This window comes from Marmota monax, unplaced genomic scaffold, assembly GCF_021218885.2.
Source record: "Marmota monax isolate L192 unplaced genomic scaffold, Marmota_monax_Labrador192_F-V1.1 WCK01_AAM20220418_F8-fsc00049, whole genome shotgun sequence".
NCBI classification, from domain to species: domain Eukaryota; kingdom Metazoa; phylum Chordata; class Mammalia; order Rodentia; family Sciuridae; genus Marmota; species Marmota monax.
In genome coordinates, this window is record NW_026694221.1 from 3,018,877 (window position 1) to 3,127,284 (window position 108,408).

At 34.8% G+C, this 108,408-nt stretch overlaps 1 long non-coding RNA gene across 1 annotated transcript; it reads left to right on the forward strand.

Annotated features, from left to right (window-relative positions):
* Positions 1-22,775: 22,775 nt before the first annotated feature.
* LOC124108095 (uncharacterized) lies at positions 22,776-70,346 on the forward strand. The gene is made up of 3 exons (XR_006856616.2): positions 22,776-22,953; positions 59,502-59,644; positions 68,365-70,346. It is a non-coding gene; the product is annotated as an uncharacterized LOC124108095 (long non-coding RNA).
* The last annotated feature ends 38,062 nt before the right edge of the window (positions 70,347-108,408 follow it).

Genomic DNA, 108,408 nt, shown 5'->3' on the forward strand with positions numbered 1-108,408 from the left:
CACAGATGTTCCAGGCAAAATCTAAGCTCATAATCTAGCAAAGGATGACCTGGAGGAGAAAGTCACTATTCTGATATAGTTCAAAGAACTGAGATGCCAGCAGTTGGATGACTCATCCACATGGTACTGATAATACTTAGAATAATTAGAGAGTTTACAGGAAAACTTCAATCAAATATCTCAAATACTTCCTTTGAGTTCGGTCGCTGTTGCAGGAGCACCCATGCAGCTTTGCATGCTCTGTGACAACACTTATTGCACTGAATGGTCTTTGCTTCTTTACGTGGTAGTGAAGGCTTGCCTCTGACTCTAGCAGAGAGGATGGTTCATAGAACTGCTTAATTAACAAATGAATGAATTCAGATATTGCATGTAATCTTAGTTTCAGGTGTGGCTTGATGAAGGAAGCTTTTTTTTTTTTTAATTTTCCTAGCCATTTCTGGACTCTACTTTTTTGGTTTGACCCTGCTAGTCATTTTTCTTTTTGAACTCTACAAATGGAACCAGAACATATATTTCTCAGTCCATTATCTTCATAATTGAGTGTGTGCATCCAAAGGGTGCAAATATGCTTAAAAGCATATGAACTGAGAGTGGGAAAAGCATGGTTACCTGGAGGGAAATCAAGTGCACTTATTAATGGACACTAGGTGACAGTCGCAACAGACATCCACCACAAAAAGCAGTGACAGTTATTTCTCTTGTGAATCCAAAATGTATCAACAACAACTACAAAAAGAGCAGGAATTGGATTTTTTTTGCTCTTTGGGGCTTGGAGTCCTCACTTGCATGTTTGATTTTGAGAAGAGATAACCTGCTCCTAGTGAGTAGCTCATTTTGACTTCCTGGATTCTTGGGGTGTCTGAACTTCAGGGCTGGTAATTGCTGGCTGTGGGTCACACTTCTCACCCTATCAGGAGCGTTTGAGTTGGGAAGACAGCATGGTGGCTGCCAGAGGTAGTCTTCTCATTGGGAACCCACTGGAATGCATTGACAGGGACTTGACAGTGATTCCATAGAAGCTAGACTTGCAAAGCTTCTAGTAGGTAGGCTCACTGCAGAAAGCAACTGTTGTCTTGGAAAGAGAAGGAAGAATTAAAGGCATAGGAAGCTAGCAGTGGTGGTGATGTGTATAGAGAGAAACTGAGAATCACTGAAAACTGTAGATGGAGAGGAAGGTCCATAGGTTGAAAAGTCCATAGGCTGACTTCAGGTTGAAAGTAAACAGAAAGGCTTTATTGATCAGTGATACATCTTGGAAGCCAGAGGCCAAATATGTTTGTGGAATTTAGCCATGGATAGTGAGCAAATCATTAGAATTCTTTACAAAATATGAAAAGTCTAAGTAGTAGAAAAAATAATAAAATCCATTTAGAAGAATTTAAATATTGGGAATGGAAAAAATAAAATAAGAGGCAAGTTATTATAAGGAACAGACATAAACATGTTATTTTAATCTCCTGTATAGTACTGTCCCAAGCTTTGGGCTATTTTAATTATCTTCTAACTTACAAATTACTTTAACACAAATGTGTCTTAAATTGATAAGCGGAGTGTCAAGGATCACTTCCAGTAACAGGAAAAGAATCTACAATCTTTAATTTTTACATCTAATCGACTTCAGTTGAGGTGTAGTCAAATGTATATTATTTTTAAATTTGACACTTTCCATTTAAGAGGTCTTATTTTATATGTGTCAGAGTTGCAGATGTGAAGTTAGCCACTGGGAAGGCTAACTGTCCCAGGTTCTTTTGACTTTATGGCTGGAAAGAATTTGATTGTAAGCTCATAAAGAGAAAGGAATGCTGTCCACTAGGGAAAAAGATTACATGGTCAATGACAATGTGAACTTGAATAGCGACATTAGTTCTTTAATTATAATGAATCCAGAAGAAATGTTCAAGGTTGGAAAGGAGACACTTGGTAGGGGATGATGACAGATACTTATGCAAATGCTGTCAACACTGACAGAATGAAGAGGCTAGAGCTTCTTTGGGACAGTTGGAAACATCATCCAGAAGGGAAAAGTTTTAAGATCCACCAAAAGTTCAGTACCTATCATTCAAACTACCCTGTAAAGTGACACATTTCTAGTCACTAAATATCAAGCTAGCGTTTTTCTCTGTTGGGAAAATAAAACTGTGGTCTTTTACTTTTCAAATATTTTTTATGCTAATTTAGTGCTAAATTTTCTAAATGTGAATAGAAGGAAAAGAAAAATAAAATAGCTGAGACTAATATATCAAAAATTCCTGGTAACCAATTTTTTTTTAATGTAAGTTCTCATATTAAAAAAAATTGTTTTCAATTTTTTTTATTCCCAGTTCTGGCTTCAACTTCTGTCATCTCAAAACACCCAAGGCTGTTCTTAATGCATAGAACATGGTTATTAAGACAAGATGAATGAATTAATGGTTGAAAGAACTGGATGATTATGGAGACATGAATGCTGTTCTGGAGATATAAAAGCAACCAAAAACTGCTTTAAGGGAAACAGCTTCAATATTAAAACTCAATGTACATACCTTTGAAACATTGAAAATAGATGTATTTCTTGGAATTCTTTAAGGGAAATCTGTTGAGAACACTTGTGAGATAGTCATTTTTAGTCAAAGATTTCTTAATCAAAGTTAGGATATATAAACAGCTTTAACCACCCACAGGCAAAGTGTGTTGTTTGTCAGAGGAATGAAATGGGTTTCTGTTTATAGAAAACCAGAGATTCCTCATTGGAGTCCTTTTCTCAGTAATGAAGTGTAAAAAATATGTTTGTTTAAGGTGCAGTCTTCATTTTGAAGAGCAGGTTTAGAGGAAAGAATAGTTATTCCTCACTCTTAATGCTTTCTTCTATGTGGTCAGAACTTCTGCCTCCTCCTTTTACTTCTCTCCAGGAGAAGAGACTTCATTTGCTATGTCAATTTGTGAGAGATCACAGAGTCCACCCTCTTTTCTAGTACCATCCTGCCCACCAGAAGCCCACATTACTTGTCTGTTCATTTCAGTCGTTGTCTAAGTGTGTTCTTGGACCACCTGTACCCACAGCACCTGGAGACTTTGTTATATAAATGAGACAAAGATGGCTGATGTGTATTGGTCCTTTATTATTATTTCCTCACAAGAGGCTGGGACCAATGAGCTCAGAAATCCAGGAGTGCCAAACTCAATTTTTACACATCCGGTTGTTTTCAACATAGTCCAAATAAATAGATTCTTAGTCATTTAGAGGCTATTCGCTTTGCATACACTGTGAAATTGCACCCAACATCTGTTAGTAATAGAAAAGAGAAATCCTGTCACAATAAATTAGACTCTAAGCTGCTGCTGCTCTGGGGAGCTCATTGACCCAGAGATTTTCTGTTAAACTGCTGAGAAATATAATCCTCCTCTCTTGATTCCCCCTTTCCCTCAGGAGATCTCTTGTCCTCCTCCCCTTTCAGATGGTGGCCTCTGGATAGTCTCATGTTGAGAGACAGCCTCATGTGCAAACCTGTCTATGTGTAGACCCAGTAAAGCCTGCTAGGTGTTACTGCCGTCTTATTTTGTCAGCACCCAAACCCCTGGAAGTGACTAGAGAACTGCAATTATTTTTTAAGTTCCCCTGCAGACCTAATGAATCAGAAACTCCCGTGTGAGGTCCATAATCTGTATTTTCAGATGATTCTGTTGCATGCAGAAGTTTGAGAACTACCACCTTAAGTTGTATAGGGGCAGGATGCCACTGGGGAGTCCTACGGTTCTCTAGCATATGTGTTATGGTCTGGTAGATAGATTTCTATATTATTCATCTATTGCTGTGTAACAAATTGTATCCCTCAAATTTAGTGGCTTAAAATAGTACACATTTACTAACCCTCAGTTTCTGTGGGCTGAGAATTTAGAACCAGCGTGACTGAGTGGTTCTGCTCAGGGTTTCTCATGTGGTTACTGTTGAGATATTGGTTGGAACTTCAGTTGTTCAGAGGTCTGATGGGGGCTGGAGTAGCTCTGCTTTCGAGATGATTTACTTGCATGCTGTTGGCAAGATGCCCCAGTTTCTGACCATATGAGTTCTCCAGAGAGCTCCTTGGGTGACTTCACAACAAGGTAGTCAGCTTCCACCAGAGGAAGAGATCCATGAGAAGAAAGAACCAAAGTTGTTGATGGCATTTCTAAAGTAGTCGTAGCTATCACTTTTGTCATTTTTGCTGTAATCTCATTGGTCATTGTGATGGTCAGTCTGGATTATCAACTTGATTGGATTAAGAAATACCTAGGATTAAGACATCTCTGAGTGTGCTGACAAGGGTCTTCCCAGAGTAATTGGCACATAGTAGAGCAAACTGAGGGACAGATGTCTTTAACTGTGGGTGGCATTGTCTGGTAGGCTACGGGCCTGGATAGAACCAATGGCAAATTCGGAGGAAGTAGTGTTTTAGTTAACCTTTTTGCTACTATGTCTAAAAGATCTGACAAGAACGACTTTATATGAGGAAACGTTTGTTTGAGTGCTCACAGTTTCAGAGGTTTGAGTCCATAGAAGGCCAGCTCCATTCCTCAAGAATGGAGGCAGGCTTTGGGGCTCAAGGTGAGGCAGAATATCATGGTGGAAGAGTGTGGCAGAGGGAAGCGGCTCACATGATGATCAGAAAGCAGAGAGAGATTCCACTTGTCACAGACAAAACATATACCCCAAAGGCATGTCCCTAAGAACCCACCTCCTCCAACCACAGCCCATCAACCTTCAGCCACCACTCAGTTAATCCCATCAGGGGATCAATTCACTGATTGGGTTGAGGCTTTCAAAACTCAATCATTTGTCCTCTAAACCTTCTTGCATTCTCTCAATATGAGCTTTTGGAGGACACCTCACATCCAAATCATAACAAGTAGTGTGGATGCCAGTTCAATTTTTCTTGAGTGGGTGCTATAATTTCTGCTGCCATCACCCGAGGACATTGAACTCTTCACTCTTCCAATGTGGTCTCTCACCAGCAATACTACAGGAAGTTCCCTGGCCTTAAGTTTTGGACTGGGACCCAATCATTTGTCCTTCTTGTTCTGAGGCTCCAGCTTCTTAGACTGAACAGCTACTGATTCCTCTGGCTTTCCAGTATGCAGAGGATCATTGTGGAACCATTCAGCTTCTGATTATGTAAGTCAATCCATTAAATTCCCTTTTATAATCATATATAATATATATCTTGTTGGTTCTGTTCCTCTGGAGAATACTAATACAGTCATAAGTCAACCTATCCAATGTAGAGAAAGGCTACACAAGGACATGAATATCAAGTTGCAGGGATCATTAGAAACCATTTTGGAGACTATCATATTCTCCTAAATCAGTAATAACTGGCAATCTATGTTTCCCAAACATGACATTTAGTGGTAATCAAAGTAATATTTTAATTCCATCTGCTTATGCTCATGTCTCATTAGATTGTTAGTGGATGAAGAAAAGCAATGTTACTTGTTGGCCCTCTTGAAGACCTAACATGTAAAAAGTTGTAAATCATGGTAATCTCTCATTTTTTTCTAATGAATTGCTGACTATACAGCTCTTTCTGGATATCCTATAGCACCTTGAGCTCAAAATTAAACTCCTGACTTATCCCATGAATGCTGTTTTTCTCATAATTAAATAGCACCACCATCCGCTTAATAATTGCCCAAAGCCAGGAATCTTGGACCTTTTAATTCCTGCCTCCTTCACGCTACTAGTCCTGCTTATTTTATCTCCCAATAGCTCTCAAACTGGTCCATCTCTCTTCTTCGCCACGACCATCTCTCAACAATATTGTTGCTATGACCTCTAGCCAGTCTCCCTGTGTTCTCTGTGGTAAATAGTTTAGGGATGAAACATTGTGGAGGCCACAAGGCCAGCTGGAGGTTATGATGTTAATCCCACTGAGAGGGAAAATTTTGGGTGGTGGAGAAGAGAGATGGACTAGCTTGAGAGCTATTCAGGAGGTAAAATGAACACAATGTGGTGATTTTCCTCAAGAAATGTCTTCTTTAAACTCCTAGATGACTCCCCTTTGTCTTCAAAGTCCCATTTCCAAGAATGCTGTGCAGGGCCTGCATGACATACATCTCCAGCTTCCTGTCTTAGACATTACTGAGCTGGTCTGAGCTTCTTTCAATCCATGATTGTTTATTTCCACTTACCACTATGCTCTTCTTATCCATTTTCATCCTCCATCTGAAATGCTCTTTGCCTCACCTTATTCACTTGAGCAGCTTTTGTTTGTTCTTCTGCTCTTGATTTCTTTGTGCATGTTGCCGTTGGGACTATAAAGCTTGGGGCAGACGTTTTTCTATAGTCTCCCTCAACACTTGGTGGTTAACTAATCCTAGCATTTACCAATATTCTCTCCTCCATTCAACTGCATGGTGCTTAAGGGAGGGATCATGCCTTATTAACTGTTTTATACCTACCCTCTGCAATATATTTAGCACTTGGTACAATTTGTTGAATGAACAAATGCTTTTTATTTGGTATTTAATATGTCTTTTGTTTATTACCCACTGGAGGATTGTCTGCTTTGGCTGATATCTCATTATTTATCTTTATATTTTCTGTCTTCCCTCCCTCTTGTCCCTATACCCCCTCCTCTCTTTCTTACTTCTTTTCTTTATTATTTCTCAAGCATTTGAGATCCTACTAGCAATTGCTTTCTAACATTTCTTTATACCTGATGTTAGATTTCTCCACCTGCTGTTGGCTTATTTTTAAAAATTTTTCCATGAATGTGGATAATTTTCAAGATCCTTCTAAACTTATATGTAGCTTTTTACTTAATATAGAGAACAGATGCTTTGTGTGGAATCAGAGATACTATGGTGCGCTTGATCAGAAGTAATACACATCTTTTTTTGGGGGGGGGGATAGGAAGGGCAGCAGAATAGAATAGACATTATGATTGATGTATGCACATTCCATGTATGTATTACATGTCAAAATACATTCTGCTGTCATGTATGACTAAAAAAAAATAAAAATAAATCTTTCTTAAAAATATAAACAAACAACTAACTATTGTTAGTTTGCCCAGCATCTTGATCTCCTTTCCTGGAATTTTCCCTACTTACGGCATAGTTGTCAACTAGATTATGCTTATAGGGTAGCAGACCCTTGAGTCAAACTGCACCAACAAGGTACTTGGAAAACTTGGATTTGTAATTCATTTGAATAGTCTCATGAACAGAGAAGATATAAACAGAGTTGTTGGTATGGTGGTCATTTTCTTCACATGGAATTAGGAATGATTTTCTAGAACCTTTGAAATATACCATGCAGATGATTAACTCTTCTAGGATCAAGAGATCCTTTCTGAGGTCAAAGGTCTCCTTACTTAGGAATTGAGTTCAGATAGACAAATATCCTTCAGTTTTTGCTTTCAATTCACACTAACCAAGTACCTGTATGACGAGTAGTAATATTTTCTTTTCTTTTGTTTTTTAAATAGCAAATATGAATGAATGTGCTGAGCTGTGGTTATGTTTCTGATTGCCTTTTTGAAAAAACATTTCTTAATGATGCTTAGCCAGTGTTTACTTGGCTCAAGATTTAAGAAAGTTTTCCAACAGAACTCAAAGATTTCCAGAGGGAAGTGTCATGTCAAAGTCACAACTCAAAGGAGCTAATCAATGGAAAGATCGGCACGTGAATTGGGGGGAAAAACTCAAGAACAAAATTGGCTTGTCATTCACATAAATTTGTGATGTCCTGTTCCTCAATGTGGAGGGCAAAGCAAGCTGTACAGAGCACACTAGCTGAGGAGTTTGCATAGGCCTTAGGCTACACTTATTATACAACACTTTCCTCAGAAGACTTCTGAATAGAAGCATGGTGGGCGGGGGGCATGGCATTTCCCATGTATGTATAGAATGTGGAAATTACCTTGATTCCCCTGGGCTTTCTTACTGTCCTTAGTGATGTAATCACATGCAATTGACTTTTGTAATGAGCAACTTCATTTTGAATATTTTCACCATTACTCATAGGTTTTATTGTTTGTAGCTTAATTAAAGGAATATTGAATAGATTTTCAGTGAGTATATTAAGGGTAATTGCTAGTTGAATTCCTAAATTTTAGGGAAAATAGAAAAGGTGATTCCATTGATAAGCAAGCATTTAATATATAAAGTTTCTTCCACCTTTTTGTTTCTTGTTCCATATTTTGTTTTTAGTTTGCCACAGAATCAATTAGCACTGATATCTTCCTATGGATTTTGTCTGCTGGTAATTACTCTCACTCAGTAGGACTGTTTGCATGTGAATTTCACTTTTAGTAAAAATTTCCTTATGATAAAGTTTTTTTCTTTGCCTATTTAAAATTTAAATTTATAAGCTAAATCTTGCTCAATTAAAAATCATTGTTTCCTCCTCCTCCTCCTCCTCCTCCTCCTCCTCCTCCTCCTCCTCCTCCTCCTCTTCTTCTTCTTCTTCTTCTTCTTCTTCTTCTTCTTTCATTTTTCCTTGGGTGAGGTTTTATTTCAGGTTCCTTTTGTAGCCTTTTTTCCCATCATTGATTTACCAGTCTATTATTTGGTGGTGTGACTTGATCTTTTTTTGTATTTTTTTTCTTTCCCAGTGATGGGGCTTTCTATTATGGTTTTGTTCCTATTCTTTTTCCTCTGCTGGTGAATGCAATTTCATTGTATATAGTTCAATAATGTTTTAGAATTTGATGCCTCTTCTCCTAAGATTTTAGAGGACTATGAGAGCTAAGTTTACCTAATATATAAAATGTTTGCTGTGGTCAGAATTTTCTTTCTTCATAAAGTCAAGGAACATGTGAACTAAGCACTTGGCATTTTTTCCCCCTGTGCTTCATGGATAGAAATGACTACTTGGATGAACTGAATGAGATGTTTATTGAATATCTATAAAGTATTAACTTCTCAAATAACCATATGGCATTTCCTTTACTCTTTATTAAAAAAAATGTGAGGTAGTAATATGAATACACTTAGGGGGGAGGTCTGAAGTGTGTTTCAAGTAGATCACATATGCTAAGGGGCAGGGCACTTTCTTGTGTGTTTTTATATACATTTTGAAAACTATCATAGAGAGAAGTGAGCTTTGGGCAGACTCATACAGTATTTTTAAGTTCTGGTCGCTGCACTATATCTCAAATGTCATCTAAATGTTGGTGGAAACTTGATTTTTTCCCCCTCTTTGTGAAGGAGGTTTAGTGAAAAAAAAAAATCCAGTTAATAGGATTTGTTAATATTTCCCCATCTAATTTTGCCTGTTGCAGAGAACTAAATATTGTATATCCACTGGGCTTGACTTGTTGACAGAAGGACCAACTGTTTATTCATGTCACAAATATTTATAGAAAACTGGGTGTGTGTAAAATTACTTGTTTGTTATTTATAACTCTGCTCTCATTGAAAAAGGACAGATTCTGGTTAGAAAAACCAAGAGATAAGTAAAGTTCTCTAGAAAGGGAAGAGATACATGAGCATGAGGTTTTAAACCAGAGTGGGTAAGATAGAGTTTGGAGGGTGAACGGAGGGAAACAGTCTATAGAAAGGACTGGGTGGCTGGGGGCTGCAAGAACTGTTTAATCTTCATGAAGACAACCAGAGAAGGTACCTTCCATCCCTTTTGATAATTGAGAAAGTTGAGTCCATTAGCAGGATAAAGTTACATCTGTATCAAGCCCAATGACAGGTTGCGTGTGTGCCAAATGTGGGGAGACCCAAAGGTAAACACTGGACAGAGATATCTTCTTCAAAACACAATGTATTTAAGTAGTATTTATGAAGTTTTATTGTGATGAGTGTTCTTTTGTGTTTCAACATGAAATCAATAGTAAAATATCTCATTGTTGTGAATGAGAAAAACTACTATATGGTGTGTGAATATAATTCTAGTTAATGTATTGCAGTTTGAAGTATTTTTGGATTGTTTCAAAGTTCCATGTCCTGCTTTAGGGTTTTACTAGACAAGAAATGAAGCTTTGAGAAGTAAAATGTCAGCAGGGGCTTAAACTCAGTTCTGCTGTGCCTGAGGCTAATGTTCCTAATGATTGTGCTTGGTTGAGAAAACATCAATAGGGTGATCCACAGGTTTCTTACTGGAAGCATCCAACTGGCAGCCCCAAGGACATAGGGGGTGCAGTTGAGGGGGAGCTCAGTACTAACAAGAGCAGTGGTGGGAGGAATAGATAGCTAACCTTAATTTAAAAAAATCCATGGAGCAACCTGTTATTGTTCTTTTGTGTTATTAAATAAGAAATCCAACTGTGTTTTTAGGTGCTTTATTTTCATGTGAAGATGTCCTAGCAACTGAACAATCTACAAAGATTCATTGAGCAGGAAAGGAATGACTAGACAGTCTTATTAACTTGGTTGTTTGTAACATGGAGACACTTTGTTTTAACTTTTAGAAATGAAATCTATGGCAAAAATGTGATTTCTCAAGCCATACTCACAGCTGCTTGTTCTTCAAGTACATTTCAACAAGCCATTTTGTAGAGTAATGAGCTCCTTGCAATTCACTGTCTGACCCTCTCTCCAGCAGCAGTGGCATCCTCTGGTTGCTTGTTAGAAAGTGCAGGATATCAGGTTCCACCCAGATCCTCTGAATTAGACTCTGCATTTTGACAGGGTCTACAGGTGATTCTACTGCTCTAGGGCAATTTTGGACTCTGCGGTGAATTAAAAAATATTGGGAATATCTTAGCCCTGCCTGAGCTTGCTTGTAATGGCAATTAGCTAAAAGCACATGAACTGGCAATTAACAAAAGTCAGAAAGATTTCTGCACCAAGCCTGCAGTATCCACAAAAAAGTTATAAGTGTTGGAAGGAAGGAGCAATCACAGCCAATTAGGTCCACCAGGGAAGATTTCAAGCCTGTTGCCTTCTAGTTATTTCATTCTCTTAACCTCCAAACTTGCCATAGGCTCCTGTAGCTCTAGGGGGCAGTGTGTCACAGTAAAAGGCAGATTGCATCAATACCCCAGTGTTCTTCTTAATAGCCCCGTGACCTTGGAAAATCAAGTAATAATCCCCCTGAACCTGAGTTTTTTGACAAATAGAAAACTCACAGGATTGTTGTAAGGATTAAAAGGTAAAATAATAGTAATGCTTAATATATTAGGTACTCAGTTTTTGCTGGTGTTTGCATTCCCCTTGTCTAATTCACAATTACAAAGAAGAGAGCTGTACTGTTTTTGAACCTCAAGGAGTTTGCTATAACATTCTCTTGTAAGTGTGACTTATAAGCATAGTTTCTTCATTTGGGAGGTAAAAATGTGAGATGGATCTTGAATAATAACTATATTGTCGCAAATGTAATCAACAATGATGATAATTGAAGTTGATATTCCAGATGTGATATTGTTACAAATGAAAATCACCATAGTCCCTGGAAACTGATATGTAGCTCTCAACTTCCCATAGATTTTTTTGAAAATCAATATTATTAGGGAAATCAGAACACGTTGGCATTCTCCAAACAGGGAGAGCAGCCTCCCTTACTGTGTGCACACACACATACAGACTTAAAACAAAAAAACACAAGAAATACTGGCAAATGCAATAACATGGAAGACATTAAGTGAAATAAGCCAGCAGTCATGGAAGTACAAATACAGAATGACTCCACTTATATGTAGAATCTAACATAGTCAAGCACAGAATCAGAAGGCAGAATGAATGCTGACTGCCAGAAGCTAGAAGTGGGGGTGGGAAGAAAATGGGAAATTGCTGTTAAATAGATAAAAATGTTAATTATTTAGGATGAATGAGTTCTAGACAACTGCTGTACAACATTGTGATTACAGTTAGCAATATATTATATTGTACACTTAAAATTTGGTTAAGAGGGTACATCTCTTCAGTGTTTTTACCAAAAGATTAATTAATTAATTAAAAATAAAAGGAGAAAAATAACTTTGAGTGAGATTTTTTTAAACAGCAATTTTCTTAGCATGCTCAAACTTTAATACTCTTAGAATTTCCACTAATGTGGCAGTATCCTTAAATTTTGAAGTGTTTTCCTATTCTAATTCTCTTTAAGAAGTAAGACATCTTGCATACTTGCTATTTCCTGCCCATCAGATCCAGCAATCACAATATCTTATGAAAAAGTGTGTTGTTTTATGGGTCATTGAGGTGACCAAGACCCTTGCAAATCACATGAAAAGAAGGAAAGTTGTCATTCCCCTAGGGTAAGATATCAGGGCAATGCGAACACATTCTGACTTTCTTAAAATGTTGACTTTTAAAAAAATGTAATGGGAAGTTGATAACTGTATATTGAATTCCAGGGACTGTGTTGATTTTCTTCTGTAAAAATAATCTGGAATATCAACTTCAATTATCATCATTGCCTGATTACATTGATAATAATGTAGTTATCATTGGGGGCAGTGGCATACACCTATAATCCCAGTGGTTTGGGAGGCTGAGGCAGGAGGATCTCGAGTTCAAAGCCAGCCTCAGCAAAAGCAAGGTGCTAAACAACTCAGTGAGATCCTGTCTCTAAATAAAATATAAAATATGGCTGGGAATGTGGCTTAGTGGTCAAATGCCCCTGAGTTCAATCCTCAGTACCAAAAAAATTTAAAAAATTAAAAATCCACCTGGTGGTGACATATGTCTCTTATTCCAGCTGTTTAGGAAGCTGAGGCAGGAGGATCACAAGTTCAAAGCCAACCTGAGCTATTTAGTGAGGCCCTAAGCAACTCAGTGAGACCCTGTTTCAAAATAAAAATTAAAGAGGGCTGGCGATGTGACTCAGTGGTTAAGCCCCTCTGAGTTCAATCCCTAGTACCAAGAAAAAAAATAAATCTGGCAGTTTCATTACCAAATGAATAAATGAATTTGATATAACTGAATCTCTGATTTTTCATATTTTAAGTTTATAATGTAGCATTGATATCTGAAATTTTTCATGAATGCTGTATTTGGTTTTGGGTTTTCTACTGGAATCCATTGATCCAATGACAATACCAGGATATGGTCTGGGCAAGTATGCAATTTATTACCTGGCTTTTGAAAAGTTTTTCTGTCTTGTGCATATGGCAGTATTTTAGGGTAATGAAGTACTTGCTTCAGTTCATCCTAGTGTTTAGTAACTCCTGGAATATTTTGGAACTCTCCATTTTCTAACATCAAATATCTGGGGAAAACATGGATAAATATTCCCAGTACAGAACTGTAGCCATTTTACAGAATTCTTCCTTAAAAGAACCCAGAATCAATGAAGTAGCTCTGAATTTCTAATAAATAAGGAAACGTGAGGAGAGAGCGTAACAAAACATGGTAACTAAACTCTTATTTCTACACAAAATGTCTAAACATTTCCAAGTCAATAGACCAAATAACAAGAGGACTGTCTATCTCTTACATACTGGTCACTCATAATCAACTTATTACCTCCAATGGTATATATCCACTGATTGCCACTCCGTTCTTTTTTGTGTGTAAGCAGTGTGATAGTAGCTAATTTAAGTTTTGGGAGAAATATGGTCTCTGTCATGTTATTGTGGAAAGGAAGCAGACATAGACAATATAAAATGAAATGGGTATGAATGTGATCTAATAAACTTCATTTTTATTTTTAATTGATGTAGTAACTATACTCGCTGATGGGGTATAGTGTGACAATTTGGTACATGTATACAATGCGTATTGATAAAAAAGCATTAAAATTTTATTTACACAAAATTTTGACAGTGTTGATTGTTTACAGTGACACAAGTCTCCATATTGTCTTTGGTAAAATATTGCCATTGATATCAAATAACTCGATTCAATTAAGTCATCAGAGTCTAAGTTTACTGATCATAGATATTTCAAAGAATACTACTGGTCTCCTTGTCAGTGAATTTCTTAATGGTGAAAGAAGCCTTCTCTAGACCACCTAGTAATTATGGTCAAACAGATTGGCCACAATAGATTAATTATACCATTCCCATAGACACTAGTATTTTTGTTTCTTGCTCTAAAGTATGCCCAGGAAATGTTGCTATTGCAGATGCTAGGACTCCTTATATTAACCCACAAAAGATGACAGAGCCACGCCTCTCGGTGCTGGAGCACCCAGTTCACTTTAATCTGACACCCTGTGAATCTTTTTCTACAGGTGCTTCCCGGTAGGTACCTGTTTATACAAATTAGCACCATATCATGCAATTGGTTTTATGTGTGGTATGTATTCCCAGCACATTTTACAGACAATGTTTTTTTTTTTTTTTTCCTTCATACTATGAGTGTTGTAAGCCTGTGGGGAGGGCAAGGATAAAGCATTGTGGGCAGGTCCTAAGGAAAAATGGCATTATGTTGCAAAGCATCTATTCTTGGTCAAACCCTGGTGAAAGATTTGAAGAAATTTGATGCAAGAGTAGGTTAATTTCCTCTGAAGAGGATATGCTGCTGCCCTGCAATCAAGGGGGTCTAAGAGAAAGGGCTCAAGTTTCTTGCTTTTACCTTATGTGCCTACAATTGTCCCCAAGTCCCATAGAGCCACCTCTACCCAACCAGGGATCATTCAGATCATAACTGATTCAATAAGCTTGTACATTAAACTGGCATTATGATTTATATCACAATTAGATTTGGGGTCTGTTCCTTCCATATGTTTGTCCTGTTTTCATTAGGAATAAAGGATTCTTTTAGCCCATGGAAGCATTTTTGTTCTTCTGTGCTTTGAGTTTGGAATCCTGGGCTCTAAAATTTTCATTCATTATTCCTTTGTAAGTTCTCAAGTCCAACTCATGGTCCGTATGAATTCTATTGTTGCTGAAACAATATATTTTAACCACCCGAATCCTTGTCTTCCACTAGCTCCTTATGTCATGTCCTTACTCTGGTTATTTTGAGTAAAAATGATGTCTAAGTGCTGAAATTCTAGTGTTCTATTTCCTACCTGCCAATATCATCTGTGCATTTTTCAAATATATGAGGCTCTCAAATTCCTAGAGCCACTGCTCTAATCAGAAAGGTCCCTGTATAGCAAAATTCATACTGTTTCAAATGAAGAAATTTAATGATACCATTTACCCAGGCATTGATGGTATTAGAGGAACAAGATAATGATAAGACAACTAGAAAACTGGGAAGCCTTTACCACCTCTAAGCTGAAAGGACAAGAGGAAGAAATGATAAATCTAGAGCTCAGAGTCAACTGGCAACTACAATGTCTGTGTGGGATGGACTGACTCTTGGAGGAATGTGTGTAAATCAAGTACCACATTGGAAGAGAACAGGAAAATAGTAAGTTGCCCTCTTTTTCATTCTTCACTCTCATCAACCTCTATCTTTCACTGACCACGTGAAAAATGAATCCAGTTAGTAATGAAGGATGGAAATGTTGGGGGGGATGGTATGCTCAGAGATCCAGTTCCTTCCATGGAACACAGCAGGTTATATAAGGTAGTAAATAAGTTTGATCCAAAGGGCTATGTTGGGAGGTGGCAACAAATAAAACTTTGAAACATGTGAAGTAAGTTTTCTTCCTCAAAAACCTATTGTATATAAATGGTATAAATTAATTCAATGTAAGACTGAATACACACAGGAAAATTAGCAGATGCAATTGCTACTAAAACTGAATTGGTCTACCCACAATAGTTTAATTTTATCTGGAATGATTTACTAATTAATATAGTTAGAAAAATAAAATTCAGTCAAGTTACTAACATTCTAAGAACAGTACACTTTTTTTTTTTGCTTTTCCTCTGCAGCATATTTACATAAGGAAAATACAAAAAAAAAGAAAAGAAAAAAAAAGAAATTGCTCTTCTATATTAAATACATGTCTGTCCATAATAATTTATTTAGATAAAGAATTAATTTGACATCTTACTTTGAGAATTGTGTTGTAATGTCTAGAGAGATATAAAGGAAGAACTTTAGTGTAAGAACAGGGAAATCCAAATTTTATCCTTGCTCCAGAATTCCACTAGCAATCTTTAGCCAGTGTTTTTACCTTTAGAAGTAATCAATAGAAATAAGAAAGGCTGGAAGGATTTATGAAGAAGGTAAAATTTCAGTTACAGTTGGAAGTATTGGACAGATGTAGAAAAACCTGTGTTTTTGTATTTTCTGGGATTGCTTCCATTGTTTTTTCTTGTTACTGATGATGTATGTTAAAGGGGGAGAAAGAAAATGGTGGTTTTCAATTCTTATTATTGTATCATATTTTTAAGAAATTGTTTTTTTCAGCAAGACTTTTTAATGAAAAAATTGTATAGCTCACATTGCAAATAAAACATTTATTGTACTTCATTTATTGTAAGCAGCAGTTTTTTCCTGGGTTTAAAAAGTACCTTTCCATAGTAACTCTTTAGTTCATTATTTTGAGAATTTTAGACTAAAGATACCTATAACTATGTATGGATATCTGTACACCATTTTATTGTACCTATTTGTACCTGTCTATTTCTATCTGTATATTTTAATTAAGTCATTTATGTAACTTTCAAACACAGGCAAAGAACATCGTTGGCGTTAAAAAGCAGGACTGTAGTCATTAGGTAGAGCAATGGAGGAGGGGAGATAACTTTTTGTAAGCTCCTTTTTCCTTCTCCTTCTCTTTCCCCTCCCCCTCGTCCTTTTTTCTCCCTATCCTTCTCTTTATTTTTTTCTCTTTTCTTAGACCTGGATTATGGTTATGTGGATGCTTTTTTTTGGGGGGGGGGTTACTGGGGATTCAGGGACATTCCAACCACTGAGCCACATTCCCAGCTCTATATTTTCATATTTTATTTAGAGACAGGGTCTCACTGAGTTGCTTAGCAATGTGGATGCTTTAATTTTGTGATAATTCATCATCATCAACAACAAAATTGCTGTTTGTTGAATAGCTGAAAATTTAAAGAAAAATTGTTTTCTTGAATGTATTTCAAAATTTCTCAAGTTTTGAAGTTTTACCTAGTTCATCTTACCAAAACAATTGCTATGAGAAAATATTTTTTATTATCATATATGACAAAACAAATAAAGTAATACTTACTTTTCTAAGTGTTTCTGTTTTCCAGAGTTAATTGCCATTTTACTCCTGACTAGTTCATTAGAAGAAGGAAAGTGAGACTCTAGGTTTTCTGATAGGTACTTTTCTTGTGGCCAGAGATACCTTGTGAATAATGAATGAACTAGAATAGGTCAAACATATCATTTCTAGTAAGAATTAAGGAATCTGAAAGAGAATGTGATATTTTAGAATGATACACAATAAACATTTTCTAAACATTTAAAAGAGTTTACAGTGTATGTACATGCACATGTTTTTTCTTTTATTTGTCATCTAAAGAGTAAGTTCATTCCTCTTGAACTTTTATTTGATATAAAGCCTCTACTATAAAGTCCTCATTTCTGTCATGAAAATATTACTCTAACAATAATCAAATTAAGATTTTTTTTTAAATTCAGATTTTATTATTAAATCTTAATTTTCACAAATAATAACTGAAAAAGTTTAGGTTATTGAACCTATCTTAATTATCTTGAGATAACTTTGGTCTTCTTGGATTTTTCTATTTCCCCCAAATTAAATTATTTCTAAGAATTTGGAAGTTTGGAAACAGATTTTTTTTGGGGACAATTTGCTTCTGAATGTACATGTTTAGATAGTTTTCACAATTACCACAATAAAATCTTTTTTTTCATAATTATGTTTCATAATATTATTTTTTAGCAACATTCCATGATGATAAAACTAACTGAAGATAATTAGTGTAGCCTTCTAAATTAATGGCGAGTATATGTTCAAGTAAGATTAATCTAGTATTAGTTTTAAAGGTAGAGTGCTTTGATTTTAAAATATTAGGTTCACTGATGGAAAAGGATTTAGTACCTATAGGCTGCAATATATCAAAAACACATTCATAATTTTATCACATTTTGCATTGTGAAAAGTTCCTCTGGGAGTCATCTATTATTCTTCTCTTTCTCTTTTTCGAGAATGTGCCAGCATCTAAATGTAGTTTGTCAATCAGTCTAACCATTGTCAACAATTTTGAGTTTAAAGTTCCTGAAAATATTAAAAACACTTTTAGTTCAAAATAGGGATATCTACAAATTATAAATTTTAAAATTCAGAAGCAGGCCTGGCAGCCCATAAGGCCAGGGTGTGGCCTCCACAGAGGCGGAGCAGCTGGCTCTCCTGGGTGTCCTACATGCTGTTGCAGGGGCGTGCACTGCGCAGGTGTGAGGCACCCAGGGCCAGGACTGTGGGGGCTAGCCTTCTCCGCGGAGGCCACAGTGCTGCTGGCTCTCAAGGCCATGGAGAGCCACGTGAATAACCAAGTGCTGGGAATTGGAAGCTGCTCCACAGGTGTCCACGCTGTGCAGCTAACAGCTCAGAGGGCGAAGCAGGAGCTTCTGCAGTCCCATTTCTTTCCCTAGTCCTGCTGGACCACCCGACCCGCAGTGACCTGGATCTCTACCCAGAGACTGATCTGGCCTTGGATGGAGTTGCTGGAGTGGACGCTGCCCTCACCCTCATCGAGGGCGGTGAAGGCTGCCTGTCAGTTGCTGGCTGTCCAGTTGCTTCCTAGTGGTCTCCGACTTAAGGGAAGATTCAAAGAACCGTGGGAAAGAGAATTCCTACAGGGAGTTCCTATCTAGGCAGACCCTAAGGCCTGCATCCCGTGAACAGAGCTGTGACCCAGAAGTTTGGGGATGAGGTCGACCTTTGGATCACTGTCAACAGACAGATCCTTCAGTGACAGGTGGTGGGAATTTTATTTGGTACTGGAAGTTTGACCTGGTGCACAAACGAAGTGAACACGGCCTTCAGAATGAACCCAGATGTGGGGTCTACTTGGGAATGCAGCACGGCCTGTTGAGCACCAGGGAGAAGCTTTTGTCCTGTTGCTGCAGGAGCAGTGAGCTCACCTGTCTCCTGCTGAGCCAGGGCAGCCGGCCTCTCCTGGAGCCTTTGCCTTAACCTGTCTGTACCAGGGTGGTCCGCTCTCTGCGCGGGAGGCAGGTAGGGGCAGTTAAGTCCAGTCTTCTTAAGTGTTGTTATTATGTCATTTAAAATTTTTTCGACTTTTTAAGTTGGTGCATTATAGTTGTACATAATGATGGGATTTGTTGTTACAAATTCGCATATGCACACAATATGACAATAAAATTTGACCAATATCACTTCCCAGCACTAACCCTCTCCCCCCTCCCTGGTCCCTTGTATCTACTGATTTCCCTTTGATTTTCATGAGATTTCCCCCCACCACACGCACCACATACACCTTTCGTTTCCTTTTTTTTTTTTTTTTTCTAGCTTCCATATATGAGAGAAAACATATGACCCTGACTTTCTGAGTTTGACTTTCTTCTTTTCTGCTACTCTGTTTTGTAGGTAGTTTTAATTGCAATGCCCCACAATGTCTAGTGACGTTTTAATCCTGTTTATAGGAGTGGAGCAGTGTGGCGTGTGGTGACCAGGATTGTGAATTGTCAGAAGAACATGATGCTTCCCTGAGGGTCAGGGGTTTGTTCAGACCCGGTTGTTGAATTACTTAACCAGAATACTGCCAGTGGACAGTTGTGAAATGTCAAGTCCTTGTTTTTTTTATAAGTGATTTTCTTTTTGTTAAAATTTTTAATGTTCTTTATTATTACTTGCATGGTTTGGTGTCAGAAGCTGTCACCTCTTATGTTGTTTGAAGGTTGAAATAAAACAGTGTGGTGTCCCCCTCACCCCCCACAAATTAAATAACAGAAACAAATGCATGATTTGTTTTGTAGGATTGTTTTTTATACGTATAATTTTTTCAAGGAACATGTTGCACCATATTGACATGTATGTAATACATATAATTACATTTTCACACCCAGCGTTTCTTTGAAAATAAACTTAAAACTTATATTAAAAAGTGTATTAAAATATATACCTATTTATTTCCATGAGCATCATATCAGGAGTTTTTTAAAAGTGATACTCCATTTTATAGACACATGGAGAGCTAGAACCAACTGATATATTGAGAATACATAAACAACTTCTTTGGTTTGTAAATCAAATTTCTTTATTTATTTTTCTATTCCACCCTTTTGTATGTGTGTGTGTATGTGTATGTGTGTGTACACGAGTTTCAATACTCTGATAAAAAGCCTTACTTAAAATTCCAATTATCTTATAAAGTAAAATTGTATCCAGAAGAACATTAATGACTATATTCATTTTTCTTCATTCTAAGTAACAGTACCTGCTGCTTGAACTTCATGTATTATAATATTTCCTGTATCTAACCTCTCTTTTGGAACTTATTAAAAGATATAAAAATTAGTGTGTTTAACATAACTAAGCATTTATTTTGAATACGGTTTGTCGTTTGATATTGATATGTAAAGATGATGTTTTTGTTACTTAATATTACACTGCAAAGTGGCCTATTATTTATTTAAATTTCTTTTTTCTCTTTATTTTAGGTCACTTTTTAGACTTTAATATTTTTATAATAATGACTTTATGGCTTTCAATTAAAATATGTGCCTCACATAAAGTATTTAAGTATTTTATTTTTAAATATTTTTTTTTAGTTGTAGATGGACACAATACCTTTATTTTATTTTTATTGTGGTGCTGAGGATTGAACCCAGAGCCTTCCAGATGTGAGTTGAGCACCCTACCACTGAGCTACAAAATATTAAGCATTTTAAACAAAACATTGTGAAGCCCAAAATATTAAGCATTTTAAATAAAAAGTTCTGAAGCCCAAAATATTAAGCATTTTAAACTAAACATTCTGAAGCAATACATTATCTGAAATGCTTACTATATCGCTAGGCTAAAACAGTCAACACATCTTTCACTATTTTCAGGTTGCTGCCCAAGATGATATAAATATGGGTTATTCCTTTGATATTCGAGAAATGTTCTTTCAAATAATATATATATTTTTGAAAACAAAATATAACATCACTCAGGGAAACAAAAAACTGCTTGTAAATTTATTTTGTAATTTTAGTTTAATGTTAATAGGAAATATTGTTAATGAGATAATTTTTATTTACTACAAATAGGAAATATGTTAAAGACTTTATATTTTCAAAACTTTTTAGGTCTTATTTGTCAAATTAATAAGATATTTGATTTGATATTTGATAGAGGGAAGTGAAATATTAAAGATTAGCTTAAAAATCATGAGTGTTAGGATGTGGAAATTCATTTTTAAATCCCATCTTGAAACAAAGGTCAAAGAGAATAAAGCCTACCCACATTTGAGATCAGGAAATGATTTATGAGGAACTGTATGAGTGAAAATCAAGTTAAACCTATATAACCATTTATCAGACAGATTGGATGACCTTGAAGAAAATTGACTTAGTCTCAGATATAATATGGATAGGATCAAAGCATGAGAACTTTTAGGAAAAAAAATCTAGGAGAAAACTTGAATTTAGGGGAAAAAAGTTTTGGAGTCTAGTTTCTAGCTCTCCAATCTTTTATTCTTTTAAATTACTTTCAAAATTTTTAGAAAAGGCTCAAGTGTATTTAGATTACAAAAAAGAAGATTCTATCTTGACAGTGGTTAACATTTTGGCCCTCAATAAATTCTATCAAATAGTATATACTCTTATTTCTAGATTCTCACTAAGCTCTAAAATTGTAAGATTCTGTTTTTTCACTATTTGTTTTAATATTGCCCCTACCATGTCTTGGATGATTTAAAGATAAAGGATAGTAGATTATTTTCTTGATAACGTTTCCCAGATTATGAAATTTTTAGTGAAGTGTGTAAATTTCTGCCTTAGGTATTTCAATATTTTATGGTAACAAACATAAGCATCTGGATGCAGCCTTTGTCTCAAACCCCCTATAAAAATTAATTTGGAGTCATTCTGACAGACTGTAGTTTCTTGAATTTTAGATCCTGTTCATGTGTTCTGGGGTACTGTATCAAAAATATCTGGGACTCTTTTGGGGCAATTTTTGTCTCTTATTAACCTACAATCCTGACTCCATTTTCTGTAGGGATGTGAGAGCAAATGATATATTCTTTCTAGTTTTAAAAATGTACCTTGCAGACATTTTGTGACTTTCTGATTAATGTGTACATGAATTCTGCTGTTCTTGCTGCATATGCCTGAACCTGACTCTCAAAATAAATGCTGAGAAATGACCATATCCTGGGGTTGGAATGTGTTTTCTTATCTAACAATTATAGGTTCACTTTTTATTCACATCATACTGACAAGAACTTCCAAAAAAACATGCTTTTTAAATTCATCACAATTAGTTGTGATTCATTATCATTTTTTATTGTATATTTTTGGTTTTGGTTCCTAATATTGTACTTAGGATTTTTAGAATATGTTTAGGAAGAGAGAATAGCCTATACTTTTGCTTATACTGGGTATTTTCACTAAACATAATGTCCATCAAGTTCATCCATACTGCCTCGAATTACAAGATTTCATTTTTTTATGGCTGAACAGTATTCTATTGTTTACATATAACACATTTCCTTTAACACATTGTAACATTTCCTTGTTAATTGATTTTAGAATAAATTTTAATAACTTTTTGTGACTTTTCAGATTGACTAATATGCTAAAAAATACAAAAATCCTATCTTAACATCTTTTACAAAACAAAAATTTATAATTTTCAATTCATTTATTTCTTCTCCCATCAAATCATTTGACCTGAATTAGATTGTTTGGAATTGTTTCATTAGGTTTGTATAAAAAAAACTCTTGAAAATAAATTCAGCTGGACTTTTTTCCTAAAATTTTCTAAAAAATCTACATATTATACTTGATGATTAGTAGTACTTTGTATAAACACAGTCTTGTGTGTCTGTGATTTACAGGCCCTCATTAACCAGCCTTTGACTAACACCTCAAAGTGATTTGGACTCCAGTAGCTCTGAAGAATTCTATCAAGCTGTTCATCATGCTGAGCAAACCTTCAGAAAGACAGTAAGTTACTTGAAGCAGAAGCAACTAACTCTGTAATGTTATCCTGATTCCTGGGAACTGAAAGATACCTGCACACAGGTATGTTAGTCTCTCTTTATTGGGAATATGCATTCATATGTTTAAATGTGATAGACTGATTTGAAGATTGCAGAATATTTTATCATTACAGGAATAAGGATGGACATTTCTAAGATATCTTGTAATTTTTGTTGTTTTTATTTATTTTTTGGGAACAGTTACAATGCCTTTTTTTATACTGAACCATCTTTTTTAGGAAATAAAACAAATATAAAGATTTAATGATATATAATTGATGATAACTTTAGAGGAAAATATTACTTTTTGTAACTGATAATCATACTAAATGAAAATATCATTTAAGAAATATGCCTAAAATGAGGTATGTTATTCTCAAAAAATTTAAAAAGTCAGGTTATTGTGTGTGTGTACACACACACACACACACACACACACACATATATATATATATATATGATTTTAACTCGGTAATTGAAGGTTGATGTCAAAATTCATATTGACAACTTTATTTTGCATTTATTAAATTTAGCTTCTAGGATACCCCATGTTATTAAAGTCTAATGTGTTTGAAGGCTACTACTTCTCAATATTCTTAAAAAAATTACTGTTGATAATTCCAAGTTTACTTTAGGAAATCCATTAAATTGGATGGTGATTTTGTATATAACTTTTCTAATTCTTTTTAGTTTTAAGTGAAAAATGAAATTCTGGTTACTTTAAAGAGCAATTCAGTCAAATCTTCATATCTGTTTTTGCCAACCAACCATGGATCATAAATTTTATTTTAAATTGCATCTTTATTGAACGTTTACAGAATGTTTTCCTTGTCATTATTCCATAAACAATACAGAGTGTTTACATTGTATTAGGAATTATAAATAATCTATTAATGTATTAAATACCTGGGAGGATATGCATAGGTTATATGAAAATACTACAAAATTTTATATAAAGTAATTGAGCACCCTTGGAGATTTGTGCCCTTAAAGTTCCTGGAACTAATCCCCTGTAGATACTGAGGCATGACTATACATGTGCAAAAAGTTTTAGATTATCTGTATGTATGTCACATTTTATAATAATAAATCAATAGAAACTATAAATTATCCAAGTAGGAAAATGTTTTCAATATTCTCCTCCCTATATTTTAAAAATTAAATGGTTTTATTTGTATTTTATATAAACATCTGTATTTATTTATATCTATGGCTATATATGTTTCTCTGTAACTAAAGTTATATATAACTAGATACACAAACACACACACATACCTATGTATGGACTATTAAAAAGGTTTTGAAAAATATGGCTATATTTCTACTATGACTATATTTCTACCATCTAGAAATATCTGGTAAAGATCATAACATTGAATAAATAATCTAGGTCATGTAGGGTCCAGTATTCTTCTATATTATTCATATTTATTTAAAAAATATTATTGTAAAGCTGAATTAATTATTAGTAATTACTGTTGAAAGAACTATTCAATGATGTAATATGTGTCAAGATGTACATTATCCTGGGCTAGGGTTGTAGCTCAGTAGTAGAGTGCTTGCCTGGCACTTGTGAGGCAGGTGGGTTTGATCCTCAGCACCACGTATAAATAAATAAATAAAATTTTAAAATACATTATTCTGAACTAGCATTAAGATAAAATTCTATTACATACTTCAGAGTAAGATTTATTCCTTATATAACTAAATTTACTTCTTTTAACTCATAAATTTATTAAATATTTATATATGTACATATGTATGTTTAAGTAGACAAGTAACATATAATCAGCTCAAAAGTATAACACATACATGCTTATTTTAAAAGAAAAGAGCAGTGGAATATAATTTATATTATCTAGTCATCTTTTAATAGTCATAAGTTAACATTTTCTTTCTCATTTGAAACATTTTTAAGGAATACATTATGCAGTTCTCCTATATTCATAGTATTCTACATTGTTTTCAAGATAGATTTAGGCACGCTAAAATTTTAAAGTTTATTTGGACAGATATCAATACATTAATCAGAGCCTCACCAAAAGAGCTAGAAGGAAAACTTTCATAAGGTGTTCCTGGAAACAAGAAAGTATTAGATTGGTTAGGGAGGACTAGTGGCCTAGTTAGAGATTAGTTGGAAAATTCTAAGCTATTCCAACTTGGGCTTTGCATGTATAGAAATCTGGAATGCCGGAGCTATCTCAACCTAATGGTTTAATGTCTTCCCAACTAATATTTTAGAAAACATTATGGTTTAAAATTATAGCGATATATTATAAACAATTTGCATCTTTATAATTATAGGTTAAATTAATACTAATAAATATGTGAAAGTATCTGTGGGAAACCTAAAAAATGGCTTTGAAAAACTGTAGGTATATTGTACTGCCTTGTTTATATACTTGCACAATGAAAAATTGTAATTGATGTAAAACTAGCTATTGGCTTAAAGCAAATAATTATCACATGAGTAGGAAACAAACAAATGGATTTAAAACTTTCTCCTTCTTTTTGATTAATATAGCTGAGTGTTGTCTTAGGGCAAATTACTTATGGTATGTAATCATTAGCACTGGGAAATGTGTTTTTGAAATATAATAATCTTAAATAATGTAAAAATAAGTAATTTGTCTTTTTAAAATTTTACTTATTTTTAAATTTTAATTTGATATATATGACAACAGAATGCATTACAATTCATATTACACACATAGAGCACAATTTTTCACATCTCTGGTTGTACACAAAGTAGAGTCACGCCATTTGTGCCTTCATACATGTACTTAGGGTAATGATGTCCATCTCATTCCACCGTCTTTCCTACTCCCATGTTCCCTCCCTTCTCTCCTCCCCTTAGCCCTATCTCGAGTTCATCTAATCCTCCTATGCCCCCCGAACCCCATTATGAATCAGCATCCTTAAATCAGAAAAAACATTCAGCATTTGTTTTTTTGGGATTGGCTAACTTCACTTAGCATTATATTCTCCAACTCCATCCGTTTATCTGCATGTACCATATTTTATTCTCTTTTAATTATGAATAACATTCCACTGTGTATCTATACCACATTTTCTTTATCCATTCATCTATTGAATGGCACCTAGGTTGCATCCATAGTTACCTATTATGAATTGAGCTACTATGACCATTGATGTGACTGGGTCACTATAGTATGCTGATTTTAAGTCCTTTGGGTATAGACTGAAGAGTGGGATAGCTGGGTCAAATGGTGTTTCCATTCCAAGTTTTCTAAGGAGTCTCCATACTGCTTTCCATATTGGTTGCACCAATTTGTAGTCCCACCAGCAATATATGAGTGTGCCTTTCCCCCCACATCCTCGCCAACACTTATTGTTGTTTGTATTCTTGATATTCTTGATAGTTGCCTTTCTGACTGGAGTGATATGAAATCTCTAGTTTTGATTTCCATTGAACATTTTTTCATATATTTGTTGATTGATTGTGTATCTTCTTTTGAGAAATGTCTGTTCAGTTCCTTGGCTAAGATTTTTGAGTTCTTTATATATTCTAGAGATTAGTGCTCTATCTGTAGTGCTCTCATTCTGTAGGCTCTCTATTCACCTCACTGTTTCTTTTGCTGAGAAGAAACTTTTTAGTTTGAATCCATCTCATTTATTGATTTTTTTATTTTAATTTTTGTGCTATAGGAGTCTTATTAAGGAAGTCAAGGCCTAATCTGAGTAATTTGTCTTATGGTCCACTGTTCTTTCAGGAAAGATATCAAAAGCTAATATAAGCAATCACTAAATATTCATTTGTAAAAATCATATTTAATTTATATATATCACATCATTCAAAATTTACAAATAAATCTTTTTCAAGTTAAAAAATTATCCGAATTTAGGATTCCCCATTATAAAATACTTTATTTGAATGCTGGCTATGTTATATATGAGTTTCTAAATTTATGTATGTCACAATTATTAATCCATTTATAAAATGTCATGTCTCTGTTGATATATTAATTTACTGCTAGTATTGTTTTTAGATAGAATAATAATCAGGTTAGGTAAAAGAAAGTAAATTAGAAAATAAATGTGTTGGTTAACCTATTATTCTTTCGGAATAATAATTAGGTTAGGTAATACATTAATACATTTTTGGAAGTAAAACACCCAAAGTTCTGAATTCACTTTTGTTCTCAGCCCTCACAAAAATCTTAAGATAAGTATAGATTTCTCACAAATTGCCCGTCATAATTGATTATCAACAAGTGAACCAAAATATTTGCATGTAAACATCTGAATACCAAACAGAGTGGATTTTTTTAATAGATAGGCTACCTGTAATGAGGCATGACAGATGAAAATTAGAAAGATAAAATCAACATTAACTTTGACATACTTGAATTTTTAATAGTAGGACAATTATGGGATTTTCAGTGTCTTTTCTGATATAATACACAGGTAAGTATTGAAATATGTAGGTTCAGCTTGTTAAATTTTTATCCCACTTTAACCATTATTAAAAGTAATTGTGTTGAGTAGATATAAGTGGAAAAATATTATAGCTAACATATTCTGAGTTGGAAATAATGTTATTTACAATGTTTATAGAAAATTTGGAAGGATGTACATGTTAATTCTGGAGAATAGGGCCCATATAGCAGGATAAAGGATGGGTTTGCCCTTTGTTTTAAGGAGTTGAAAAAGATATGTATAAATATATATTAGTTGAACTCTTTCAAATAATCATGAACTAAATTTATGATCAAATATAATGATTATGATCAAATATAATCATTAATAAAATACTATTATGATCAATTATGATCAAATTATATTTGCTAATTTTATGGTCGAATTATATTTGATGATGACAAGAAGATTACTATTCTACAGACAGAAATATTGGATCTTTCAAGATGTGTTGTATTCTATTTTCATCCTTTTACATATTTGATAATCATATAGTTTCAAAAATATATTTATTATTTTAGTATGCTTTTGTTCATAAGAAAACTTTCCATGTATTACTAGAAAAGAAATTGTGCCTTAGATTAAACAATTTGACCTTCTTTCATAGAGAATAAAATCATACTCGGAATTTGAATCAAGTCTACATGGGCTCCAAAATTCAGTCCTTAATTATTCTGCTATACTATGAAAAGAAGTATGAAAAAAGATACTTTTGCTTCAAAAACAGGACTTCTCAGGTATCTGAGTTAAAAAAAAAAGAAAAGAAAAAAACAGAAAAAGACTTTTTCTTCATGGTGCTTTGGCTTCCTTACAAGTCTTAGTGTTAATGGTACTTAGTAATTTATTTTCAGAAGGCTAAAATGGGAGAATTTTAATTCTTTTATTTTTTGAGAGGTAAAACTCATTTTTTTTAAATTAAAGAATAAGAAAAACCTTATTGTTCAAAAATATTAGAATCATTTGGAAAAAACAATGAATCCTACTTCACGTGTACACTACCACAGTCCATTCTATTTCCTTTACCAAGAAATAGTTATCTGATCTGTTATATAAAAGTTTGTTTATGTTTTCAATGAAAAAAATTTTAAGTAGAATCTTAATGCTATTTTTACCAGGTGAAAAGATGAAAAAAATGTCATTTGATTTTGCTTAAAAAACAAAACAAGAACTCATTAGTATAAAAGATACTTGGGAGAGCCTGAAGGACAATTTTAAGTCAGGAATATATGCAAAATCAGAAAATAAGAACACACAATATAGTCAGTATAGTATTTGAAAAAATTCCCTTTAAGAATAACCATAGTATAATAACAAGTCCACAGTACAATAACCAGTATAGCATTGTTGTAGGGACAAATGAGGCAAGGCACCGAAGATAGCAGGAAAACAGTTTTATTTGGCTGCAGCCAGGCTCAGAGGGCACAGCTTTTGCTGTAATCAATCAATCCCCTGAACCCTGAGTTCAGGGACTTTCAGAATTTTAAACCCAGCATATAAGGGGAGGGGATCAGAAGTTCACAGTTTGCAAAAGTTCACATGAAAGCAGCTTTTTCTCTCACTGTTCTGGGCAAGTTAACTCTTCAAGGACAACACCTGAGAAGGGGAGAGCTTCTTCTCCCCTTTCTTTCCTCCCCCTGCCAGCTGTTACCATGGGCCCATTTGTAACTTATCTTAAAAATGTAGACATCTCTGTGAAGCCCAGCTCAAGGCCAGAGGCCTTGTTTGCACATTTATTTAAAGTACTATACTGGATATGTTTGTGAAAAACTAGTAAGGGGGTGTCAAGCCCCTGGAGTGCTGGTATCTTCTTGGCCAGTGGCCAAGTAAACAGGGTGACATGAAAATAGGAAGTTTATCTACATTGAACTCTTTTGCAGAGACTCTTGCTGACAGTCCTAAAATCAGCCATGATGAAGAGGCTTTTCTGTGGAGAAAGGGGGTGCCACGTCAGCATGATATGCTGAAAATATGACATTTTACTGGTCACCAAATTAATGACCTGTCATAATATTAATGGAGAGGAAAAGTGACAAGTTCATGTTTTGGTTTAAGCACAATAAACCCTAGACCTCAACAGATATTGTAAGAAAATTAGAGATTTATTTCTAAAAAGCCATAAATAATTTTAGATATATTTGTTAAGCTTCTCTATATTTTATCTACCTACTTATTTTTAAAATTAAATTATTTTAATCTTTTAAGTGAGACAGTAAACATAAAAATTATACAATTATTGGGGCACCATGTGATTGATGTTTTAATATATGTATGACTGTGTAATATTTAAGTTAAACATATCTCCTTTCTCTGTTGTGAAAACATTTAAAATATTTCGCTTTACCTTTTTGAGATTTCTCTGTACAGTCATCCTGTGGTGCAATAGCATATCAGAACTTCTTATTCCTGTCTAAATATAACTTAGTACGCATTGATTAATAATTCCTCACCTTATATATTAGTGTTCCTTAAATGCACCAATATAATATAGACTAATAAAACTGAGATGATGCATTTAGTAGCTCTTAAGCCATATTAAATGCAGTAAAAAGAAATTACTTTCATAAGTAACTTAGATATTAATACCCAGGAACAGACAAATAGCATTGCTTCTCTGTGCTGATGGAATGTTTCTGATAAAAAAGAAATAACTAATTTCTTCCATTTTATTAACTCTAACAACCATGTAAATCTCTCATTTAGCTTTATACTTGTAATAGCTTTGTACCTGAGGAAAATAAATGGATTAGCGTTTTAGTCATCTTTGTGTCATTGTGACCCAAAGACCCAATAAGAACAGTTTAAAGGAGGAAAAATTTATTTTGGCTTACAGTTTCAGAGGTTTCAGTCCGTGGTCAACCACTCCATAGCTCTGGGCCCAGAATGAGGCAGAACATCATAGTGGTAGAATGTGGCAGTGGAAATCAGCTCAGGACATAGCAATCAGGAAGAGAGAAAGAGAGAGAGAGAGAGAGAGAGAGAGAGAGAGATCTCAAGAGTGAATGAGCTCCCCCGACTTACCAGTAACAAAATATAACCCCCCAAATCATGTCCTCAGTAAACTATTTCCTCTAGCCTTACCTTACCTGCTTCCTTCCTCTAGCCTTACCTTACCTGCTTCTAGTTACTTCTCAAGTAGTCTATACCAATGGATTAATCCACTGGATAGATTACAACACTCATAATTATTTTACTTTAGAACATTCTTGCACTGTCTCACACATGAGCCTTTTGGGGCACTTTGTATCTAAATCATAAGAATTAGAGTAGTGGAATGAATCTGACATAACTTTCCTATGTACATATATGAATATAACTATGGTGAATCTCATCATTATGTATATCCATAAGAAATTAATTAAAAAAAAAAAACTATGGGTAAATGGCAGAAAGATCAATAGAGGGAAGGGAACAGTAGGTGGAATGAAGGGTACTAGGGAAATTAGAACAATATATATTTCATGCTTTCATAATTATATCAAAATAGATTCTACTATCATGTATAACTAAAAAGAATAAAAAAAGAATTAGAGAAGCTGAACTTTATTTTTTTTTTGTTTTCCCTATGACTTGGATATCATTTTAATGTCATGTTTATGCCTACTGTTGATATTCAGTAAAATGTGAAATTAGTTCTTTGTACTTATCAAGGAAAACATTTTGTTAACATATACTAACACTGGTCAATGCTAGTTTGACCAGTGTTTGTGATGTATAATAATTATAAAACATGATGCTTTTCCTCATGGAGTTTCCAATATGTGTCTCTTAAGAAAAGCAATAGCAAACCCTACAATAGGAAATTAGTTAGTTAAGAGAAATTCATTAATTAAGAGAAGCCTATCAAATAATTAAGGAAATTATTTTCTTTGCAGATAACCGAAATGAAAATATGGTTCTACTGTCAAATGTGAGACACAGTCAAATAATTAACAGCATGGCAATGTGTTTTGAAAGATTCTCAGAAAAATTGCATTTGAGGTCAACCTTGTGAGAAGAAATGGTGTGTTGTATCTAGAAAGATGAGATTACTATGGAAAAAATAGAGAACTAAAGAATTTGTGTTTATGAAAATTATAATGATAATGGTTTGGTGAAAGTAGAAGAGTTAATATTAGAAATAGTGAGAACTTAAGCCATAAAAGTGGGACGGAGATGATTAATATAGACCTTGAAAACTAGTAGGGAAGTTTTGAATTTGAAACACTATGCACAATTAGGAGCAAATGTAGATTCTTGAGAAGGGGAGTAACATAAATAAGTTAATAATAATAATAAATAAATAAAATGATAATGCTTGTTAATATGCACAGTGTTAATCACATGCCAAGCTCTGTTTGAAGTGCTTTGCATGTGTCTTGAAGGAAAAGGAAATCCTTGTTTTCTCCATATTTTTCTTAGAGACTAGAATACTGAGTAATGGAAAATTAGGAATTTCATTCAAATTATGCAGTCAATAACAGTGAAAGTAGAATCCAAACCCAGGCAATCTTGGTACAGAGATGCTTTTAGCAACTACAATAGACTATCATAATTTAGAAAGCTCTCTTTGAATATGGTGCAACTTTAACAAATATATGAATGATTCCCAGCAGAAACTAGTTACTGATCTGTGAAGCTGTTGTAGTTGATCCAGGCCAGGCATTAAATTAGGGCTCTATGAATATAGAGAGATTAACTGAGAAATACTTTGAAGAATGGTGTCATAGTCAGGTTTCCTATTAATACAGCCTGAGCCTGTAATTCAGGTGTGCATTATTTATTTATAGAGTGCTCTTAGAAGAAAGTGAGGAAGAGTAGAGGAAGGAATAAATTAAGGAAAGAGTCTTACTTCATGTTTATCTCCCAGGCTCTGAAGCAAGACTGATTGCTATTAGTCACACCCTGAAGCCAGGGGGCAGCCCTTAATACTCTGGTTCTAGCAATCATTGCCTTTGAATCCACCCAGAGGTTGAAAGCTGGGGAAGATGAAGTGAGAGTAACAGAATCATATCAGCCCCCATGGCTGCTCCTGTTGAGCCTAATGCAGGTTTTCAAAAAGCATGTATCTTGTTGTTATTAGGTACTACCCTCACTGCCCCTGGAGACACTGCTGTGTCTCCTAAGGAAAGCAACAGCAAACCCTACAAAAGGAAAGGGATTTTATGTCACATTTGATATAGGCAATGAAGTAAAAGGAAACATAATGACAATCACCTAATTTCTATTCTGGATGTTTCATATTTTGCCAGTGTACCAATTAGAAACAAAGTATTAAAAAAAAAAAACTTTTGAGTTTAGTTAGGTAGTGTGAAATACTACTGGAATATCTGATGGTTTTCTACAGGAATTGAGATACAAAGTTAGATTTAAAACTACCATAGCACTAATTATTGTGACTTCTCAAGAAGGATTCTGTAACATGATTGTTAAGGAGAAGTACAAAGGCCTGAAAAAATGCCTATGGCAATGAAAGGGTCAATTAGTAGGAACAGAGAGAAGTCATTGAATCAGAGGTAAGCTGATAAGAAGTCTATACTGCTTTAGCTGAAAAATGGATTTAAAGAAGTGGGAGGTCAATAATGTCAAACATTATAATAAATTGAGGTGAAATTTAGAGAAGTTTAATAGATTTGTAAGGAAATAAATTTGTAGTGACTTCAACAAGAGATTTTCCAGGGTGGTTGCATTCATATACTCACACAGTTTTTGTTTCTGCTTCTCTTGCACTGATGGAAACCAAATATGTACATATGAAGATATTAATTTATATTATGCATTAAACTCCTGTTCTAAAATCTAATTTAGAGCTTATGTGTCACTAAATCTAAATGCATCCTAAATTATTCTATATTTCTATTACTGGATTAGCAGTATTTTATATGTTATAGTTGATGGAGAATATTTATTTATGATTTAAAATTGACTAATATAGGTCAAATAGTACTATGCTCTATAGGATGTGTCCCTCCTACAGATATAGATTTTATGTGTTAAGACTGAACTGGTTAACTTTATGTTGATATGCTTCGTATACCTAGGAAAAATATTTATCCCATTTCATGGTAGTTTATGTTTGTATAGTATAATGTTATATGTAGCATTTTAGGCAAAACTCATTACTTGGCAGTGATCTATTTAATTGGTATATAATAAATATTGAAGATATCTGTGCTTTAATCATTCTGTCAAACTTTGAGAAAATAAAGAATTGGCATGTGTTATGGTTTGGATGTGAGGTGTCCCCCAAAGGCTCATGTGTGATACAATGCAAGAAGCTTCAGAGAAGAAATGATTGGGTTATAAGAGTCTTAACTCAACCATTAAATTAGATTAACTGAGTGGTAACTGAAGTAGTAAGCTGTGTCTAGAGGAGGTGGGAATTGGTCTGACAAGTGGAGACCTCTTTCTCTGCTTTGTGATTACCATGTGAGCTGCTTTCCTCCACTATACTGTTCCACCACAATGTTCAGCCTCACTTTGAGCCCTGAGGAATGGATGTGGTTGTTGATGGATTGAGACCTCTGAATCTGTGAGCCCCTAATTAAACCGTTCCTCCTCTACAATTGTTCTGGTACGGTCCTTTTATCACAGCAATGAAAAAGCTGACTATAACAGAAATTGGTACAGAGAAGTGGGGTGTTGCTGTGATTAACCTGACCATGTGTTTCAGAAAATTTTGGAGCTTTTTGGATTTGGTGGGAGGCATTTTGAGATGTGTAGCAGTGCAAGCTGGAAATGCTTTAGTGGTTGTAAGTAAAGCTTAATGGCCAATTCTTGTGGGAGCTAAGAAGATCAGAATGCCAATATTGCCGCAGTCTGGCTGGGCACAAAATCACGAGCCACCACACAGCTTGTAGGTTCAAACAGCAACTCTTTATTCCCGAACTCACACTAGCCGTCTACAATCACGTTCTGGGGAAATCCACGTTCTCTGCCCAAAATCACCCCCACTGGGCTTCTGTCTCCCAAAAAATACTGTCTGAATCCCGTGAGAACTCAAGGGGAACTCAGGCAGCAGGATACGCCCTATTCCCAGCAGGAATAATCTTAAACCTGGAACGCCCTAAACCCGATTATCCTAAACCGGGAACACCCTAAACTCGGATCCGCCTTGGTCCTTGAGCAAGGTCACCTACATGCAATGTCACTGCAAAATGTCCTATTTCCAAGAGTCCTTCCACTAAGCAACATGGGGTACGCTGGCAAGGAAATTGTCATACCTACTTGGCTAATGGCTCCCAGCGAATATGACCATAGACAGTGATGAGAGGGCTCAAGAGGGTTTAAAGGAAAAGGAGGACACTAATGATAACTGGACTAGAGGCCATTCGTATTATGTTCTGGTTGATAAGTTTTCTGGATTTTGTCCATGTCCTGAGACTTTCAGTGAGGCTGATTTTAAAAGCAATGGATTTCTTAACCTGGTGACTTTTAGCCACACTTTATTGTGATAATCAGGAGCAGAAAGCAGAGCAGAAAGATTTGAAAAACTTGGAATTGAAAGGTGGGAAAGCCTTTATTACAATCAAAATAATAAATTTAAAAAATTCCTTCACTGGGGTCAGAAAGAGAAGCAAAAAGATAATTTAAAAGACCAGTAGTTTTGAGCTACCGGAACCCAGGACTTATTGTTTTTTAAGTGGGAAATTGAAAGCTTATTAACTTAGAAAGACATTATCTTTGCCTGTTTAATGTTTTTTTTTTTTTTTTTTGCTTAAAAACACTAACTATCAAACCTATTCCTCTCAGCATCATACTTTTTCCAGTTGTAATATAGTTGCTATTGCTTTCCCAGACTATCCCAGCCTTCTGCAAGAGATTTATAATCCAATAATAGTCTCAAAGGTAGAATGACTTCTAAATCACAATATTGCATAAAGTACAGTGGCATTGCTCCTTGAAATGGAATTTCTCTGCCAAATAATAAAAAACTATATACTTTATTATTTGTTTTTTTTAAAATATTGTTATTTCTAGTTATACATGAGAGTAGAATGTATTTTGATATATCATACATACATGGAGTAAAACTTCCCATTCTTGTGGTTGTACGTGATGTGAAATTACACTGGTCATGTATTCATATATGAACATAGAAAAGTTATGTACAATTTATTCTACTCTCTTTTCCATTCCTATCCCCACTCTCTTTCCTCTTGTCCAATTCAGTGAACCTCTACTGCCTCCCAGATTCCATATATTAAGAATCAGCATCTACATATCAGAGAGAACATTCAGATTTTGGTTTTGTGGGATTGGCTGTTTTTCACTTAGCATGACAGCCTTCAGTTCCATCCATTTACTGGAAGATACCATAATTTCATTCTTTATGACTGAGTAATATTCTATTGTGTATAGGTACCAACACAGAAAAATTTTAAATTTGACAAAAATCAATTTGACAAAAATCTCATAAAGAAGAATGAAATTATGGCATTTTCCAGTAAATGGATGGAACTGGAGGCTATAATGCTGAGTGAAAGGGGCAGCTCAGAAAAATCAAAAGCACAGTAAATACTAAGTAGTTTCCACCTAGGATATTATGATCAAACTAGTAAAATCCTAAAAGAAAGAGAAAAAAATAAAAATATGTAGAAATGAAGGACAGCTGGGCATGGTGGCACATGCCTGTAATCCAAGAATCCCAGCCACTTGGGAATCTCAGGCAAGTTCAAGGCCTGCCTCAGTAAATTAGTAAACCCTAAGCAACTTAGCTATCTGTCTTAAAATGAAAAAAAAAAATGGATGAATGTGGCTTAGTGGTAAAGTGACCATGGGGTCAATTCCTGATACTGTGGTGAGGGGGGTGTGGTTAAGGGATATTATATCAGGGAAACAATGATAACAATGAAGACTAACTTACTACTGGAACCAAAATAGTATGAATACTAGCAACAATTTCCATACAATAGCTTGTAGTGTTTATGTCTGAGAATAAAATATTGGCTAAGATTTAATTTATCTGAAAATATTTGTTTTCAGCTTTGTTTGCAATCTCAAAAAAGTTATCTTTACTTGATAAAAATTTAGATTGACATTTTTCTTTTATGACTTGAAAATCTCTTGGGATTACAGAATAATTTTATTATCATCCAGACTAAACAACAAAAGTAGAATCTGAAAAATATATTATGCACAATGCCAGCAGAACTGAAAAGTGTATGGGAATTAAGCAAGACTATATAATGCAATATTAAAGAAAACTTTTAAACTTGACAGTAAAGCAGATAAGACATCATGAACACATGGGTAGATACGCTGTGTTTTTGGATGGATTGGTTTATATAAAAATATTTCAGTCTTCCTCAAATAAAATAGGAAAAATCAATGTATTTTTAATAAAATTTCATAGGTATTGTTATGGTGAGCTTTAAAAACTTACTTTAGAAAGTTTGAAATTTCACTTGTGAAAAATCAAACTCTACTAATATTTAAATAAAATGAAAAATAGAAAGGATTGCCTCATTGATTATAAAGACATGGAATCTTAATATTACAAAAGATTTTTACATTGGTACAACAGGCAAATGACCAAAAATATAATAGATATCTCGAAGATATTAAATATATATTCAGAACTTGAATTTGTGATAGAGGTGGCACCTTAATTCAATGGGGCAAACAGTGTGGTGAAAGGTGGGTCAGTATATATAGAGAAATAAGACTAAATGTTTACACAAAATTATTAAAGTCCTAAATGTGAAAAAAATATATTTAGAATGATGGAAGAAAATGTAGGATTCAGAATGCTTTGTGACCAGTGGTAGGATAGGATTTCATGACTCAGTTTTAAAAATAAAAGTCCTGAGGCAATAAATAAATAAGTACATAGATTGATTGATTGGTTGGTGCTTGAGTATGTGCTTGCAGTGCATTCTGGTTGACACAGTGTTTTCATGCTTTACATTCATGGCTTAAATTAGATCCTGTGACTCAGGCTTGTTCTGAGTTCAGTCTCTTAACTATTTTGCCCCCATTTTTAAAAGTGATGTTTGTGAAGCCAGGTAAGAGAAGATCAGTATGGAAGGAATAGAGTTCAATGCCCTCTGAGATCTTATCCAATTTGTATATATAGGTATGGGGAAAAAGCTGTAGCTTCATGTTGATGTTTTATGCATTTTAGCTCATTTTCTTTGAGTAAAGGTTTTAAAATGAAAGAGAAAATCTTTGCCTGTATCTTTGATTTTACAGTTGAAGGTTTTCTAATGGGGAAAATTCAGACAAACTTTTCATTTGTTTTGGAAATCTCACATGTATGTATGTATAGGTATATATTCCTCTCTTCCACAAAGGATTTAAACAGGCTTATATAAATAAATAAATAAATATGTCAATGGAATGGATGGAATGAACTTTTAAGAGGAGCAAGGAACATACTAATTGTTAAATAAGAATTTATGTTCATACTTGCTCAGAAATTAGAGTGGGAAAGAGATTCTAAGTGTCTTTCCCTTTGGAAATGATGGTTTCAAATAACTTTCACCTTTGCAATATGTTATTTTAATGTTAAAACATTCACAAACATTTAAAAGGACTTAACAAATTTAGTTGAAAGAGACAATAATAATATTTAGATTTGTGAAATTGAGTTTTTTGAAACATTTTTTCCCCTGATCTACTAGGTCAACATATTCTATTGGTCTTTGCACCTTATTATACTCAATGCATTTAAATAATTTTGCCAATTTAGTAAACATTTGTTGAATGATATTTAATGTACAAGTACTATCTGTACAAACTAATAAATAAATCATATCTATGCTCTCTAGAAGCTCACAGTCCAAGAGAAGAGATGATTTAGGTTAGGGGAAATATGATAAAAAGCCAAATGTTGAGGGAGTTAGAAGGTGTGAAACATGCTGCCTGGAACATTATCAAGATTTGCATTAGTTTAAAAATGTCCTAATAACTCTTCCAAATTTAATAGAGATGAGGAGACATAATCAAATATTGTGAAAGAAACAAAGGCAGTTAATTGTGGATTAATGATTTGTTTAATATAATAATATATATTAGTATATATATTTAGAAATGTCATGTAGCTCATTTTGCCTGAATTTGTGGTCATCATGTGAGATTAGAAGAGAAAGGCAGGATAGAGCCTGAGTATCAATGCAACAGGGTCCCTGTTTAAGGAAATGTATTTTCTTAGCATTTATGGTAACAGAAAAATAATTAGTATCATTATGAAGATAAGACACCAAAGCCAAAAGGCCATGGAACTAGAAGGAATCTGTTCTCATTGAGGATTTGGTTTATCATGAAGAGGACTTCCTAACATTAATATAATTCTCAGTAAATGAAGTCTCATGGAACAGAAAAAAATGCATAATGCTCTGAGTGCAGACTATCAAAACATCAATGTCATGGAAAGAGTTGGTTGGTTTTTGGCCTCCATAATTTTTAAATAACATTTTACAAAGTAAAAAATTGAATGAGATGAAGTTAAACAGCTAAGCGAGACTTTCTTCAAGTCTGCAAGGGAGATCAGAACTTAATCTGTACTTAATTCTGATGAAACAAAAGGAGAGATTTTTAAGTTCTAGATTCAAAGTAAGAACTCTGACCATTCATGTTTGCTATAATTGATTTTACTGTAAGGGTCCGGCGAAGCGTCGGAGAAAGAGACCACCAAGTGACCACTCATGCAATTGGCAGAAGGGGATTTATTGATCTAGCATGCTAGGGCTCCGTGCCCACTCAAGAAGGGAGAACAGCCCAGAGCCCCGAGCAGGGGCTGAGCACTGCTTAAGTACACTTTTTTTGGGAGGGCGGGACTTTACATACATCACAGTCTCCTTTAACAAATCATCATACACCGCAGGAAAATCAAACAATAATTCTGAGACATGATTAGTTCATTCATTGGCGGGAACAGGTCAGGTGGGGGTGATAGGTCAGTTCTAAACGGGGTACACATTCAAACTGATTGGTCCAGGCCCTGCAAGGCCTATGTGCAAGACCACACAGAGCCCTTAAGTTATTAGACAACCAAGCAGTCAGGGGAAATATTTACTGGGAGGTTCCAAGCATTGTCTTAACAACTACAGGAATTTCAGGTTTTGCAGGTAACATAGAAACCTAACAATACCTAATCCTTTACATTTTAACTCAGGCCTTGCAGCTTAGAAACTTTACAATGCTTGGTCTTTTACACTTTAACTTTTACACTTTAACTTCAATTTCTTTTACCCTTACATTACAAAAAGGAAAAATAAGCTTTCTAATTTCTTGTGATAGGGTTAATTTCAAAACTTTGAGCAATGTCTTCCCAAGTTAGGCTTTTTTCTCTTCCACAGAAATGGAGAGATAGAAGAGCTAATCCTCCCTGAGGTTTACATTTTAAAGATATGGCTTTCAGATTCTTGAGAAAAACATTATTGAGTCATAAAACTTACAAAAGCCTTTGAAAAACATATCTCAAAGGAGTAGAAACAAATTTACAATTCTAGTTTTCTTAAGTAAATGCTCTAAGAAAGGTCAAGGCCAAAATTCAGGAAAAAAACCTATATAAGTTTAGGGGAACTGAAGGGATTGCTAAATCCTTCTCAATTCAATTTCAATTTGTTTACAACTGCAAAAAGTAATATGATGGAGCGTTTGCTTCTTTACTGAGCTGGTAACAAACATAATCACATTATTGTGTCCTAGATCTGGAACACTCATGAAGCTAACCTTTTATGTATCTTTCTAGCAACAATGAGGCACAGATATAACACTAGTCTCCATGCCCTGGCAACCTTGCATTTTTGGTGTGCAAAACTAGGTCAAAAACCACTCAGCATCCAGCTACACAGAGTTGGAAGGTGTTTTTCAAAGCTTCCTACTGAATGTAATGACCCAGATTTGGCTCTGTTTGCAGAGGGTAGAAAAGCTGCCTCTCAGCTGCTGCTGCCACTTTGGCCTCTGCTCCTGTACACGTTTGTCCCTACTAGTTAATAAATTTTCCAATTGTGAGTTTGCAGAAATGTGCTAGATGAGCAAATAATTTGTGTGGTATTAATGGGGAAATTGTAGTTATAGGATAGAATATATACCTTTTTTTCTACATGTATATAAAAATCATAACAATAGAAGAGATGAAGTGAGCAATTGTACAGAAAGGAAAGAACAGAGGGTACCTGCCTATGTGACTATTTAGCAAACTAGCTAATTGATCTGGGAGACTTTACTTTGAAGAGTGCTAAAAATAAATGTATCCCAGAAAGGAGAAAAGAGTGAATGAGCCAGAAGGCCACTAAAGAATCAACCTTTTGAGAATGTGGTCTTTTTTTTTTAACTCATTATTAATTTTTTTAAAAAAATTATATACAACAGTAGGATACACCCTGACATTATCACAAAGGAAGGAACATAACCTGCTCCAGTTCATTCCCCAGCACTCCCCATACTCCCTCCTCCTTTCCCTCCACTCCACCAATCACTCTTCAATCCATTTGCAGTTTATTTATTTATTTTTAAAATTAATGTCTTGTGGATACACCAGATGCTGGGACCCACTGTGCCACATCCATGCATGCACATAGAAAAATTTTATCAGATTAATTCTACTGTTTTTCCCTTTTCTTGTTCCCTTCATCTATTCTACTGACCTTTCCTCTGTTTTTGATAAAATCCCCTCTCCCTTTTCTCTTTCTCCCTCTCTGTTTTTGTTTTACACTTACCCTCCTTATTTTGGATTAGCTTCCGCATATCAGAGAAAACATTCAACCTTTGTGGGACTGGTTTATTTCACTTAGCATGATAGTCTCTAGTTACATCCATTTACCAGCAAATGCCATAAAGTTGTGCTTCTTTATCCATTCATCTGTTGAAGGGCATCTAGGTTTGTCCTATAGCTTGGCTATTGTGAATTGTGCTGTTTTAAACCTCAATGTGGTTACATCAATGTAGTGTGCTGATTTTAAATCTTTTGGATATATACTGAGGGGTGGGAAGATGGGTCACATGATGGTTCCATTCCTAGTTTTTTGAAGAATCTCCATACTTCTTTCCAGAGTGCTTGCACTAATTTGTAGTCCCACCAATAATGTATGAGTGAATCTTTTTCCCCCACTTCCTCACCATTTATTATTATTTGTATTCTTGATCATTGCCATTCTGAATGAAGTGAGATGAAATCTCAATGTAGTTTTGTTTTGCATTTTCCTAATTGCTAGAGATGTTAAACATTTTTTTCATGTATTTGTTGATCATTTCTTCCTCTTTCCTCCTCCTCCTCTTCCTCCTCCTCCTCCTCCTCCTCCTCCTCCCCCTCCTCCCCTTCCTTCCTTCCTTCCTTCCTTCCTTCCTTCCTTCCTTCCTTCCTTCCTTTCTTTCTTTCTTTTTCTTTCTTCTTCTTCTTCTTTTGGTAGTAGGGATTGAACCCAGGGTAGGGTCACTTAACCACTAAGTTACATCACCAGCCCTTTATGTTTTTTTTTTTTTTTTTTTGAGACAGGGTCTTGCTAAGTTGCTTAGGGCCTTACTAAATTGCTGAAGCTGGCTTTGAATTTGGAATCCTCCTGCTTCAGCCTCTCAAGCTGCTGGGATTATAGGTTTGCACCACTGTGCCTGGCTGTGTTTCTTCATTTGAGAAGTGTTTGTTTAATTCTTTTCTCCATTCATTCTCCTCGGGTTATTTGTTTTTTTTTTTTTTTTTGTTAAGTTTTTTGAATTCTCTGTGTATTCTGAATGTTAATGCCCTGAGGAGCAGGTGGAAAAAGATCTCTCATTCTATAGGCTCTATCTTCACACTCTTGTTTCCTTTGTTATGTAGAAGCTTTTTAAATTTGATGAAATTCCACTTACTGATTTTTAAATTCTATTTCTTATGTTTTAGGAGTCTTGTTAAATAAGTTGTTCCTGTGCTGACATGTTAGAGAGTTAGGGCTATATTTTTTTTTTCTAGCAGTTGCAGCGTTTCTGGTCTAATTCCTATGTCTTTGATCCATTTTGAGTTGACTTTTGTACAGGGTGAGAGAGAGGGATTAAATTTCATTTTTCTACATATGAATTTCCAGTTTTCCCAGAACCATTTATTAAAAAGTCTATTTTTTCTCTGATGTATGTTTTTGGCACCTTTTTCTACAGTATCAGATAACTGTATTTATACTGATTTATCTCTGTGTGTTTTATTCTGTTCCATTGGTGTTCATGCCTGTTTTGGTGACAGTACAGAGCCTTTTTTGTTACTATAGTTCTGTAATATAATTAGAGGTCTAGTACTGTGATGTCTCCTGCTTTTCTTTTCTTGGTAAGGATTGCTTTGGCTATTCTGGGTCACTTATTTTTCAAAGTGAATTTTAGAACTGTTTTTTTTTCTGGTTCTGAGAAGAATGTTATTGGATTGTTGATGGGAATTGCATTGAATCTGTATAGGGCTTTTGGTAGTATGGCCATTTTGACAATATTAATTCTGCCTATCCAAGGACACAGGAGTTCTTTCCTTCTTCTAATGTCTTCTTTATTATATTCTATAGTTTTATAGTTTTCTTTAGTGTTCTATATTTCTCATTGTAGAGGTCCCTCACCTTTTTTTGAGGCTATTGTGAATGGGACAGTTTTCCTAATATCTTTTTTAGCAGATGTATTTTTGCAGGATAGGAACACAATTGAATTATGGGTGTTGATTTTGTATCCTGCTACTTTGCTGAATTCATTTATGAGCTCTAGAAGCTTCTGGTGGAGTTTTTTGGGCCTTCTAAATATAGGATCATGTCCTTAGCAAACAGAAATAATTTGAGCTCTTTTACTATTAGTATTCCATTGATTTCCTTCTCTTGACTGATTGCTCTGGCTAGAGTTTCAAAGACTGTGTTGAATAGGAGTGGTGAAAGAGGACATCCTTGTCTTGCTCCTGTTTTAGAGGAGATGCTTTCAGTTTTTCTCCATTAAGTATGATGTCTGCCTTGTGTTTGTCATATATACTCTTTACAATGCTGAGGTGAGTTCCGTCTGTTGCTAGTTTTTCTATTGTTTTAAACATGAATGGGTATTGTCCTTTCTCAAATGCTTTATCTGTATCTATTGAGACCATGATGTGATTAAGTCTATGTAGTGAATTACATTTATTGATTTCTGTATGTTGAACCAGCCTCAACCCTGAGATGAATCCCAGTTGATCATGGTCCACTATCTTTTTAATGTGTTTTTGTTTGCTGTTTGCTAGTATTTTATTAAGAATTTTTACACCTACGCTGCTTAGGGATATTGGTCTGAAGTTTTCTTTCCTTGATCTCTTTGTCTGGTTTTGGTATCAGGTGATACTGGCTTCGTTGAACGGTAGTGTTCCCTCCTTTTCTATTTCATGGAATAATTTGAGGAGGATTGGTATTAGTTCTACTTTAAAGGTCTGGGAGAACTTGCCTGAGAATCTTGGGCTTTTATTTGTTGGAAGGCTTTTAATAGCTTCTTCATTACTTGGTATTGATCTGTTTACATTTTCTATATCTTCATGGTTTAATTAGTGTAGGTCATATATCTCTAGGAATTTGTCCTTATCTTCAAGACTTTCTACTTTATTGGCGTATAGATTTTTAAAGTAGTTTCTGATGATTCTATGGATTTCATTAGTGTCTATAGTGATATTTTCTTTTTCATCTTGAATTTTGTTAATTTGAATTTTTCTCTCTTTCTTTTGGTTAGTTTGGCTAAGGTTTATTAATTTTGTTTATCCTTTCAAAAAACCAACTCTGTTTCATTTATGTTTTGTATTTTTTTATTCTCAATTTTATATTGATTTTGGCTCTATTTTTAATTATTTCCTGTCTTCTACTGATTTGGGTATTGGCATGTTCTTTTTCTATGGCCTGTGATCAGCATAATGTTAGATTATTTATTTTCTATCTTTCTATTCTCTTAATGTAAGAGCTCAATGCTATGAACTTACCTCTTAGAACTGCCTTCCTACTGTTCCAGAGATATTGATATATTGTATCATTATTCTCATTTACTTCTAAGAATTTTATTATTTCTCTCCTGATTTCTTCTATTATCCATTCATCTTTCAAAAGTGTATTATTTAATCTCCAGCAGTTAGAGTGATTTCTGTTTTTTAATCTTATCATTGATTCTAATTTCATCTGACAGAAAGGAAGGTAATGTCTCTATTTTTTTGTATTTGCTAAGATTTGCTTTGTGACTTAAAATATGGTTTATCTTAGAAAATGTTCCATGTACTATGAGAAGAAAGTAAATTCAGTCGTTGATGTATGAAATATTCAACAACAATAACAAATATTATTAATTATATGTTTTAGTCCTATAGAATCTTAATTTATGTTTGGATGATCTATTCAGTGATGAGAGAGGTGTGTTAAAAGTCACCCAGTGTTATTTTATTTTGGCATATCTGATTCTTAATATTGAAGAGGATATGTTTTATGTACTAGATGTTCTGTTGTTTGTGGCATAGATGTTTATCATTATTATACATTGTTCATATATGATTCTCTTAAGTATTATATGAAGTAACCTTTGTCTCTCCTGATTATTCTTGGCTTGAAGTCCACTTTATCAGTATGGGAGTAGCTACCCTTGCTTGGTAATGAGTTCCATGTGAATGGTCTGTTTTTTCCCATCCTTTCATCTTCATTCTGTACATGTCTTTCCTTATAAAGTGAGTCTTTTGCAGACAGTATAATTCTGGGTTTTGTTTTTTATTTTTATGTTTTTTGGTACTGGAAATTGAACTCAGGGTTACTTAACCTCTGAGCCACATCTTCAGTCCTCTTAATATTTTATTTTGAAACAGGGTCTTACCAAATTGCTTAGAGCCTCTCTAAATTGCTGAGGCTGGCTTTGAACTCAAGATCCTTCTACCTCCGCCTCCCAAGCCACTGGGATTACAGGTGTGTGCCACCATGCCTGGTGGGTCTTGTTTTTAAATCGAATCTACCAACCTGTGTCTTTTGATTGAATATTTTATCCTGTTCATATTCAATATTATTATTTAGAGATGATTTTTATTTTCTGCCATTTTGATTTATTTCTAATGCATAAATTGGACTTGATTCTCTGTTAATTGAGTGTTCTTCTAGTATAATTCCTCCCTATACTGGTTTTCATTTTTAATTTCTTCTTCATGAGATATTTTATTATATTTTGCAGCGCAGACTTTCTTGTTACAAATTCTTTTAGCTCTTGCTTACCTAAAGGATTTTTATTTTATCTTCAATTCTGAAACTATGTTTTCTGGGTGTAGTTAGCATCCATTTCTTTCAGAGCTTCATATATATTATTCTAAACTTCCTGACTTTTATGGTCTGGGTTCAGAAATGAGGTGAATTCTGGATTCTTTTACTATCAAGAGTGGCAGCTTAATTATGGGTCTTGAACTGTCCTTGATAGAGGCAATGCCTCTCTTGGGATCTCTCCATGCAAAGGTGTTGAATTGAGATTGTCTAGTTGCCATGGTGATGCCCTGTTCAATAGGAGATTCTGTGCCAGTCAAGGAGTTATTCTTGACCTTGAGGTTTAGATGCCAGCTGCTCAGTGGTAGAAAGTTATTGGTGCAATCTGATAATCATAATCTTGGTTAATCATACTCATGATCTTGGTTTTGCTTACTTTTAAGAAACTTTCTCACAATAAATTCTTTTGATATTTATACCTGTATGGTTTAGAAACTTTCTCACAATAAATCCTTTTGATATTTATACCTGTTATGGTTTAGATGTGAGGTGTTCCCCAAAAGCTCACATGTTAGACAATACAAGAAGATTTGGAGTACAAATGATTGGGTTATGGCCTTAACTCAATCAGGGAGTAAATCCTTGATGGGATTAACTGAGCATTGTCTAGAGACAGGTAGGATGTGGCTGGAGGATGTGATTCATTAGGGGCATAGCTATCAGGTATATATTTGTATCTGGCTAGTGGAGTTTCTCTCTGCTTTCTGATCATAATGTGATCTGCTTTCCTCTGCCACACTCTTCATGCTGTGATGTTCACCTTGGCCAGGTTGTGTATGGATGGAGACCTCTGAAACCACAGCCCTTATGTAAACTTCTCCTCCTCTACAATTGTGCTGGTTGGGTCTTTTGTCACAGCAGCAAAAAAACTGATTAAAAGAAAAGCTATATAATAAATGTGCTGAGCTTGTTGTCACTACCTCCCTACCAAGGAGTGGTCAACCCCTGAGACCCAGCTTTTTCTCTATTTGTGTGTCTGTTTGTCTTTTCTTCATTCTCTAAGTGCCTGGTCTGAAAACCTGAACTAATGGCCATGCAGGTCATAGGCAGTTTATCTATAAATGTAACCAATTATTTGTGTCTTACAGCATTTCAAATTCTATCCTTATTCTGTATGTTTGGCATTTTCATTTAATGTGTCTTGGGATGGATCTAGTATGATTTTGAATATTTGGAGTTGTATATCCTTCTTATATTTGAAATTCCATCTTGTTCTTAAGGTTTGGAGAATTTTATGAGATTATTTCATTGAAAAGTTTGTGCATCCCTTTATCTTGTATTTCACAGCCTTCATCTATTTCAGTGAATCTCAAATTTGACCTCTAATGTTATCCCAGATTTTTTGAATATTTTGTTTGTGATCTCTTAGCTTCTTTACTTTATGGTCAACTTTATATTCAAGATTATGTAGTTTGTCTTCAAGGCCTGAAAATATGTCTTCAAAGTGATCTGATGTATTGGTGATGCTTTCCATTGAATTTTTAATTTGGTTTATTGAATATTTTATTTCTCAGATTTGTTTGATTCTTTTTCAGAATCTCTCTTTATTGAAGTTATCTTTCACTTCCTGTATTTTCTCTCTGATTTTATTCCTTATGTCTTATTACATATTTTTATTTTTATTTGTTTAGCTCATAGAGCATTTTAACTATGAACTTTCTACATTTATTCTCTGACATTTCCTTCATTGTGTTATTGATAGAGTCAGTTGTTAAAGCATTATGGCCTGTTGGAGATGGTTTGTTTCCTTGAATTTTCATATTGTTTATATGAATTTTCATATTGTTTATATACATCTATCGGTGTAATTCTCACTACTTCTTTTACATGGGGGACTACTTTTAGTTTCTTTCTGTTAAGAGCTCTTGGTTGGATGAATATACAGATAATGATATTTTAAGTCAATGTGTGACCTCTGCTAATCTCAATATCAACTCCATTATAATCACCTCAGAGTCAACCCTCGTTCTATTCAACTTTATAAGAAATAAAAAATTTTGCTGTTGTTCTCCAAAGTTCATCAAATACAGTTATAAACATATAATAAAATTCTGGAATAGGTAAAAAATTAGTTATTAAATTTTATAAGCTTACTATAACCTTAAATAAGGGCTAAAAGAGAGGAGGAATAAAGATTGAGCAAAAAAGAGAAGGAAAAAGACAGAAAAAAATGAAAGGAAGAAAAAGATAAAGAAAAATAATTCATACCAAGATAGAAAGGAGAAATACATGAATGGTGGGTATTTGAGGTAATAGCAGGCAATGCAAGAGGATGAGTAAGGGTTAAGCAAATATAAACTAGGGCTAGGGAAACAATGATAGGAAGGTTGATTCCAATTAATGCTTAAAACTATTAAATACATTCAAATGGGTTGAAGGTGCAACAATGACTATTGGAATAAAAACTGTTATTAAATTTTAAGAGTTATTTATATGATCAAAGTTGACATTACAGTTATTTATAGTAAATCATGTCAAGGGGAAGCAAATTCTTACAGAATCTTGGTTTGGATTTCATTGGGGTTTAGTTATTAGCAGATGTCCATCATTCTTTGGTCTGGATCTTTTCAGAGATGTAGGGGCACAGGAGCCAATTCACTAGTTGCTATGTACCTTCCACCAGCAACTTCTGGTTTATCAGCCCAGGGGCCTTGCACCTGACTGCTTTGGGGGTGCAGTGTTGTGGATTGGGAGTTTTTATTGTGCACAGGAGTTTAAGATGCAGGCTCTAGAGTGTACCTGTGATTGCTGTGGGTCACTGAGTACCTGCTTCCCTCTGTTGGATCCTTTTCAATGTGGTGAAGATCCTGGTGGCTGTCTGTAAGCACAGGTACTCTGGTTGTGGGTTTTATGTGAGTGTTCTTTGGTGCAGAAATATTTCCCCTGCCACTCTCTGGAGTGCTGTGTTGAAGGGATTCATGTGGTTTACCTGGCTCTAGTTTCCACTAGCCCTGATTATGAATGGTGCATGTTGATTTTCTCTGTTGGCTATGTCTGGTGCAATGTCCTGCCAATGTCCAAACAGTGTCCTTCCACTTACCAGTTGTGATCACAGGTAAGTCTGGGTGCCAGTTAAGGCTGAGAGCAGCCAATTCCTGTTGACTTGACTCTGCTAATTTTCTCTTTACATCATCTCTCTCTGGCTGTGTTTGTGGGAGGTTTCTACTTAAATTTCCTGGTGTATTCAGGGAACTTATTGTGGCAGCCTTCTGTCTCTAGCTATCACCATCTGGAACTGGGGCTTTATATCACTGGATATTCAGGTATGGCTCCATGATCTCAGAGACAGTCTGTAGGCTTTCCATGGTGTCTACTCTCCATATCAGTGGTTGGGGCCTGTGGGGTCCTGGTGAATCCACTTTCCTCTGTTCAGGATCTGAGCTGTTGGTTTGCCCTGTTTTGGAATGGAGGCGACTCTGCACAGAGTTTTCCACCATAACCTGGGTCATGGAGGCTGAGCATAGCTCTGGGTTAGGCACATTTCCCAGAACAGCACCACAGCACCCCACTGCCCTTGTTTGTGGTGAAGGAGAGGGAAAGAGTTTTTAGCAATTTTTGACAGGTAGTGGACCCTCTAGAAGTTCTTTCTGGACAGATTCTTAAGAGATCCCACTGAAGGGGACTTCTCTCTGGCTTAATTTGCAGTCTGGGTGTGGGAAGATGCCATGTTGATTTAAGGGGGTGACTGGTAGGCTGAGATTTCCACAAGATAGCTGTGGACCCCCAGCTCAGCTTTCTTTTCATGTTTGGGTTTTAAGCTCTTTGCTTTGTTTTAAAGATCCTGCTGTTCCTGTCACACTTTAAATTTTTCTGCTTTTCCAAATGTTTTTAAGTGGGTGAGGCTAAGAGTTTTTCTACTCCTTCTCTGTCTGTTACTCCTCCCCACCTGTACCCCCCATGTGCCACTTGCCCTACCCTTCATTTATTCTCTACTTTGGTAACTTACCTTAAAGTCTGTCCAGGTCTCAGATGTTGTAATATTGAGTCTTAGAGCATTTATTTTGTCACCCACCTCTCAATTCTGCTTTTCCTTCATTGCCTCCTTTTTGTGTTGTGAGGAGATCAGGACTCACTGTCCAGTTCTCTTTTGCTATCTTTTTCAATTTTCCACTTACACTTTTTCACTTTCACAAAGGTATCTATCTTTTATTGGATATATTCTAAGTGAAAATAAACAACAACAACCTGTATTTAACTCTTTATAGTCAATGGCTATAATCCCTAAATTAACCCTCAAAATTGTCATTAAGTAACTTTTAAAATTATTTGACAATTAGTATTGATAGTAATGTTCAAAAAGCTAGAAAAAAAGGATTTTGAATGTTTTCACCATAATAAAATGATTAATGTTTAATTAGATAGGTCTGTTTTACTTGATATAAATATTATACAAGGTATACATATATGTGTCAAAATATCACCAAGTACTATATATATATATATATATATATATATATATATATATATATATGTAAAGTATTTTTGTTAAAAATAATCTTGAAAATAAAAATGAAACCTAAAAATGTAACCTGTAAAAATTAAAACAAATTTCTTTTTTTATATAAAAAGTGGAGAACTGCTCTGATAAATTCTGTCTAAATTATTATGAAGTTCAATGCTAGCAAAGTATTTGAATTTTGAATGAGTAATTGTTTGATCTTGAAAATAAATATCTTAAATATTCTATAACTTGTTACATTAAAATATTATATGAATATTTTTGTGAGTATTGAGCTGAGAAGGTGAAGACATACACAGACACACATACATATACTCAAACACACGTGCCATTGTGTATGTTAGGCTTACATTTGTGGAATTATTTTTACAATGTGTTTCCTTATATTTTAAATGGTATAGCATATAGGCTGCTTCCACAGTTTAGCTTTTGTAAATTGTGCTGCTATAAACATTGGTGTGGCTGCATCACTGTAGTACGCTGATTTAAAATCCTTTGAATATATGCTGAAGATTTGGATAACTGAGTCAAATGGTGGTTCCATCCTAACTTTTTGAGGAGTCTCCATATTGCTTTCCAGAGGGATTGCACCAATTTGTAGTCTCACCAACAACATATGAGCATTTCCTCCCCCCCATCTTGCCCAATATTTGTTGCTATTTGTATTATTGATAATTACCATTCTGACTGATGTGAGATGAAATCTCTATAGTTTTCATTTGCATTTCTCTAGATGCTACAATGTTGAACATTTTTGCATTTATTTCCTTTTTTACAAATATTTATTTTTTAGTTGTACTTGGCCACAATACCTTTTATTTATTTATTTATTTTTATGTGGTGCTGAGGATCGAACCCAGGGCCTCACACATGCTAGGTGAGCACTCTATTGCTAAGCCAGAACCCCAGCCCTGCATATAGTCCTTTTTTTAAGTATTTATTTTTTAGTTGTAGTTGGACAGAATAACTTTATCTTATTTGTTTATATATGGTGCTGAGGATCGAACCCAGGCCTTGCATGTGCTAGGCAAGAACTGTATCGTTGAGCCACAAACCCAGCCTACCTGCATATATTTCTTGACTATCATATTTCTTCTTTTGAGAAGGTTCTGTTCAGTTCCTTTGTCCACTTATTGATTGATTGGTTATTTAATTATCAATTAATTGATATTAATTAATTGATTGATTAATTGTTTTTTGGTACTAAGCTTTTTGAGTTCCTTGTATATCCTGAAAATTGCCCATCAATAGATGAATGGATAAAGAAATTGTGGCGTATGTACACAATGGAATATTACTCAGCCATAAAGAAGAAACTTTTTGTATAACTAAAAAGAACCACAGGAAAAAAATGACATAGCGTATGTGACTTGTCATAAGTATAATCATAAATTTTAGATATTGTAAACTTTAAGAAAAAAATTAACTTATAAATCACAGTTTCTCTAATTTTTAATATTATATATTTGAATTTAAGCCCTCAGAAAATATTTATAGCCAATTGTCAATTCAAATTATCCTGTTAAATGTATTTATAATTTGAATAGTCTTTTGAAAATTTATTGATAAATAATTGATACACAAAAAGTTGTGCATATATAAGATGTATAGTTTGGTAAGTAGGACAGTTTAGGCATAGTGAGCCTTTCGCATCAGTTAGTGGTAGAAATCCTCTTGAAATCTAAGTTCTCAGATTCCAGTTTAGGGATAAGGGCACATCTTGTTTTTTCACTTTAAAAATTACTGTTAAAGATCTTCAGCATAAGTATAATCCTCAACAGAGAAAAAGCATTAAAGGAAAGATCTAAAATAGAAACATAAAATTAGTTCCATAAAATATGACTCATTAGAAAAATGCAAGTAATCTACAAAACTATTTTATGATGTAAAATTATTAGTAGAATGAGACTTTCATATGCACAAAATTAGATTTTTTTTCCTCATTTGCAAAACTAAAAATTATTGATATCATTTATTGAAAACTATAACTGTTAGGTGAAAAAAAAAACTTATAGGTAAAATTTTCTGAATTTTCTTCTTCCTCATATCTCATAGGAAGATCTTTGTAAACTATTCTAAAGTGAGAGCACGTCACCACAGATGAGATTTCTACAGATAAAATGATTGAAATCACATAGGAATTACTTTCAAGTTTTTATGAAAATACTTTAAATGTTTATAGGATATCTTATACATTAATGTCTTTTCTTAAAATTGTACTAGTTATATTACTGCCCACAACCTGAGGCATATAATAAATCTACAAAAGCTTAACTCTGGTAGGCAATAAAGAAAAGATAATACATTTTTATAGCAAGTTTTACACATTATATTGTTGGTTTTTATACTTGTGTAATATATTGTGCTTTAGAAATAGCTCAGAGGAATAAATGAAAACTTAAAAATGTAAATGAAGGAAATTTGAAATAAATGGAATGCCTTTTAAGTAGATTAAAATTACCATTAACTTTTTGATTTACATAAGCAACAATGAAGCAAAGTGGTGCATTTCTAAATGGAATGCACAAGTTTTTACATAAAAACCTGTCATTGAGACATGTTTGAACAGTATGTGAATAGAAGAAATGGACTCTTGTCATTATATACTCTGGTTTACATAATGGCAGAAGGGTGTGGCACAGAGAAGCTACTCAGTTTATGGCATCCAGGAAGCATAGACAAAGTGGGAGGACTAGGAACAAAATATATAATCCCCAAGGCACACTCCCTGTGACCCACTTCCTCCAGCCACACTCCAAGTGCTTAGAGTTACTACCCAGTAATCCATTCAAACTATTACTTGGTTAAATTGATTAATACACAGATTAGGTTATAGTTCTCATGATCTAATCATTTGTCACTTACATTATCACAGTAGATTTAGGGAGACACCTCATGCCCAAACCATAACACTTTTATTATTATTATTTTTTTTTTTTTTAAAAATTTTTATTGTTGGTTGTTCAAAACATTACATAGTTCTTGATATATCATATTTCACACTTTGATTCAAGTGGGTTATGAACTCCCATTTTTACCCCGTATACAGATTGCAGAATCACATCAGTTACACATCCACTGATTTACATATTGCCATACTAGTGTCTGTTGTATTCTGCTGCCTTTCCTATCCTCTGCTATCCCCCCTCCCCTCCCCTCCCCTCCCCTCTTCTCTCTCTACCCCATCTACTGTAATTCATTTCTCCCCCTTGTTTTATTTTTTTCCCTTACACCTCAATTCCTCTTGTATGTAATTTAGTATAACCCTGAGGGTCTCCTTCATTTCCATGCAATTTCCCATCTCTCTCCCTTTCCCTCCCACCTCTCATCCCTGTTTAATGTTAATCTTCTTCTCACGCTCTTCCTCCCTACTCTGTTCTTAGTTACTCTCCTTATATCAAAGAAGACATTTGGCATTTGTTTTTTAGGGATTGGCTAGCTTCACTTAGCATAATCTGCTCTAATGCCATTCATTTCCCTGCAAATTCTATGATTTTGTCATTTTTTAATGCAGAGTAATACTCCATTGTGTATAAATGCCACATTTTTTTTATCCATTCGTCTATTGAAGGGCATCTAGGTTGGTTCCACAGTCTTGCTATTGTGAATTGTGCTGCTATGAACATCGATGTAGCAGTGTCCCTGTAGCATGCTCTTTTTAGGTCTTTAGGGAATAGACCGAGAAGGGGAATAGCTGGGTCAAATGGTGGATCCATTCCCAGCTTTCCAAGAAATCTCCATACTGCTTTCCAAATTGGCCGCACCAATTTGCAGTCCCACCAGCAATGTACAAGTGTACCCTTTTTCCCACATCCTCGCCAGCACTTGTTGTTGTTTGACTTCATAATGGCTGCCAATCTTACTGGAGTGAGATGGTATCTTAGGGTGGTTTTGATTTGCATTTCTCTGACTGCTAGAGATGGTGAGCATTTTTTCATGTACTTGTTGATTGATTGTATGTCCTCCTCTGAGAAGTGTCTGTTCAGGTCCTTGGCCCATTTGTTGATTGGGTTGTTTGTTCTCTTATTGTCTAATTTTTGGAGTTCTTTGTATACTCTGGATATTAGGGCTCTATCTGAAGTGTGAGGAGTAAAGATTTGTTCCCAGGATGTAGGCTCCCTATTTACCTCTCTTATTGTTTCTTTTGCTGAGAAAAAAACTTTTTAGTTTGAGTAAGTCCTATTTGTTGATTCTAGTTATTAACTCTTGTGCTATGGGTATCCTATTGAGGAATTTGGAGCCCGACCCCACAGTATGTAGATCGTAGCCAACTTTTTCTTCTATCAGATGCCGTGTCTCTGATTTGATATCAAGCTCCTTGATCCATTGTGAATTAACTTTTGTGCATGGTGAGAGGACGGGATTCAGTTTCATTTTGTTGCCTATGGATTTCCAGTTTTCCCAGCACCATTTGTTGAAGATGCTATCCTTCCTCCATTGCATGCTTTTAGCCCATTTATCAAATATAAGATAGTTGTAATTTTGTGGATTGGTTTCTCTGTCCTCTATTCTATACCATTGTTCCACCGGCCTGTTTTGGTACCAGTACCATGCTGTTTTTGTTACTATTGCTCTGTAGTATAGTTTGAAGTCTGGAATCGCTATACCGCCTGATTCACACTTCCTGCTTAGAGTTGTTTTTGCTATTCTGGGTCTTTTATTTTTCCATATGAATTTCATGATTGCTTTCTCTATTTCTACAAGAAATGCCATTGGGATTTTGATTGTCATTGCATTAAACCTATAGAGAACTTTTGGTAATATCGCCATTTTGATGATGTTAGTTCTGCCTATCCATGAACAGGGTATATTTTTCCATCTTCTAAGATCTTCTTCTATTTCTCTCTTTAGGGTTCTGTAGTTTTCATTGTATAAGTCTTTCACCTCTTTTGTTAGGTTGATTCCCAAGTATTTTTTTTTTTTTGAGGATATTGTGAATGGAGTGATTGTCCTCATTTCCATTTCAGAGGATTTGTCGCTGATATACAGGAATGCCTTTGATTTATGCGTGTTGATTTTAAATCCTGCCACTTTGCTGAATTCATTTATTAGCTCTAATAGTTTCTTTGTAGACCCTTTTGGGTCTGCTAGGTATAGAATCATGTCATTGCAAATAGTGATAATTTAAGTTCTTCTTTTCCTATTTTTATGCCTTTAATTTCTTTCGTCTGTCTAATTGCTCTGTCCAGTGTTTCGAGAACTATGTTGAACAGAAGTGGTGAGAGAGGGCATCCCTGTCTTGTTCCAGATTTTAGAGGGAATGCCTTCAATTTTTCTCCATTCAGAATGATGCTAGCCTGAGGCTTAGCATAGATAGCTTTTACAATATTGAGGTATGTTCCTGTTATCCCTAGTTTTTCTAGAGTTTTGAACATAAAGGGATGCTGTACTTTGTCCAATGCTTTTTCTGCATCCATCGAGATGATCATATGGTTCTTATTTTTAAGTCTATTGATGTGGTGAATAACATTTATTGATTTCCGTATATTGAACCAGCCTTGCATCCCAGGGATGAATCCTACTTGATCATGGTGCACAATTTTTTTGATATGTTTTTGTATCCGATTCACCAGAATTTTATTGAGGATTTTTGAATCTAGGTTCATTAGAGATATTGGTCTGTAGTTTTCTTTCTTTGAATTGTCTTTGTCTGGTTTAGGAATCAGGGTGAAGTTGGCCTCGTAGAATGAATTTGGAAGTTCTCCCTCTTTTTCTATTTCCTGGAATAGCTTGAAAAGTATTGGTATTAGTTCTTCTTTAAAGGTTTTGTAAAACTTCGCTGTATACCCATCTGGTCCTGGGCTTTTCTTAGTTGGTAGTCTTTTGATGGTTTCTTCTATTTCCTCAATTGATATTGGAGTATAAGGATTCAAAGTAATTTCTGATTATCTTCTGTATTTCTGAAGTGTCTGTTGTGATATTGCCTTTTTCATCCCGTATGCTAGTAATTTGAGTTCTCTCTCTTCTTCTCTTCGTTAGCATGGCTAAGGGTCTGTTGATCTTATTCATTTTTTCTAAAAACCAACTTTTAGTTTTGTCAATTTTTTCAATTGTTTCTTTTGTTTCGATTTCATTAATTTCAGCTCTGATTTTAATTATTTCTTGCCTTCTACTTCTTTTGCTGTTGTTTTGCTCTTCTTTTTCTAGGATTTTGAAAAGAAGTGTGAGATCATTTATTTGTTGTTTTTTTCTTTTTTTAAGGAATGAACTCCAGGCAATGAATTTTCCTCTTAGAACTGCTTTCATTGTGTCCCATAGATTCCGATATGTTGTGTCCGTGTTTTCATTTGTCTCTAAGAATTTTTAAATTTCCTCCTTGATGTCTTCTATAACCCATTGATCATTTAGTAAACTATTGTTCATTCTCCAAGTGATGCATGATTTTTCCTTCCTTCTTGTATCGTTGAAATCCAGTTTCATTCCATTATGATCAGATAAGATGCATGGTATTATCTATACTCCTTTACAATGTCTAAGAGTTGTCCTCTGACATAATATATGATCTATTTTTGAGAAGGATCCATGTGCTGCTGAGAACAAAGTGTAACTACTTGATGTTGGGTGGTATATTCTATTTATGTCAATTAAGTCTAGGTTATTAATTGTATTATTGAGTTCTATAGTTTCTTTATTCAACTTTTGTTTGGAAGATCTGTCCAGTTGTGAGAGAGGTGTTTTGAAGTCTCCCATAATTATTGTATGGTGGTCTATTAGACTCTTGAACTTGAGAAGAGTTTGTTTGATGAACATAGCTGCACTATTGTTTGGAGCATATATATTTATGATTGTTATGTCTTGTTGGTGTATGGTTCCCTTGAGCAGTAAGTAGTGTTCCTCTTTATCCCTTTTGATTAACTTTGGCTTGAAATCTATATTATTTGATATGAGTATGGACACTCCTGCTTGTTTCCGAAGTCCATATGAGTGATATGATTTTTCCAAACCTTTCACCTTCAGTCTATGTATGTCTTTTCCTATCAAATGCGTCTCCTGTAAGCAGCATATTGTTGGATTTTTTTTTGATCCATTGTACTAGCCTGTGTCTCTTAATTGGTGAGTTTAAGCCATTAATATTTAGGGTTATTATTGAGATATGGATTGTTCTTCCAGCCATATTTGTTTATTTATGTTACTTAACATGGTTTGTTTTTCCTTTTTGATTATTTTTTTCCCTTTACTGTACTACCTCCCACTGTTGGTTTTCATTATTATTTTCCATTTCCTCTTCCTGCAATGTTTTGCCGATGATGTTTTGAAGAGATGGTTTTCTAGCTGCAAATTCTTTTAACTTTTGTTTATCGTGGAAGGTTTTAATTTCATCTTCCATCCTGAAGCTTAATTTCGCTGGATACACAATTCTTGGTTGGAACCCATTTTCTTTCAGCATTTGAAATATGTTGTTCCAGGATCTTCTAGCTTTCAGAGTCTGTGTTGAAAGATCAGCTGTTATCCTGATTGGTTTACCCCTAAATGTAATATGCTTCCTTTCTCTTGTAGCTTTTAAAATTCTCTCCTTATTCTGTATGTTGGGCATCTTCATTATAATGTGTCTAGGTGTGGATCTCTTATGATTTTGCACATTCGGCATCCTGTAGGCTTCTAGGATTTGGGATTCTGTCTCATTCTTCAAGTCTGGGAAGTTTTCTCATATTATTTCGTTGAACAGATTGCTCATTCCTTGGTTTGAACCTCTATACCTTCCTGTATCCCAATGACTCTTAAGTTTGGTCTCTTTATGTTATCCCATATTTCTTGGATGTTCTGCTCATGGTTTCTTAAGAGTCTCACTGAGCTGTCTATGCTCTTTTCAAGTTGAAATACTTTGTCTTCGTTGTCTGATGTTCTATCTTCTAAGTGTTCTACTCTGCTGGTAGTATTCTCATTTGAGTTTTTAAGTTGGTTTATTGCTTCCTGCATTTCTAGGATTTTTGTTTGTTTTTTTATAACCTCTATCTTCCTATATAGTTGATCTTTTGCTTCTTGGATTTGTTTATGTAATTCATTGTTGAAGTCATCTTTCATTGTCTGATTTTGCTGTCTAATGTCTTCCTTTAGACTCCAGATCATCTGAAGCATGTAAATCCTGAATTCTTTATCTGACATTCCATCTGCTGCAGCTATTACCTCTTCTAAAGTTGAGTTGACCTGCATTGCTTGTGGTCCTTTCTTTCCTTGTCTTTTCATATTGCTCTCGTTTCTTTCTGCTTGGTGAAACTGTTGTGTTATTGAATTTTCCCTCTATATATTTAAATTGCTCTTGTATAGTTGCAAAGTCTCCCTTGCAGGGGCGGGCAGCAGCTTTGCTCCTCCTCCAATTGGGGTGAACTGTCTATCATGCCGGCGGGCCGCTGGGCCCCTTCTCCAGGTCGCGTGGTCTGCCTACCTTGCGGGCAATGGCTGGGCCCCTCCTCCAATAGGGGTGATCTGTGTACCATGCTGGCGGGCCGCTGGGCTTGTTCTCCAGGTTGCAGGTTTGCCTACATTGCAGGCGCGGGCCGCGGCTGTGCCCCTCCTCCAATTGGGGTGATCTTTCAACTAGGCCGGCGGGCCGCTGGGCCCCTTCTCTGGGACGCACGGTCTGCCTACCTTGCGGGCGGCAGCTGGGCCCTTCTTCCAATTGGGGTGATGTGTCTACCACGCTGGCGGGCCGCTGGGCCTGTTCTCCTGGTAGGTCGCAGGTCTGCCTACATTGCAGGCGCGGGCAGCAGCTCTGCCCCTCCTCCAATTAGGGTGATGTGTCTACCACGCCGGTGGGCCACTGGGTCTGTTCTCCCTGTCGGTCGAAGGTGTGCCTACCTTGCATGCGCGGGCCGCGGCTCTGCTCTGCCCCTCCTCCAATTGGGGTGACGTGTCTACCACACCGGCGGGCCGCTGGGCCTATTCTGCCGGTCGGTCGCAGGTCTGCCTCACACCTTTATTATTAATATGAAAACTTGGGAAATTGTTGAAGGTAAGAAACCTATTGTATCTCATTTTTCTCATTTTTGAAAGGGACTAATCAAACTACCCACATCACTAAGAGAATTAAATATTGTATTTAATAGCATAAAAACCTAAATCATGAAATTGTGAACTATTCATAGTTGCAGTCATCTCAAATATTATGAGTTGGCAGGAATTCAAGACTTTTGTAATTGGTTAGGCCAACTGATGTTAGTCTTATTTCCTTAATTATTAATATTCAGAATATAATTTGAATACCTGTCACAAAGTAGATTTTCAATAATCACTTAGTGAATGAATGGGGAAAATCACCAAATTATATTTTAGTGATTATCTTCAAATGATATCTAACTTGTCCCAATATTTGAAAAATTGAGAATATAAAAGAAAGACTACCTCCAATTTATAGTGCATGGTACAATAATCCACATGTGGTTTTAAAAATGAAGTACAACATTAAAGGGTAGTGGTTTTAAAATTGTGAAAGGTAAACAACCCTGCCACATTTTCAGCATTGTTACTAGATGTAAGCACTTGCTCCTAAATGCTATGCTTTAAAAACCAACACTTACTTACTCTTTTTCTCTTCTTTTTCAGTAATGGAGATTTAATCCAGTGACACTCTACCACTGAGCTGTACCCCAGCCATTGTAATTTTTTTATATTGAGACTGGGTCTTTCTAAGCTGCTTTGAAACTTGTGATGCTCCTGTCTTATCCTCCCTAGACCTGGGATTACAGGTATGGACCATTATATCTGGCTAAAAACAAAAATTTAGTACTCTAATCGATTAGGAAAAACTATTGATTAGATGAACATAAGTTCTTTCCACCTTGAAATTGAATTATTCTAGATAATTGTTTTTAGCTGCTCTACATGGTTTAGAGGTAAAAAAATATGTCAGATTTAGTCAGAATTGGAAAAAAAATGAGAAAAACAGCTTTAAATTTTCTTTTAACTTCCTTTTTAAGGGTAATCATGTTGTAGTCAGTTTTGCTTTGTCTATTTATTTTGTAAAGACATGTTTTTCATGCAGAAATTGCAACTATGGTAATCATCAAAGAGAACAAATTCATTAATGTCAAAATGACCACACTACCATAAACATTATACAGATTTAATGCAATCACAATAAAAATCCCAAAAACATTCCTCATAGAAATAGAAAAGGCAATCATGAAATCCATGTGGAAACAATAAGAGACCCAAAATAGCCAAAGCAATCCTTAGCAAGAAGAGTGAAGCATGTGGCATCACAATACAAGAACTCAAGCTATGCTACAGAGCAATAGTAATAAAAACGGCATGGTATTGGCACCAAAATAGACTTGTAGACCAATGGTACAGAGCAGAGGACACAGAGACAAACCCACATAAATACAGTTATCTCATACTAGACAAAGACACCACAAACATACATTGAGGAAAAGATAGCCTCTTCAACAAATGGTGCTGGGAAAACTGGATATTCATATGCAGCAAAATGAAATTAAGCCCCTATTTCTCACCATGCATGAAACTCATCCCAAAGTGGACCAAGAACCTAGGAATTTGACTAGAGACCCTGTGCCTATTAGAAGAAAAAGTAGGCCCAAATCTTCATCATGTTGGATTAGGCCCTGACTTCCTTAAAAGATTCATAAAGTACAAGAAATGAAATCAAGAATCAATAAATGGGATGAATTCAAACTAAAAAGCTTCTTCTCAGCCAAGGAAACAACAATGTGAAGAGAGAGCCCACAGAGTGGGAGCAAATTTTTACCACATGCACATCAGCTAGAGCACTAACCTACAGGCTATACAAAGAACTCAAAAAACTTAACATCAAAAAAACAAATAATCCAATCAATACATGGGCTAAGGAACTGAACAGATACTTTTCAGAAGAAGATATACAACTGATCAACAAATATATGAAAATGTGTTCAACATCTCTAGTAATTAGAGAAATCAAAACTACTCTAAGATTTTATCTTACTCCAGTCAGAATGGCAGTGATTAAGAATACAAGCAACAATACATGTTGGTGAGGATGTGGGGGAAAAGGCACACTCTTACATTGCTGGTGGGACTGCAAATTGGTGTAGCCAATATGGAAAGCAGTATGGAGATTCCTTAGAAAACTTGGAATGGATCCACTGTTTGGCTCAGCTATCCCACTGTTTGGTCTATAACTAAGGGACTTAAAATCAGCATACTACTACAGTGACACAGTCACATCAATGGTCATAGCAGCTCAATTCACAATAGATAACTATGGAACTAACGTAGGTGCCCTATAATAGATGAATAGATAAAGAAAATGTATATATATATATAATGGAATATTACTCGGCATTAAAACAGAATAAAATCATGGTGGCATTTGCAAGTAAATGGATGGAGAGTTGGATAATATAATGCTAAGTGAAGTAAGCCAATCCCCCAAAGGCAAAGGCCAAATGTTTTCTCTGATAAGTGGATACTGATCCATAATGGAAAGGGGTGGCATGGGAGGAATGGAGAAACTTTGGATAGGGCAAAGGGGAGGGAGAAGAAGGGAAGGGGGCATGGGGTTAGGAAAGATGGTGGAATGAGACAACATCATTACCCTAGGTACATGCATGATGATACAAATGGTGTGACTGTACTTTGTGTACAACCAGAGAAATGAAAAATTGTGCTCCATTTGTGTACTATGAATCAAAATGCATTCTGCTGTCTTGTATAACTAATAAGAACAAATAAATAAATATATAAATTTTAAAAAGTGAACAAATTCATTACAAATCATTAATAGGAAAACTTCAAAGAAAATTAAAAAGTCATATCACGATCATGGGATATATACCCAATATTTTTCAGCAGCATTTTATTTAAGGCATACTTATACACAACATAATTTATGATTAATTGTGAATTTTGGAGCCATAGAGCCTACTTTTGAACACTTTCTCAACCATATTTATGAAAACTTAGAATGTTTACTTAAACTAGGCTTGAGTTTTCAAGATGGCAAATATGAGTGACCATATGGGCTTCTACCTTTTATAGCAAATGTGAAAATAATGTGTATAAAATATGAGTTGTCTGTTACTTTATTGAGTTCTGTCTTCATGAGGTACCAGAGATAATGGGAATAATATGTAAAAGGAATTATTTCAGTTCAGTGAAAATAATTTTTTAGTAGTTATCTTCAGCTCCCCCAGTTGGTAGGGATTAGAGGAATGAGTATGTTCAAGACTTAGAAGAGAGGAATTTGCACAACAGAAATCTAGCCAGAGTACATACACATTTTTGATAATAGTTGTATTCTAGTCTCCAGGTAAGAATTTCATAATGATAATTGCTGTTTTTAACTATTAATACCATGGTTGATATTTAAAATCTAAACAAAGTAACTATCAAAATTCTTCTACTTGCATATTTCTTGACTTCTTCAAACTATAATATGAATTTTCTGCAAATAAATATTGTCTTTTGTTTCTCAGAGATCAAAGTCTATCCAACTGTACATTCTTTGTCTTTAGCTGTGGGTGGATAGCATGCCTTTATTTTTTAAAATTTTTATGAGGTGCTAAGGATCGAACCTAGTGCCTCACCCATGCTATGCGAGCGCTCTGCCACTGAACTACAGCCCCAGCCATAATAAACCTTATTTTTAATGCTCTTTTCTCATTAAATAATGAGTATTAAATTATTTTGTAAATCTGTTCTAAGATCTTTGTAGTGTTCAAGAAAAAAATTAAAAATAAAAATTCTCTGATTTACATATTAATATAATTCATATGTTGGTCTGATTTAATTTATTAAAACTAAACCAAAATTAAATCAATGATCAATTTCAGGACATCTCTTTGAATATTTATTAGGGCATATGGTAAACATTAAGTGAACATGAAAAATTAAAGAAATAATGTCACTATCATTGATTCAAGTCTACTGTTTCAGGCAGATATTTTATTTACAATCTGTGTTCTCTATTGTCTAAATCCTGTATACCTTTGGATTATAGCTATTCTATCCTTTCTGTTTTTGTTTGGATTGATATGCTCTCATATTTCTTTATCTTCAATATTTTAAAATTTGATACATATTCATAATTCAAAATTAGTGCTGAAAATTTTCATTACAAATTTTAAAACATGAACAACATTGTTTTTTGAAATATTGGCTAAATTTTTATCACTTTCTTCACAAGGAAACATTTTAAAATAATCTCTCATTTGTTCTACCTTCCCCTTATACTCATTTAATTTTTTTCTTCTCATAATTATATAGTTGTTCTTCTCTGTGTTTCAATAAGCCTAGAACTTGCATTTTGAGGACCTCCACTCTTGCACATTTTGAGATGATTATTAAGGATATTGTCATCTTTAAGGATATAGAAATCTTTAGAAAAATTAATACCAGGGTAAAGCTATGGTATTGAATTCTCTCTTGTTAGCACAATAGCACCCCAAAGGGTATTCTACTTCTTCTTTTACTACAGTCACTATTTATCCTTTACATTATTACAGTCAGACTTGTATATTTATCACTGGCTAAAAGTGCTTCTTGGGGTACTAATGGCAAATCCATAATATTTTTCTCAGTTATTATTCTCTACTTATCTTCCTACTTTTTAAATTTTGCTAAGTAACTTGTCCTTAAAATTTTCATGTTTTTGCCTCTTTCATGTATAGTTCTTTTTCTTCTTATTTCTTGGATTAGATCACATTGGTTAAAACATGAAAGGATATCATTACTCCATCAATTAAAAAGACTTCTATCTAACATTTATCTTTAAAAAAACATTTACCTTACCTAAAATTTAAATTTCTAGCTTCCCACTAAATATTTATAATTATTGTGACTTATTATTTCAAATGCAACAGGTTTTGTAAAACTTATTTTGATTTACCACATCAATTCTTTCTTGAACTTCTTCATTTCTGCTAAATCTGTCATTAACTTATTTTGTAACCAGACTCCAAATTGGTATCAGAATTTAGATTAGCAATCATATTCACTTGAGTCTGATCTCATTTATTTATTCTTCTTGGATTTCTTTTGCTCTACCAAAATAAGCCTACTCCTGACCTTGTCCTTGTCTCCCATGCATATCATATGTATTTCTGTTTTTCAAATTTACTATTATATATAGTTTATCACACAACTCTTCTTGGAAATTTATCTGTGCTACCCCTTGGTAATATTTACCCACCCCCAAAACACATCTGAGTGTAAAAGAGGACATTGTTTAAAGTCTTTATTGCTGTAAAATAAATATTAGTTTTATTGATATTACTTTGGATATTTTTCTTATGAGGATTTTTTCTATTTTGCTTGTCTTCATAATTATGCATTAAATATGTGATCAAAACACTATAATATAATCAATGAAGTCTCCACATTAATATTTTCTGACTGATATTTCAGTTCTATTGTATTTACATGGACAAGGTCTTAAAATTGTAAACATTCCATGAGTTTCTTATTTGTTTATGGTCATTAATTGGATTTCTACTTAACTAGTTCATTTCCAAAAGAGAAAGGTGTGTTTTCTGTAGGAAACAGAAATCAAGGCAACTTAATGAACCAGAGCTTTATTGGTATATACAACCCCAGGGTTGAAAGATTGAGATGAAAAGGGAAAGTAGCCCAGGAAGGAGGGAAGGGAGCAAGGTAGTGTATTTATAAGCTATTCACAATTTAATAAGAAAATACAGCTGGTAGTTTAACAAGGGTAATACATCTAAAAGGAAATGAATATTCTGCCAATAAATATTGTCTTTTGTTTCTCAGAGATCAAAGTCTATCCCACTGTACGTTCTTTTTTTCTCTCTTCTTAATGGTGGTAATCAGCTGTTCCTGGCCAGTTTATATCCCAGACTCTAGTTCAGTGGAACTCTGTCTACTCTCAGCAGTGGATCCTTCTCTAGTACCCAGAATCTCTTGCTCAATAAATCCTGTACTTGTAGGAAAGCCTATGTTTATAAGTTGGTTACTGGGCCTAAATAGTGAAACAGGTGAATTTCAAATCCAAATTTTGTTTCCCTATCACATGAATTCTAATAGCTTGGGAATGCTGAACAAAATATGACATTTTGGTTAAATTAATGTTGACTCCCATGGAAGACCATATCTGTATTATACACTGTTATATCCAAAGCTGGTGCTTTGTAGAAACCTTCAATATGCTGTTCTATCATTCTTTACATAAGATGTTTTTAGGTGACAAGTATAGTAAGAATATATAGTATAAAATATATAGTAAGAATATATAGTATAGAATATCCTATGGTGAGTCCATTTCTGAATAGTTTTTAACCATATAAGAGAGCTGCTTTTTCTAAGAAAATTTTGTCAGTCATAATATAGTAGAATTTTCTATGCCTTTTTATGATATCAAAATTGAAAATACCCTACCCAGAGTATGTATCTATACTAGATAAGATAAATATCTATCCCCTCAAAGGTAGAAGGGGATCTATATTGTCATTTTTCACTAACTTTTAGGTTTTTTTTCCAAAGAAGTGTAGCATGTTATCAGCTACCAGTGCTATAGTGAGATGAGTCTTGGTGAAAGGGAGCTCATATTTTTAGATCCATGCATAGACTCAATCCGATCACTATTATTTGTTTGTGAGAATATTGTGGGACCACTGAGATGTCTGAGAGGAAAAGATGGTTAATGTCCGTCATGTAAGTTATACTGTCTACTTGACTGTTGCTTCTCTGTAATAATTGCCAACTGACAAGCATTCAAGAAAGATCTTCACTTTGAAGTCACTCTAGTGGATCTGTTCATCAGAGATCAGACCTCAGACTTCCTTTTATGTTGATAGTTCTCTATTGTTTCTTAAGACTTACCACTAGCTAGCAAGACAGTGTCAAATGCTGAGCATTGACAGTGCTTATAAATTCTTGTAGATTCATAACTTAGGCCATCTCTCTAGGCATGCAAAGTGGACATCCTACTAAGCTGTTCACAGCTTGGCCTAAGAGAATGATTTTCTTTCATCATTGTCATGGCTAGCCCTGATATAACATATGAACACATTAGGGCTGAATCTTTTTCTTTTCTATGATTAAATAAATTCATTTATTGTTAATGTATCCTATTGGAGGCCATGAATTTGGGTTGAGAAATAGGCACATATATACTTACTCAAAGAATGAATATTTATGTAAAGTTTGGTCTTGCTACACAACTTTGGAAGTGTGAACCATGATTTTATTACTGAGACTAGATGCACTTTTCTCAATTTTCATATCCACCACAGATACTTCCTGAACTGATTTTGCTCATCATCTGGTACAAATGGCAGGGAAGCTTACACAACAACCTGACTATGCTTGTTATAAAACTCTTAGAAACTGGTAACCAAATAAGCCTTGAAACAAATAAGTTAGAACTGTATTATGAAGGTGCTTCAAAAATAAAAGAAGCCCAGTAAATTTAGTGCCTCATTTTTGCAGGCTTGGAGAATAAGAGACAATGACTTTGTCTTTTTTTATTTTTTTTATTTATTTATTTTTTTTTTTTGGTACCAGGGATTGAACCCAGGGGTGCTCAACCACTGAGCCACATTACCAGCCTCTTTATTTTTTATTTTGCAACAGAGTCTCACTAAGTTGCTGAGGCCCTTGCTAAGTTGCTGAGGCTGGCTTTGAACTTGCAATCCTCTTGCCTCATTCTCCTCAGCCCCTGGATGAATTTCTCTTCTCTACGTAGAGAGAAGCTCTCCTGCTATATTCCAAACTATAAGATGATTAAAAAGTCTACAGATGCAGAAGGTCCATGAAACATCATGGGATTTATCCTTTATCTTCAACATACATGTTTGTTACTAGGTTATTTCCTACTCACTAAATTCAACTGGCACCATGATAGCATCAGCAGAATGGATGCCTTTGATGTTTTGCAGAATGTCAGGACAATTAATGTTTTTGAATACTATATTATGACAGAAAAATAAGAGCTCTGAAAAAGTGAAAGAGCTTCATGAAAGCATACTTTCAACTTTGTTATATATAAAAACAAACTGTCTGGCTCTTTTCTAATAACATCTTGATAATGAGAATGGAGAAGAAAGCATTTGTCAAGGCTTCTGTCAAGTCAATGATTACATACCAATGCTTACGGAAAACTATAAAGATCTCCCCATTCCTAGAAGCTTCACTTTGGGACGGTTCTATGCTTGAGAGGATACATTCTTTCTCTTTTCAATCTTCTTGGCTCTGAATTGTATTTATTTATTCTGTCTAACTCTAGACTCCCTATGGATATGGGTTACAAAAATTTGAACAGTTTGCTTATTCTTCCTATAGCTTAAATACTTCTAAATTTGCATTTAAAGATAGATTTGCACAATTAAAGATAAAAAGTAAAACCCATGTTAGGAGTATAAAATTTTAATTTTTCTTTATTTAGAATAATATTGAATTCTAAGTAACTTTGAGCACCATAATAAATAGACTAGAAGAAAAACTTTATATATAGCTTTAGCAATACTTTTCTTTATGTCTTTGAGAAAAGGTCTTTGTTTTTCATTATGTCTCACAAATTATGTAGTTAACTCTGTATCTAGGAGATTGATGATGTATGCAAAAAATTGACAACTACTGTTAATAATACACCAGGGAACGAATGAGAGCTCCGCTGTCTATATTATCAATTACAAAGTTATATCTAAAATAATAATTACAGAAAAGGTCTATGGAACCACTGAACCCACACTGAGACAAAATTTCTTTCATTGTGCAGCTTCTATATATTCCACTTTAACGGAGAAAAACAGAGTCCTTATATAGTGTTTAAAAATATCACATATGCTTTTCTCATTTTATTTTTATCTCATTAAAAGCTATACATTCCTTTGGGAAGGATTAGAAAGATTATTGTACATACTTGAAGTGGTATGCTTCACAAGTAATCTCAATTTTCCCCTTAAATTAGTTGATTCTGAGTATATCCCATTATTTTGATCTAGAAATTGCACAAATACTAGAAATTGCCATTGCATGGCTAATAGCAACTTTAATCACCAATTATTAATCTTTCTCATCATTAAAATAAAATAATACCCTAAACAAAATCCCATCAATCTCACTCCAAGATTCTTGGTGACAATTTCCATAGCTCCTCATAGGCCTTGGCAATTTGGATGCCACTCCAGCCTCCCTATTCTTTAATTTTATTACATGGCTCTGATGATTAGTGCTGTTATACAGATCCTTCCATTCTGGAATACCAATATTTACAATGATATTAGGCTCCAGGGAGAGGCAGCACCCCCTATTCCTATAGCTGGTTTTCTTAAAAGTGTGTGCTTTGATGTGAATGCTATTTTTGTGTTTCCTTAGATTTCTAATTCTCTATCTAGATGATATTGAGGCTTCACTCTAGAAAGAAACTGAGGTGCCATTTTTTGTGTTAATTTTTTGTTTTTCCCTGTTTATTTCTTTATTCATTGTTTTTTTTTTTTTTAAATAGGAAAAGAAGATAATTTTCTGGAATCTAGAAGGGAAGAATTCAGAATATTAAGGGGTTGAAGATTGCCAGGCTTATATTCCCACATCCTAATTCGACTGACAGCATCACATTCTTTCCCTATCAATTATGTGGTTTTTCCTTGAAAACAAATTGATGTATTTTTAATCATTAATCTTACCGTTATAATTGTGGAACTTTGGATATTTCACTTTAGCCCTAATTAGTTTTACTTTCTTCATATGTGAACATTATATATTATAATTTAGGTAAATTGCATCCTTTAATTACTAATCTGTTATAAATTATAATCTCTTTCTCCCTCTCTTGTTACACATATTATCTACATCATTTCTAAATCTTCTGTATTAATTTGTTTCTCTAAGTATAGAACTTTGTTTTCTTTGTTTTATAGAGTCATTTCAGATATTACACTGTTTTAGCTGAATCCTATAAGATCATTGATAATATGTGTAGTAACTCAATCAAAAGTATTTCATGCTGCTGAAATCTCATAATATGGCAAATTAATGTTACCATTAATATTTTAATTTATGGTAACAATAGTAATATGTGTAATTACTCACTAAGGATCTAAATTCAACACTGTATATTTGTGTATCAAGAGCTTTAGGGCATACCAAGTAGATAAAATGTGGTCCTTTATATAAAACTACTTGATAGAGGGCTGGGGTTGTAGCTCAACAGTAGAGCGCTAGCCTAGCTTGTGTGAGGCCCTGGGTTTGATCCTCAGTACCACAAAAAAATAAATAACATAAAGGTATTGTGTCCAACTACAACTAAAAAAAATAATAAAAGAAATACTTGATAGAAAACTATATAACTTTTTATATCAGTTTCATTTGTATTTCATAAACTAGATACAAGAGTGGTTATAGTGATGAGAGATGTACTTTGGACTGATTTCTTTCTGCATTTTGGTAGGATGAAATAAAAGTAAATTAAATTTATTAAATTATAAGGAAAAATATTGGATTTGTGGATAACATATACTTACTATCAAGCAATTAGATGTCAAAATATTCCACTAGGACAATGACACAAACTTGAAATGACAGTTAAGCCCTTATTTACATACTGGACAGTGGAGGCAAGAGAAAAAGGTTGTGTTGGCTTCTTATTGTCCCATGTTTCCCCAAAGGCCAGCACCAGTGGCAGTCAGTTAGAAGAGCAAAAACGAGGTAAACTGTTTCACTGCCAAATAGCACTGAATAAAAGATTCTTTATATGATGGAACCATGAGTTATGGAGGAAGTGATCAGGAAAGACTAACGATAAAAAGAATAGAGAAAAAGCTAGAAGCAGTGGTCCAGGCAACCCCTGATGGAGGAAGACTGACGACGAGCAAGCTTGGTACGTTTATTATATAGGTTTAAACATCAAAAGGACTTATTGTGAGAAAGTTTCTTCAAAGCAAGAAGAGTCAAGGTCATGAGTATGAGCAGCCTGATTATGATTATCAGCTTATGCCCATAATTTCTACCCCTGAGCAGCTGGCATCTGAACCTCAAGGACAAGAACCGAATAGCTCCGTGGCTGTACAGAACCTCCTATTGGGCAGGGCATCAGCATAGCAATTGGGATACCTAGATTGGTGCCTTTGCACTGAGAGTTCTTCTGAGGGGCATCACCTCTGTCATAGGACAGTTTGGGACCTGTAATTCAATCACTGATCCCAACACTTAAGGTTCTAGAGATCAAATCGAGGGCCATATGTTTGCTATGTGTTTTACCACTGAGCTACTTCTTGATCCTTCCAGGCCCACACAAGAAGCACCCAGAAGTTGCCCATTGTGGACTCAAATGACTCAGACATTTGTAGGGCCAAAAACTAAGATGGCACCTGGCTAAATGCCAGTAGAAGGACACTGAAGTTGTTTTGAAACCTCCCTGATTGGCTTACTTCTCTTCCGTGCTTGTGCACAGCTTGTGCTCTTCATTAGAAACTATGGTATGGGTATACATGTGAATTCCTCCTGCTGATTTGACCTTTATGTTGATTGGTTCCCGCTTTTCCGTGTTTTAAAATGATTGGCTTTTACTCCTTATATAAGTTGTGTGTGTTTCCTCAATAAATGAGATCCTGCTTTGACTGGTCTCCCAGGTGGGTCTGATTGTCCTCCGGTGGGGAGGTCTGGGTGGGCTGCTGGCCGACCCTCACCTTTCTTGATCAGTCTGAGTTGGGGCGTGCTCTCCCAAGCCTCTCTGCAGGACAGAGTGGATAGAAGAAGCTAAAAACCCCAACAGACATTGAAGGGTTGTGACCATGAGTATTTAATCTGTCTGAGGCAACAGTAAACCAGGACCATGATCAAAACCACCCCAACTTAAATAATCAGTTCTATCTGGAGAGATGAAGATGGCTATGAACCTGCACCATTACCAAGCAAGGAAAAAATGTCCTTTGGGGTTTTTAGCCCCCGTTTCCTCCTGACCTGCAGGAGAAATGGGGAAAGCAGCCCCGACCAGGATGAGCCAAGAAAGACAAAGGTCAACTGGCACCCGCACCCAGCCCTCCCCTGGCAGCCAGGGAGACCAGTCAAAGCAGGATCTCATTTATTGAGGAAGCACACACAGCTAATATAATGCACAGGAGCCAATCAGGATAAAGGTCAGAGGGGTGGAGAGAGTTTACGTTTGCATGAGCTGTCCAAGAAGGCGGAAGAGTCCTGGACCTATCCTGGAGGTGGTCTGATTTTTCATCACAACCTATAGCACCGCCTCCTGGCTGATTGCCAGGTGCCATCTTAGCTACACGTGGCCCCAGGACTGAGAAGTAGATAGCAGCCAGCAAGTAACACTTCCTCTTTTCTGATGCAGCATGCCCCTACAAGTTGTGACATGCCCTACAATATCCCACAGGCAATTCAAATGTATGTGGAAGAGCCAGGCACCCTCTGTCAAAGTTTTGTAATGAAATGTTCTGTTTGCTAGCTTTATTGATCTTGGTACATCATGAGGTACTGTAAACAAATGGGTGGGGTTGGTGGTGGGGAGTATAGATGATGAAAAGGCTGTCATTATTGTGGCTAAAATAAACACTTATTGGTACCAGATTAGTAAGATTAGGGCACTTGAAGTACCAGAAAGATCCATAGTCAGAGAATATCTATTTGTGGTACCAGGTGGCCCAGCAACCAGATATTTATCTGCAGGATCAAAGGATGTGATATTTGATATTTAATCAAATTCATGTTAGTGTCAACAGCCTGGAACAGAGGTATTGATATATTTAGTGAGGTGGAAGTTACATGGGTATGCTATAGCAAGACAAGAGAGGATTGACCTTCTCCCCTTCAGCTCCCAAATCCAGATATTGTGAGCTAAAGGTACTCTTGTACTGTCAGTTTGTAGGCGTGGAGGAGTGGAATCCTTCACATTGAATGTAATATGGGCAGTCTATTTTGTTCATTGAACAAAAATAGTATTCATGATTCAACCCAAGAGTGTGAGACCCAGTCTTATGGCTAGGATCTTCTCTAGCTTGGGGAGGGGTCTGTTTTATATTCAGATATCAATTTAATACTGCTACCTTGAGCAAAGTAGTGGAGCTACTTTAAGGGAAATACTGAACTATAACTGCAAATTTGTTGTCATTATATTTGAGATTCCCGTAGGCAAAAACTCATGTTATATACCCAAGAACTTACTGTCTCCCACTTCTTGCAGTTTAATAACCATTCTAGTTTACCATTTGAGTTTTTTGAAAGAGGTTGAGAGTAACAGGAGGTTCTAGAAGAATGATGTAATTATTGTGGTGTTAACAATTCTGAAAATACAGTGTGCAGTTGAAAGAAGGGGACTGAGGGCCTGGTGAAACAGTGTAAATGAGAGTTTCATTCTCATCCTGGAGGACAACCAGGGAGGCTTGAAGGGGTGCTCTAGTCTCTATGAGGGTATTCTGCACATGTTCTTCAGTGAGAGCAATTAACTCATCATGGTTGGGACAGACGTATCTGTCAGGAGCCATCCATGGGCTGTGTGTGTAAGCTATGCACATTTGAGTGTAGGAGGGGCCTGGCTTGACATTAGTGCCTGAGTGGGCTATGCGACATGTGTGTGCCTTTCTCTTGCTCTGCCTTTGATCCCACACAGCACCTGAGGTGGGTGTGGCAAGACTCCACCCTTCGAAATCCAATCCCTTGACTTATTTGGGTGGAACTTTCTCAAATGTCTTTTCACCAATAAATAGAAGGTTTGGGGTATGCTCACTTTCTTGCTCCTTCCAGAGCAAGAGCTGACCCTTGGGTCACCAAGCCGTCCTGCCTTAGAAACTTATGTTCATGTGCTGTGTGGTTTCTTTGCCATTTTCTTAGTTATTGATACAGCCAGCACCTTGGAACCCAGCTCATATCGCCAGTCTGGCCAACTGGTGATACCTATCCAAGCCTGTATGGTCACTAGCTGAGAAGGGTGATGGTCTCAAGTATTTATTTCCTCTTATAGATTCTCTGGAGGAGGTGGTCTGTAGTGAGAAGCTGAACAAGGTACTATTGACTCTCACCAGGTTAACTACATTGTCTCATTTATTGTGAAGGCAAAGTTAACCAAATTTGAAAGATCTCTTTGGGCCACTGGACAAAACAATCTTATGGACTCTACACTCCCTTTCACTAAAATCGCAAGTTTCAATTATTTATTGATTTGTAGGTGTCCGTTGGTGCCAGGGAACAACATTGTACAATTATGTTCATCTCAAGTATATTTTCAGGAAAACATCTTTACTTTCAAATTGATGTTTGATTGTGTAACATAAATAAAACATTTCAATTCTTAATTGAAAGTGGCATGGTTAAAGCACATCCTTCTGTTTTTAATTGGTGGTCATGTCATGTGAAATTACTTAAAAGAAAAATCAGTACTTTTGAACTTTAAAAAAAGCTTTGTCAAATGATGTCCATCTTTTTTTTTTTTTTTTTTTTTTTTTACAATTTAAAAGTCTGAAAGTAAATACCATTCTCTCATTACTATACTGCATTTTAAAAATATATAACCCTGAATTCTGCAATATATTTATTACATTTTAAAGTATAAATTAACAAATAAAATACTGATGAACTATCATGCTTTATTGTTCTTAACCTGTTTTCTAATAAACAACCACGTAGATTGATTCAGAACTTCATTTTTTTCTACTTTACTTGTATTAAATTCTATATATAGCTCACATCAAGTTCCTATTCATAAGGCTCACATGAAATTGGATATTTAGAAATGTAAACAGTTTAAGACCTTACATGTGATCAATAAACTATCTCTGATATTTCGAAGCCTGATTTATTAGTGAAGTTTGGACTTAACTTTGTTATCTCCATTTCTAGCAAGTTAAACATCCCAATCACTATAGAATATAAAAGCAGTTGCTGAAATACCTCCTTTATTTGTGGGACGGTTAAATTGTTACATTTTTAAAATTTCTTCAATTTGAGTTATAAAGGGCGTAAGTTTGGACATGGTACAGAGAACTTAACAACTCTTTGTGTACAGTTTACTCCTGGCTCCAGATGTGTCTGTTTTCATACTTTTTCCTTTTGAGAAAAAGTTTTCCTTTTAAAATTTAAAATTATTTTAAAATTATAAATTTTAAAATTATTTTCAGAAATATAATACTGAACCAATTATTCACACCAGACAGCAAGCAGGAAGGTCAACAACCAGCTTAATTTTCAGTGATATATAATAGGTAGCATAGTATTTGATTACTTGATTAAAGTATTGTCACAGTTATACTAAAAATCAGAATTATACCAAAAATGTATACCCAGTATTAGTATTATATTATTATTATCCCCACAAAAGTGGGGATGATATATATAGCAGGACTTAGTTTTTACCTGCCACATTCAAAACCTATATTGTAAGATGGTGGTGCACACCTGTAATCTCAGTGGTTTGGGAGGCTGAGGCTGGAGGATCACGAATTCAAAGCCAGTCTCAGCAATTTAGCGAGGTCCTAAGCAACTTACCAAGACCCTATCTCTAAATAAATATAGAAAGGGCTAAGAATGAGGCTCAGTGGTTTAGTGCCCCTGGGTTCAATTCCAAAACAAAACAAAAACAAAGCGAAACTAAAACTATATTCTATACCTTAATTTTACTTGCTTTATCCCATCCCATGCTTTTTCATCTCATAGGGAGAAACAGTAGATGTATACATTTGAACACTCATGCAGTGATGAAACAAAGTGCCCAGGGACATTAGAAAAGAATTCAGAGAGCCTCGAGTTATAAATAGGACAATAGGCTGCTTTTTTGTGGTGGACAGTGCAGTTTTGATTAGTCTTTACACTGTTAATTCAGGCTGCTTGTTTCGCATTTTTTGTTTCCAGTGTCAATTCTTATATTTGTAATTTTTTCCTCCTTATACACTGTGCCTTTGGGAAAATAGTAACTATAACAGTCCTATAGTTATAGGACATGTCCAAAGGCTCTGAGGTACAGAATTCATAGAGACCTTTTTCTTAAGCATCATGTAAAAGTTTTTTTCTGCTATTTCAAACCCCACATAGCAAAATACTGAGCTCTCTTTGTCCTGTTTTCATTCTCTGTTTTTAAATCTTTAGTGAGCATGTATTACACAAATAAGAGTGTAAGAAAGTAAGTCTATTTTATATTTGGTTCATTTCATTTTGTATCTGAAAAATAGTTTCTTATATACTTTCTGCAACTGTAAACAGATAGAAAAATTAGCTAAAATATCCATTTTCTGGATTTTCCTAAGGCATTCTAGTAAGTTGCAAAATCAACACCCCATCACTTATTTTTGTATAGCTGCTCAGCTCCCAATACTATGTGATTTAGCTCTTCTTGGACCTTCATTGCAATCTCTTTTCAATGGTTAAGTTACAATGCTAAGATTTGTGCAATTTCTAAAGAACTGCATAGAAAGAGAACTGTTAGATATCTCAAATTAAGATTCTAGGGGAAAAAAATTTTAAACACTTCCATTTTTTTTTGTAATGGTGATTGAACTTAAAGGCGCTTACCCACTGAACCATATCCCCAGCTCATTTTAATTATTTTTTTTTGAGACAGGGTCTCACTAAGTCCTTAGGGCCTTGGTAGGCTTTGAACTTGTGATGCTCTTGCCTCAGCCTCCTGAGTTGCTCGGATTACAGGTGTGTGCCACAATGCCTGTCCTTCCTAATTTTTAATATATAGAAAAATACATATTAAATATAACCTTCACAAATAACAGACATCATTCCATGTGAGTGAATTTTGTTCATGGGTTAAGTAGTATAAGATTTACAAGATGAAATAGGACTATTGAATTGCATTTCATTTAAAAATGTCTTATTTCATGTGCTGTTTTATAAACATTTAATCACAGAATATATGAAATTATTTATAACCAACTGACAATTTAAAATTTAGGGTAAAAAAAATAATTTTTCTTTTAATAGATTTGAAATTAGGATTGCTGTATTCCTAACAAGGAAATTAACCCTAGTCATCTGATTTATATGCTAATTTTGTAGGTAAGATGCATGATTATATGTTTTCTCAAATCATCTGTGGAAACAAAACTAAATAAGAAAAGTTATGCCATTTTTAATCTTGTAAATATTCAGCAGTTATTTCTGTATTGATTGTATGAATTTACCTTCTGAAATAAATGACTCAGATTAACTATCCAAAGATTAAGCATTTAGTTAAGAGTACAAAACTAATTTATTTTTGTGATTAAATGACTTTTCAGTGTTTTTTGCTTGACTTTGCCCCCTGCCAAAGTTGAACTTTTTCTGAGCTACGTTTTCCAGGAAGCTAATAAAATCAAGAAAGATCTCCCCCTGATTTACACTCATCCTCACCCCAAAAACCATTTGATATTCTAGTAAATGGCCTATTGTGAATAATCTCCCACATCTTATGACTTAGATTCCTAGATGACCAGCTTGTGTATCACAAGGCTAGGCCTAGATCCCCCAAATTCCCATTTTTGGTTTCATAAATAATTACCTAAACTATTTGTCTCATTGACCATTATGAAGAAAATGCTTAAAAATGTTTGGCAACCTCACTTGACCAGAATTTAATGTTTTCCTAGGCCCTTAAACTTTCACACCTTTTTAAAAAATTCTTTTTAGTTGTAGATGGACACATTACCTTTATTTTATTATTTTATTTATTTATATGGTGCTGAGGACCGAAATCAGTGCCCCACACATGCAAGGCAAGCACGCTACCACTGAACCACAACCCCAGCCTCACTTTCACACCTTTTTATAAGTCCTTCTTGAGAACCAGCTCACCTCAGGCAAAATCTGTCTGATCAACTGATCACACGAGACACTCATCCCATACCCCTACACTGGGTTCTTCTTAGCCTTATTTACCTTTTTCTATGAACAAAATTTTGTTTTGATTTAATAAATTGGTATTGTTCTATAATTTTATTGTTCTATAAACTGATGTCATGTTAGTGTTTAAAGTTAGTAAACATAAGTTCCAAATGTATGATCCAATATAAATGAATTTTCAAAGTTATATTCAAAATGAAGATGTTGGGAAACACAAGTCTTAATTCCGAAAAAAGTTTCAAAATAAAATGTAATATAGAAAGGTTCTTGTCAGATAAAATATTAGCCATTCTTGGTGCCCCCTCATCTAAATGTATACTCATAATTTACAATTTTTATTATACAACATAAAGAAGTTTATGAGATTATTTGTTTCAAAATTTATTTTGAATATTATATAAATACTTATCCTACAAAGACTCTAGTCTTTCTTATTTGCTCCCATACTGTACTGAACTTAATTGTGTTCTCTCAAAATTCCTGTTTAATTGGCATGTCAGAATGAGACCTTCTTTGGAAATTGAGTTTATGAAGATGTAATCAAATTGGATGAAGGTAGACCCTAAATTCTATCTGATATCCTTATAAGTTCAGGAAAATTTGGACATAGAAACACATACAGAGGAGAAGATCATGTGGAGACAGTAGATATTGGAGTTATACATTGACATGCCAGAAAACACCAAAAATTTCTAGCAACTATGAGAAGCTAAAGGAGGAAAGAAAGAATACTTTCCTTGAGTTTTAGGAGGAAGCATGATCTTGTAGTTGTCTTAATTCTGCACTTCCAGCCTCTAACCCTATGAAAGAATAAATTTCTATTGTTTTAAGCCACCCAGTTTGTGGCATTTTGTTACTGCAGCCACAGGAAAGTAGCATACACCCATACCCAAAAGAACTCTTTTGTGGAGACAGCTGTTCAGAAAAAGGGATTTTGTCAAGGTGAATAAAAGGAGAAGGTTTCAGAAACTCTAGTCAGTTATAAAGCACCATATACTTCCACGGGTTGACTGTAAATAATTATTTTGCTCTGAGGGATATTATTTATTCCTTCTAGGAAAGAGTAATAGAGTTTTTATTTTTAATAGTTTCAGTATCAGATAAGGTAACAGTAATTTTTACATCTATCAAAAATGCAATGACTTCAAAATTATAACTGTCCAATGCATGTGTTCCAGTTTGGAAATCAAGTCTCACAGTGGAGATTCAGGGACCCAGTTTCCTTCCATTGTTTGGTTTAGACATATTCACCACATGTCTTCAAAATCATCATAGAAAGAGAAGTTATCCTCAGGTAGGAATTTTTTAATGGGTTAGATGTGAGAGCAGCATACTTTTACTTCACCCATACTTCATGACCAGAACCTAGATTGCATTGTCACAGCTAGGAATCCAGGAAGCTAGAGAATTGTAGTCATGTCTACAACCAGGTAGAAAAAGATTTGGTCAAAGTTTAGCCATTTTATGCCTCAAGGAAGCATTTCATTTTGATAAATAATTACTAATTATAGTGAGCTAGAAACCTGTGTTATCATTATATAGTAGGAGACTTCTTATCATAGATAATTCATAATAATTTTAAGCAAAGTTTGAAGGACTAATATTAAATAAAATATTAAACATGATACTGATATTGAATATTTTATTTTCTAAGTTATTATTATTTTAATTTAGCTTCCTTGGCATAGCTTTGATATTTAAATTCATATTGTATATGTTCATTGTGAATTTTTTCTCAATTCTCTTCATAAAAATATTCTAAAAATTTTAATAAAAGTCACTCTAATACAGATATGGAATAAAGATAAAGTAGTATGTAGATGTATACTCAATTCCAACTCATAATCACACCAGTCATATAAACCTATTAGAAACCAGAAAAGCAAGATTAAAGAGAATTGGATATTTGGAATCATCTGAGAGAGTTAATTAAAAGCACCTCTATATTAGCTGTGACATTCAAATGAACTGTTTTTATAAGAGTTTCTTCATATATCACTACCCACCCCCCCAAAATCCTTCTGCAATATATGGTACTGTTATATAGGATTGAAAATCCTGAAATTCAAAAGCATCCTTTTTAAAATACTTTTTTTCTCTTAACCATGAACGTAGTACCCGTAGACTCAATTGGCTCTTGGTTTATGAAGGTTAGGCTGTTGAGGATATTCTCAGTAATTCGCACCATTCAAACAGGTGCAGAGAACTGTACAGAGGTGTCTTTACACACCAGCTGATCCAAACCCAACGCTGCTGAGACTATTGCTTCTGCAACATGTGGACATAAAATTCCAATATGTAACTGAACATAGCAGGGCCATGATCAGAGTGACATTATTGTAGTCTCAGCTTCTTACACTTACTTGAAGAGTTTATCGGAAACACTACCCCTGGAATGTTTATTTTGATGATGTTTAATTGGCACCTGATTCTTGGATTTGTGTTTGTGGCACCTTATTCTTTGATTTATTTTTTTGTGTGTGTCTTGGGATGAAATATTAGAACCAAGTCTTTTTTTCTGTCTCTCAATTGTTCTCTCGGACTCTTTTTAAAAAAGTTATAGTTTATATGGAAGCTAAAAGTCAAGGAGGTAATTGTTGCATATTAGTACCATGTTAATAATAAAAAGCAAAACATCATCTACTGAACTACAGAGAAGGCTGAGTTGACTTTGTGATCAAAGAAATAACAACCTTGAAATAAGTGGTAACTGTGCACAAAAGACTTTAAAAACCCAGTGTATCTAAGAAATATGTAGTGTGGCATATGCTATGGTCTGAATGTTTGTGTCTCCAAAATTTATAAACTTTAACCCCCAAGCTGATGGTATTAGAAGGCAGGGTCTTTTTTGAGGAGATGAGGTAATGAGGTGCTTCACGGATAGAATTAATGTCCTTATGTAAGTGGCTCTGGAGAGCTGCTTTGCCACTTCCACACTGTAGAGTTAACATGAGAATCATGTTAACATGAGATTCAACTGTGAATCCAGAAACAAGTCCTTATCATATGCTAAGTCTGCTGGCATCTTACTCTTGGATGTCCTAGCCCCCAGAATTATGAAAAATAAAGTTCTGCAATGTGTTAACTACTGATTTTATGATATTTTATAATAGTATCCCAAATGACTTAAGATAGTGGATAAAAATGTTACTGTTATCCCATTTTAGGCAAATTACTAATTTTCAGTTCCTATCCTAATTTATGCTCAAATTTAGTATTACAACGTGGCAAACTTTAAAATTATCCAGGTAGAAGTAATCTGAGGGACAATGGGCATTATAGTAATCCAAAGTAGAGAAGCAGTAGTTATTATTATCTGTTATCAAGCAAATGGACAAAATATTATCTTCTATACTTTGCATATAAAAACCATGTCTCTAAGTTTGTGCATTATGGCATTTGGTATATAAAATTTAGGATTTTAGAGTAGATTTTTAGCGTTTTATCTTTGAATTGAATTGGTAACATCTTATAATAAAAACATATTTAGGCTAAAATAGGATCATTTTAAAGAGTCAAACTTTTTGCCTCTGGTCAACCTTCAAAGCTGGCTGAGTATACTAATATGTAATCTTGGAGAGGAAAAAAAATCTGTACCCTTTTTAAAAAGCCTGTTAGTATAAGCAGAATTAAGGAAACCAGAAACAAAATTGGCAATAAGATTGCAATAAAATAAAAAGTCAAATTCCCCTGGGTCCTTTCCATGAATCTCCTGTCATATGCTACCAGAGAGAGACAGGAAACAATTATTTTTATTGTTCAAGTGTAGATAGCAGAAAGAACAGGTGATTAATTGTGCCTCCCCATTCCAAACCATTGTCTCCAATTGTCCAGAGCAGATGCCTCAGTGTAGGTCATTAGATTGAGGTCTAGTGAAGCAATATATAAGTGAGAATTGTTGCTAGGAAACTGATATTCCCTATTTCAGCTCCAGAATCAAGGAAACACAACCCAACAGAGTACCTGCCTTTATGGGAGTTGCTTTGCCAGTGTCTAATGTTAAGAGATTATGAATGTTCTTCCACTTAACAATGATGACACCCTCACACCTGGTCTCTCCACATAAGTGGGTACACAAGCACACATGAACCAGCAGGAATCAAGATGATAAAGAGTTTCAGCAGTGGAACTGTGCCTCCTTTCAAATTCCCTTTTCAGATGTGTTTATGGGTAATACTAAATAAATCCAGACCAAGATAGTAATGAACAAAGATACTTCCAGAAAATAATCCAGGACTCATTATCAGGGCAAAGTTTATACTCCTTTGGAACAGGATATGAATTATGAAGCAATGATCATTTAGCTCTGTTTTCAATTTGTGGGGATCACTCAGTGAATTTAGGTGGCTTTAGTGGCTGAATCAACCATAAAACCAGGGTGGGCATAAATCTGAGGTAAAAACAGAACAGTGTCACTTTCTTTGAACCAACTGATTTATTTAGGCATATATAAACCAACAAGATTCAAGTGTCCATATGTGTGAGGTGTAACCATTGCACCTGTTGTTATTCTCAATCCTGGATTGGGAGTTTTGAAGATTTCTGCAAGCATATTATTGTCTGGTTGAGCCTTAATTCTCTCTACTTAACTGTTTATGTGGTTCTTTAATCATTTTTCTTCAACATATGTTGTATTTCAGAAGAAAAAAATGACATGTCTGATTATAGACCATTGTAATACCAGTGTGGAAGGTTATAAAATATGTGGAATGAATTTTTAATGAATTATTAGACAAGGAAGAAAGTTCCTTTCTTTTTATATCTTCTTGTTCTCTTCTTAAAATAGTTCCTCTTAGGGACAGCTTTTATTATCATGTTTAATGATTGAATTACTAAAGCCCCAAGGCCTATAATCCTCATAATTAGTAGAATACTTATATTTTTATTGTACACTGAGATAATTGCTTAGAAACTATTTTAAGAGTCTTGTTTGTATTTTCTCTGCAACCCAAACTGTGATCACAGTGTTAACTCTTCTTATCCATTCTAATTTGTCTTTTTTTCCTCTAAGCATGATACACTTGATCCATCTTTCCACAATTGCTGCAAGGAATTCTTTTCATTAGGCCTGTCTTCTAATGTCTTTATCATCACATAGTAAAATTTTGACCTGAGAACATGTTTTGAATCATCTGTTGTGAAACTTATTCCTCATTTGAAGACTGTGCACTGACCATTTTCACTTTTGTGACTCTTGGCTGTATCATGCAATTATCTGCCAAAATTTTTTATAAAAGTCCATGGGACCACATAATATGTAAATTGTTGCTTTAATTAATAAAGTTAAACTTTATTAAAATTGCATATCAAGTTTAAGCCACTTAATAATGATAGAATCTGAAATTCAGGGAATTTAAGCAAAGTTGTTAATATTCCTCAATTAATAAAATTACTGAGCCAGCTTGCTCATGTATGTGTCTTTGATAGGAATACTTATTTTTAAGTTAATATTTATCCATGTCACTCATTCCCTACTTAAATTGTTCAATGGCTTCCTGTTACCTAAAAGAATAAGTCTAAGTTCATAAGCATGATACATAAAACCCTACATGAATTGATACCTTTTAAAAAAAAATACTGTTTCATTTCTTGCTATTTTATACCACAAACTTCTTATAAAGTGCCACATACAATATATCATTTCACAATTCTATTCTTTTATTCACACAGATTCCTTGACATAAATGCTGGTCTCACATTTTTTTTTAAACCTTTATGATTCTCTGTCTTCAAGTCTCAGCTCCTGGCTGCTAATTGGTGTTTTCTTAGAATAACTGGGTGATTTAAGTATCTCCTTCTGTGCTCTGCAGCACTCTGTGAATATTTTCCATCTCACTCATACAATATTATATCATACAATATTTTATTTTCACTCTTCCACAAGGATGAAAACTACTCTAGGGGATTACCTTTATTTTATTAGTTCAGAATCATTATTTTATCGTGTTTGCTATGTGCCTGGTGTACAATAAAGAAAATATTGAACTAGTTCTGTAATAAAACTTTAGACAAGTAAAAGACTGTACTTATCTAGGGAAAAAGAAGACTGAATTATATTTAGTATGAGCAGAGTTAATTTATTTGTTAATCAGATATAGAGAGAACTTACTGTGAGATAGAGGACTCCCTATTATCAAAAATTTAGAGAATTTCCTTAAATTTAAGGTGACATAACACTGTTAATAATGATAATAATGACTTTTTCTAACATGCTGCTCTTGATTACACTTTGTAAATAAATAGAATAATGCATTTCTTATAATAGTCGAATAACAGAGGTACAATGAATATTCTAACTTCAACTAAAAAACAGAGGTACAATGAATATTCTAACTTCAAGTAAAGAAGTCAAAGAGCAGAAATTTTAAAAAAGAAAAATTATGAATATTTAGTAAATGATGAAAGTAGAGGTCAAACTCTTCAGTCTGACTCCAAATTCCATGAACATAATAAATACAACACTAGAGCTTTAGTAGCTAGGTTTATACCTAAGATTAAGGTTATCACAAAACTAACTTGAACAGGAAAGATACTGAGTGTTCCCAGAGAAGCAATACTGGAATGAATCGTTACAGAAATTCTTAAGTTTGGGTTCAAAAAGTTCTTAGCACAGAGGGCTGCATGCTTTCACCATATACTGTTATAACAACAGGAGGGCATTCTCTCAGTCCACCAAAATTCTTAAGAGAATTGATTTCATTTTGGCAGTTACTATTAAGAAAAGAAACTTTACATATGTATGAGACTTTCAGGTGAACCTTCGTCTTAGAAATGGATGAATTTCTATTTTCTAACTATGGGTAGATGACCACACCTCCTACTCTTAAGGCTAAAATACCTGTTCCTCCTGGGAGCTGACTTGCAGGCTGAGTGCTTTGGCTTGAACAACTAGACAAAGGCAGCTAAATTTGACAATTTGGTGATGGTGACAGAAGGAATCAGAGAGAGCTGTTTCCAGTAGTAGTAACCTTGAGTGTAGAGGAAATATTAGGTGTGACAAGTATTGCCATTGGAGCCTGCAGTGTCCAACTTTCAGCTGAAGCAACGCTGGTTTGGTTCTGTGATTAGAATTTTGATTCAGCCTTCATATTCTATTTTCTTGTGCTTATATTCTGAATATTTTTGTTTACTTTGGATATTTTGTAAAATATTATTTTAATTCATTTGCTTCAAAAATCAATCTTATTTGATTACCTTGCCTAGTGAATAAGAATCCTAACTGACAAAGACACTAAAACTCATGGGTTCTCTGGAAAATTGAGGAATCAGGAGTTGATCTACTAATTTGCACAAAAATAAAGGATATAAAAAACCCTAGCCAATATTATGGGATCATGATAGTTCATAGTATGCAAGGTTTAAAATTAAGATTAGCTTGTGACTAATCCTGAGTAAAGATTTTGGAGAATTGAGATGTTGCTGATAAAAGAGTGCAAAAGGCACAGGAAACGGCAGCTGTTTCTAGTGACACCAGATAACTCTTTTAAAAAGAAGGTAAACTCATATTCTTAACTATACACTCCAGGTCAATGGCTGAATTTTAGGATTGTATGGTGGTGCTTAAATAATCCTGAGCCTCTTGTAGTAATTTGGCAGAGATAATTGGAGTTGGGAAAAAAGCAAAATAAATCTTCCAAATGAGAATAGGGTTTCTTTTTCTTTAGGTGAGTAAGTGGGAAAAAAACCCCAAAAACTATTTTAGCTTTTTACCATTAATGCCATTATATCTAAGGAATCAATAAAGAGGCATTGATTAGAGTAAAACACAGATCCTGCATTGACATAGAACACAGAATTAAAAAGCTCAGGAGCCACCGCTATTCCATTTGGAAGAACAAAAGGAAGATGTTGCAAATACTACAACCTAGTAGCTTGAAAGAGGAGCCCTGCAAAAGTGGAGCTCTACTCTGTGAAGAGGAGCTGGTGCTTGTTAGTGCTAGTACTTCAGGAAGTCAGAAGGTGGTCCTTTGAACCTGAGGCTCAGACACATGTAGAGTTCAGTTGGTCTATTATCCTTGAGGATAATAGCATTTGGAAGGGGAGAAAACAAGGAGAAATTGAGCAAAATGCAATTGTCTGGTGAAAAATCCATTAAGATGGTATTAGCAGGGATGAAGAAGCAAGTCTCTTCAATGTCTACCTTCTCTGTCATAACTTCTCTTTAAAACTCCCTGCTGATGATATCTACCATGGTATCAGTTGGAAAAAAAAATGCTTTTCAGTTTCTAGTAAGACAAAATGAGGAAAGGGTGTATGTAGGACTCATTAGGTTAATTAATAGCCAGTACATATGATAATTTATAATAGTGGAATATGCCAATTTTTGAATAAAATTAACTTAAATATGCTTTTCTTATTCATTCACTAAGTGATCTAAGAGACCACTATCCTTGAGGATAGCCAAGGATAAGAAATAAGTTCCACCTTGTCCAATATGATAAGCAAGCAACTCTTAAGGAGTATTGGAATTATCTATAGCAGAATGAGTTGTAGGTAATACTTTACCACTCATAAAATACAACCAACTGCTTCTTACCTTTTTCCCTCAAAATGTACTCACTTTAATGTTGTACTTATTGTAATGGTTGTATTGAATTTATCCATGGGATGTATGCCTTAATTTAAAATTCTTTCATTTTTAGTCATTACAACAAGAAATCTATTGTGAATTTCAGATAACTTGACAAAGGCCCTTCTAAATATTCAACTTCTCCATGGATAGAATAGTGGAATAGGATTTCTGTGAATATTAAACATAATAAAACAGTTGGCACACTTTGTGCCTGGTCAGTCTTGAGCAGTAAGTTAGTGATACACACACACACACACACACACACACATATCTTATGCCAAAAAGCCACTCTTAGGAAATACAAAAGATTTGAGTTAATACCCTGCATTCTATCAGGCCATAATGGAATGAAATTAGAAATCAATTATAACATAAAAAGTAGAAGCTACTCTAACATCTGGAGATTAAATAACACACTATTGAATGAAGAGTGGATAACAGAAGAAATCAAGGATGAAATAAAAAAATACTTAGAGGTAAATGAGAACACTGATACAACATACCAAAATCTCTGGGACACTATGAAGGCAGTCCTAAGAGGAAAGTTCATTGCATTGATCTCATTCATTAAAAGAATAAAGTCAACAAATAAATGACCTAACATTATATATCAAAGCCTTAGGAAAAAAATCAACTTCAAAAGCAGTAGAAGATGGGAAATAATATCAGAGCTGAAATCAATGAAATTGAGACAATTAAAAATTTGACAAAACAGAAAGTTGGTTTTTTGAATGAATAAATAAATCTTATAAACTCCTAACTATGCTAAAGAAGAAAAAGAGAGGAAAAAAAAACACTAAAATATGTGATGAAAAAGGAAATACCATGATGGATACTGCTGAAATACAGAAAATAATTTGAAACTATTTGAAAATTTATACTCCAATAAAATAGAAAATTTTGCAGACATTGACAAGTTTCTAGAGACATATGACCTACCCAAACTGAATCAAGAGAACATACACAATTTAAACAGAACAATTTCAAGCAATAAAATAGAAGATGCCACGATGAAATAAAAGATGCCATCAGAATCTTACCAATCAAGAAAAGTCCAGAACCAGGCAGATTCTCAGCTGAGTTTTACAAGACCTTCAAAGAAGAACTGAAACCAATACTCCTCAAATTAGTCCATGAAATAGAAAAGGAGGGAACCCTTCCAAACTCATTCTATGAAGCCAATATGTCACCCTGATACTAAAATCAAACAAAGACACATCAAGGGAAGAAAACTTCAGACCAAAATCCCTGATGAACATAGATGCAAAAATTCTCAATAAAATTCTGGCAAGTTGCATAAAAATATATTAAAAAGATAGTGCACCATGATCAAGTGGGATTCATCCTAGGGATGCAAAGTTGGTTCAACATACAGAAATCAATAAACATATTTAAAAACAAAAATTATATGATCATCTCAATAGAAAAAGCATTTGACAAAATACAGCATCCCTTCATGTTCAAAACATTCAAAAAACTAGCGATAGTAGGAATATATCTCAACATTTTAAAAACTATACATGCTAAACCCAAGGCCACCATCATTCTAAATGGAGAAAAATTGAAAGCATTACCTCTAAAGGATGCCCTCTTTCACCACTTTTATTTGACATCTTCCTTGACACTCTCGCCAGAGCAATTAGAAGAAAGAAATTAAAGGGATACAAATAGAAAAAGAAGAACTCGAATTATCACTATTTGCCAACAATATGATTCTGTTTTTAGAAGATCCAAAAAATTACACCAGAAATCTTCTAGAACTAATAAATGAATTCAGTAAAGTAGCAGGATATAAAATCAATACCCATAAATTAAACATGTTCCTATATATAAGTGATGAATCCATTGAAAGATAAATTAGGAAAAGTACCCCATTCACAATAGCCTAAAAAAAACCCCAAATACTTGGGAATATATCTAACAAAAGAGGTGAAAGGCCTCTGCAATGAGAACTATAGAACACTAAAGAAAGGAATTGAAGAAGATCTTAGAAGATGGAGATACCTCCCTTGCTCCTGGATAGGCAGAATTAATATTGTTGAAATGACTATACTACCAAAAGCATTATACAGATTTAATAAAATTTAAAATTCAAATGACATTCCTCATAGAATCAGAAAAAGCAATCATGAAATTCATTTGGAAAAATAAGAGACCTAGAATAGCCAAAGCAATTCTTAGCAAGAAGAGTGAAGGAGATGGCATCACAATACCAGACCTTAAACTACACTACAGAGCCACAGTAACAAAAACAGCATGGTATTGTGGTACAGAATAGAAGATGGTGGTACAGAATAGAAGATACAGAGATAAATCCACATAAATACAGTTATTTCTTTCTAGACAAAGGAGCCAAAAAAATTCACTGGAAAAAAGATAGCCTATTTAACAAATGATGCTGGGAAAATTGGAAATCCATATGTAACAAAATGAAATTAAACTCCTATCTCTCACCCTATAAAAAACTCAACTCAAAGTGCATCAAAGACTTAGGCACTAGAACAGAGACCTTGCACCTACTAGAAGAAAATGTAGGCCTAAATCTTCACCATGTCAGCTTAAGATCTGACTTCCTTAACAAGACTCTTATACACAAGAAGTAAAATCAAGAATCAATGCATGGGATGTATTCAACCTGAAAAGCTTCTTCTCAGCAAAGGAAATAATCAACAATGTGAAGAGACAGTCTGCAGAGTGGGAGAACATTTTTTACTACATGTACATAAGATAGAGCACTAATTTCCTGGATAAATAAAGAACTCAAAAAACTTAACACCAAAAAGACAACTAACCCAATCAATAAGTGGGCTAAAGAACTGAACAGACACTTCACAGAAGAAATATAATCAATGAACAAATATATGAAAAAATGTTTAATATTACTAGAATTAGAGAAATGCAAATAAAAACTACTCTAAGATTTTATTCAACTCCAATCAGAATAGTAATTATCAATAATACAGGCAACAATAAATGTTGGCAAGGATTTAGGGAAAAGGTACACTCATATGTTGCTGGTAGGGCTGCAAATTGGTGCAACCATTATTGGTAGCAGTATGGAGATTCCTCAGGAAACTTGGAATGGAACCACCATTTGATCCAACTATTCCACTCCTCAGTTTATTCCCCAAAGAACTAAAATCAGCATACTACAGTGACACAGACACATTAGTGTTTACAGTAACTCAACTCACAATAGCTAAATTATGGAACCAACCTAGGTACCCTTCAGCAGATGAATTGATAAAGAAAATGTGGTATATATACATAATGGAATGTTACTCAGCCTTAAAGAAGAATGAAATGATGGCATTTGCTAATAAATGGATGGAGGTGGAAAATATAATGCTAAGCAAAATAAGCCAATCCCCCAAAACCAAATTACAAATGTTTTCTCTGATATGTGGTGGCTGATTCATAATAAGGGGGGCTAGGGAAGAATAGAGGTACTTTGGATTAGACAGAGGGGAGTGAAAGGAGGGTAGAGAGTGGGTAGGAAGGATAGTAAAATAAATTGGAAATTATTACCCTATATGGATATATGACTACATAACTGGTATGATTCTATGCATGTACAACCAGAAGAATGAGAAGTTATACTCCATTTATGTATGATGTATTAAAGTGCATTCTACTGTCATGTATAACTAATTAGAACAAATAAAAAGTAAAAAAAATACACAGACATATATATATACATTTTTACCCCCAGTTCCTTAATTTGACCTATTTTGGGAAGCAGGTACCAGAGATTTAACTCAGGGGCACTTGGCTACTGAGCCACACCCCCTGCTCTATTTTGTATTTTATTTAGAGACAGGGTCTCACTGAGTTGCTTAGCACCTCACTTTTGCTGAGGATGGCTTTGCCCTTGTGATCCTCCTGACTCAGCCTCCTGAGCCATTGGGATTACAGGCATGTGCCACCACATCTGGGATTTAGACCCACTTTTAATACATGGATTCTGTTTACCATACCCAAATTATCTCTGATTATCCATGTCCCTATCTGTATTTATTCTATTAAAATATTTTGATCCAACTCCATGGCTGTCTTCAGCTATACATATGCAATAAGAAGAATTAGGAACAACATCTTCTGTATGCATAAATATTTCAAATGAGATAAGAAATAACTTTGTTGATCCACACCATTAGGCTGATAAATATCTCATAAATCTGTCTTTCTTGTGTCATAATTTTGCTGGATGTAGTTACTGCCTTGACATTCATTTTAGGCCTGACAAGTTAAAACCACTTTGCCTCATAACCTTTGGCCTAGTTAAAACTTACTCTTCCTGTGTGTGTGTTTGCAATAAAAATATAGCCTGTTTTTCATCTCACTGATCCAAAATGCAACACATCCTGCAGGTGTTGACCTGATAAAACCCAATGGTTAACACCAGAGCTTGTCTTTCTCCTCTACCACACACACACACACAGACACACAGACACACACACACTTACACCCTCAACTTGCTAGTTGAGCCACATTTTCTCCAGACTTTGGGCACCTCTCTTCTATCATGGATCTGTAAGTAATAAAATGCTTGTTCCTTCATGTGTTTTGTTGTACTTTGTCTTCATTATAAATTGGATATAAGTCAGAAAAGAGCCCATGGGGATCTCCCTATTTAAAAAGCTTAATGTGAGAGGCAGATCCTGGTCAGGTGTCAGATGCCTAGCATTAGGCCATCTGGGAGGTTAAAGAAGTTTCTCACAAACAGCTCTGTAAAGGAACACCTGTGGAGGAATACCTGCAAGGAGGCACACAAAGAACAGACACAGACACAAATGGTGCAAGCAGACAGGACAGAGTAGAGAGGAGTGAAGTAAAGTGGTGAAGAAGTGCAGAAGTGAAGTGTAGTGTCCGCTCCTCCCTCCTGATGAGTTTATTAACTCAAAAAACGGTACCTATTGGGCTGGAGATGTGGTTCAAGCGGTAGCGCGCTCGCCTCGCATGCGCAGGGCGCGCTGGGTTCGATCCTCAGCACCACATAAAAGAAAATAAAGATGTTGTGTTCACCGAAAACTGAAAAATAAATATATAAAAAAAGTGTTTTTTTTTTTTTTTTGTTTTTTTTTTTAAAAAGGTTACATATTGCCCATCACACCTGACTACACTCTACCCGGTATTTCTTTAACTCTGTTAGCTAACTGAAGTACAGTCCAGGTTAATACAAACACAGTAACCCAAGGAGGTAGTGCATCTGCATAGTTATCTTAATAGCCTCAGGAGGAATCTGCTGGGCATTCCAATCATGAGAATCAGGGTAGCAGTTGCCCCCTGGGAGTTTGCTCATCAGGGGAATGCTTCCCTGTCGATATTTCCATGGTCAGAATACCTACACAGCTCACTGTAAAACCCCACCACCCATGCATCCTATCAGGGCAGGACTAAAATTTATAGCTACTATCTGAAGAGAGCATGAGCTCAACACTAAATTAGAAAAAAAAATAATAGTTGCATCAGCTGTCAAATTTAACTGATCTGCTTAATAAACTGAAAAAATACAAAATGTAAAATGTTGTGATGTCATGGTTAAAACAGCAATTGAAATATAAATTATGCAATGAAAACTTTTAATTCAATGTAGAAAATGAAATAAATTCAACTATCTAAAATATTTTTTTAAAAATGCTAGGAAACTAAACTTCAATTTGTCTTGTACCTTCATATTGTGCATGCCCAACCATGAGCCCCATAGCTACAGCCTACATTCTAATATGCTAGCATATTTCTTCCCATAGTTCAAAAAATCTATTACACTGAGTACAAAAAGAATTCAACATGAAGGAACAATGTTTATAGCAAGACATCAAAGAAGATAGATCCTGGTCACCACCATACTGGACAATAGAATTTTAGCAAACCAACAGTGAAAATGTATATTGGGAGCATGAGGAAGGGAAAGAGAGAAGGAGAGAGATTTACCTGACAATATAAAAAGAGTTGCCTCATATAAGCAAAATGAGGTTCCTGATTAGGAAATGTTACCATCTAGTGTGGTTGGATTTTACATGCAGTGTTGTTAGTTCAAGATTTCAGGGCTTATATCCACATAATGCAGATTTAACATTAATATTATATGTTTGAAAAACTTACTGTTATACTCCCATATTATTTTAGCTCAATTAACTATTTTAACATAAATCACGAACAAAAGAGAACATAAAATCCAATGCCTTAAATAATTTTAAAAAATATAAGAAAATAATTCACCCAATAGACACAGTTTACCTCTCTGGAAATTTCACCGTTTCTCTCTTGACTTACTTAGAGTCCTGGTAAGAATCTTTAATGTTACATTCATGAAAAGTATTTTCCAATGTAATGGAAAAAAAGACTGTGGTTTCATAAATTCTTTCTTTTTAAAAATCATTCCTTGAAAGAAAATAAAAAATTGTTTAAATTATTTTTGCCATCTTTCCTGTAAAGGCAAAGAAAATCAATGATTTCTTTCCTAAAGTTAAATAAGTAACAAAATGCTAATATTCTTTGTGTGACTGACATAAAAGCAGATGATAGAAATCAATATTTCTTTGTCTTTTAAGATATTTTTCTGGAATTACTTACAAACTCCATTTTCCTTACTAGTTAAGATTTGTAAATAATTCATATTTCTCAGTTACTTAATGGCCTAGATTCAAAACCTATATGCAGATAAAAAATAATGACAGAATTGCTCTTTACATTCTTGTCATTCATTTTTGCATTGAATTTCTTTTGAAAGTGCCGGTAGCAGCCAGCAAGTTAGGTTTCCTCTTTTCTGTTGCAACATGCCCTACATAAAGTTAGGTTTCCTCCTTTCTGATGCAACATGCCCCACATGTTACATCATGCCCTACACTCCAAGAATGTTAAAAATGTAATGTCTGTTTATATTGTGCAGGAGTGAATTTAGTAATAAGTGTCAATACTTCAAGAAAAATTATCAAAGCAAATGATTTCCTCACTGAGAAGTGCACACACATTATCGACTGGACAGAGTCTGTAGTGACAAGCTTGGCTTGTCATAAATGTTTGTGAATTAGCAGATTGGGCAAATTAAACTCATAGTGACAAACAATATTAAATACGTTCTTTCAGAAAAAATTGAGAGTTTCTCAAGTATGCTTGTAGATTGACTTGACATTTTCATATTTCTCTTAGTATGCACTGTTGGGAGCTGCCCTGGATGCAGATGCATTTAAGGCCTGATGCACTGGGCTCTGAACAATTATTGCATTCATTCTGGCATGGCAGTGCCAGGTTGCAGTAACTTGGGCATTACCCCAGCTCATATAACAAGGTGTGGCTCCAGGAGTAGGTGTCACCCGCTGGAGTTGAGTTACACTCACCTGTTCCTTTGTAATCCTATCCCTTTGCCCTTTTTTTTTTTTTTTATAGAATATTTCATGGAACATCCTCCCCCAATAAAACCCAGATTCAAGGCATGCTCTTTTCCTTTCTTGCCTGCCTTGCCTTCTTTGTGGGAGCTAGGTCAGAGGAGCTGTAAGGGTCCCGTGAAACGTCGGAGAAAGAGACCACCAAGTGACCACTCATGCAATTGGCAGAAGGGGGATTTATTGAACCAGCATGCTGGGGCTCCATGCCCACTCAAGAAGGGAAAGCAGCCCAGAGCCCCGAGCAGCGGCTGAGCACTGCTTAAGTACACTTTTTGGGGAGGGCGGAGGGCTTTGTATACATCAGAACAAATCATCGTTAGGCGCGGGAAAATTGAATAACAACTCCTAAACATGATTGGTTCATTCATTGGCGGGAACAGGTCAGGCTGGAGTGATAGGTCATTCCTAAGGAGGGGGTTACATTTAAACTGATTGGTCCAGGCCCTGCAATGCCTACGTGCGACCACACAGAGCCCTTATTAAACAACCAATAGTCAGGGGAAATATTTACTGGGAAGTTCCAAGCATTGTCTCAACAGCTACAGAAATTTCAGGTTTTGCAGGTAGCATAGAAACCTAACAATACCTAATCCTTTACATTTTAACTCAGACCTTGCAGCTTAGAAACTTTACAACACCCGGTCTTTTACCCTTTAACTTTTACGCTTTAACTTCAATTTCTTTTACCCTTACAGAGCCATCACAGAACCCAAAGAAAAAGATATTTCTCTGTCTCTATGTGACTATTTCATGCCAGCCCAGGTCACCTGGAATGACCCTGACTGGTTTAGTCATGTGTCATTGTTACCACTTTTGACTGGTGACGAGTCCTTGCTTCCCCAATGTTGAAGAATAACACCAGAGAAGCACGCCAAGGCAAGGGCAGAGTAGAAATTAGAAGTTTATTAAAGGACAGCAGAAAAGACTTCTCCTGGAGGAAGAAGGGGACCCAAGAGGTGGAATCCGTGGAAGTGCGGTTGTCTCTCCATTTTATAGTTTCTTTCAGTGATGGAATGTAGGTGGGAAGGCCGGAGGGGTGGGACACAGGTGGGCCAAAGAAGTAATCTGGGCAGGAAGGACTTCTGAGTCAGCACCTTCAAGTTTGCTGGGGCTGTTCATTAACACTTCTTTGGGATGGGCTCTGGCCTTGGGCTTTTTCCTGGACTTCATTAACATTCCATGAGTTGTCCTGTGTTCACGGAATTCATTCTCAACATGGCCTCCATTTTAGATCTTACTCTATATTAGACCCGATTTACCTAACTACACTGACTACCTAACTTTAAATCTGGCTTCATCATGACAAATGGTGTCTCATACGGAGACTCCAGTGTGAATTTTAGAAATTTAGTGGGTTTGGAATTTCTCTTCAGAAGGTAAGCATGCTTAGGATTTCAGAGTATAATGGGTTGAATTGTAGAGAATAAGTGAATTAGACAGAATGAAAATTTGTGACATTAAACTTAAAATATCTGGGAATTTTTCATCTTTAGAAAGATAAAAAAAAATTTATTTTTGCAATTCTAGAGACCATAAATAAATGTAAAGAATTATTAACGTTATTAAGGGGATACATTGCTACGTTTAGTCCTCTCCTATGGGAAAAGAGCTTTTGTGGATTTTTTCTGATTTTTTTTTTTGTAAATTTTTACATTTTAAAATATTAAGTAAAGATTGTTTGGGATTTATATGCTAGGAATCAATGTTTAGAGACTGAGAGGAAAAAGGAAAATTTTTTCATAGTGATACTTGATACAGGGAATATTCCACTTCTAGGGAGGCAAATTTTGTTTTTCTGCTGTCTTTTAAAGGTGCTCAAACAATTTATATTGAGCCTCTTTTCTGCATTCTTGTCCTACCAGAGTCAAAATAGCTGTAACTCAGCTGCTGCGGACACAAGACTCTAGCTGCTGTTCCCAACGGGGTCTGTAACTAGACCTACCACCAGCAATACTTTTGACCTTTAAACAACCTGGCCTGGGTGCCAAACACGGACTGTCTTAAGATCTGATAGTCATGCTGGTGTCTGCCATTAAAACTCACTTTTAAAGCACTCACGCACTATGAAGGAAAAATATAAAAGTTGAGAGAACACACTCTGTGAGGTGAAGATACAGGGAAATGGTCCATTAACTGCCAGAGTGCTAACACTGGCACAGGTCACATATAAAAGGCAAGCCACTGCCTGCCTGTGGGATCCTGCCTGGGCCAGGGGAATACAGACAAATCCAATGGAGTGCAACTGATGGGGAAGCTCCGCCTCTGCCCCATACAATGGGAACCAGGCACTGGGTCGAAGTGCCCACGCCCACAGACTCCATGCTGTTCCATCACCATGGTAACCGCATAGCCTGGGCAGGCCTAGCCAGCTTCCTGATCCTGCCTCCTGCATTTTCGCAGGCTTCCCGTTGGTCCTTCCACTGTCACTCAGACAGGGCTTTTAGTCCCGCCTTCCAGCCACTAACCTGTACTTCCTGCTTCACACAGGTCTACTATCAAAGCTACACAGAGCCTGCATTTTTGAGAATGCCCACCTGTAGATACTAACAAAACATACCTTTTTCAGGCCAAATTTAATTTCACAGGCTTCTATGTTGCCCTTATCCTAATGTGTTCTCAAAGCTAAATAATCTGACTTTATCCCTTGACAGGTTCTTTATAACTATACTATTAAGAAAAATTGCACAGGTAATATACATATGCTTGCTTATGTTTTATTTTTGGAGGTTATGAGGATGAATTTTGCTCATCACAGGAACAAAAGCTGGCAACCTGAGAGAATTTTCTCTGTGATGACCAAAAAAATCCTTATTTTCATTTCTAATTATACAAATACAAAAAATAAATAAATATATGCACTGGGATCTTATTTTAACTAATTAAGGGTACACTCTAGTTAAAAGTAAGTTGGAATAGATTCAAATATTGTAAGAACCATGTGGATTCATAAGGTTGACATAATTATAAGCTATACTTTTATTTTTAATGCATATATTTTCAGGTATTTAACTAATTTATACTCTTTTCATAAGATAATTAACATATATATGTAATTGTTTAATTAACATGTATCTACTTGCTTCTAATTGTTTTCCTTCAACATAAAACACATAATTTATATTTCTTATACATGCATTTATCTAATGCCCTGCCTTTTATAGTTACAGATATTTGAGATAAATATATTTAATATAAAAAAGTTTTCTTTCAAAAGATAATACAACCATCAAGTAATCTCTAAATCTCAAATTATTGTACAAACTTTTATATGATGATAAACAAATATGATTCTGTCTACAGAAATGTCTAAGGGTTTTTTTAACTATAATTTCATTGAGATATTTCATCTTGTCAAGGTGCAATAATTTGTTTAGATTCTAAGATTTACAGAAATTTTTCCAAAATATAACCAAAAGGAAGAATTCTAAGAGAAGAAGATACTTCCTCAGAGAGGAAACACACATTGGAGGCCCTAAGAAAGAAATTATCTTGGGTAAAACAAGGTCTTTATATTCTAGATTTTAATGATAAAAGAATTTTCCTAAATAAGGAAATCTTTTCATTATCTAGACAGATAATATAGAAAGTTAAATAATTGAGTAACAGATTTATATATAACTGGACTGACTATAATAATTTGAAATGATTAATTCTGGGGTATTTCAGACTTTTCTCCCTGATTTTATTATACTAATATGCACCAAGATTTTGTCCATATTGTGACATGATAAAGACCTATTAAAATGTTGTTTATTTCCTTTAACTAAGGTCTTTATTTGCCTAATGATTCTTTTTTTTTTTTTTTACTGTAAAGAGTAGTTTTTATTTTTTTTTATTTTTATTTATTTATTTTTTTTTTAATTTTTTATTGTGGGTTGTTCAAAACATTACAAATTTCTTGACATATCATATTCCACACTTTGATTCAAGTGGGTTATGAACTCCCACCTTCACCCCATACACAGATTGCAGATTCACATCAGTTACACATCCATTGATTTACAAATTGCCATACTAGTGTCTGTTGTGCTCCCCTGCCTTTCCCATCATCCACCCTCCCCCCTCCCCACCTCTCCCCTCCCCTCCCCTCCTCTCTCTCTACCCCCTCAACTGTATAACCCTGAGGGTCTCCTTCCATTACCGTGCAATTTCCCTTCTCTCTCCCTTTCCCTCCCACCTCTCATCCCTGTTAAATGTTAATCTTCTTCTCCTGTTCTTCGTCCCTACTCTGTTCTTAGTTACTTTCCTTATATCAAAGAAGACATTTGGCATTTGTTTTTTAGGGATTGGCTAGCTTCACTTAGCATAATCTGCTCTAATGCCATCCATTTCCCTGTAAATTCTATGATTTTGTCATTTTTTAATGCAGAGTAATACTCCATTGTGTATAAATGCCACATTTTTTTAATCCATTCGTCTATTGAAGGGCATCTAGGTTGGTTCCACAGTCTTGCTATTGTGAACTGTGCTGCTATGAACATCGATGTAGCAGTGTCCCTGTAGCATGCTCTTTTTAGGTCTTTAGGGAATAGACCGAGAAGGGGAATAGCTGGGTCAAATGGTGGCTCCATTCCCAGCTTTCCAAGAAATCTCCATACTGCTTTCCAAATTGGCTGCACCAATCTGCAGTCCCACCAGCAATGTACAAGTGTACCCTTTTCCCCACATCCTCGCCAGCACTTGTTGTTGTTTGACTTCCTAATGGCTGCCAATCTTACTGGAGTGAGATGGTATCTTAGGGTGGTTTTGATTTGCATTTCTCTGACAGCTAGAGATGTTGAGCATTTTTTCATGTACTTGTTGATTGACTGTATGTCCTCCTCTGAGAAGTGTCTGTTCAGGTCCTTGGCCCATTTGTTGATTGGGTTGTTTGTTCTCTTATTGTCTAATTTTTGGAGTTCTTTGTATACTCTGGATATTAGGGCTCTATCTGAAGTGTGAGGAGTAAAGATTTGTTCCCAGGATGTAGGCTCCCTATTTACCTCTCTTATTGTTTCTTTTGCTGAGAAAAAACTTTTTAGTTTGAGTAAATCCCATTTGTTGATTCTAGTTATTAACTTTTGTGCTATGGGTGTCCTATTGAGGAATTTGGAGCCCGACCCCACCGAATGTAGATCGTAGCCAACTTTTTTTCTATCAGACGGCGCGTCTCTGATTTGATATCAAGCTCCTTGATCCATTTTGAATTCACTTTTGTGCATGGCGAGAGAAAGGGATTCAGTTTCATTTTGTTGCATATGGATTTCCAGTTTTCCCAGCACCATTTGTTGAAGATGCTATCCTTCCTCCATTGCATGCTTTTAGCCCCTTTATCAAATATAAGATAGTTGTAGTTTTGTGGATTGGTTTCTGTGTCCTCTATTCTGTACCATTGGTCCACCCGCCTGTTTTGGTACCAGTACCATGCTGTTTTTGTTACTATTGCTCTGTAGTATAGTTTGAAGTCTGGTATCGCTATACCGCCTGATTCACACTTCTTGCTTAGCATTGTTTTTGCTATTCTGGGTCTTTTATTTTTCCATATGAATTTCATGATTGCTTTCTCTATTTCTACAAGAAATGCCGTTGGGATTTTGATTGGCATTGCATTAAACCTATAGAGAACTTTTGGTAATATCGCCATTTTGATGATGTTAGTTCTGCCTATCCATGAACAGGGTATATTTTTCCATCTTCTAAGATCTTCTTCTATTTCTCTCTTTAGGGTTCTGTAGTTTTCATTGTATAAGTCTTTCACCTCTTTTGTTAGGTTGATTCCCAAGTATTTTATTTTTTTGAAGATATTTTGAATGGAGTGGTTGTCCTCATTTCCATTTCAGAGGATTTGTCGCTGATATACAGGAATGCCTTTGATTTATGCGTGTTGATTTTAAATCCTGCCACTTTGCTGAATTCATTTATTAGCTCTAATAGTTTCTTTGTAGAGCCTTTTGGGTCTGCTAGATATAGAATCATATCATCTGCAAATAGTGATAATTTAATTTCTTCTTTTCCTATTTTTATGCCTTTAATTTCTTTCGTCTAATTGCTCTGTCCAGTGTTTCGAGAACTATGTTGAAGAGAAGTGGAGAGAGAGGGCATCCCTGTCTTGTTCCAGATTTTAGAGGGAATGCCTTCAGTTTTTCTCCATTCAGAATGATGCTAGCCTGAGGCTTAGCATAGATTGCTTTTACAATATTGAGGTATGTTCCTGTTATCCCTAGTTTTTCTAGAGTTTTGAACATAAAGGGATGCTGTACTTTGTCGAATGCTTTTTCCGCATCTATCGAGATGATCATATGGTTCTTATTTTTAAGTCTATTGATGTGGTGAATAACATTTATTGATTTCCGTATATTGAACCAGCCTTGCATCCCAGGGATGAATCCTATTTGATCATGGTGTACAATTTTTTTGATATGTTTTTGTATCCGATTCGCCAGAATTTTATTGAGGATTTTTGCATCTAGGTTCATTAGAGATATTGGTCTGTAGTTTTCTTTCTTTGAAGTGTCTTTGTCTGGTTTAGGTATCAGGGTGATGTTGGCCTCATAGAATGAATTTGGAAGTTCTCCCTCCTTTTCTATTTCCTGAAGTAGCTTGAAAAGTATTGGTATTAGTTCTTCTTTAAAGGTTTTGTAAAATTCTGCTGTATACCCATCCGGACCTGGGCTTTTCTTAGTTGGTAGTCTTTTTATGGTTTCTTCTATTTCCTCAATTGATATTGGTCTGTTTAGGTTTTCTATATCCTCCTGACTCAATCTGGGCAGATCATATGACTTAAGAAATTTATCTATGCCTTCACTATCTTCTAATTTATTGGAGTATAAGGATTCAAAATAGTTTTTGATTATCTTCTGTATTTCTGAAGTGTCTGTTGTGATATTGCCTTTTTCATCCCGTATGCTAGTAATTTGAGTTCTCTCTCTTCTTCTCTTCACTAGCACCGCTAAGGGTCTGTCGATTTTGTTTATTTTTTCAAAGAACCAACTTTTAGTTTTGTCAATTTTTTCAATTGTTTCTTTTGTTTCGATTTCATTAATTTCAGCTCTGATTTTAATTATTTCTTGCCTTCTACTTCTTTTGCTGTTGTTTTGCTCTTCTTTTTCAAGGATTTTGAGATGAAGTATGAGATCATTTATTTGTTGGTTTTTCCTTTTTTTAAGGAATGAACTCCAAGCAATGAATTTTCCTCTTAGAACTGCTTTCAATGTGTCCCATAGATTCCGATATGTTGTGTCTGTGTTTTCATTTATCTCTAAGAATTTTTTAATTTTCTCCTTGATGTCTTCTATAACCCATTGATCATTCAGTAACCTATTGTTCATTCTCCAATTGATGTATGCTTTTTCCTTCCTTCTTTTATCGTTGATTTTCAGTTTCATTCCATTATGATCAGATAAGATGCATGGTATTATCTCTACTCCTTTATATTGTCTAAGAGTTGCCCTGTGACATAATATATGATGTATTTTTGAGAAGGATCCATGTGCTGCTGAGAAAAAAGTGTAACTGCTTGATGTTGGGTGGTATACTCTATATATGTCAATTAGGTCTAGGTTATTAATTGTGTTATTGAGTTCTATAGTTTCCTTATTCAACTTTTGTTTGGAAGATCTGTCCAGTGGGGAGAGAGGTGTGTTGAAGTCTCCCATGATTATGGTGTGGTGGTCTATTAGACTCTTGAACTTGAGAAGAGTTTGTTTGACGAACATAGCTGCACCATTGTTTGGGGCATAAATATTTATGATTGTTATGTCTTGTTGGTGTATGGTTCCCTTAAGCAGTATGTAGTGTCCCTCTTTATCTCTTTTGATTAACTTTGGCTTGAAATCTATTTTATTTGATATGAGTATGGACACGCCTGCTTGTTTCCGAAGTCCATATGAGTGATATGATTTTTCCCAACCTTTCACCTTCAGCCTATGTATGTCTTTTCCTATCAAATGTGTCTCCTGTAGGCAGCATATTGTTGGGTCTTGTTTTGTGATCCATTCTACTAACCTGTGTCTCTTAATTGGTGAGTTTAAGCCATTAACATTTAGGGTTATTATTGAGATATGGGTTGTTCTTCCAGCCATATTTGTTTATTTCTGTTACTAAACATTGTTTGTTTTCCTCTTTGATTATTCCCCCCCCCCTTTACTGTCCTACTTCCCACTGTTGGTTTTCATTGTTATTTTCCATTTCCTCTTCCTGTAATGCTTTGGCGAGGATGTTTTGAAGAGATGGTTTTCTAGCTGCGAATTCTTTAAACTTTTGTTTATCGTGGAAGGTTTTAATTTCATTCTCCATCCTGAAGCTTAATTTCGCTGGATACACAATTCTTGGTTGGAACCCATTTTCTTTCAGTGTTTGAAATATGTTATTCCAGGATCTTCTAGCTTTCAGAGTCTGTGTTGAAAGATCAGCTGTTATCCTGATTGGCTTACCCCTAAATGTAATCTGCTTCCTTTCTCTTGTAGCTTTTAAAATTCTCTCCTTATTCTGTATGTTGGGCATCTTCATTATAATGTGTCTAGGTGTGGATCTCTTATGATTTTGCACATTCGGTGTCCTGTAGGCTTCTAGGATTTGGGATTCTGTCTCATTCTTCAAGTCTGGGAAGTTTTCTTGTATTATTTCATTGAATAGACTGCTCCTTCCTTTGGTTTGGAGCTCTGTACCTTCCTGTATCCCAATGACTCTTAAGTTTGGTCTCTTAATGTTATCCCATATTTCTTGGATGTTCTGCTCATGGTTTCTTAACAGTCTTGCTGAGCTGTCTATGTTCTTTTCCAGTTGAAATACTTTGTCTTCATTGTCTGATGTTCTATCTTCTAAGTGTTCTACTCTGCTGGTAGTATTTTCCATTGAGTTTTTAAGTTGGTTTATTGCCTAATGATTCTTAATGTTTAAGACAAGGATCAATTTTAGTGTATAAATTCACATCCCCATTAAGCAATAAATATTTTTAAATGCTGACTTAAATTCCAATTTTGACATTTCTCCATGGAGACTAAATTTGATTGACTCAAAGACACTGCTAATTCTTTCATATCACTTCTATTTGTTGGATGTTTATGGGATTTGGGAGGACATTTTATTAGAATTGATGTTTTTTAAATTAAAGTCATACATTAATTTTGAACAATAAAAGTTGCAAGCTTTGCTGGAAATTCATTGGTATTATATAAGTTTTCTGACTAGACCTATTATCCATTAAAAATATGTTAAGACTTAAATATTACTCCCTATACTGGGAAGTAACCTTAATTATATTTTAGAAAAGATAATTAAGAAACACCTATTTAAAGGATAATATTCTGAGATATAGAGATATTTTGAGACCTCCTCTCAAAAAAGAGATTGAAGATTCTTTTTAAATTGTTAGGATGAATCAACTAGTCTATATACTGGGAAATTACAATAATCAATAAAATGTATCTCATTTTCATATCTAGCCTCAACTATATTACAAAGAAGGCCTTAAAAAATCCCAACTAGAATGAACAATCAAAGGGAACCTCTCAGACTGAATATAGACCAAAACAAATTCAGGGAGATTTTCAAGAAATCCAAATTTATGTATTATTTCAAAATTTATGCCAGATATCTAAACTTACCTAGAGAAATATTATGTTATTACTTAGCTAGACTTTAAAATAGAAGACCATCTTAAAAACCATTTTAAAGGAGATTTATCTCAACCATGTCCCAGTAACACAAAACAGGGACAAGCCTGACAGTTGGTCTGGAGCACAGATAACTCCCCAAAACAGATAAACAGGTAAACAAAATGCCTAAAAATAATTTTAGTAGGCCTTTAGAAAAATCCTACTATTTTCATAGTGAGACTTAAAAAGACAATACAGCATCTTAAACTTATAGGGGGACACCCATTTTCAAAGATGAGTTTATCATCCAGTTAGTCCTGGGCATTCCAATGGATTTGCAAAAGTTAACATAGTCCTAGCCAAGTTTAAATGTTACACCATAGTTAAACGGAGCCCAAACAAAGAAAAAGAAAGGCAAACATACAGGCAGAAAGAGATTAAAATGCTAATCTTACCCCAAGAAAAATAAGCTTCCTCGTTAAAAATTTTACCCCTCTTTTAAGTTAAAAACAGATTTTGGAAACCTCAAAACACTGAAACAGGGCCTTACTTCAAGCCCCAGTCAACAATTTGTCACTGAGGAAAACAACCCTAAAAATAGTTACCCCTAAAATATTAGATAAACCACCATAAATAAATCAGCTCAACAGCCAATAGCTAATATCAGTAAGAAATTTAACATGATAAACATTTTCTCAACTTTAATAATATGAGGTAATGCCCTCCATACATTGATATTTTTAAAATTGGTAAAGCCATAAATAATACATAATTATTAGAGTTAAATTTACTACATTAAGTAAAGTCATTAAGGATGCTCATACAACTGTTTCCTTATACACACAGATTGTTTTGACATAAAATCCCTAAAAATGTTATTACTAGCTCAATGTCATATAAAATTCTAAATTAGATCACTATCTTAAGCAATACTGTTGACTTGTCTTTACCCATTAATATTTGAGATACTTACTCCCCCTAATTAGGTCAACACTAAGTTTGATAAAAAATAATGACAGTTTTTTATGGATTCATAGATAAAAAGCTATTCATTTCTCTATTTCATTCTTTAGTAATGGTAAAAAACAAAACATCTTCTCTAGGCTTATTTAGCACATGTACTTCCTATTATGGATAGATGTCTATATAATTTCTCATGCCCCTAATAAAGGCCTCAACTTCTAAGTTAAAAAATCTGTCACTAACTTCATTTCAAATTAAGATGATTATTTAAGTTAATCTAGAACTAAATTAAAATACAATTTTTCATATACAACTTATTGTATTCTTCATTTTTGGTAATTCTGTTAGAGTCAAAACCAACTCATACATTTAGTAAAGGCTAAGTTTCTATTTACTGTGGTCCCTTTAAATAACTTCTGTCAAAATTCAAGACCAACTAAAGTTGTTAAACCTTTTCTTATTTTTTAAACCTTTTCTTATTATTTACTATTGTCTATAATTTAAACTAATGATATTATGACTTATATCATCCTTTTAAATAAAGAAAGGGGGGAAAACAGGACCCCATATGCATATACAAGATCTTATAAAATATTTTTAAAGTTTTCCTAAATTCTAATATTGAGAGTCTTACTGCTGCCGAACATGATTCAGTAAATTAAATCAAATTTCAAAAAGATAGTTTAAACTGGTCATCGTGAAAATAACTGAAAAACCTGGCACAGAAAGGTAAATTTCCAGCTGCAGAGTTTATAGCCATGCAGCTTCATGTGCTTGTCAGGTAAGAAAAAATTATGAACAAACTTATATGGACCCATTTCTCAGGTCCACCTTTAATGTGCCTTGTAGTGAGGACTGGAAAGTCCACCCATGTAACTAGACTAATTGTAATGGTCAGTTATACCTATATGTGGATCTTATGGTAAACAGGCTGTCTGGGAGTATCTTTTGAGAAAAAGACAGCATATGAGAAACCTCAACCAGCCAATTATGCTTGTCCTTAGAAATTAAGACTATATATCTGGACAATTGTAAAAATAGAAAAATTGTTAAAATAGAACTTTCCTATACAGGCTAGTTATGTACATAAAATATCTGCCAATGTATTATTCCCCTAATCATTCTACAATAGAAATTGACATCTTTTCTAAGTGGATGGATTGTTCATGTCTTGCCAGTACAATATAAGGTGTCTAGAAATAGTGGATATATTCTAGGCTGGTCTCCTAGAATGGACAAGAACAATTGCATGTGGTTGCCATGATTCCTAGAAACCTTAATCTTTGGCGAGATGGCACCCAAAAAGATGTTTTGATGTTTGACTTCTGTTTTCAGAATATTTACATTACTGACAGACCTAAAAGACCCCTTAAATATGAAAATTGAGAGAAAGGATGATTAAGTAGCCTGCAATCTATAAATGGTACAACTTGCCTAATTTTATCCCTAGTTAGAGTAGAGGAGAAGGACATTGATCCTTCATTAACGTTCCTTTGTCCTGTTGCCAGCTAGCATGTTGAAGTTAACATTCAGGCCTTGAAATAGGTGCATGCCAATTAACCAGACCTAGGCAAGCTCCTGATCTCATGATCCTTGAAGTGACTACTTAAAATATTATTCATTGTTCCTACAATTACAGCCCTTGTGGCTATGTTTTAAAACTTCCAATATATGGATTTTCTTATTAATTTGACTTAAATTACTTCCAAGATCCTTCATAGTCAGATAAGTGCTGATGGAAGGATTGAAACTAAATTAAATGCTCCAGAAGCCACTGTAATGAGTAATGCGAATGGGCCCTCTGCTCTATGGTTTGTGGAAAGGCTTAAATGCTATGCCAAATAAAAATGTCTGTGTTATTATAGCCAAACACAATGCTTCCCAATAAAAATGGAGAAAAATTAAGAATCTTCTGATGAGTCTTTGGCAGAGAAATAATAATAACCATCTTCTAAAGCTAATTATGTTATTGAAATGATATTTTCTTCTAATTCCTTTTGTGTCTCAATAGTAGGTCATGAAGACTTCAGAGCTAGAATCCAGTGACTGAAAGATATAATCCCCAGTTACCGTTTTTTTTATATTAAGAAAGAGGGAGTATGTTGGGAGCTGCCCTGGATGCAGATGCCTCCTGATGCACCAGGTTCTAAACAATTATTGTATTCAGTCTGGCATGGCAGTGCCAGGTCGTGGTAACTTGGCGTTACCCCAGCTCGGATAACAAGGCAAGGCTCCAGGAGTAGGTGTCACACACTAGCATTGAGTTACACTCACCTGATCCTTTGTAATCCTACCCCTTTGCCCTTTTTGGGATAGATTATTCTATGTAACAGCCTCCCCCAATTAAACCTGGGTTCGAGTTGTGCTCTCTCTTGCTTGCCTTGCCTTCTTTGTGGAAGCTAGGTCAGAGGAACCATCACAGAACCCAAAGAAAAAGATATTTCTCTGTCTCTGGGTGATTATTTCATGCCAGCCCAGCTTACCTGTAGTGATCCTGACTGGTTTAGTCATGTGTCACGACAATGTATAATACAAATATAGTAAAAATAGGTTTCATATTTTATCAAATATATTATTTGCTAAACTACTAAGAGAAGTTTTGTACATTTAAACTTATTTTATTTTTCTAATTGTGTTAGACATGGGTTTAGAGTCCCCTGTTCCTGTGGTATTCATGATCATACTGTCCTTAAAACTCTCATATTCACTGTATATCAGATGTGGTTTGTGATTTGTAAGAGGGACATGATTCCAGTAGCTCAAGTAAATACAGAATCATTTATCTTGTGCAAAAATAAACCTGTAGGTGGACACTCAAGACTAAAATTCTGTTTCAGCAAAATTGACATCAAGAAGCTGATCTCTTATCTTTAGCTGTTTTTCCTTGTCAACACCAGCATTCCAGGTAAGAAGAGGGAAACCATGGAGATAGTGGCAGTGGATCCCTGTTTTCACTTGTCAGATAAAAATATCATAAAGTCTACTTACTTAAGCCTAGATGCTATATCCTACTACACACCAAAGCTATAGTCTAAATGTAGGCTAAATTTACTTTATCAGATTGCTTTGATTTACTCTCCAGCCTGCTCTGGCTAGATTTTCTCTGGAAATCATTTTCCTCCACAGTCAACTAGAATTTCCAGAAGTTCTTCAGCTTCTACATATCGGCATTTGCAGACTTCACTCACCTTCATATTATGTAATGTATAATTATTCTACACTTACTTAAACTATGCAAATGTTGAAGCAAATTCAACATTGTACTTGGGTGTAGCCTTTTTTTTTTCCAAGCAAACTTTTTCTGAAGCTCTTATCCTTGTGGTGCTGAGAGGGATATACTTCTATGTCTGGTCTTCAACCTAAGGCATTAGAAGCTTCTTTATTTCTCAGGCAGACCCTTATCTAATTAGTCTTATTGGCTTCAATGAAGCAGATTCTTTAACACCTGACATCACTTAGTTCTTGTTCTTTTGAATTATAGATAGCTATGGAGCAATGGGACATACCTGTCTAGTGAGGAATAACCAGCACGGATCTGCTTTTGTAGTCCTTATCACTTTTATTTTCATTTCCAGGTAAATAATTCTGTTTAATGGAAATATTAGCAGTGCATTGTGCAAAGTTGGGGGCCATAATGAAAAATATAAATCAAGCATAAGCAAAAACAATGCAACCAAGAGACATGATAAACACAAAATACATGAAACTGCTATTGGCATAACATGACATTGTTTTATAGGAAAAGTTCTTTTTATAAGTATAATGCACTCTAATAATAACAACCAGTAATATATTTATTATTATCAAGTATTATATACTGTAAATAATTATAAATTCTAAATTTTATATGCTTGTAAGTTCGGTAAATGCATTTACATCAGATGTTTTTATCTAAATAAGCTTTTTTTAAAAAAAATATTATTTTTTTGTTGTTGTCTGGCTAGGCTGAGATTTAAGTTCCACTTCTCTTTTGAATGTAAATTCCATATTTATCTCATCTCTCTCTTGTTGCATTTTACTACAAATCAAATTTACTCAAATCAAATTGTAGCATTAGGATTTTGATTTGCAAAATGTTATGCATGCCTAAAGCATCTTTTGTTTTGCACAGTAAAAAGAATTTCAACTTTGGTCTACTTCTATATTTGGAGCAAAAATCAGTGGAAGTATAATCAAATCAATTTTTAAAGGAATAGATTTTTTTCTACTTCATTATAATGAAATATAAAACAGGGAAGATAGGTGCAACTTCAATTCTGCTGTTGCATGGTTGGACATTTTTTAATCAATGTAGCCACAGGGTATCTAATTTTCTCCTTTTGATATGATTCTTTTTTATATGCAAAAATAATTGCAGTTGATAATAGCTATGTTAATAAAGGCTACATTTATTGAATTGTTACTCTGATCGGGTTATAAGTTGTTTGTGTCATTTTTGCATGCCTAATTTTTTAAATCTCTCTCTCTCTCTCTCTCTCTCTCTCTCTCTCTCTCTCTCTCTCTCTCTCTCTCTCCCTCTCCTCCTTATTAACCTCTTGTAAACCCAGGATCTACATGCAACAATAAGAGGTGCTGGTTTATAATTATTCCACAGTCATTAATACGAAGATTTGTTTTAGGGGAAGAATGTGTCCAGTCATGAAATAGTGGTTAAATCAAGGCCTATAAATTCAGGCAAGGCCAATAAAAAATTGAATCATTATGTTGGCACATGTTATGTTATAATCACTGCAGAATGCCAGAGATCATACTCCCCAAACCTTTTGTACTGTAATTGAGAATGCAATGCAGCTAAGTGGTATGGGTGAGAATGCACAACTAATAAATATCAAAGAAGTGCTAAGACTCATAAACTCAGAAAACCTAATTATATTTCTAAATATTTATAGTGACTGTATACTTTGCACTTAAATAATATTTCTAGCCATATCAGTTCATAAAATATTTGCAATTATCTCCAGAGGATGAGGCAGAAGTTGGGTTGTTAGGAGTAACTACAATTAATTCTTGGTAAATAACTCTTTAGGTTTCAGAAAAATAACAAAATTTTGCTTCAATGTACCACAGAAATATTCTCCCTGGGGTCCCCAGGTTATATATAAAATGTATTCATTTTAAGGCATCATATTTTTTTGTTTGTTTGTTTTGCAGTTTAATATCTGCTTCTAAGTTTTTTTTTTTTTTGGGGGGGGCTTCTCCTTGTAACTAGTCTCTATTGCCTTCCC